This window comes from Blennius ocellaris, assembly GCF_963422515.1.
Source record: "Blennius ocellaris genome assembly, chromosome: 5".
Taxonomy (NCBI): Eukaryota; Metazoa; Chordata; class Actinopteri; order Blenniiformes; family Blenniidae; genus Blennius; species Blennius ocellaris.
Window position 1 is genome coordinate 9,923,508 of NC_137654.1, and position 144,179 is coordinate 10,067,686.

Consider the following 144,179-nt stretch of genomic DNA (forward strand, 5'->3'; position numbering starts at 1 on the left):
TGCCTATGACCTTTGGTGTTTGATAACACCTTCTTCAGTGTCACTGCTTTAAGAAGCTCCTTCAAAGGTGAGGTTGGGGAAGGTGGGATGGGGCTGGGGGTGGTGGTGGTGGTGGTGGTGGGGAGGGGGGGGGGGTGGAGTCCTTCAGTATAGAGGTGTCCTTTTCGTTTGTTCTCTGGGTGATCTGGAGCAATGGGTCACAGGAAGAGGGGGGAGGCTGTCTCTCTGTTGTCAGAGTGCATCATGTATGTTGGCGCTGGGCAGTCTGGATCCAGTGATATTTGGATAAACCCCATCTGGTGAGAAGCGATCCTTACAGTTCCAGAAGATGTTGAAGTTGTCAATGAACTTTATCCTACTGGAGACGCATGTTGAAGTCAGCCACATATTCAGAGGCGAGAGAAGGGGTTAGAATGGGTCCTGAAATGAAAATATTTCATGAATTTGTCTCTGTTACACACAACAGATCCCCAGCCCAGGTTCAGACTGGAGTTTTTCTATTACAAATATTTCCTCTTCATCCGCTGCGCCTCAGAGAGGGGTTCCACTTTATAACATAATCTTGTAATTGCTTCTTTTGCTTGTTGGTATGAGTAGCTTTCACAGTGTTGTAAAAGTGAACCCCATTTAGGTTGCACTGTGCATTTTGAACAAGTGCAGAGCAGATTGACCAAGAAGATAAAATTCTATGTTTTCTTGGAAATATTTACAATTCGATGATTTGGTGGGCTGGATTGGAGCCTTTTGCGGGTCGGTTTTGGCCAATAGGCTTAATGTTTGTCACCCCTGGTTCAGCCACTTGATACAGAATCAAATTCTCTTCACTTGTAGACACTCAATTATCACATATCTAAGCTCTCGAGCCGATGGAAAACGCCTGGCGTCGAGGTTACCTTTTCCATCCAACTCCCTGAGAGCTCTGGTGTCATTCAAGTTTCATTCAACAGTTGTACTGTGGATGGAAATTTTCCCAAAAGGGAGTATTGTGTATGATGGCAAATAGCATCTAATATAGTACACTAGTATCATACACTAGATTCACCAGCATGTCTGAAGTTCTGCCTTGAAACCAGCACGTCCGCTGTGCTTTAACACATGCTGATTTTTTAGCTCAAGTCTCTTTATCTCTGAAACAGGAAGGGAGATTATGATCCAAAGAATATACAAACAGACTCCTGCCCTGGGGGGAAACTTGGCTGCAGAACATTTTTGATTTCAATTCATCTCAATGAAGATTGCTCATCCTATCAGTTTTCATAATTTACTGACATAAATCATAAATTTCTGATGCTAAAGTCTACAATATGCAGACAAGACAGCATGTTTGTCCTGCCAGCTTGGTTTATAGCAAAATCTTGATGTAGCTGCAGGTGAAAATCTGAAACCATATAGAGGACATTTTGGCGCCAGTGAACTCGGCACATTCGATTTACAGGCAATGCATGCAAATGTCACGCTCCCTCAAAACTTATGACATCTGTGGCATTATGCTGTGTGATCAAACTGCACATTTCAGAGTGGCCTTTTGTTGTGGCCACTCTAAGGCACACCTGTGTGCGCAATAATCATGCTATCTAATCAGCATCTTGATATGCCACACCTGTAAGGTTGGATGGATTATCTCTGCAAAGGAGAAGTGCTCACTAATACAAATGTACAGATGACAGATTTGTGAACAATGTTTGAGAGAAATAGGGCTTTTGAGTATATAGAAAATGTTTTAGATTTTTGAGTTCAGTTCATGAAATATGGGAGCAAAAAACAAATTTTTGTGTTTATATTTTTGTTCAGTGTATCTATTGCCTTCTCCAATGTTATAGTATAATCTGCTGTAAAACCTTTGTTACATAATATACTGCTTTAAAACAAAATGTAATTCCTACAGAAAAGTGAAAATCAGAGGAAATGTCTGTAAACCCAAACAACTGCCCGAGCTGAAGCTGGACTGGGGAACACCTGTTGTAATTTGGTACTGTCTGGCAGTGTGAGTGAAGAGGAAAGTAATATGAGATGAAAAAGCTGGGACTCCGTGCTCTCTCCTGTGCAAGTAAACCATGTGTCCAACTGCTGATATTCTCTCAAGTTCATGGTCAAGAAGAGTGTCAAGGCCACAGAAAGGGAATCCTTTGAAATGATTATCTTCAAGACTGACCTGTGTGTTCTTTGTCACTAGACTTTCACAGTTACCTTTACAAGTTCTGTCAAAGAATTTAGCACAATGTAGTTTAAATGTTTGGTCAGGAACAAGAATTGTTGTCTCTATGCAGCTATCATCCTGGTCTAGTGTTTCTATGGGGTACACGCTGTCCAATGAGCTCACCAGCTCAACTGTGAGGTACACCAATGCATTCCAATACAATAGAAGCCCTGAAACATCTACTCTGCAACTGTAATAACCATGATGCCATAAACGTGTATGATATTTACAGGATATGCTAACCTGCTTTCCACGCAAGTATAGTCTTGATTTCTGGCATTTTGAAGTCTGCTGGCTGAAACTTGAACGACTCATTGCCCATCTCTAACTTGATCTGGAAGCTGCGCTGTAAGAGGAGTGCTGACATTTAAGATCACATTCCCTAAAAATAGATGGCTTGTTAAATGTCTTGGCGCTCAGATGGGTGAAAGAGGTGTGTGTGAAGAAGATGTTGTTTCTCATGAGCAACATCTCAGCTTTAGAGATGCCCGTCTCTGAAGTTTTTTACTTATATAATGAGTAAAGTGTTATCCTCATTGAGCTACATGGTGGCGAGAATATCCACAGTGGGAGTCACGATTTGCAGGCAATTTCCGTTTGGAGTTTGCATGTTTTCGCGGCAGATCTAAAAAGTGTTTGAGGTTAACTGGGGACTCTAAACTGGGGCCTGTAGCTGTGAATGGTAGTGTGTGATTGTCTGCCTCATTTTCTAGGCCTGGTGATGGACGTGTGCCCTGCTTTCACTCTCAAAGTCAGTTGGATTTCGGCTCCTGAACCTGCAACCCTGAGAGAGGAAAAGCAATATAGAGGACGGGGGAATTCTTCTTATCCAACATCGATTCTTGTGTTTAAGAAAGAACATCAACATGAACACATCAAAACAAAATAATTCATTCATTCAGCCTCCACCACTACTTCTTGTCAGCCAGGATTGGGGAGAAAGCTGCAATACCCAGACAAAAGTCATATAGGGATAACATGTAAACTCCAGATAGAAGCCGTCAGGTTCGTTGGGTGGTAGAGGAGTGACTGGTTGCGGGATATTTGAGTTAAGCCATTTCCCTCACCCCCTATGACCCCCTGGGGGCCTCTGGTTGGGTTCACACCATGAACATCCAGGGGTGGGTTGAGGCAGTGCTGGATTTCGAACAAGGTGCCTCAGCAAAGGAGAGCCTTTTTTAGGTATGTATAGGATATTTCCCAGTTCTAATTATTATTGTCTATTGAATATGGAATTATAATTTGTACCCATTTGCTTTACGTTTACTTACATTGGTAATTGTCCCAGCCAATGCTACATATGGTGCCTAATAGACTGTTACTGTATTTTTTAAAATAACCAAAGAATGCCCATCAAAAACATGTGGAAGAATCAAATAGCCACATAAAACCACAAATGGATTGTCCAGTTGTACAATGTGTAAACACATATAACCAGCAGCAAAGTCGTGCAGGAAAAAAATGCCTCCAGACTTTACCTTTACTTGATTTGAATCCCCTTGGAGAGCTTGTTCCTTTGCATATCACCCATCCTTTACATTGGCTAACCCTAGCACACTGGGAGAAGAGTTCCCAGTAGGGAGCCAGGGTTTTTATTTTTGGGCTTCCATTTTCCAATAGTAATTCACAAATGTTGATGGGTTTGTATGTGTAATTATAGTCTGTGCCCATTTGCTTTGTACATATTTGCATTTGGAAGTGCCCTAGCAGATGCTACTCATGGTGGCCAATAGATATTTAGGATAACATATTTAAAAAATAACCAATTATTGCCAGTCACAGTATTACAAAAAAGGCCAAATAACCAGCCACAAATCGATCATCCACTCAAAAATGAGCAAGAACATATCATCATTCTGCAGCTCCATACAGACAGTATTTGTGGCTGACTTGATGTGAAGGAAGGACACACCTTGGAATGGCCGTCCGTCAGAAGGCATGAACAATGTTCGACAGCCCAACCAAATGCAGACATAACAGGATGACGGGAGACTATTTAGCTTCACCTCAATTTTGGGTCTTAAGTTCCTATTTTGTTATAAAGTATGATTTTCAACATGACCAAGAAGTCAGTTTTCCACTTCTTTTTAAAATGTAGTTCAAAATCTTTAGTCCACAACTAAACAGCATCGCTTGAGGTTCATTTGTGGAAACCACACATCAGTGGTGTTGAGATATAGATGTTTAACTTGTATCACATGTTCTTGAGAATCACCTGGAATATCAATCACTACTGACAAGTCATCAACTTTATAATCACAATTTTCTCTTCGGTTTCCTTAATTGAGCTGCTCCACCAAACAGCGCCGATAAAAATAGCGCCATGTTTTGCATTGGACAGAAAGAGGAGTTGTGAATGTGCCAGCAATGCATAAAACTCAAGCACCGACCATGTGCACGGCATCTCGTTCAGCAACTCGTTCAGTATCAGGGTGTTACATAATTCAACTCCCCCCCCCCCCCCCCCCCCACACACACTCCTCACACACACACACACACACACACACACACACACACACACACACACACACACACACACACACACACACACACACACACACACACACACACACACACACACACACACACACACACACACACACACACACACACACACACCCATCTCTTTGTCAAAACACTGCGCCTCTACTTGAGTCTCTGGTGTGCGCACACACTACCTAAAATAGAATCTAAGTTCCCTGTTACATCTCGGCATGTTCCATGTGGGCACAGCAGGTTCTGGTTACACGTGGGGCACACAGCGCTTAATATTGCACAGAACAAACCCCGGGCTCCTCACTTCCCGACTACAGTGGTCCAGCATCTGACCCCCCTTTACTTTTTCTCAGGGAGCGTTTCACAGGAAGAGCATCATCATGCCCAAAGTCCTGGTTCCAGGTGAGTTTGTATGGAGCAACTCTGGGTTCATTCTTCGAATATTTATCAGTATATTAACCATTTCACCCAAACGAAGTGGAAAGAACAACCATCACCATCTCCTTAAGGTCAAATAGATGGCTCGTGAGAACTTCACATATGTGTTTGATGGGGGTTGTCCCCCTTTACACTACAGCATACAGTATCAGCAGGCATTCAGGTAGTAAATTCTGTTGTTTTGCCGTGCCACTCGTTGTCTACACTGGCAATCTTAATGACAGATTCATTGGGGTTAAAATGCAACAACTTTCTGACTAGTCTGTCTCTGTATATATATTTCAAGCTTCAGCTCACAAGAACATCAAAATAGTCCTTGAGGTCTACTGTCGGCATTGGTTTACAGTTAGCTATTATGGTGCAGCAGCTTGAGTTAGAGGAGCGAGTGGTTCATCTGGGACCATGTCTAAAAGATTCAGCTGTGATACAAGATCAGATTAAATCATTTGCCTTTATGTTTTATTATTTTTCTACCATTTTAATTGGGTTAAATGTTGTAAACCCATCTAATTTTAGCCTGGCCTTTGTTGGATTTGTAGCAACTGGTGAGCCACATTAAGCAATTACGAGTTTTTCCAAGTCTAAACAATGGAAATAATGCATTTTAACAAGCTGCAGCTAGAAAAGCTTGTTTTTCTCCCTCCTTCCCTTTGATTGATATAGTTGTGTTAATTTTGCATTTATTGATGCGTAATGTGTTCACAGCTGTCGGTGCTGCCTGAGCAGGTGGGCTTTATGGTCTACAGATGCAGAGCAGGTGCTGAGAGCTGGCAATGAATCTGTTAATGACTGAACTCAACCGATGAAATGATTCAGAGACATAAACAACCCCTTCACCAGACAAAACAGGTTTATCCGGCGTCTGGTGAACCATGCAAGTCGTTTTGACTGAAGTTCAGGCTTTATATTCGAAATACGAAAATCTTTGTTAGTAAGCTTCGAAGAGCTGTCTTAAGTAGTCCACCGGCTTTCTAACCACACATGTTTATTTTCTCCCATTAACCTGGACTTTCCCACCATGACTGGGACTTTTTGCTCACTCAGCAGCGAGAGGAAGTAAGTAATGATCCGGGATGGTTGGAAGAAGACAGTATGAAGCGCTTCAAAAGCATGGTTTCCTGTCACGTCACCAATTATTCTCTATCGTGCAATTGAATGCCATCCGGTGACGTGGATCTGGAGACTGTTTATTAGTGTGCCGTTCATGTTCCAAACCAGTTTCCCAGTGTATTGTGCTGCTCTAGAGTCAGATGTTTCACCAATGGAAACTGAACCGAAAGTGAACCTCAACATTAATAAATGACTTTTCCAGGAAGCTGACGGACTTTTGACCATTGGAATGACCTTTGAACCTGGAAGAAAAGAAAAGCACTAGGCTTAGATTGTGTTCTCACCAAATGCCAAGAAGAAAAAGTGAACAAATCTTCACATGCATGGCTATGTGTAAAAGTTTTAGCGGTGCAGAAATGGATTCTTTGATATCAGATCTTATTTAAAAAAAATGTTGCACCTTTGTGAGAATCAAAACCGTGAAATCATTTCTGCATGAAGTTACTATAACCAACCTGCTGGAAACGTTTAATGAATAACTATAAAATCACTTTAACATGTGTCCTCTCCATTTTCCATCCTCACAGTTTAATTCTACTCATCCATTTACATTTAAATGGTCTAAAGTATTATTCCAATCCTCCTGTCCTCATGATTTACCACTGCATGTATCTGTGATTCATATTGTCAATAGTGTCACTGCAATTTCTGCTTCCAAAATTTAAAATATTTGTAAGAATATGGTGCATTTTGTTCTTTTTCTTCAGCCAAAAGCACATACAGAATTAGGACCTTTTCTTGTTTAATAACATGAATCTAACTTTTTCTAACTGTTACTTCTCTAACACTCTCTTTTTTGGGGGATGTGTACCGGGTGATGCTACTCTCTTGCTGGGAATAATCAGGTGGTCAGAGTAAGTATAGAGGGTGACAAGTCCAATCTCAGTGACTTGGGGATTGAGTAGAATAGTATAAATCGTTGACTTTTGGCTTTTGGCTCATAGGTACAGTACATGATGTTGTTAATCAGTATTATTGAATGATAACTCCAGACATTTCAGATTGGGAAATTTTAGGAAAATTAAAGTAATTTTATGCATCAAAATCATCATTATCGAGCAACTGCAACCTTGACTGATTGGGTGCAAAAAAAAATCTAATGTGTTCTGGAGTTATACACTGAAAGAAGATTTGACCATCTTGTATAAATATGAGCCTACCGTGTTTGTCAGTGCATCATTCCTGTAGCTTGACCATGTGCATGGGAGCCTGTAAACATTTGATTCAGAAATATATGTGCTTGGTATGTCTTGGATGTGGGATACCTGAAAGGCCTTCATCGTGACTTTCATTTAGATTCCTGCGGTGGAGGTTTGATGTCCTGAATGTGGCTTGCGTCGTCAGGTTCAGTGTTGCATGCTGAGTCGTGAGCAGAATGGATTCCTTGTTGCTGAGAGAAGCTTTTCGATGCGTCTCACAGAGACCGATGACAAGATGAGGGCCTTCGCAGAGCAGGTCTTCGCATCAGAGACCAAAAGCGAGGACGTCCGCGATGAAATCTCCATGTTTGATGTGGCTGAGGATTGTCCCATCATGCACCACGAGATGGCCCACCATCTGCACACGGAAGATGATATTGTGAAACGGTGAGGCAAAAGTGTTTAGGATAGTATCTAACGGGAAGATTTGTTTGACCTCGAACACTGCCAGGTGCTAACCACCGTGTCTCAACACTCATCCACAGCAAGAAGCACAGCCGCACCATGACCGTGCACACTGCTGCTTCTCATAAAGCTGCTGAATCTTTAAAGTCGGTTGAGGTAGACACGCCCACCTACCTGGAGGTGCCCGACTTCCAGAGAGTGGCCATCATTGGAGACTATGCCTCTGGGGTACGGTTGATATGCCTTCATGAAAAATTGCTCATGACACCATTGAATTAGGTGTACAATCGAATGAGGTATTTCAATCCCAAACATTCCCATCATGTATGCAGGGGTATGCAGTTCAAACCTCGTGCAGCCTCAATGTGAAGAAGCACCAGGAAACAGTGTTGTCATCCTATTGATCAATATCACAGCCAGTTAAAAACCTGAGGTATTTGCACAAGTCTAAATTTGAGCTGTGATCAGGTGAATTGTTGGCGGTAGTAAAATGATTGCTGAACCGACCAGATCCTAAATACCAGGTGTTTACAAAGATGGAAGTTCTTGATAACTTTATTGTCATGAGGATGAGTAAGCTCTTAGGGAAAGTGCACCAATCAAACCCGATAGCAGACATGGTGAACCCAAGAATGTCCCTTCCAAAAAAAACACCAAAAAACCAACCCAAAAGCTATTACCTTCATAGGTAATGGAATAGTGATGCTCATCATCTTCAGTACATTTGCCTGGGGCAATGACTGTATTCTTGGAAGAAAATACATGCTCATTAAATTAAAAGCCGTTCGATCAGTCATTTTCCCATGTATCCCTTTAGGAGGTGTACTCAGTATTAATTTAGCCCAGTGAATTTACGTTTTGTTGTTATAAGGCAAAAAGGCAGAGTTTCTGCCTTACTGCTCACTTCAATGGAAGGTTAAATTCTGTCTGATTCAATCTGATTCAATTTGTCTTGCAACAAAACACCCCAGCCCAAAAACCATAATTAATACAGATACCGTGTTGGAAGCACTTTTTAGCTTTATTAGGCATTCAGCTACCATTATAAATATCAAAATTGGAATTAGTCTCCATAACACATATAAGTCAGTCCATTTACAGTTTTTAAAACAATTTATTTGATCAAGACTAATCCATGCATTAGTATTTCAGTCATGAACTTGACATGTTTGGTAACCACTCAACAGGACGGTATTTATTTTTCTCCCTAGAAACTTGAACTTGGCTCTATTTGTAGCGGGACTCTCTGTTTACCAGAGCATGACAGCATGTTACCAAAGACCTGGGTCAAGTTCACATGGATGTAGGTGGCCTTGACCTTCAATTTCGCCAACTCAGAGTGTCTGTGGGTCAGCGTCCACACGGCCTCCGAATAGAGGTCATCTGAGAGCAGGCCGGGGTTCAGGTTTCATGACTTTGGGTTTGCTCTTTAGTTTAGAGCTTACGGGGAAATACCTTTGGAAGAGCTGGTCATTATTTTAGATTTCAGGTTTCTCAGAACCAACTGCTGGGTCAAAAATACTCCAGTAGCATATTGCAGAACATTGTTTAAAGCTCCAAAAAATACATGCAGAAGAAGTTTTTTTTAATGCAAATTTTATTAATCTCATTAAAGTGTAAACACTGTGCTACTGGTGAGAGGACTGGATGTTATTTATTGAAGTCAAAATTTTATTAGTTTGTTTGTTTTTATGCACTGTGGGAGAAATCCAGTAGAAAACCCACACAAACATGCAGACTCCTTCACCTCTTCCATCATTCAATGCCTGTTATCATTACCTGTTGTAGGACTGCGATGCAGCAGGTGATCATGAGAAATAACAGTCAAATCTCCGCTGTTCAGGTGACCACAGATGACTTCGAGCTGTCGTGTAAGGGTCTGTACCGTGCCTTGACCATCAGGGAGAAATACATGAAGCTGGCCTATCAGCGCTACCCAAGAACGGCCTCCCATTTCCTGCGTGGCATCGAGGGGGAGACGTTTAAACCTGAAGAGGAAGTGCAGCCAGGTGACTGATCCAACAATTGGAGGCCCTCTTCACTGCTTACCTACTTCCATTTGTTAATATATTAAGAAAGCATGAACTTGACATGATCACAATTAATATTATGCTTATTAAAATGTTGGTAACAATGAGCTCCGGCGAAATCCAAATTGTTTATTTACAAGTTGGGACCATTTTCAGTGTTCACAGCTCCTCCAAAGAACGGAGAGGATCCTTTTGATGCCACGAGCCTGCCGAAGAACCTGGGCTATGTTGCTCGCATGAAGGACGGCGTCATCTGCGTGTACAACGATGCTGCTGCTGCTGATAAACATCAGCCTAAAGACCTGCCATGCCCCGACTACAACACCTTCATCGATGACATGAACTTCCTCATTGCACTCATCGCCCAGGGCCCAACGTAAGTTAATTTACAAAGACTTTAACTCTCAATTGGACTTTAAAACCAATTCCCACCCTTGTAGTGATTTAGATATGAAAATACTGGTGACAATGTCTGACTTCATGTTGAATGATTTACTCAGTGCTTGATGAGTGGCAGAGTGGATGAAACAATATATTTACACAGAAGCAATTTCAGCATTTTATGGAATAATTTTAGATCAACCTTGGATCTTAATCGGCTGACCTGATTAAGATCCACATATGATTAAAGTTGTAAATTTATATTTTTCCAGGCTTTTTATTTTTATTATTATTATTGTTATTATTATTATTATTATTATTATTATTATTATTATTATTATTATCATTATCATTATCATTATCATTATCATTATTATTATTATTATTATTATTATTATTATTATTATTATTATTATTATTATTATTATTATTATCCAAACTTGCATCGTCTGCACATGTCCTGCAACTTGTATGAACAAACGAGCCATTGTTTGAGATTATCTACCAAATATATTTTATTTGGAGTCACAAAACATGTTAATTGTTTAAAAAATGCTGTAGCCTACACACTAAAAAAGCTTTGCATTGCAATTTTGCATTCATGAAGTTTGCAAGCCACAATTCCAATAAAATAAAATGAAATAATAATGTTTTTCTTTGTTGTGGCAAGGACTATAACTGATGAAATTCTCTTTATTTTTGCAAAACCAAACAATTACTATGGACATTGAATACAATCTTAACATGAAGCCAGTTTTAATGAAACGTTCTGTTTCAAATGACAGTGAAATGTCTGAAAAACTTCTCCAATACCTGTTGCATTATGCATGTTTTTAAAAATCTGCCCTGACAGTATGGCTTGAGACTAGTTTGCTCATTTGTGTCAAATAATCTATTTTCTTGGTGGTTTGGTGGGCTGAATTGGAGTCACTTGTGGCCCAGGTTTTAAAATTTTATGGTCTAAAAAAAATCACGATCAAAGACCGACTGCTGCACCTCCAGGTCAGATTGTGATTGACGGTCCACTCTCTTTGCAGCAAGACTTACACTCACCGCCGCCTGAAGTTCCTCATGTCCAAGTTCAACGTGCACGAGATGCTGAATGAGATGGAGGAGATGAAGGAGCTTAAGTTGAACCCCCACAGAGATTTCTATAACTGCAGGAAGGTAATCGTGAACAGCAAAACCAACCACAAACATAGTATTAATACAACATGGAAGACACAAGGGCCTTTCTACTCCTTACATTGACATTTGGTACAATAGAGATAAACATATAATATAAATTTGTCCTTCAATAAAGTGTTATTTTAGTTATATTGCGCATTAAGTAATTGAATTGAAATAAACTGAATGAGTTGACAGCCTCAAAGCTTCTTCTTCTATCTTTAGCTCCCCCTTGTGGTATTTTTGCGGTCATTCCATGACATAGCCTCTAAACTCCAGTGATCTATTCTGTCATCTTTCCCTCCAGGTCGACACCCACATCCACGCTGCTGCCTGCATGAACCAGAAGCACCTTCTGCGCTTCATCAAGAAGTCTTACCGTGACGATGCAGACCGCGTCGTGCACAAGCTCAATGGGAGGGAGGTCACCATGAAGGAGCTCTTCCAGAGTCTGAACCTGCACCCCTACGACCTCACTGTGGACTCACTGGATGTGCACGCTGTACGTCTCTCTATTTTTTTTTTTTTAAGTAGATCAGATGCCTTTAACTGAAACAAACCCAATAAAACGCAACATGTTTATTGTTATTTCCAAAGGGCAGACAAACCTTCCAGCGTTTCGATAAGTTCAACGCCAAGTACAACCCTGTGGGAGCCAGCGAGCTGCGTGACCTGTACCTGAAGACAGAGAACCACATCAGTGGAGAATACTTTGCCACCATCATCAAGGTTGGACTTTATGCCATAAAATGTTGTAGAAATAAATTATTCCAAACATATTTTTCGCATAATACATGCAACACATGGCATGTTTAAGCAATTTATTGCACCCAGTTTCTTGATGTCAAAACAAAAATAAAGCAAAACATTGCAGTCACAGAGAAACTTTTCACATAGTTTTATTCACTTTTTCGTTCACATCGTCTTTATGTTGTATTGTGGCCTACCTGAATGCCTTTTCCGTCCTTCAGCGGAAAGTCATTGCGCCTATGCCAGGCTTCCATTGTTGTAAAGTCTATTTGTCCCATTGGTTATGGATCAGTTTTAGGGTTAAACACTCTGATTTGACCTTTGTCTGAACCAGGAAGTGTCCTCTGACCTGGAGGACGCCAAGTACCAGTATGCTGAGCCCCGTCTGTCCATCTACGGCAGCAATCCCAGCGAGTGGTCTAAGCTTTCCGGCTGGTTCGTCAAGCACAGAGTCTACTCCGCACAGCTCAAGTGGATGATCCAAGTACCCAGGATTTAGTAAGTAGACCAACAGAATCCTACCCAAATCAGACAATTGGTAAAGTGTTTGTCTCCCATACATTCACATCCGATATTAGTAAAAATGTTGGATCTATGTTAAAAGAAACTGACAGTTCTCTCTTGTGCCTCAGCGACATCTTCAGAGGAAGGGACTTCGTGCCCCACTTCGGGAAGATGTTGGAGAACATTTTCCTCCCTGTGTTCCAGGCCACAATCGACCCACAGTCCAACCCAGACCTGAGCATCTTCCTGAAGCATGTGAGTTCAAACAAGAGAGAAACACCCACATCTCGTCTTGGGGGAAAACTGTTCATTAACATGAGAAAAGATCAGGAGGGAAAAATCCCTCTCTGACGATCTGTTGTCCTCGTGGTGAGCAGGTCACAGGGTTCGACAGTGTGGACGATGAGTCCAAACACAGCGGCCACATGTTCTCCACTAAAAGCCCGAAGCCAGAGGAGTGGGACATTGTTAAGAACCCGTCCTACACCTACTACATCTATTACATGTATGCCAACATTGCTGTTCTCAACCAGCTCCGCAGGTGGGTTGCCTTTTCTTTGGCCGTTTATATAATAAGGCTTTTCACATTCCTTGAAATGTTGAACAACACTCGTTTATTTTCCGTCATCCAGACAGAGGGGCATGAACACGTTCACATTCAGGCCTCACTGCGGCGAGGCTGGTGCCATCACCCACCTGCTGGCTGCCTTCATGACAGCTGACAACATCTCCCACGGTCTTAACCTCAAGAAGGTAAAGTCTGTCTCTTTAAAAATGACTCTATAATTATGTAGTGATCAAGTGTGGTTTGTGAAGCTGTAATTATCATATAACATAATGACACCAGTAAGATTAGATGCAAATGCCTTTTCTTGTGCTGACATGTCTGCCATGTTTTTAAAAAAGTTAATGTTTGGTAGAAATGCACACTTCAGAACAAGAAACAACAGAGTGTGAGCAGAATATGCATAATTTGTGTTTTTTTCATGGTGTTGTGCAAACATCCCACGATTTGCAATCCCACCGTCCAAACAGACCCTCGCAACGCAGCCTCAGGCTCACATTGACTGACCGCAGGAACAAAAAGGGTGACTGCCTAAGGGGTGTTTTCTTGACAATGTATTTTTATCCAAAACCTCCAAAACTTGTTCTTTGTTGATACACCGCAGCTTCCTATTAGAGGTTACAAGAAATATATTCTCAAAGAGGCCCTGAGGGTTCAGTGTGTGAAACCTTCATCTAAGAGGCTTTGGAGGAGGCGCTAGTAATCAGAGTTCAGTGAATAATGTCCTGAGAATTACTTCACATCTTGGTTTTCAGCACCTAACTTTGAACATTATTTAACCATTATCAGCTTGTGAGAGTAGGAGCAGATATTTGATATTCAAAGGCGCACAAATCAACAAATGCTTTCATTCTCTATGACAGTAGAGTTTTTAAGTATCCAAACTTTTACTGGGTATTTTCTCATACACGATTACTTTCATCTACATTGGTCTGGGGAGTAAAACATAAGCCCTGTGGGCCAAAACCAACCTTGCAAGACTGCAAGGCTTCCATCTCGCTCGCCACATCGTCATGCAAATTGTAAAAATTTCAAAGAAAACATTGATTTTTGTTCAAACAAATTTCTCAAGAGTAGTACAATAGTGAGCCCACAGCTGAGATATCAGTGATACTGCCATGAACAATAATAAACTAGCCTCAAAGCTATGCTGCCAGGGTGAATTTGTAGAAACATGCATAATCCAACAGCTATAGGAAAGGTTTTTTTTGTTTTTTTTTGACATTTTACACCAGAAGATTTCATTCAAATTGACTTATTATGGCACCATTTTTCCGGACTGGTCCACACAAAATGAAATCGGGCTGTACGTGGCCTCTGAACTAAAATGTGTTTGATAATTCTGACATACTGAAGGTGAAAAGGAGGCATATATGTTAGGCTGTCTAATTGGCAGACTTCCACAAATCTCACATGAGCAGGTTGTGACGGCTCTTTTATACTTACTGGATCTGTCTATCTATCCCAAACAGAGCCCTGTGCTGCAGTACCTGTACTTCCTGACCCAGATCCCCATTGCCATGTCCCCTCTCAGCAACAATAGCCTGTTCTTGGAATACGCCAAAAATCCACTGCTGGAGTTCCACAAGAAAGGCCTGGTGGTGTCTTTGTCCACTGACGACCCCATGCAGTTCCACTATACCAAGGTCTGAGCGCGCCATAATACTGAACACACTGGCTCACACAGTTTGTATGCAATGTACACAAAAATAGGCTTTCATTTGCACGTTAGACACATTAAGATTGCTGCGTGTGTCCACAGGAACCCCTGATGGAGGAGTATGCCATTGCAGCTCAGGTCTTTAAGCTCAGCACCTGCGACATGTGTGAGATCTCCAGGAACAGTGTGCTGCAGAGTGGCATGTCTCACGAGGTAACTGAGACAACCCCAGTTCATAAAACGTCACATACTCCAACAGGGGACGACGCGTCTCACATGGAAGATGTTTTGTGCTCCAGGAAAAGGTGCGCCACCTGGGCGATCGCTACCTGGAGGAGGGCCCGGAGGGCAACGACATCCGCAAGACTAACGTGGCCCAGATCCGTATGGCGTATCGCTACGAGACCCTGTGCTACGAGCTCAACCTCATCAAGGAGGGCATGATGGCTGAGTGAATGTGATCAACGTTACGTCCCAACATTCAGTACGTCTGTCGTGATGTTGAAATCTTTCTACATTTGTTTTTCATAGTAATACAGTGATCTTAAAGCAACGACCTTCCCACACACTGCTGTCCTCTCCAGTGGAAGAAATACACTCGTCTTCATCTGTGCGTGTCTGAGTTTCTTCCACACAGCAGTATTTCTGTTTCCACTGGAGAAAAGGCTTGTAAAGAACGATAGAAAATAAAATGTGAAATAACAAGGATCTTGTGCATTTTTTCCCCCACCAATCGTTACACATGTCATTGAAGAGTTGTGTTTATTGAGACACAATTATGCTGAGACACCTTGAAAAGCGAATGCAGAGCAGCAGTAGTTCACAGAAACCATGCAAGAAATAGTTTTCTCTCAAGAGGTTGAACACAATTCATGTCAACTAATGCCACGGCCCTCAATAGTAGTGCCCGTTTTTCATGTGGTCCTTTGGGAAAATGAGTTGCCCACCCCTGATCATGAACATGCACAAGTCCCTACTTTGTTAATACTAAACTCTGACAGGCAGCCATTTTTTTTTTGTATTTTGGAGAATTCAGTACATAAAAGAACTTTTAGGTGAAAGTTTAAATGAAGCCTATGTTACAACTGGGGGATAGACAGGAAAAAAGCTCTTCAAAAATCGTTCTGAAATATTTATTTTGATTCTGCAGTGGAAAATATTAGATTCACATTTTTAAAATAGTCACAATTTTTGTCGAGGTAAAAAAACCCCACACCTCTTAAACACAATTGCAAATTGTCTTTATCACAGTCCATTTCAGCTGGGAATGAGGCAATGTGCATGTGAAGAGATGTTAAGATGTTAAATAGCTGTGGGGGAAAAAGAGCCCCTTGAATCATTAGTTCAAGTAGGAGTAAAGTAAAAGCAGAGTGATTAATGATGCTATCCCTTCCTCAGATTTTAATTACAGCAACACGAAGTAGACACCTTCTGTTATAACAATTCCCTCAACCCCCACTAATGTCGTGCAATCTATTAAATTATAATGTTATCATCAAGTGGACCGGAGAGGGCTTATAGGCCCGGGGAAATTCTGCTGGAAAATGAAGTCGAGGAAAAGTTGATACACAAAGGAAAAGAAGAGAAAACGAATACAAAGTGAGAATCAAAAACACACATGGTAATAGGATAGCATACCTTTGACCCACATTTAAATTAAAAGAAGAACAGGAGAAATTGACAATACTGTATATGCAGTTTAGAACAACTGGTGTTCAGTTGACGAGAACCTTCCATCAAACATTTAACTTTGTTTCACTGCAGAAGATCAAGTCCTCTTCAGGTGAGTTAAAGCTAATAGTATGAATACTTCTGCACGTACTGGAGGCACCAGGCGGTCAAGCCTCAATCCATCCCCATCCAAGAGGAGATCACACTCAACTGATCGTGACAGGGTAACAGCTCGTCCATGTAAGAATACTGAATACTTGTGCACAGAGCCAACACATGTAGTGATTATTAACCCCCACATGCAGCTCTGAGCCCACTGACCCCATAACCGAGGACATTTGAAGACTTTACAGAATTTATTCATGGATGACAGCTGCAGGAGTGGATGAGATGACGTCTTCCCCCTCAGACGATCCAACCCAAACTTTCTCACACTCATGACTTCATCAAGCTCCTCATCCACACTCGCACTGAGACAGGAAGCTCAGATCCTTACACAATAAAAGGCTTTGAGCGCTCAAAGAGGCCGATATAACGAATACACCTGTAAATGCACACATTTTGTTGTCGACTTTTCAGTGTTTTTGTTGTGTTTCTCATCTCGTCATCGTGATTTTCTTGTAGGTCCACCTCTCTCTCTCTGTCTCTGAGTGTTGGGGACCTGTGTTTAACAGTCATAATAATCCATTCATGATTTTGCTATTGCTGATATTGCTGTTGCTTACAACAAGTGGAGGCAATTAGAATATCATTTGTGCTTTCAATTTCTGAGTGAGATAATCCCACAACCTATTCATAAATGCATCTATTTGTTCACTAGTGAAAGAAGAAAAGGCTCTACAAGCCACTTGCAAATAAATCATAACTGACTTCTATTGCATGTTTGTATAACAATGAACTGAGTTGGTCCCAAACCCTGACAATGGCCATTTGAACAAGCCTAATTGGCAATCATCACACGACTAGAGACATGCTAAACTCTGAAATTAATTAAGGACCCAGGTCCTGCCTTGTTCACCCATCTTGTATTTATTATTATCTAGTTTATGTGGCTGTAGCTGACCACAGCTAACTATCAGCAAAGAGACGACACATCCAAGTTCACATGAACTTACAGAATACAGAACAGAACTGACAGATACAGAAACCAGACAATGTGAAAATACTGTGGGAGGAAACTTGAGAAAGTCTACATGGAGAACAGGTTAATGACACACAGAAAAGTCCGCAAACAAGGACTTGAACCAGAGAAAGTGAGTGTGTTGCATCTGTCAATGTTTTTTAATTCAGAGACATCAACATACATGTCTGTGGATTGTGGGAAAAAAAAAAGTCCAGACACAAACTGTAATGAAATTATATTTTTGGGTTATTTTCATGCCTTAAGTCATTGTGTAAATGTGTATTGTTCATCCAGCAGTATAGTGTAGCCATTATTTATATTTAAGAGATGTGTCTACATTTATTGCTTACTTTGTCTGTATATTTGTAGTGTAACTAGAGTATATATATATATATATATATATATATATATATATATATATATATATATATATATATATATATATATATATATATATATATATATATATAACCTTTGACCCCCATCAGCTCCCTGGAATCCTAGAAATAAGATGAAGAAAAAAAGGAATGTTCACAAGAACATAAATGAAGTATGATTGGCTCAGTTTAAAAGGTGTGGGGTTATTAAACAGACATGATTACCCTATAATTCAGTTAGAATATCATGACTGATTAATTTTATTGAAGTTAGACTGTTTTGTCCTGTTTTGTTGAGAAAATAGTTTGCTTATTTCCCATGGAAAAAAACACGGGATAATAACTGTATTACATTACAACTGCAGCTGTTATAGAAGCTATTGGAAATATTTTATTAATCCGGGAAGGAATTTCAATACCTATTTTATTTGGATGTGTAAAATTTGAAAGGTGAACACAAAAACAAAAGGCATATGTTTTAAAACCTTTATCATAGAAAAGATAAAGTTTGTTGTTGATGTTCAAATTCTTTATTTCATTCAAAAGTAACAAAAACAAACAGTCTTAACAGCAAAACGTCCAGTTCAACACGTTTTGAATGAAAAGGAGCTGAAGAGAAGATCACTCTTATAATATTCGCCCCTTAGTTGCCTTTCAATCGCTTTACATCAGTCTATTGATGTTCAACATTCAAGATATTGACTGATTTACAGATTTTTTAAGCATTTTATTTGCAGTATTAACGATATACAAATAAAAAACAAACACCATTTTCACGTTTGCACCAATCAAATATCTAACATCTCATATCATTTATATTCAAATCTAATTTTCAAACGAGTTTGGCTTTTTTTTCTTTCTTTTTTTTTTATTATAAATTTGAAATTCTGTAGCGGAAGTGCACTCGGTTTATTGACGCGGACCGTCCGGCAGAAAGAGGGCGAGGAGAGCTGCTCCTCTCAGCTCCACTCCGCAGCCCGGAGCCTCTCTTTGTTGTTATTCTGTGCACTTTTCAGAACAGGCGACACACTTTTATGCTCCATTAAGATTTAATAAACCAGTAAGTTACCAGTAACTGCAATCTCTCCCCGTATACTTGCGTTACTTTGTGTAGTATGTAACGTCCCGCACACCGCGGAGCCCTTATGGATTAAACGATGCGGCGGATTTTATATCTTTTTTTTTTTTTACGCGCAGACAGCATGACTTTTTCTCACAAGTTTAATCAACAGAGGTAAGTAAAGTAAAGTTGTGTAATTTACTTTTTTCTTCTGAAATATTCACATTTACTTCTTTCAGCATGCGTTAACTCGCCGAGGCTGTTCTACTTTAACGCCTTTAATACATAATGGGAAATCTCTCAAACCTTAGTCCTTTAGAAAAAGTTCAAAAATAAGCTTACAATCACCGAATGACAAATATGTAGAACTTTTAGTTAGCGTAACATTACTTTTTGGTATCAGGGAAATCTCCTGTTCGTATCGGCGTGAATACATTACATTAAAAAACAACTACTACTTCTTAAAAGCACTTTATTAGCTCCATTAGTGCTCCTTCAACAATATAAGTTATCACTCGAGTTTATGATCTACAATTAAATCAAAGCATGTGTTTTTAGGAGCAATAAGTAGTATTATCAAAATACAAAACAATCTGTTTTAATTAATTCCAATAGTCATTAGCAGCTTATGAAAGTGTATTTTAAAAACAGTGCATTATATGGTAAAATTGTATTTAAACATTAGTAAATGTGCTTGCTAGGGGAAAAAAGTACTCTGATATTAGTTATCTTTTAACCAGATTTAACTACATTGCCAATATTTCTGTCAGATAGCTATAAACTAGAAAAGTATTACACATTCCTGAAAACATCTCTCACAATAGTAGTGTAGTGTAAAAAGAAACAATATCATATATGTTACACTCTTACAGTTGGTGATAATGCCTGGATTTGTGTTGATAATCAAATGTGTTGGCTCAAAGGATTCCATTACATGGTGTAAATTGTACTCAAGTATGATTGAATTAAAAAAAAAACAACAACTATTCAGTGGCCTAAATTATTACTTATTCAAGGAATGTATTTATTTTTATCCACTCCTGTGAAAGAGTCAGTTGAACTTGTGATTCAGAAGGGATTATTGAGTTACCTTTGTGTGCAAAAGCTTTTACAACACTGTTTTAATGTATTCTGCTCTTTGTGAATTACTGTTGTGTTGTGTTTGTTTTATACAACCTCAGCAGTAAAGTTTCCTCTCAGGCCAATTGGAGGCTGTTGGATCTTATTGCTGAGTGCTACCGAAAAAAGTAAAGTAAGAAAGTACCTTCAGCATATAACTCCACTAAACACTTCAAGGTTATGCTAAAATGCCTCAAGACAGCTCGTTTCGGTCAGCGTGATGCTGACAGCATCACACACGGTTGAAGGCCTGCATGTACACAGAGGATCCTCTGCAGGCTGCTGACTGACCGCTCAATTAAAGCACTTCATCTGTGTTGCTGCTTTCATGCAGTGCATGTAGCCAACCTGCATTTTTCTCTTATTACGGCTTAACCTGTCACCTTATGATGAAAAAGCGCCTCAACCTTACAGCGTGTCTGGTCACGCCGCGCATCCCTGCGAGGGCGTGCCGCCGCAGTTTAGAGGGTGCAATTAGGTGTCATTTAAGCTGCCAGGTGATGACGGGGTGCTCCGGCTTTTCGTGTGTCCCCTGTCTGGTTTCTGCGCGGGCGAGTCGATGGGTTTCACTAAATCAAAAACACTGGCCATGCCCTGCCGCAGAGTTCGCAGCCTCGTAAACTTCAATTCACTCTTGCTTGCCTTTCGTCACCTGTTACGACAACACCACTCCTCTCGATCATCAAACGTTAAATCCCACTGTCCCACCAAGGCCATGGATCGCTGGGTTTATTATATTTCAGAGTCAATGTTTGATTTCCATCACGAGGGTTTGATCTAAACATAGCCCCGAATCGGTGGCTGCAGCCGGGTTGCAAATCTTCCCCGCACCATAATTACGGACAGTCTGCTGATCCTTCTTCCTGCAGCACAGGAAACGCAACTCATGCCTTCCTGTACGACATACCGCCGCACACAGACAAATAATGCAAGTGGGTCAGTTTGGGGAGCTGCATTGTCATCGCGGAGGTCTGGCGATGATGGAGCAACACTCTGGTGCAAAAACACACGTCTGATTTAGGTCGAACCAAAACAAAAGCGCTACTTGTGAGATGGACTGACCGACTGACTGTCTCCTGTTCGATGTGTATGTCGTCCCCCCCCCCCCCCCCCCCCCCCCCCCGCCACACACACACCCCACTTATGGAATGCAGCTCATACAGTTATTGTGATCATGAGCCGTGCTGTGGAATTTTACCATCTCTCCCCTTCCCCGGAGCCGCTCTCAGCCTCAGTCCCAATGGTGCAACGTGTCCAAATAGTTTGGTTCCAGCCAGACAGGAGCTGCTCCTGCGCTGTGGCCGCATCCATGTTGACTCCAGCAGGACGAGTGGAAATGTTTACACCGGCTCTGCCAGTGTTCGATATCACTTTATCAGAGGCTTTGATACATTATAGCTCATTCAGAACCAGGAAGGTCTTGCTTTTGTCAGTGACGTTACACCTCAGACATCGTCAGAAAATGTGCAGAGAGCTTGTAAGCACACACAGTATGAGTCTGGTAAGAAGAAAGACTTGTGTGGGAGTTCGGCATCCCGATGCCTCTGGAGAGAAGCAGATGCAGACTCCAATATGGTGTCCTCTAAATCAAGACTCAGAGAGGTAGGTTGAGATTAAAATCCCAGGTTTACTGTGTCACAATCAAAGAGGCTAAGTCAGGTCCTGTTGTCCTGTTGGACTGAACACTGAATAAAGTGATGGGATTAATGTCCAGGTTCATATGCATCAAGAATATCATTCGATTCAGTCAGTGGATCAATCCCATGATGCTTTGCACTGTTTGGTACAAGCTTGTTGTGTTTCCTTTGACGCTGAAACATTTTCCAAGTTTAGAGTCTGATCGGGAAAAATCAGCTTTGTCTTCGTCTCAATCCACCATTTCTGCTTTGCTCTCATATATTTCTCTAAACGGTGTAAATGAAGCATCACTCAGTGATGTCACGTAAGAGGCATGCACAGGAAGGAAAATTTGACCCCAACTAGTGAGGCATGTGCAGACTGAGTGTGTACATGGTCTCCATTTGGAATAATCTGCTTAAACAATCCATGCTGTATGTAATTATTTTTATTTTCCCTATCAGACCAGAATATTCCAATAGATGTGGTTGCATGAAACGTTGTCATTCCATTTCATGACCATTTCATTTTCAAGTGAAAACAGAAAACTTCTGTTGCGTTTTGGCTGTTGTCCGTTTACACAACAACAGTCCATAGAGCCACTGAAAAGCAACGTTTCGTAACTCATATATGTTAGGTTAAAGTCTCACAATAAAATGTGATATTGTATCACCACCAGGAAGAAGAGCTGATGCTGTAAACATCAGTAATTACTGCATTAGAATGTGATATCAGCTGATTTCTTTTCTCGCTTTGTCTGCAGTTGGCATCCAACAACTGTCTTTATTTTTATTTTTTTAACTAATTTAAATGACAGGTGATGAAATATTGTGACAGAAACTCTGCTATCCTGCCATTCGATGTGACGGACAACCACAAAGTGTTGAGCCAAAAGTTTGCACTGTTAGAGTAACCTCTCGATGGGTGAATCTACACTGACCACATTGATGTCCTTTACGATTTTGAGTCCAGTCTGGTTGTGGATAAATTTTTTGCAATTACGTACCAGAGGCCTCAGTTAATCACTGTCTGTGTGTTTGTGTCTTGTGTGTGTGTGTGAGAAGTGGCCAGGCCACGTGAGGAGCGTCTGTTACACTGAGTAAATAGGTGTGGTTAAATGTTTTCCATCATCAATTGGTGCTGGCTCTGCGTCTGCCCCGACGAACCCATGAGTCTTTATGCCTTTAGAGCCCCCCTCTGAAATCACTCAGAATGCACATTCCTCCACAGGAGCAATAAATTAGACGCTCTGCTCCATCATGGGCAATTTGTTATTCTGCCAGAGACTCTGAGGACGACCGTTTTCAGAATGCAGAGTCCCCCCCCCCCCACCGGGGGTAAACGGAGGGCTCGGGCACAGACATGAGACATGCTGTGCCGAAAGAAGCGGCGGTAACCTTCTTCCATTTTTAATGCTCGGTTCATTTCTCGAAACTCACCTTTTCTGACTTTCTCTCTGTTCCTGCCGACACCCTGTATGAAAACCTGAAATGTTTGTACAGTCTGACGTGACTGTGTTGCCTCTGTATCCCTTTGACCCTGCAGCAGTTTGCTGTCTGGACCTGTTTTTAAGTGTGCTGGTGAGTAATTTTACTGTCTTTGTCTTCCTTTCAGGTCATTCAGAAAATGAGAGGAGGTGGAAATGAGACTGCCAGAGCGAGAAGACACATAAAGACAGAAAAGAAGGAAATATAAGCCTCGTGGCATTCTTATTTTTTCTTTTCGGCACGCATTCTGGGATAATTAAAACCACATTTGTATGTCCGTCCCTGCAAGGAAGTCCCTGATGCGTCCGCTGGTAGAATACTGAGCGTGAGCTGACACTTGCCCCCCCTCTCAACATGCTGGCTCTGAGACTGGAGCAAGGCAGGCGGGGGGTCGGCGAGGTCGAACGCCGCCAGAAAGAGCCCTGGCTGGGCCGACCGTCGGGGAGGCCGCCTCCTCACGAGCCGGGCGCCAGCATCAGGGACAAGATCTCGCAGTGGGAGGGTCGCAGTCAGCAGGGCGGCAGCCAAGACGCCGGAGTAAGCGCACGCCGTCCGACCGTGACCCGGGCACGGTCCGAAGATATTCTCGGTAACGTGCGTTCCAGTCGGATCTCAAAAGCAAAAATCTTGGGATTGGATTTTCGGGAATCCCCAGAACAAGGTGAACGCAGCGTGGCCACTTGGAAGTCGGAGCATCTGCAGAAATATTCCGCCCAGCTTTCAGCCACAACGCCAGAAAACAAAGTTCTCCCAACGAACCAGTTTGCATCTTCAAAGGTGGAGGGGAAACAGACTGTCGTTGCCAATGGCGAGCACAAAGTGGGACGCATCCTGGACCTCGAAGTCGTTTCTAAACCTCTCCCTTCGTCGACGGACGACCAAGAAGATGGCATGCCAGCGGGAAACTTTTACACTTCACGTGGTTTCTGGAGGAAGCTGGAGGGCGACCGGCTGCTGTGGGAGAGAGGCAGGGAGTCATCAGGTGAGGTTGTTCCACCTCCGAAACCTCAGAGGACATTCCAGTATCAGGGAGCCAACAGCAACAACGGCACAGGGAGATCCCTTCATAACAACCACTCCAACGGGAGGAGCAGGAGGGTTGCCCGCCCCCCCAACTTCCCTCCCCCACCCTGTCCCGTCGCACAGACCGAAGGCCTGTCGAGGCACAAGAAGAACAGGTGAGTCCTCGGACTGAAAGCTCGAAATAAATCACAGGTGATTGGGTTTTTGCTGCAGCTGTGCTTTCAGGGCAGTTTCTTTTTTTTGGGGGGGGGATGATCCACTGTAGCAGTGGATTTTCTGGCTGGGGTCCTGTAGTGATGTCACATGATATCTGGCTGTATTGTTCTCTATTGTTCGGTCGTGGCCTAGTTCCCCCGGCAGCCGTGGGTTCAGGGTCACCATCAGCAGACACGCACGCACAAAACACAAGCGCTCTCCTCCACTGTCAGCCAAACAAAGCTTCAAAACAAAACCCTGTTGTGGACGTTGTCTATCGGCTGCCATGTTAAACCTGGCCACCGTTTGCTAGGAAATGTATATGTCAAGCTTATTCATTCACAGTTTGTCATAAGATCGTAATTAAATTTACATACAGATTGGAACGAGCTGATTTGTGTAGGTTTACTTTCCTTACATTACCATGATCGAAGACATTCTCACACTCCTCACTGGGTATCGCTGTGGGCCTGACATTATTGGCCGATTGTGTTCAGTGGTTTCCAATCTTTTTCATAAATTTTTTTTTATCTCAAAAGGTTAATTAATCTCAAAATTTTTCCTTTGCTTGAATGAAATCTTATTAATTCTCTTGGTGTACTCTTTTTTTTTTTTTTTTTTTTTTACCTTAGCTTACCTTAGTTTTTACTTACTTACGTTTTTCACATGCCTTGAACCCTGCGGCTTCAACAATGACACGGCTAATTTATGGTGGGTTATATTCACCATAAATTAGCCCTCCATAGCCCACAAATCACCCTAACGGAGACAGGATGTTCACCTTCATCACGCCCATGTCATCACAATACTTTAAAGATTTGAATAGTGATGTCTCGCAAAATTTAAAAAAAAATAGATGATACAGTTTAAATATGAATTCTTAAACTTCGTTTTGTGACATAAATTCATTTAATGCTGACTCGCCTATTTTTTAAAACATAAATTTTTTTAAACAAACATATTTTTTTAAACATACACGTTGCCACTGACTTGTGCGGGAGAATGAATGTGACTGTGTTGCTTTGAGACGGCGGAGTCGTATTAATATCTTGTTTCTGTGTCCGTGTCATGATAAAAGCTGTTACACACTGTACAAGGAGACATATTTGTTACATAACACTTGTTTATCCAGATTTGCAGGTCACCCAGCCACTTGATATAGAACAACTCAGTCATAACCTCCAACTGTTTATGTGTGAGAGGTACACACTTATTGAAAGCTAGCAATTACGACTGCTTCTACACTCTTTTCTAAATGTCCATTTGCATCATGAACGTGTTGCTGTGGGAGTCCTGGAGGTCTTTCTCTGCTATCTGGTACTATTTTATTTTCCTAGACATCACAAACCATCAGCCCACATAATTATGCAGTTTTTAAAATGTACTGTTATTTCAATTATCTTTTTAATTTTGTTTACCAGCGAATTGTCTCAGTCACTCAAATCTTGCAGTTTGAGGTTGCAAATGTGACACTGTAATAAAAGAGTTATCGGCCCTTGTTTTATTTGCCTTGAAACCAAAATGAGTCCACAGCAGTGCTGCGTTGGTCGGCTGGGCAGAAAAATCCACGGTACTATGGTCAATAGATTTTCAGTCAAATGAGGTCAAGATGAGCAATATGAGGGAATAAATATTTTATTGTTCCATTTCTCCTTTAATGCGTTGTTGACTCAGCAGGAGAAGTGGAGGAATTGAAACAGCATTTTAAAAAGAAAGCAATAAACATTGGAAAACAACAGAGGTGGAACATTTTCTGTTGTATCAGGTTTCTTTGTCGAGATTTTTTCTTGAGGGTGGAACTATCTACAGTCAGCTCAAACACTTGGGTCTTTAGTGTGACAGAATACGTTTTTCTCAGTTGTATCATGATTTTGTGAGATGTAGCTAATGGTGGGCTTTCCTACACACTGACTTTACTTTAAAGTTCCTTGCTTTAGATATTATCAGTGTCTATTAATGGAAAGATATGGCAATAACATACCAATCATTTAGAAATAGTGTTGAATCATCTGTTATAACCTAAGAAGTGCTAAAAATTAATTGATAAACACCATTGTTTGTATGTTATCAAATGTCCCCAATGGGTGTTTCTTTGCTAAAGTTAAAGTTTGCTAAATTTAGCAGCTTTATTGTGCCCATGTTCAACATATCTGTATGAATGAGCTTCCTGAACTGTTTGTTGTGTGTCAGCGTTGTTTGACTTGGCAGTGGAATACGTCTCATTATTTTTCCTTTCATGTGCGCTCGTAGCATGATTTCCAGAGGAAGCCTTTGGCTGTCATTCATTGTTGCATGTTATGAAACACCTCCACAGGACCGGGTGTTACATCACTCTGAACTTGAGTTTCTGACTCCGTGCTGACTAAAGCTGCTGAAAACACATGCACTGACACATGTTTCCAGATAACATCTGTATCATATAAGACTTTTATTTCTGGGGCACTTTATGATTTTCAAGACACTGAAAACCAGGTTTCCTTCAAAGCTGTGGGAGCATCGCGCAATGGACGACCCCACCAGCCATCAACGTGTGTGTAATCCTGTGAATGACTGTGTGTGTGTGTGGGAATGGGAGGGATTGTGTAAAGCAATGCAGAAGCAGTCAATGTGCCAGATAAGTCCAGTCCATTTTCTTTTTTTAAAACTGCATTTGCTGTTTTTGTTATCAACAAGGTTTTCCGTGGTGGGACTCGGGTTAAACACAAGACAATAGCTGAAACAATGCTATGGCGGCTATCTTTAGGCCCGTCCGGTTTTTCACAGGCTTTCCATTTTCTCTCCACCACAGGAAGTCTTTCGAGTACGAGGACGCGGCACGTCTGACAGCAGAGCGATGCACGCTGCGAGACGAGGCCAGGCAGTCGGGCCTTTACCACGCGTACTCTGACGACAACATTTATGAGGACATTGTCTGTAAGTTGAGCTCCTTGTGTGTGTTTAATAGTCGAAGACCCTGTTGTGATTGGTGAATTTCACTCGCTGGATGAAAGAATTGTTTTTCTACATTGTAGTTTCCAGCAGTTTATTCACACCCTTTCAATTAAAAAATCATAAACGTTACAATCAGCCTTGAAGGATAGTATCTCCCAAGCGATTTGTCTGCTGAGGACAAAGGCTGGAGTTTTGTTGCCTATTTATCCAGAGTGCAGAGGGAAACATGACAGAAGCTAATCTCCTGTCTCTCAAACATGCAAATAGCAAAATCCTATCTTAAAGGGGCAATGCTGGCATAGCAGCTGCCGTAATATTTATGGTTAAAACACTATATTTTATGCTGTCACAGTGACCTCGCCTTTTCAGGTAATCTCAGAGTGTAAAGCATCCTGCCATCCTGTGTAATCCTTCCCGCTGTCTCGCCTCAGGTGAGGCGACCAGAGATAACCCCTATGAAGATGTCAAGCTGTCTCCCATGTGTCTCCCCATTGCAAGGCCTCGCATCTCAAAGGTAACGGAACATATCCTTTCACAGGAGAGGAGGCTTCCTGTCTGTAAAAACTGATACGCATCCCACCGGAGATTGAAAGGAAATCAGGGAAGGAGAGCGATGGAGCCTGATACCATTTAATTAGCTCAGACGACTAACTCCACACCTCTTGTGTTCCAGTTGTCTCCCAAAAACCAAACAATGCACGGCTACGCTGGAAAAGTGGAGCAAAAGGTGGTCCAGGCTTCCAAAGCTTCAACCCTCGCAAATTCTCCCAAGCCGGCAACACCCCGACTGGCAAGCACTCAGAAAACACAAAGGACGCCCCAGGTAGTTTTTTTAGATGGTAGGACAAAACCTACCTGAGCACCAACGGGCACACAAAACACAACAAATGTTTTCTCTTTTTAACACGTTGTCGTGTAAATTGGATGTTATAGTCGCCGTTCAACCGCAAATGTTTATCATTGTGGGAAAATGACCTGAAACAACCCTTTGCACACACAATAAAAGCATTCTAACTCCACACAGAGTGACTGGAAAGGTCAAACTCGACCCCGGATACTAACAGTTTCACCCGAAAGCAGACAAATGGATCTCATACTGGTCATTACGGAGGTCTTCAGGACTCCCACTCACTGCTAAACTGCTAAATATTACAATTTTAATTCATCTGAGTAGAAGTTGGCTGAAGCTCTCACTAATCACTCAAAATAAATCCAGGTGTCCGTGTCATAAAAGGGTTAAAACATGTCTTTTGCATTTTGATTAATTAGTGAACATTTTTAACGGGCCTAAAACATTACCACAATAAAAGTGAAAAGGAGTGATTTTATCTTGAAGATTGAGATTTTCGTCACCATATCAAGACCAAAGACATAAATACGTTGCGTGAATAACGTGGCATTCTCAGAATAGTATTTCCACTCCATTCCTGACCTTCTTGTCACGTCGACGGAACGTGTCGTCATTGGATGATGTGGTTGACCGACAGCGTATTTACACAAATTCCCTCCAATGGGAGACGAGCCGACTGGTGCGTCTTCTGTGAAACGCTGAATCATGCGCTCTTTGCTTTGAGGAGGCGGTGACTTGTTGAACAGGAAGGAGAGGATGCTGTGAGGAATAGATAGAGGTAGGACAACATGCGCGAGAGCTTCTCAAACATTCAGACGGCGCTTAAGTTTAGACTTGTGACCCATGGCCTCCAAACGACTGTCGATGGGCCGGAGCTTCAACGGCAAGGTAAAGAACCACACCTTTTGAACATGTGTATCTGTAAAGGTGGCGACTTGTAATGGATCAGGGCTAAAAAATGGCCTGACGCTTGCGTCGTGCCTCCGAGCAAGTTTGACAAATACCATTCTATTTTTAGAAGGTATTTTAACAGGACGTCCAACTTTTCAGTTTGTTCTTCATATGTGACTCTAAACCAAATAATAAGAACAAAGAACAAACACGAACAACCAACATTTAGTCAATTGTCCTCTATTGACCACTTGCGATATCAACACTGTCATTATGCAATGATAGTGTTTCACTGTCAAACAAGTTTGTTTCCTTGGTACAGTTTGTCCCTCTTAAAGGTTCGTTTGAGCTTCCTGAATGGGCTGTTTTGGAAAACCTTCCGTTGATCTTACCGTACGAATGCAGAGCGGTCGTTGAATTGAGTGCACCCTGGGACTTTCAACTTCGATAAACGCGGGAATGTAAAGGGGTAGAGAATCTATAATCCATTATGTACTTAGAAGCTGTTATCTCATGATTACCTGTAATCACAAACCTAGAATAGTTTCAAACTATGGGTCTGACAAGCACCGGTGAATGTGTTCCTCCTTGCAGTACGTCAACAAGATTTTGACCATCTTTGACGACAAGCGTGGGAGGAAGAGGGTGAAGAACCAAGGAGTCTCGGTGCGAGGTGAGATCCAATGTCACCCACATCAACACGAGAGCGTGTGGAGCCACTTGCTGGAAATACCCAGCGTTTGATGCTATAGAGGCCAGCTGTGCTGGGCAAAGCCACAGATCATGAAACAAAGGCTGACTGTCTGCAACTGATTATGGCTGGTCAAATTATTCCCATTCCTCTGCTCCATACTAATCTGCCTCTCTCCTCTCATTCGCGTCTATAGAAGAGGCCAGTGGGACAGAGAGTGACGCTGAGGACGGCGCTGATGGTACCAGTATGGAGTCAAACCTTTCCTTTAAATGTGTTGATTTATGTCGAGACAGTGGCGAGGTATGCTTTGGCGTTTAGTTTGGAGACAGTGGCCCCGATGAAGGTGCAGACTTGATTCGTGGGGAGATTCCAGGATGAAAACCATGAACAGACGAGAGGGACAAAGGATGCTGGAGGGGGATCTGGAGGAGAGGAAGACCTCAGAAGATTCCTGGGTGTATTAAAGTAGGACAGGAAGATGGGCATTATGATGTTAGAGGAGGTAGATGCAGATGACGCCTGAACAGAGCAGCAACAAGAGAAAAACTAATTAAGATTTGCATCAATTATTTGTTACTATCGTACATTTCTTTTTTCATAGAAGAAAAATCTAATTCAATTGAGACATTGTGAAGACACCATGTGAAAAAAAATATTCAAACAAGAAAACACAATCGAAACAGGCGGGCAGGAAGAAAGAGAATGAAAACAAAAAAGAGGAAAAAACTTGATTGTATTGTTTGCTGTTACTTCAACATTGGGTGTAATGAGTGAAACAAATAGAGGAAGAGTTTCTCTGTGTGTTTACCATATTCCCATTGAGTCCTTCCTGATATGATATAAATGCTGCTTTACAGTGAAGTTGGTGCATTTTCAAGACTCAGTTCTATTATCAACTTTAAAGTACTTTATAAGGTCCACCACATAACTGATCCCAGACTCGACGTGCCAAGTCTCTGGCAAAAGTTGTTGCGACTTGGAGCAGCCAAATACACACTTTTTAATTCTTGTTGGTATAAAATTTGAATCTGTTGATACACGAATTACACAAATTGAAGCATTGACCCATTTCTAAAGTTGTTGATCATTTAAATGAATCATGATGCCACATGCTTGATTTGATGATGTAAAATTGGAATTTGGAATAACAATGTGCAAAGGCAGAACACACTCTCTCCATCACAGGGCGAAACAGGGACACAGTCGACCACATACGCACACACACACGCACGCACGCACACACACATCCACTTTTAAGCATTTTAGAGTCTCCAGAGAAAACCAATGCACACACGTGATGAACATGCAACCAGTCAGCCAGTCTTGACTCAAACCCACAACTTTCCTGCAATGACGCAACAGTGCAAACCACTACTCCGCGGTGCATGTACGTCACATTGTATCTTCACAACAGACAGGATGTGCAGCTGTTGTTTTTGCAGTGCATTTTTAAATATGACAAGTATCTTTTTTTTTTAAGGTGTTTTTTGTTTTTTACATTTATTTTTGGTCATGGTAACTGGCTGGGTTACTGAAACCCCCTCAATCTTTCCCGTGATCTCTGATTGTCCATCTCGCCCTGTCCACCTGAACCAAGCGGCTTCCAGTGGAGGTTGAGCACCTTGTGTCACGCCGTCACCATTACTGTATGAATGTGATAGTGGACACCATGTACTGCACTATATCAGTAATGTCCATTCACCATTTATGTTGGCTCTGCGTGCCGGTTGGGCTTTGTCCCAGCATGACTACATTGTCGGCCTGTGTGGTGTCTGGCAGGCTCCAGGAGATCGGTCTACAAGCAGTCCACGTTGAAGCGGCGGCCAGGCTACCGCACCCTGGAGAAGGATCTGATCCAGCTGCAGCAGCAGCAGCTTTTCCAGATCTTTGTGGTGGTGTCGCTGAGAAAAGGCTCCTCGGGAAACACCTACTCTCCTGAAATTACACAGCAGTTTCCCAAAATGGTAAGGAGGAGCCTTTACAGTAACATTACCCCCACCATTCTTCCAGGCAGTGGGAACGACTCCACTTTGATCACATTGCTTTGATTTAATGCACCAATTCCACATACGATGCTTAATCTTGTTTGGCAAAAGTCAAAGGAGGATGATTCTTATTTTATGTGACAGGCGATTAAGATTTAAGATTGTCTTTAAGGGAGTTTCCCTGATTGACTGAATAACTTTCACGAGGATTAAAGCTGTTTTTCTTTGTGAACTGCTGTGCACAATGTGGTCAATGATACAAATCGTAAAAAGTATTTTTCTCTGATTTCTATTCAAGAATACTCAGCACTGCTTATTTAACTAACCAGGTGGATTGTGGGTAACCAGGTGGGTCGTATGCTGACTGTACCTCTCGTTTGAATAATGTTTGCACTACTACACTAGCTTGTCTGTGTTTCAGTTCGAGAAGTCGTCCCGGCTCTCCAGAGAAGCTGAGGATCAGCTCAAAGTGATTCCCAAGTTCTGCTTCCCCGACACACTGGACTGGAAACCCTCTGCTCACATGCCGAGGTCAGCCTCATGTTTTTTGGGGTTTTTTTTACCACGCTAACGCGTACCCTCTCATCTCGCCTACAACAGCAGTCGCTGTATTCCGTTTTCATCTTCTTCTAATCATCCACACCTTTTATGTATTTACCACATAGCGTCCAACTATTCATTCCATGTATCATGTTGATTAGTCCATTTCCTCTTTTCCTGTCTGATTCCTCAGCTGCAACCAATAAACCCCACTACAACAATGCAAATTCCACAGGGTTTGTTCAAATTGTGCTTGATCTAATTAAATCTGTGAATGCAGAGATGGGTCGGGCAGTCTTTATGGGGTTTATTGCTTTGATGTGGGTTGTCACTTTACATCTGTTTACATTACATTCCTGTTCTTAAGCCAAATATAGACGTGGCCGTGCACATAACAGGAAAACATGATCTACCTCCTTTAAATGTGTTTGCTTTTTGTATTTGTAGAGGCTCCATGGAAATGTTGGGAATACTGGTTTATTAGGTAATGGATAGTAGAAACACATTACTGAAAGGCTTTGAATTTTGGCTGTGTAAAAATTATTTTAATTAGAGTTAATGCTCGCAAAGACGGAGCTGTCTTTCATGGCAGCATCACCGAAATCTCAGCTCGGGTCTCAGTGTTGTTGTTTTGTCCGCTACTCTTAGGAAATGTGTTTACATGCCGAGGGGCCTTATGTTTGACACCCCTGTCCTAAATTATGCTATTGTCCCTAAACTCCCATTCAAGAGGGGGGTGGCCATATTTAGACTGAACCAACTCGAATGAACTCGAACTTCGAACTCGAATTTGCTTACCTTTCTAGGACTTGTCTGTACGTTGATAGTTTCTCAGTGGTTTGATCCTTTAGTCATAAGATTAAAGAGTGTCTTCCTCCAACTCACTGATGTAACTTTGTCTGGCATCACTGTGTGAATCAGTCAACAGACTGCATCAATTCTAGCACTTAGAAGTACCTGTCAACTGCATCATGTTTTTTTTTGTGTGTAACTTTCAAATTCAGTTGTCTTTTGCATTTGTGATTGAGTGTTCATGTTATTCTTTCTTTTGTCTTCTGCCTGCGTCCTGCCAGTTTTCACATGCTCTCTCTTGTTTTGACATTGTGTCCACAGCGAGACCTTCTCCTTCGTCCTGACCGGAGAAGACGGCAGCCGCTGGTTCTGCTACTGCCGTAAAATCCTGGTGAGCACGCATGTGTCTGACTCACGAACTCCAGCGTTCATGTGTTTATGTGCAGTGTGTGATGACATGGCAGGCCGCCACGTGCTTACTCAACATCTCGCAGGAGAAGTGAATCACTGACCATAAACCGCTTCAGAATCAGTGACACAAAGCAGGAGGAATTTCATCAGTTTTCCCTCAATTTTGCCCCACAAGGACAACAGCTGTTAAATTCTTCAGGCCATTTTGAGCGCGGGCTTATCTGTTCATTCAGCTTTTGACTCTTTTGCAGCTATGTTGTGTCAATACTCTGTAGCGCGAGGACAGTTTTATCTGTCCCTCAGTAAATAAGCTGACCTCTGCTGTCATAAATGTAGATAGACTTTGGACTTTAGACATTTTCCACTCAACACATGAATGTATTATCAAGTTTATTAAGATGGCAAAAGAATTTCTCTGCTTTTGAAGCATTTATTGATGATTTTGTTTAAAAAATACCCAAGTATGACATATAGACCTTTATCTTCCAGCCCAGTGGAAAGGGGAAGAGGCTTCCTGAGGTGCACTGTATTGTCAGCAAGCTGGGCTGTTTCAACCTGTTTGCGAAGGTACAGTAACCATGTAATACATCTACTTTTATATACATGCTCATAGAATCCTTTATGGCAAGTTGAAAGTGTGTTGTGTATACTTACGTTCAGTGTTAATCCTCTTAACGTAGTGTATGTGCACGTATTAGGATGGAATGAGGCTACAATGCAAGATAATTTTGTGCAATCAATGGGTGTGTTTTTCAAAAAGAGAAGTTGTATGCGTGTCTAAATGTCCCACCCATTCTCCAGTGAGCTGCAGCAAAATGTACAGGCGGCATGTGAGAAAAACGGTATTTCCAGATTGTCCAGATTGGTGTGTACTGTGTGTTCAGATTCTGGAGGAGGTGGAGAGGAGAAGAGAAATGTCCCCGGCGCTCGTTTACCCCTTCATGCGTAGCGTGATGGAAGCCCCTTTTCCAGCGCCCGGACGCACGGTCACCATCAAGAGCTTCCTCCCTGGCACAGGGAATGAGGTAACCTCCAAAACCAAAAGAGGAAATGTTATTTAGTGGTTTAGTTCCCCCTAACCACTCCTTCCCGCAAGCTTGGTCTGACTCAGAATTTGAGGTTGTCTGTGGAGACAATAGAGCTGGCTTTGTATACTGGAGCCGCTAAGTGTATTATAACCAGCAACGGAAAAGTATTGAGTCATCACCATAACAGATCAAAAATAAGTGAAGTAATGACCCTTCCCATAAAGACCCAGGAAATGCTGCAAAGTCACTGTTTTCTTCTGAATCAACTGTCAGGACCCTCCTACAGTTTCAGTGGACTCTTACTTATGTCCTGGTTGCGTGTTTCTTTTCCTGCTACTCATATTTCTCTAAAAGTAGGAGTGATTGTGTGTGGTTGTCTCTCCCCTGAAAGCTCATGGTGATAGCTGAAATGCAAGATTCCGTATTTTACCCAAACGCGCTGAGTTCTGGTGAAGCTGAGATGAGTTTCCTTATACCTGTCTATCCTGACAACTACACACACTCACATTCACACCGAGAGGCCAGAAGCACACACCGACATGCAGGGGGAACATGCAAACTCCACCTGAACCTCCGTGCTGTAAGACAACGGCGCTATAAACCTTTATGTATCTACTCTAAACAGGTCTATTAATAATGCTGACACACTGTCGTTGTCAGGTACTGACTCTGTGTCGACCGGTGGACTCCAGACTGGAGCACGTGGACTTTGACAGTCTGCTGCAGTGTCTCAGCGTGGGGAAACTCCTGCAGGTCTTCGCCTCCCTTCTGCTTGAGAGGAGAGTCATCTTCATTGCCGACAAGCTCAGGTACGACACGCAAACTGCCAACTGACGTTCAAATCCACCAGAGAAGCTTTGCAGTTTAAAATATTAGTCAAGTGAAACAACACTCGTCACTGCATTGTATTATCTACCTGTATGTACCTGAGTTGGATTCTGTGCCGCGTGACTAAATTCCAAACTGCGAAACAAGTCTCAGTGGCAAGTTGAGTCAGGTTTATTTATTCAACAGCAGCTCTTGACCCTGCCCAGCCTGAATATCCTTCTGTCATATTTGAGAGTACAACGGATACAGAATGAAAATGTGCTGGTCTTGCTCATTTTAAACAAACGTGATTGTATCTAGCTGTTTGCTTGATTGATGAATGACTTCAGAGCAGACGTTCAGACGTACCTACAGAGAGTCAGATGAGACAATAAAAGCCATTCAGGGGACTTTGCTCAGCTCATGTGTTGCAGACACACTATGGTTAAAATCCCGTTGCTAAGTCTCTCTGGCTCCAGGGGGAAGAGTTAGAATAAACACAAAAGAAAAAAAAAAGTGTGCACTGTATTGTGTTACTATTGCAACAACACATCATCGGTAGGGTGAAGCTAACCTGTCTCACGAGCTCAGTTTCTTTGTTTAGTCTCAATTGTTGATAAAATGCCACTTTTCTGAATATGTGCCATATAAAAGAGTGCAAGACTACAGAGCTGTTTTAAGTTGATATCATAACTAAGTATTTCATCTTTCTGTGCTGTTTCACACTGTAATTTTCATTCTTTCCTGTTGACATGTAAAACCAGAGTGCACACAGGAATGACCACAGTTTAGTTTATGTACAGCCACATAGAAACAAGAGAAAACTAGGAGGTAAAGTTAAAAAGCGAGTGACCAAACATTTTGACTGACAAATAACAAAAACATCAACTAAAACACGAGCTTCTCATTTTTTAAAAGAAGTCATACATGTGTGGCACGCTTGATTTGATTTTTTTTTTCTGGCGTGCACCAGGTTTTGAAGGTCATTTTTCAGCATGAGAAATGAAAGACATAGTGAGTGCATTTTTCATTTAAAGGAACATCTCTTGAATTCTACCTCTTTTTAAAAGAGGCTACGCAATGCTTGATGTGTTTCTGCACCTCGAACTTCCACTCCCTCAACTATGTGATAGTTTGAATAGATTCTTGTGCCGAAGCTTGTTGAATACAAACTTAACATAGTTTCACATCTTGTGCCAAGAAATATTTCAAAGTCCTACCAATGAATTGGAAAGGTTATAAATGTAAAGGTGACGCCTTCATAACCTTATGTTTAATTGCACCCTTTCAAACAAGTCACTGGAAAACTCAACCTGATCATTTCTGCATCAATTTGTGTTCCTTTAACAAACTTTGGGGTCGTGTTGCACTGAAGCCAACTGGATAAAGGTACGATAAAGGCCAACAGTCCATCGCAGGGCAAACAGGATTTCAGTCAACTTACGGACAGAAATAAAAAAAAAAATGAACGTTGCTGTTTGGTTTAGGAGAGACATGAATCTAGAAGAGAATAAGGGGTGGCTCTGGAGCCAGTCAGGAAGAAGGGGGAAATGTTTCCCACCATTCCTACAACTGCGCAAGAAGTGTCCCCACAAATAGCCGTAAATACCGCAGCATCAGTTGCATTGTGGGAGAACTTCCTGACGCTGTCTGCCGAAGGCCCGCCGTGAAAATGTTGTCAAATTAATTCCGTCTTCGGCGAGCTGTGACTGATATCTTTGCGTCACAGGATCTTTGTGGGAACTGCGTAGCATTGTGTTCAAGCTTATCTCTGCCTCCTGTGTGGCAGCGTGCTGTCTCGCTGCAGCCACGCCGTGCTGGCGCTGCTGTACCCGTTCACCTGGCAGCACACGTTCGTGCCCGTGCTGCCGGCCAGCATGCTGGACATCAGCTGCTCGCCCACGCCGTTCCTCATCGGGGTGCTGGCACCCTGCCTGCCCGAGCTGCTGGAGCTGCCCATCGAGGAGGTGTGTGCGTGCGTGTGTGTGTGTGTGTGTGTGTGTGTGTGTGTGTGTGTGTGTTTGCTTTCAGTCAACAGGTTCTGTTTCTTTTGCAAAAATGTAACGCTCATTCCTTCCTCACTCCATCTTCCCCAGGTGCTCATCGTGGATCTGTGTGAAGACAAGTTTGTTGTTCAGGTGTGTACACACGGCATTGTGTAATGCGAATGATAGGTGTGGTTGCAGTAGGAGCAATGGCTTTGCCTGCACTTGTCTTTTGTTGGCACTGGAGTGTGCGGAGGCTGGCAAAGAAAACCGTGCTCTCACACGTAAGAGAGCAGGATGTGAGCTCGCAGTGGGAGTCTGGTGGTTTATTCAGACCTGCAGGTTTGTCAGCTACTAATCTCTCCGTCAGAGTCGGTGGTGAGTAACGGCCGTGTTTGGATTTGATCTTGATTTTGGCAGGATTCCTCATTCACGTCTCACTTTCTAGGATCAACCTGTAACTGCAGCCTCATGAGACGTCAGTTATTCAAGGCTTAGCGAGGCTGGTTGCTCCACCAGTTCTGCTCTAAACACCATTACGTCATTGTTGGGCAACTATTTGAACTCAATTCAGTATTGGAGTAGAATAGAATAGAATAGAAAAACTTCTTGAAAAACTAAAATAAACCACATAGAAGTAATTTACTTAGTCAACAAGTTCTGATGGCTTGACGACAGTCAGTGTGTTTCCAAAACTGAAGCTCCTGTGACGTGTTCCCCATCTGTACAATGTGTTGTAGTGAAGTAATTGGCCAGTATATATCCTGCTTTGTGTTTTGATTTTTTGCTTGTGTTTTTCTGCTAAAGGCAGCAAGCACACAAGCTCTTCTTGATGCAGTGATGAAATCTTCAGGTCTCTTTATAAGCTGCTAAAACTAAAATCTATATCAGAAGAGGTCCATGAAAGGAAAAGAGGTGAACCATATCTTAAAGGATCTGTTGCTCCTGTCTTAAGGAGTCCATGGCTAGAGCAAGAGGAAGATTACACACTAATTTAGGTCATAATGTTATGATTACTGGAATATGAACGACAAACCAGTGTATCCAAAATATCTGAATGCTGTGTAGATTAAGAAAACTATCAGCCTCCTCTGATGAAGCACTACATTTGGTACATTAGCGCCTCCAGCTGGTGTTTCAGTAGCAGAAGCATTTGGAGTAAAAATATAGGAGCTGATGCGTCTGTTTCCTTGTTGTCACACCACTAGTTCTGCTGTTCATACCAGAAACCAGTCAAGATAAACATGAAGGAAGGAAGGCTTTATCTTTTTTCTTATATCAGAAACGTGAAGTGTTTTTTTATTTTTAGTATCAATGGATTAGTTCATCACTCCATCACGCATGTTGGATTGTGCACCATAAGTATCAGTAACTGTCTCTGGTCTGTCGGCTGCTTTAAGCAGGCTCAGTGAGCTCTGATCCATTATTTGTTTTTGATGCAGCAACTAAACATCCAGATCGAAGGAATTATTACTTTAGAAAGTAACTGCAGGAATGAAGCAGTATTTAATCCACGATTTACCGTCTATGCGTGCTGTGGGAGTAATCCATACAGATCATCTGCAGCACAGTCACATACAGTATTTTCAGATTTTCTCTTGTCACCAAGCTTCAATGCTAGTTTTTAAGAGGCACTTTTAGCATGCAAACAAAAATATGTTGGGGTTTTCTTTGGTTGTTTTTATGAATTTATCAAGCATAAAGAATAGGACTATGTTTTAGAAAAGAAACAGTTATTTCAAATCATTTACATCGTAAGAGGAACAACATAAAGTTGCACAAAAAAGGGCCGTGAAAGTAAGTGCTCCTGACAAAAATAATCTTGAAGCACTTTGTGAAACTTTTTAGGTTAAATGGAAAATGGCTACTATGTTGTTTAAGCTTTGAGTAATCACTTAACACCAGTGTGCTTAAATAGCAACTGCTTCGCAACATAACACGATACAAAGGAGCGATTCAAAGCGGCCGAGACTCTCAGATGTAATGAAACAAGACAAGAGTGCAGAATTCGTGCCTCTGTGGCAGTGTTGAGTCACTTTATCACAAATTTGTCCTTTAGTTTCTCGACTGGGACACAATGGGCCACTTAGTACATATACCAACAGCCCATCTCGTTATTTTACTGTATATTTATTTGCATGAACCAAAATTCTATATATTTTTTCCCCACCTTGACTGGTTAACAGCATTACGTCAGATTTCAGCTACTCGTGCACTAAAGCACCATAATTAGACTTGAAATTCACGTTGAATATGTCTCTTTGAAGTTGCATTCACATAACCGGACGTTTGCTGTTTGCTTTGTAAATGGTCTTAACTGTGACGACCTCTGCGCAGCTTGGTGATGAAGACTGCATCCTGCCCAGTAAGCTGCAGGCCGCTCTGCAGCAGATCCTGGAGGAGAGAGAGGAGATCCTCAGACAGGACGATGGAGACGAGTACGGAGGTGGGTTCTCTCAGCTTGCGAGGTTTGATACGTATTTCAAGTCTTCCTATACAGGTGAAACTCAACGCATTCAAAGGGTGTTGGATAGACGACCCAATCAGAGCGTCACCTGATTCGTCATGAGACTTGTGGAGTCTTGCGCCATGACACAGCTTTTTCTAAACTTGCAGGGCCTGTTTTTGCGCCTGCTTTTTTTTCCTGAGCTCTCACTGGGTGTTTGAAGTTATCATAAGTCACAGAGGACTGGTTTCTGTCATAATTAAAAGAGGATCATGTTGTCAGAGTGTCGACGCAGGCCTTTAGGCCGCCTCCTGTTCTGCATGGCCTGATCTAAAAATAGTCTAAACAACATGATTTGAAACTGTAAATTATTCCTGGAGGTTTGTAAGAAGTAGCTTTTCTTATTTCTCACTGGCCTGGAAGTAGCATGGCTATTAGGTTTGATATCCTTTGTGTTTTAATCTATGACTATGGTTTTATATATTAAAGAAAGGAAACATATCTGATCTGATGAATTAGAGATTATGATAAATACATTTAAGACTTGTTTGAAAATGTTTGATTTCATGTGGAATATATGTGAAATACATACATTTTACAGTATGAAGTGAAATATGGGAAAAATGTCTACATTTTCATTAAAATTTTTTGAGCTGCATCTGTTTACAGGAGCTGCTTTTACAAACTGTTGCTGTTTTTAAAGCCTTTATCTAAATGTTGTACCAGGCTTTACAGGATTTGTCGTGGTTTGCTGCAGTGCAGGAGCCAATTGTTGTTTTTGTGGTCTGACTTCACAAGCTCTCGTTAACCTCTATCTATTTACCAGACCTTTGGTAGGTTGGTGCAACTTTGTGTTAAGAATGTAGTGAATGTTATAAATAAGTAAAATATTGTATACTATATAAGGGGAGGCCATTTACAAGCAGAAATCTAGACGAGTGGTTCGTTTTAAAGTGTTAAGTACTATCTGAGGGAATAAAGATGAATTATTCTCTGGGTTTACATAAAGAGACTGAAGAAGTTGAGTCAGCCTACATCCACAGAAGATCTTAGTTCTGAAATGTGTTTGAAATAAATTCCAGCAAGTTTACAGAGAAGGCTCGATGCTGTTTTGAGAGTAAAGACCACAATAAGTAGTGATTTCTCTTCTTTAGACAGTTATGTTGGTGTAAATTCACCTTGGCAGCAGAAGTTACATTTTGGACCTTCTCATCTTTTTGCAGACCAGCCGGCCGACCTCAGCTCCCTTGTGTCGGAGGGTTTCGTCCGGTTCTTCGTGGAGCTCGTGGGCCACTACCCGCTCCACATGGTCGAAGCCTCCAACGGCACCAACGAGCTGCAGCGCGACAGCTTCCGCAAGTCCCACCCGTCCCGCGGTGTGCGCCTCTTCCTGCAGCTCTTCATGGAGACGCAGATGTTCGCCGGCTTCATCCAGGACAAAGAACTGCGCAAGGGCAGAGGGAGAGGTGAGCGAGGGGCCGCGACTGGCGGGGCGGCGCTCTGGATTACGCCAGGAAAGATGAAAAAGTCACTCTGAGCAGCTGCGGCGGGAGTTGGTTCTCTTAATTGAATCAGCAGGAGGATGGAAACATCCACGGGCAGTGTCCATCAAGCTCAGAATAACCTGTTGACGTCAACGTCTAATGCATTGAGAGTAGATTTCTTTGATAAGTTGCTTTTCATGTTCACCTCAGAGCTGTGCCAACAAATCTGGACTATGGGGATGATAAAATACAAAAAGCAACAAATAAATTACCTGAAAATAATGCAGCAGACTGACTTCACGGGGTTTATACAGTCTGTGAAAAGAGCTGAAATTGAGAAGGTGTAAAGCATTTTAGATAATAGGCTAACCGCATTTGACATAATGTGAGATGTTACTACATAATAATCTGTTAAACGGTTGAGGGGTTGTGTAATTTGATCATATTAAAGCAAATGTACTGCGTGATGAAGGGAAATGAGTCACAGCAGGCGTCGATTAAAAGATTTAAACGGAACATGAAGACCAGCTTATCAGGTCAACAAGTCAATAAAACACAGCTCACCTTGTCAAGCACACAGAGGTGGAGGAGTGGTTCGCACTCTCTGACCTCACATAGTGGGAAGGTGCCCGGTTTGAGTCCTGGGGGGAGTTTGCATGTTCTCCATGGGCATACATTGACATTCTGGTTTATAGAGTCAAGTATTTTTCTCCCGTCGTCCTCCTGAACGCCGCCACTCACCCGCTGTCCCTGCAGGTCTGTTTGAAGCCCGAGTGGCCGAGCATCTGGACTCGTGCCCCGAGCCGGAGACGAGCGGCGTGAACCGATTCCTGAAAGGACTGGGTGAGTAGCACTGCTCACGCTGTCTCTAAGAGGCTCGCCACCAGCGGCGGCGACGGCTCATTATCCGTCTCTGCTTCTTTCAGGGAACAAGATGAAGCTCCTACAAATTAAGTAGCCTCTTATCTTCTCAAATGAAAGACTTTGTAATTAAAACATGAAAACTTGTTGCTGCTGGACTGGCCGAGAGAAACGAATGTGAACGGGAGGCGAGGAGAGCCGGTGTGGACTTCTCATTGGGTGAAAACTGGAAATGTGTTCAGAGTTCCGATCCGGTGAGGTTTCTTTGAGGAAAACCTTCCAGTCATGACTCTGAACTGGTTATAAACCTGTTTACCTTACTTACATTTGGTTCTGCCTTTTCTGTACATATTTTTACACTTTCTTCTAAATTCCATTGTTATTGCATTTCCCTTTCAGCCATTCCTTTATTATTAAAATTGATTCCACATGTTTGCATTTCAGATTCAGTTGAGGCTTTTTTGAACTCTGATCAGACCATTTCAAAGTGTTTGCAGGTTAAACCGCAATTAAAAAAAGGCCTGTATATACATTTACTGCTAACTTGTTTCCTGTTAACTGGAGTTGTAAATATCTTATTTTTTACATTTTGCACATGTTCAGAACTAATGTACAGTATTTAGAATATTTTTGTATGAAATCATGATGTGTTCCGCACATGTTATGAATAAATGAGTTCTAAGGACATTATTTATGGCGTGTCTGGACTTTTTATGATGCAGAAGAAACGGCTGTATATTCAAGCTAAGTATTTGTACTTAATTACTGTATTTCATTACTTCCCACAGTTGAATACAAATATCGGTACTTTCTCCGCTTTAAATTCTTCAGACGTATTTTTCTATCCTCTAAGTGAAATCCTGGAAACGGCTGGCGGCTGTTCCTCTATAAGGAAACTGCAGTAGTCTGATGTGATCAAGTGACAATAATGGTTGAATGCCAAGACCTTTTAAAGTATTCTATAGTGCTTTCACACACACACACACACACGCACACATATTAAAGGAATATGTCATTGCTAAATGTTCAGCTGACGTATTGTCAAATTCCATATTTACTCCCTCTTAAAAGTAAAAATATATTATACGAAGTTATACATGTTATATAACTCAGCTTGTTCCATATCTGACCTAATGTGATGAAAGTTTGTGTAAATGTCTGTAAGGCAAACATCCAGTCAGTTATCAGTTTACACAAAAAGGCCATAACAGCAATCAGTAAAAAATAAATAGAGATCCAACAAACCCTGTTATTAATTCATTTAAAACTGTTAAAATTTCACATTATAGTAGATTATAGTACTTTGCAAAATTATGTATAAAGCTCATAAAGCAGACTTTAACAGTTAATGTCCAGAACAGATCTGCAAAAAGAGAATGTAAGTATAACTTAAAAGGAAAAGATTTTCATTAATCCAAGAATGAATGTAACACTGCATTTCTTTGAAAGGCCTTAACTTGTGGAACAATCTGGGCGAGGGATCAAAAAAGGGGAAGGAAAGTGTGTGCTTGAGAGGAAAACCCAAGCACACACTGAAGAGAACATCCAAACTCCACAATGAAAGGAGGATATATTTAACAGTGCTGACCACTAAACTCCCCTACGTGTGATGCAGATCACTTTCATGCATGCATGCATGGGTTTCCTCCTCGTCCACCATCCTAAAGCATGCATATATTGCATTTTGAGTTTGTTGATGACAGGATTAACTCAGACGAACCAGGCGAGCAGGATCCTGGTGGCTGGGCGCTGGTGGAGTGCAGACCTGCTGTCGAGGTGGAGCTGTGAAAAAGGCAGGTTGTGCATGAGAGCTGTTAGAGCAGAGGTGTAAAACTCGTATTTCAGGCCTCCCTTTGATCTCAATTTAGCCAAACCAGTAAAAAGAAATGGCACCATGACCTCCGAAATGCCTCTTTGTTTCAGCGTGGAGAAGAAGTACAAAATGTTCGCTTTCATTTCACCTTTTCACAAAACTTCTTACGAACAACTTCTATTTCTTGGGATGAATTAGGATTTGCAGTTCTAGATGATAGATGAGGAACTGGTTTATAAAGAGCCTGGAGACGAGCTGAAAGAAAGGAATGCCCTGAAGGATAGAGCTGCAGGAAAACAAGACTTTCAAGAACAGAAGGTACAGATTTTCCTGACTGAACTCACACTTTGAGCTTCAGGTGCAAACGGCTTCAGGACGCCCTGACGTGACGTTAGATGTAGAGATTGATCACTGATGGCTTCAAAAGACATGTTTTAGTAGAAAAACAAAACTAAGAATAAAGTCAACATGTTGCCAAAAGCAAATATTAAATATGACAAAGTCATTCAGCAGAAAATGTGGGAACATGTCAACTTAAAAATGCAAACTTTTATCTCAAAGTATGACAGTTTTTGTTCTAAACCCAGAACCTGAAAGCGCTTGAATCAGGTCATATGCAAATAAAATAAATGAATATTCATGCATGGCCAGGTTTTCAAATGTTTAAATGCTGTGCTGAATTTCTCACTCCATGTCTCCACTTTTCTTCGTGCACAATTGTGACTAAAAATCCAGACGTCATACTGTATACGTGAGCACACGTGACGTGAGGAGGCTCTCGGACTGGGACCTTCTCATTGAAGGAAGTACAAAAAATAAAGTGCATTTATTTCTGCTTTCTGTCATTATAAACATTGTATAATGACACAAAATACAAACACTAGGTGCAGATCTTTTGTCTTTACATTTCTGTTGAACCCTTAAAAGAATACATTCTTAGCAGATATTTATGCTCACATTGTCATGCTCATTTGTATATTTTTGTATGTGTGTGTGTGTGTGTGTGTATATATATATATATATATATATATATATATATATATATATATATATATATATATATATATATATATATATATATATATATATATATATATATATATATATATATATGTGTGATTTTCCCCCCCGCAATATGTTGACCTTCATTTTCTTTTTACCTGTCCCATACAATCATGAGCAATCATCTGGTTTCACATTACGGGTTATCTTTTTTTCCATTAATGTTTGATCCCATCACATTCCCATAGACAATGGAATAATATCCCCTTCTCCTTTACATATTTATTACAAAGATCATGGCAGATATGGAGTTTAACATTCTCAACCATTTGTACTGAAATAGGTGAAATATTGAGTTTAATTGTTTATTTTTGTGACTTTAAAAGAGTTCATTTAATTAAAAAAAAATCTTCTGCGCCTCAGGTAATATTGAGATAGATAACATTACTTAATATTAGACAATACACGCACACAAGGTCATCCAGAGAGGCAGCTGTCACGTGACTGTCACAATCCGTCCTCAACATGCCACACAATGACGACCACGTGGGGGCGCTCTCTCCACATGCTCCACGTGTTTTCCCCTTTCTCCTCACAGCAATTAAAAGTCAGAAAGTTTACCCATGCATGGACATCAGTGATCTCACGTGGCATTTACTTTTCAATCCGACAGTTTTAACGATCGCAGGACATTTTAATAAGATGGAACCGACAGATGTTTTTTTTTTCTTCTCTCTCTCTGCTGAGATAAAAATGGAAGTGTTAATTGTGTTGGCATTAAAAGGAATATTTGTTAGATTCTGGCTGGCTAAGATGAAAAAAAAATAGATTAAGAAAAAGGCTGAATCTGTGGACTGTTCCATCACAGAAAGTACAGTAGTTCCCAGGAGTCACAGCAATTACTCATGTTTGATGGACATTTGTTTGAAAAACACTTCACAGCCGCCTGTTGAAAGAGAAACTCTATATTTAAGAGAAGTGTAGGCAGGCTGGAGAGAAATCATGTGCTTTTCTTTTCATGGAAAACCTGCGCAATGTTTAAAAAAAACAAAAAAAAAACAGGAAAAAAACCAGAGAGAGATAGAATTTGGCCAGATTGTGGATGTCTCGGAGGCCTAATGCAAATTGACACATATTTCCTACCTGCCAACATCTCCTCTAGAGATTAACGGGCTCCTCTCACTTGTCCCGAGGCTTTCTTCTGAGGGATATTTGATCAACTGAGAAGCCGCATTCAGCAGCTCACATCAAGGCCGATTAATCTCGGAACAGATCTGTCGGATACCATTTTAGAATGTGTACTATCGTTGGGCTGCTGCACGGTGGTGTAGTGGTTAGCACTTTACCGCTCACCTTACAGTGAGAATACCCCTGAGCTAGGTCCAGACTTCAGGCTCCGTTCACACGACAACATTTCAAGTGAAAAGAAATAATTTAATAGTAGAAATGGTAGAAACACTGAAAAATTACATAGTTTTCCAGTTGGGCCAGTCGTGGGTGCTGTTGGTTGTTTTTGTAATGAAACTGCACACAAGTGCTGAGAGAACAATACACTCCTAGTGCACAGACCTTTGTATAGACAGATGATAAAGTTGGATTGCTATTATGGGTGACTCTCAACTATAAAACTATACAAGTCCCAGGAGAACATGGACTGGACGTCATCATGACACTCAGGAGGAAATCATTGTTGTTATCGTCAATCTATTCCTGCATGTGCAGAAGAAGTATTTACTCTAACCGTGGTGTGCATGCACAGTCGACCTTCCTCCGTTGACATAGAGACAGAGTAGGAGCGGTTTCACTTGAAAATGTTGCATAAACAGTTTGCATGTTCTTTCTTTTTGTGGATTTTCTCTCACAGTGCAAAAAAACCCCCCAACATTTCAGTTTGAGTGGCGTCTCTAACTTGCCCGCAAGTCATCGGCATTGTGTCCTTGCAGTGATGGACTGCTGCTCTGTGCAGGGTGTAACCTGCCACAGCCCACAGTCAGTTAGAATTGGGGTGGATGAAACTTTGTACATTAGCCGTCTTGTGTCTCACATAAACCGCATGTTTGTGCACAAACATGCCGTGGACTACCACTAATACTTGTGCCTTGTAAAGATTTAACCTGGACTCCGCCTGCACATTTCTATTCAAATGCAGATATTTACCTCATTCGGGAGCAGCTGTGACCTCAGTGACCTGAATTTGTTTAGTTCAAGTAGAGTGAGCAGAATTGATCCAGTTCTCTGGAAGTGTAAAGTTTTTACAACATATACGTGTTTGCGTGCACTTGTTCAAACATGCACACCAATTATGAGATTAGAAAGCTTTGTTACTGTTTAAACCAGTTTGGGCCAGTTTATTCCAGATCATTTGAGTCCTGACCTTTTTACAAAAAGAAAAAAGAAACGGGTGTTTTCAGTTCCTAAACTTTGAACTCTTTTGTATAGATAGATGTTACCTGGTGATTATTTAACGCACAAGAGCCCAAATAAACAGGAACCAAAGACTGCTGTACAGGATAAATGCATCTATTTAAAAAGCTGAAAATATATCATTTGCCTGCATTCCAGCCGCTGAAAATAAAATAAAATGTCAGATGAATGAGGGATCGGCTCAAGACTGCAATTAATTCACTAAAACATGAAGGAACAATTAAAGGAAATAACTGGTGTGGGGCTTGACTGCTCTATCAGGGGGGTGAGGATCAAGCCTCAAAACTATTAACTCTGGGAAAAGCAGTGGTTGGCTTGTTTAATGGCGTCTTTAATTGTAGACTAAAAAAAAACCCCAACACCAGGGGCACATCAATATATAAAAGAACATTTTACAAGAACCAAATAAAACAATCTACAACAATATACTGTGCTTTGCCAGACTGAGACTTTGAAATCATGCTCTTAACCATTTTAAAGTTATATACCCGGGTATTTAAAAAAATGGACGTTTCTTCCTTTACATTAACAAAAACTCTTCATTTACATGGAACTACATAAACACTTGGTTCAGAGCTGCTCTCAGCAACCAGCCCCGGAGGGTTCGGTGTAACGAGAAGCATGAAGCCAATCAAAATCCTGGGGGGGAAAAAAGCAACAAAAAAAACGTGACGTCACAAATTGTGACATGAATCTCTGTCTACCCTCCTTTAGATGCAAATGCAGACTCAGCGTTTTTCTAAATCTCCACTGTGGCCGGAGTTTTCAGGAATCATCAATTGTGGTGATTCGTAGCTGCGTTTATTTGCAAATGCGAGGCCCAGACACAGAGAAATATTCCTGTTTTTTTAAATACCCAGGTGCGTGTAAATGTGACCTCAATGTAGGAGGAAAGGCTCAGGTGAGCTTCCCGGCCTCTTTTTTATAGACTCTGCCCCCTTTCCTGCAGACTTCCTTTTCGCACCCTTTCACATCAGAGGACAAACTGTTCAACATTTCGCAAGAAACCTTTTCTCTTTTGTCAGGTTGTAATAATTGGTGCTCCTCACACTGTTGTCTCTCTGTGGAGGTTTAAAGTTCCTGTCAGTGCCTGTCTGTCAGTTAAAACACACATACACCACAGATCTGACTTTCCCCCCATTTTTTCAAGACTAATAAATCAAGAAGCTTGATTTATACCTGAAGTGGCTTGGTTGCGGAGACATTCTACAACATGTAAGTACAGGTTGTGTTTAGGTAACAATACACTGTTTGAACACATTCTCATGGTTTTTTTTTTCTTCCATTTGAAAAGTTAAAAGCACAAAACCGTTTGTATTTATTTTAGTCTCCCTTTGTATGAAGAAATTAAAAACTCACAAACGTTTTTGAATTGATTGACAATGTTTACCAATCCAAAAAACGAACGAGAGTACAATCTAATGTTTTAACATACACTCATGTGGAAATCACTTAATTATATTCACTACAGCAAGTACAAGGAAATCAAGCTGGATGTAATTTGTTTTATTATCAGATAAACATCAGCTTTGAGGAAATGCATCAAATTTAAATCTTGTAGCAGATGTTTTTTTTAGCATTCTTTCACAGAGTAATAGCTCCTCCAAATCTCACACTGGACAGGCTTAAAGTCACAATTTCCATACTGTAAGACATCATTCTTAATGGCTGTCATGATCCATGTTTCACGACTTCATGGTTATCAGAATATCAACATTCACAATCTACATTTTGTAAAAGACTGAACTAGGGGTGAATCATGTCCTCTTGATACAAAGTGAATGAGGAAGTGAGATTTAATCCGAGTCAGTACAGAAGCATGGTTTATTAACACATTGTCATGTAGTGTGAAGCCTAACTATTTATTACCTGGTGGATATGATAGAGGTCAGAAACACAACATCGAGGAAATGGAAAACAAAGAGGTCATCAAACTGATCCCAGACAAAGACATCTCGATTTTAACTGGTTTAAGTTAGAGAAAAGAGAAATAGAACTGTTAATAGGAACAAATCTGAAAGTATAAACATATTAACAACATCTACTTGAGAGTGTATTGATGGACAAGAGAACTTTCCAGGAGCAGTTGACTTGAATGACCGTTGCACACGGTAACAAGAGCAAACAAACCCATACAGGAACAACACTGGACAGGAAAACATGATACCTTTGTGATAATTACCGGCATATCTGAGACACATCCTAATATTTATTTGTACCTGAACTTAGTACTCTTTATTGAATGGCCTAGTTGACATGGAATTGTGAATGGTGCAGGTGTTCATGATTGTTTGTTGTAAAAGGTGTGCATTTATGGTAAATCACATCATCATCAGATTACTCGTATAATATTAAGCCTTTCCTGCTTCTGTTGTAACTGAAAGTGTTTTAATTAAAACGACCAACAATTCTACCCTCCATTTGTTTCTTGTTTCCATGACATCTCTGAAACAGTTAAAAGTCATACCTCTGACCCACAGATTTATTCTCCTATTGTGTTCCACTTGGAGAACCGCTCATTTATAACTAATCCCGGTTGAGTGAGTGAGTGAACTCGCTGGAGCAGTGAGCCTGAAAACCTCCCCTAATCAGAGCAGACATGGTGGGAGTCAGCCGTCACTCACGGCCCTCCAGAGGGCAACGCTGCCTGGCGAGGACCGAGGAAATCCACAACAGAGCTCAGTATGCAGCCACACACTCCGATTGATGCAGTGTGTCGTCGCTGTAAGTCAGCTGGATTCACCTGGATTCACCTCAGTGTCTGTTTACATCCAGGAAGCGACACAGTTTGAATCCACATCGTGACCTCATCATCAGGATTCTCTTTAAAAAGAGTTAACAACATCATCCCATGTAGTCACAATAAAATGGACTAGTACTGTTGAGTCGTGGCTGTTTATGAATGAAAAAACACAATGAAAAAAACTTTTTCCCTTCCATCTTTTATAAACTGAATGTTACACAAGGAACCAAGAAAGGAAAAATGTAAACTATTTTAGATTTAGAGCAAAGTTTTCAAACCATACCACCGGGTCTTTTTTATTTTACAGTTTTTGTCAATCACTTTGAGATAGTTTCAGAACCTTGATGTCATTTTTCGCAACTCTAGATACAAAACTCACAACCAATGATCAGAATGCGCTTTTTTTCAAAACTCTAACACTTTTTTTCACTCACTTGGATACAATGCACATAGACCAAAGATCATTTGTCCATTGAACTTTAATCACCGGTTCAAAATGACATAACTTAACATCACAGTACAATCATTTCAAAATGCTATTCACATATTACATTTCTAATGACTGTCTATTCATTTCATTACAATATTCTATCTATCAATTGATACAAATACTCAAAATGACAAGTAACTGTTGCATTTTAAAGCATAGTCTTGGAAACTGAGGATGAGCATGTTCAAATCATGAAATTTTCAGGATGATGACAATGATTGACACGACCTGTGACACCAATTCATTACTGATGATTGATCTGACCTTGTCGTATGACAGTAAGGAAGTGACATCCACAACAACATATGTAGTGATACAACATGGAGCGGGCAGGTGGGCACCATAGAGGTCAAGTAGGAGAAGGAAGAGGAGGAAGAGGAGGAAGAAGAGGAAGAGGAGGAAGACGTGGTCAAAGGAATGGCAGAGGACAAGCACCCAGTTTGAGAGGTGGCCATGGGCCCCGTTGAGACATGTGGGGGGACGGGGTCGAGGACAAGGACCAAGACGGCAATGGCAAAGAGTCTCCAATGAGATTATAGCAATGGTTGTTGATCATGTCATCAATCATGGCATGACAATGATTGAGGCAGCAAGAATGATACAACCAAACCTTAGAGGATCAACCGTGGCCTCAATCATGAGAACTTTCCACAATGAGAACCGGTGAGTGTTCAGCTGCACTACAGTAAACTTTACAGTATAGTACTGTAGTACTCTTACTGTAATTATTGTACACTGCATGCCAATGTGCAGCACAGAGTAGGAAATGTGACTATTACTGTAAAATGTGTTCTACAGTATGATGACAGGTTCTTCCTGTCAGATTCCCTACAGAATTGAGACTCGACCCAATAGTGGAGGCAAACTCCTCACTGAGGAACAGGAACGGCTGTGGTCAACATGGTCCAGACAGAAATGACATGAGGCTGAGAGAAATCAGACAGAACATCCTGGACCATGAAGATCTCTACAGGAATGTGGAAGTCATAAGTTTGCACACCTCTGCATGTGTTCTGAAAAGGCAGCAGGTGTCCCTCAAACAGTTGTACCATGTGCCTTTTGAAAGAAATGCAGACAGAGTGAAGCATGAGGATTGAGTATGTTCAGGTATGTTCAGTTTCATGATGCTTGTTTGTGAAAAATTCCCATCATTGTACTGGAATCAATACTGTACATCATAGTACTACAATCAGTACTGTTCAGTAATCCTCTTTCCAACATGTCTTCTTGTACAGAGAGGGTGACGTCCTGGATGCAGAGGAAAATGATCACAAATTTGTGTTTGTGGATGAGGCAGGCTTCAACCTGCCAAGACAAGGAGGAGGGGGAGAGAATTACAGTAATTGGCCAGCGGGCCACCGTACAAGCACCTGGACGAGGGGGGCCAACATAAGTATGTGTGCGGCGATATCAGAAGGTGGTGTGGTTGGGCGTAAAACTCTGATTGGTGCATACAATGCAGAGCTCCTTGTTGCATTTCTTGACGAGATCCAGTAACTCTGGTCTGCAGAGCTGTTGGTGTAATTGATGTCATTGTGTGGGACAATGTCAGGTTCCACCATTCTCATCTGCTGCAGGCATGGTTTCAGGCCCTTCCACAGTTCCTCCCTGTGTACTTGTCCCTATACTCTCCTTTCCTTACTGTAACCCCATTGAGGAGTTTTTCACCACATGGAGGTGTAAAGTATATGATCGGCATCCGCATCAACAAGTGACCCTTCTTCAGGCCATGGACGATGTGATGACATAACAGCAGCCCAGGTTCAGGCCTGGATTCACCAGGCACGTAGGTTCTTTCCAAGATGTTTGGCAAATGAAAAGATCTTTGCAGATGTGGATGAGAACCTGTGGCCCAATCCACAAGACAGGGTTGATGGGGACGACGAGTGATTGCTCCTTTGTTCAGCTTTTTTATTTTCTTACAGTACTAAACAGTATCCAGGTGTGAAACACATCAGTTTGTTTTGCAGGACTTTTTTTTTTGCTACAGTAATTGTTGCTTTCATTCAACTTCCATTGAGTTTGTATTCATCAATACATTTCAGCTTTGTTCAATGATTCCACTGTGTCTGTGGTGTTCTCTCTACTAATCAATTTACAGTGACATTGCGTGAAGCACAGGATGAAACACGTATCACATATTTTGTACTACAATATTTAATGGTTGTACGAACGACTAAACTGTGACATTGTGTGTATGTTGTGTGTGTGTGTGATTTAAAGAAATGTCTCTATGGTATTTCTGGATAAAGTAGTTATTTGAACCAATTATTGTGTGAGTGGAAGCTTTCTTTAAAGATACGAATAAACAATGCAATGTTTTGAACATTGGAAAGTCTATGATACAAGTGCTGACTGTTGTGAGTTTTGTATCTAGAGTTGTGAAAAATGACATCAAGGTTCTGAAACTAGTCTCAAAGTGATTGACAAAAACTGTAAGAAAAGGTCTTGTGGCGTGTGTGCGTGCGTGCGTGCGTGTGCGTGCGTGTGTGTGTGTGTGTTTACACAGTCACACTATGTGATAAAGGTAACCCATAAAGTAACTCATTGAATGAAGTTTTCTGGAGGTTGTTTTAAGGTGAGGTTAAGTTGAATTTCCACAAGTCAAAAATAGATGTGTGTGTGTGTGTGCGCGTGCATGAATGCATGTGTGCGTGCATGTAATTTAAACACTGCATCACTGTTTACCAAAAGTAATTTGCCTGGATGCAATAATGCATAAAAGTGACCCACCCTAACCATAAAATCGCCTTGTTGACAGTTCAGGTCACCGTGATGGAAAAATGACCTTTCCCATGAGCCCGGAACATTAATTGGTCCTTGATGAAAGTAGTATCAAGTATTTTTAGGATGCTGATAACACAATTTAAAGGCATCTGACTCTCATGACTCTGCTTTTTATTTATTTATTTTTTTAATATATTAAATTTCTGGGGAAGCTGCATGCACTCTGAACATTTCTTACAATGAGAAAACATCTACAATACAGAGAACATTGTTTCCGCTTTCTAGATGAATGACTGACAACAAAAGCCAACAGTGAGAGCTGTGGGGCCAAAGATTGTCTGATAAAGAACGAGACTGTTTTCCAGTTATGGGCCATAAAGATAAAGTGATGACCTGAACTCACATACTGTAAACTATAAAGCTGAGAATCATGTGCTCGTAAATCCCAACTTCTTCTGTTTCCCTTCTTTGTTTTAGTTTTTTTTTTTTTTTCACATCACCTGACATCATCTGTCTGCAGGTAACAAACACATTCCTTATCATTGTGACGCATCACAGTTAACATAGCACGTGAGCATATTGGAATTGTAGCAGACATTTTGAGAATGCCTGTATAATTCGAGATGAAATACATGACATGTTAGTCAACCAGAATTATTACCTTGCTGCTGTACCCATCCAACAACCAGGTAAACTGCTGCTGGCATAAATATTTATATAATGTACTGAGTGTTATGAAAACTAAATGCGTTTTATCATGGATGCCCCTCTCTCTCTCTCTCTCGTTTGCATCTCTCGGTGGTTTATTGAGACACTTGAAAAAGCAACAATAAAAATAATTGCTAGAAATGTTTTTGTGAACAATGTTGGTATATTACCATTGATATATTATGTATGTGCTGTGTTGGATGAATCTTAAAATGTTTTTGTGAATCTTTTGTATGGATTTACTCTTTTTGATACATTCATTTTTTTTTACATGTTCGTACTTATAATATGATCAATGTGCAGTTTGTTTGATTGTGTTTGATTTATTGTGATAAAGCTTTCGTAAAAGTGACTCAAGAATGTGGTCAAACTGGATGCTGCATGGTGGAGTAGTGGTTCACACTGTCACTGCACAGAGGGAAGATCCCCAGCTCAAGTCTTTCTGTGTGGAGTCTGCATGTTCTCCCTGTGCATGTGTGGGTTTTTTGGGGGTGATTCAGTTTTCTCAATTCATCCACAGAGAAACAATCTCACACACTCGGGCAACTTAAAAAAAAACAAACACACACACACACCGGTCCGTGACAAAGCATGTTTTGGGGCAGTGAGAGGAAAATAGAGTTTCCAAAGAAAACAAGACATACAAAACGACAGGAAAACACCTCCTCTGGCCTCAAACGACGGTTATTGTCACTCTTCCTCTTGCTTACCACTCCACCACTGTGCACCCCCAGTTACACAATGAGACAAGGGATAGATGGTCAAAACAATGTCTCCAGCTGACGGCTGCCACATTTACTCCTTATTTAAACTCCTCTTGTTGCCTGCAAACAAACATCTGGCCCTTCACATCGCGCTCACTGCATTAATTGGAAGCAGGCCGTTTAATTTGAGCGCTGACCTTCTCTCAGTTCGAGCATCTCTCTTGTTGACATTAAAAGACACGACGCAGGCAGGAAGTGCACCCATGCTGCGCGCCCGCTCCGGGAACACATTCATCAAGTCCAAGTTTCAAAAAGACTTCCTGTGACACTGAAGAAACTGAGCCGCTGCTGATGTGGAGAATAGAAGATGCTGGCGTTGACCATTGAAAGATGACGTTAGGGGTTGAGTGACCACAAAATGAAGTATGAACGTCCTCCACCTTCACAATGTCAACAAATATATTGGAGGATTAGAGTAACCTGCCTGTGAGTCTGATCTACATCTATTACTGAATCATTGTTATCGCCGATAAATAGCCTGACAAAAATTGGATTTCATTCATTATTTAGTAAAATGACGTTGCAAAACTTTTTGAGTGAATAGAATTCATATTATTGATGTACATTCTCATTTCATCACTTTAGATAGAACAAAAAAGGAAGATGTGACATACATAAGGATTTTAACCTATTTTACATTATCTTTAAGCACATACTTTTCCCAGTATTTTGCATGTGTTTTGAAAGTCCCGTGTGCCCGGTTGATATGTCAATATCCACGATATCAGCTTTGCACATGTACCACCTTCATTCATCAGAGCCACAGTTTAAATCTGAACGTCCCTAAACAGCCATCTTCTATACCACTTCAAACACCCAACGCCTCAAACACAAGTTTTAATAGTGGAGAAAACCAATACACAAACAGCGTGAACGTGCAAACTCTTGCAAGGTTACTAAACATGAATTCGAAAAAGGAATACTTCTCTTAGGAAGTCAGATTACAAACTACTACCTCACTGTGCTGCACAGCTACCTGTACATGCTTCTTGGATCCTGGCAATAGATCACACAGCATTGTGATGATTATGTGATTTCAAATGTCAATCTTCGGCCACTATCATACCCATACCATATATACCAACAACATCTCCATCTTAGATCCAGCTGGGGAGCTTCGCTGAATGTCATTCATATCAAATATCACTTAAAAGCCCTCTAGCCATTTGAACAAGATTCAACCATATGCTCAAGTTTGACCTACTCTTCTTTATAAATGTGTTGTCAAATTGATATATCCAAGGGGCCCGTCTGTAATGTTGTTATGAGGAAGATATTTTCCAAATATCTATACTTCTTTTGTGTAAGTATGAATGATTTTATAAAACGTGTCATTTGTCAGCAGCATTCGCTGCACTCTACTAGGCTCTAATACAGTACTGCCTATAGGGTAGAAAATTCAGAGTACAGTTTCTGCTATCTTTACTGTTTGCGCAAACATAGAGACAGTCAGCATTGTGTCACTTTATGGCCTGCCTGCACACGCGCCTTTCCTGCTCACGTGTATTTCCCCCGCACCACATCTCTGTGATGCAGGAGGCTTGACAGTGGTGTATTACATTCACCTAGCCACCCACTAAACCTTTGACATATTTATTATGAACCCAAGATCATGGGTTCCAGGAAGAGAAATAAAAATGATTTGATTGTGCACCTACTTCTTCCTCAAAGCACCCACCTCTCATCGCCCAATAAATGACTTTGCTGATATGATACGGCAGTATTTGTGTCCTGGTTACTAAATAACCCAGTCAGTTAGGCAGCTGTTATTGCAGAAACATGCTATTGCTGATGGCCAACAGCCATTAGTCATTCCAATAAAATAAAATGGATAATCAAATAAAACCTCCAACACACATCTTTCAAGTCATCTTAATGAGCCGCTTCCTGGTCGATGTGCATTCATTACTTTTGTGTTTATTTCCTGAATGAAGAAAAGTCTCTTGAAGTGCAGATTGGAGAAAAAAAAAATCTAATTTCTCTCAGCTATGTCTCTGCTTAATTGGGTAGTTCAACCTCAAAGATCAAACGTGATGCAGTTTTTGTCATTATTAGACAGCTCTATGATCAAACAGAGAATGTTTAAGCTTCCCCTTATCACTGTCAGTTACCCATCCGAAAATGACACTCTGGAAGCAGTTGACAGGGATCTGTGGGGTGGAAGCTACATTTGACCCTTTAAAGGGTCCAATAGTTAAGGAGAAGGAAAAGCCTCAAGGCAGGGATTGAAAGTGTCAGAACTTGAGACCAAGGCCCTGTGTCGATTAAATTTACAAATGAAAACGCATAACTTACATTGCACTTTATGTGCCTGTTACACCACAACAGTGCTGAGAACGACTGAAAATGATACTTAAAAAAAACAAAAAAAACACTCCATTTCTGTGGAAACAAGGAAAAACGCTACTCTTTTCCATCTGAATGGCTGAAACGCTGCTACTGTGCTTGTGCACCGTGTCCAGAGTAAATAGTTCTTTTGCACATGCGAGTAGATGGACAATAACAACAATGATGGCATCCAGTGTGTCATGACTCCCAGTTCATGTTCTCCTGGGACTTGGTAGTTTTATAGTTGACTGTCACCCAGAATAGCAATCCAACTTAGTCGTCTGTCCATACAAATGTCTGTGTACGTTTATAGCGGATTGTTCTCAGCACGTGAGTGCCGTTTCATTACAAAAACAACGAACAGCACCAACTAGTGGCCTAACTTGAAAACTATATTGTTTTTAAGCCTTTCGGATGTTTTCTTGGCTATGAAAACTTTTCTGAAATAAAAACAATGTGTTTTCACTTGAAAAGTCATCGTGTAAATGGCGCATGGTTAAATACTAGATACGTGTTGCTGCAATGGTTAGCACTTTAGACTGACAGCAAGAGCTCCTCGTTCCTGAATTCTTTGCAGAATTTGCATGTTCTCCCTGACTGTGGTTTGATTGTGGTTACTCAGATACCCAAAACATGTATGACGGATTAATTAGTGGATCTAAATTGCCCCTATAAGTGACTGCATGTGTGACTGTCTCTTTGTATTTGCTCTCAGATGGACTAGAAGCCCATCCTGGGTGTGTTTGCCTCTGCTCATTGTCAGCTGGGATCATCTTCAGCCCCGAGCAATGCTCAGTTAGACGAAGTGGTAAAGAAGATGTATGAATGGAGATATTACTGTTATCGGCTGTTGGGATCTCTAGGCAATAAAACGTATAACTACTCTTGTGGTAGTTGGAATACCGGGCAAGTCTAAAAATGTCTGTTTTAATGAAACAATTTATAGTCTTATTTCTTCTTCTAAAAAACCCCCAAAAGAAATAAAGAAAGAAAATCATTTTGCTGATGAAAGGCTTCCTCTGGTTCGGGATTTTGTCCTGCTCAGATGCGGCCTGCCGACGTAGTGACCGAGCCAGAGATACAACCAATTCCATGTAACATTCATCCCACAAATTACGCAGATATCCTAACAAATAACACAAAATCCCATGAATATTGCTGCTATTTACATCATAACACGTCAGCACTTTCAGAGAATGGAGGGTAAAAGAAGCACCCGATGAAAACTAAACTGTAATTCCAGGATCAAAACATCGATCCACTGGTGAACACATCTATCCTGACTGAACAACTCTAAAGCAGGAATCACTAATAAAATTTTTTTTTTTTTAAATTGAACATTTAATTGAAGGATGAGTTCTAATAAAAAAGTAGAGCACATTGAATGACAGCTTGTTGCATCAATGCAGACTCATCCAAGTGTGGACGTCCTGCCAAAAAGCATCTCTAATAAGCACCAAGTGTCAGAATTGACATGTGGATGGTTTGACAGGTGTGTTGTTGATCTGGAGATTCACTGTGGAAGGACGGCATGACAGCAGAGGCAGTGTTCTCGTGAAGATCTGAAGCCCTGAGATATGAATGAAAGTAATTTTGACATCTACATAAACATTGTCAACTTTGTAATAGGAGGCTGACATCAGGAGGCTCTTTCACTGAGGTAATACACCCTTCCTCGCAGCTGAAATATGACCTGGAATGGTTTAAGGAGGATGATTTTATGGTGTAGACTTGGCTTCCGAAGTCAACAGATCACATTCCAGTCAACTATCGGTTGCAAGTGCTGGAAGAACAAGTCTCCATGGATTAATTCAACTTCCCCCTCTTCAACTCAAATGATCTCTTCATAGGATCTTTGCTCCTTAAAGAAAAATACACTCCTTAAGGTGTATTTTGTTTATAGTTCAGTGGATCGATGCAAGGGGAAAAAAAGGAATTTCCTCAAGGGGATCACTGAAGTCTGATTAGTTTAGTGAGTTAAACACATAGTGCTAAATAAAAAAAAATGTTTAACAGCCGGTTTCAAAGGTCAGAGTAAGCTGGCTTGACATATTGGTCATGATGTAGTTGTATCACCTGAAAGGATGATGATTCCCACTGTCTCACAACCATCCAGCATGCTGGTAAGAAGGCTAGTCAGCACCATTGTTTACAGTAAACCACTTATCTGGAAGGCTTTGGGAATCACACGCAACATAGACAAAAGACAAGGCTCTGTACCGAGGGGATATCGGAAAGGTTTGTCCAAAAAAGATGAAAATAAATAAATAAAAATGTCCCTCATAAATCCAGTCACAGTTGCTCAGCACATGCATTTCAGTTACAGCTTCTTTACAGCAGCGCCAACATAAATCTTTGGGCTTTGATTCAAGCCCTCTGCTGGGAAACCTTGGACATTGATCGAGGTTCTCAGAGTTGATGGATTGCACAGGATTTGTCACATCAACCAACAACGCTGTGTTCCAGCCACGAAGTGGAACAAGAGGCCGTTCACACCGATTAAAGCTTGAGGGGAAAGATAGTCCTGTGTCACCACCTGTTACCTTATCATCATGGCTTAAACACACAGGCTGATGCAAAAGCTGTGTGGTTGTCGTGTTTGATGTGATCTCATTCAGTCTGCCTTTCGTTACTCCGGGTGGATGAATAAGGGGCAGCCTGCTGCTGGAGTTCAGGCTTGGATATTGTCGACAGGAAAAGAAACACAGCTGTCAGCTGAAGAATTTATTACACTGAATTTGTTTGTGCTGGCGGTGACGAAAAATTGCATGATTGTGTTTTTGGTTAAGACGGGTAGAGAGCAGGACAGAGATATCACCATGAAATGGAACGGAGAGGAGTTTTTCACAGGGCAACAAAAATGTGTATTACTCTCCTTGAACTCCTGAAGGCTTCTCCCTTCCTCTCCTCCTCCCTCCGTCCTTCTCCTCCCCCTCCCCTCCTCTTCCTCCTCCTCCTCCTCCTACTCCTCCTCCAGACACAAGCTCAAGGCCAAGACTCCGTCTGAGGTCATTTGCATAGAGTGCTAAAAAGGGAGCTGATGGAGCAGGGCAGGTGATATCAGCCAACGGACACCGAGGAAGGAGGTGCTCAGAGCTGACACTGACAGAGCACACTATAACTCAACTGCTGAAGCACACACACACACACAAACATCCACACAAAAACACATATACACACACACATACACACACACAAACACACACACACACACACACACACACACACAAACAACACTGCAACTTCAGGAGAGCATTAGAGCACAGAGGAGGATCTCAACCTGAGAGGACGCACAGTTTAAAACCACCTCACTCCCCTGCTGGGACGTCAGAAGTGACTCGACTTGTAAAAAAGATGCAAGTGCAAAGGGAGTGAGAGAAGTCCGACACTCCCCCGCCTCCTCCACCGAAACATCCACAGAGGGATCGCTTGACGTCTTCATCTTCTGACTGGTAAAGTGAACCTTTGCTCCACATGTTGTTGCCTTGAGGATTTGTGTCTTTCATTGCCAGCTTGCGGTTTACTATTGTCCAACGTGCACCTTCAGTTGAGGAAAGAAAAGAAAAGAGATGCAGTCTGTCAGTTGAGACGCTCCTTCTGAGGAGGAAAAACCCCACATTTGATCTTCTGTAAAAGAGGCTGATTTGTCTCATTCTCATTTGCACATGAGTGTAAATGTGAGAGCACAGGTGAGTCACCTGGGACCCCCCCCCCCCCCCCTCACATTTTGAGTTTGTTGGGTTAAGTTTATCTCTTGTGATTGCTCGAGCTGCTGCTCCTGTACGACTCAACGGTGTGCAGCACTCCCCTCATGTCAGACATCAGGCAGCTCGAGTTTCATTTGCTTTTCAGGCTGAGAACCGGTAATGCAGCATTGTGGGTGACAGTTGAGCAGAGCACACACAGCTGAAGCCCGACACAAAAGGGGCCGGGAAAAACTGGGATTGAAAGGGCAGCGTGTGGAAAATGTATTTTCACGAACCAACAAGGACAAGGAGAGTGTGTCAGTGGGACAGGTGGCTTCCTCACGTGTCGTTGATAACAACGAGGAATCATAAAGTGGGAAACAAAGTTCATAAATAGACCCTGATAATGCTTGAAGTTATTCTTACTCAGAGTTAATATTTGACTGGACTCTGTAGCTTATGATCCTGCTGTTGGACCTTTTCGCTGCATGATCTTTGGACTTTTTAAGTTGTAAACAAGGTTTGAAATGTACAGCCTTTACATACACTCTTTATTTACTACTGATGAACCCTCCAACAAAAACCCATGTTGAGAACATTTCCAGGTCTGAATTAAACTCATGTAATGTGAGCAAGCAGCAGAGAAAAATGTGGGAGTGTTTTAATAGCCCATAAATTCTTTTGTAATGATTAAAACCCCTAATATTCCAGTACACAAGGATCCACTAGAAATATGAAGTAAACAAAAAGTATGTCTCTGCAACTTTTTCTCACTCAGCCACCCATTTTCAAACATGTTTTTCCACATTTCTGTTGATTTATTTGCTGCATTTCGTTGCTCAGATGCAGAGCGGAGGAAGTTGCATTCCTCCTGATCATTCAGCATATTCAAAACTGTAAACGTTTAACTAGGCTCTGACCCAGAGAAGCTACTTTTGTCACAAAGTGAGACACATTCAATCATCTATTAGATTTTAGGAGCTCAGATCTGGATGTTGACGAAGAATCTTTTTCCACCATGTTCCATGTTTTATGATCCAGCTATCATCTAATTATGGAGTGATATAAGGATAATTGTGTGTGTGTGTGTGTGTGTGTGTGTGTGTGTGTGTGTGTGTGTGTGTGTGTGTGTGTGTGTGTGTGTGTGTGTGTGTGTGTGTGTGTGTGTGTGTGTGTGTGTGTGTGTACTCACGACCATCCAAAGTGTACACAAAGAAGTTGGGTTTCTTCCAATTTTTTTTTTTTTTTTGTGCCAGTTCAGATTTGATTTGTCTGAATCGTTTCTCTTTGTGTTTGCTTTATGCTTCTTTGTGGTCGTCTGGTGTTGCTTTGTGGTTGTTTCCGGGTTCTAATGTTGATTTCGTTTGTGTGCCTCTTGTTTTTACGTTGTGTTTCTTTAGGGTCATTTTGTTTGTATTGCAGTATCTCTGTCTTTTATGAGTTGTGTCATGTTGTGGTTCCCCGAGGTCATTTTGCGTCTGTTTGAACTTGTCTTGTGTTTTTGAGAGTATTCGTCACGCGTGTGTGTGTGTGTGTGTGTGTGTGTGTGTGTGTGTGTGTGTGTGTTACACACATTTGTGTGTAGTTTTCTGTGTTTGTGGTCACTTTTTGTAGCAAGATGTGTGTGTCTGTATCCATTGTGGGCCTATGGTTGTTTGTGTAAACATAATCAGAAGTATGAGGTTTTTTTGTTGTCAGTGTGTTTAATTGTAATTATTCTGTGTCTGTCATTGCTTTTGAGTTTATGTTTCTGTATTTTTGTGATCATATTGTGTGTGTGCGTGTGTGTGTGTGTGTGTATGTGTGTGTGTGCGTGTTAGTTTGCGATGAGGTCACCAAGTTGTGGTCATTTCAAGCATCGGTCAATGTTTGCGTGTCATTGTTTTGTGTATTTCACATCTATTTGTTTTGGATTTGTGCCTTTGTGAGGTTATTTTTGTTATTTTTAAGCCCTTTAAGCCTTGTGCCCTTATAGCATGTCAGAGAAGGCCAGTCAGTGATATTTCCATGACAGTCTACTAACCTATAATCTTACTTTCTGGTGTAATTCTATCTTTTTTGGAATTTCTTTTGCACTATCGAACATGTATTTCATTAATTTTACTTTTCAATAGTACACGTTTGAGGGGATTGAAATGAATAAAACAATAAATGAAAGTATTTGTATCTGTTTTTACGACTTCCGGACAAATCCTTACAATGAGAGTCTGGTGCAACATACACGCCACAAGTTATATCACTTAAAAAAGCGTGAATGTCCACTGAAAAGCAAAGGGCAAACAAAGAAAAGAAACAGCTACAAGATCATCAGTAGTACTACAGCCTCGGGTTGTACTTTTGGCTTTTGACAATATGACACTGTTGTTTTTAGCTTCTTGTGTGGTTGCTGTTTACTTTACACTCATGCAGCATTAACGTATCCCGCTCTGGGGTTTTTCAAGGAAGGAAAATTCTTCCTTTAAGACCTGGGGTTGGGTTGCAATTACCTGTAACTAATAGGTTTTGTGATTCACCGTCATGTGGTTGAAGGAACCTTGTTCAATTGCTGGCGACAGTAATCTAACGAGATGAGAAACTGCCACATCCTGCATTTCAGGGTTGATACTTTTCTTCTATTTGACTAATGTCTAGTTTCACAGACATTACTGGCTGATAATGCTCATAAAAGCCATGCGTCATTCTAAGTTAAATCTTATCTCAAGCCTAGCCCAGGTTTGTTTCTTCATAACTCACCACATGGGAAGAGAGATGTCCAGTAAAGCACCTCACCTCGAATCAACATTCCAATTTCAGGTAAACTGAGTCACAATGAGTGTCTAAGGAGGGCTTGACACTGATAAGAGTGTTGTAATTATACAGACAAATCTGTCCTCATCCTCCTGCAGCATGTCAGAATTCAGCAGAGACGAGGAGACAGAAGTGAAGGTGCAGGAATGTCAAGGGTAGATGGAGCGATTAGACGGAGAACAAGCAGGGACTTTGTGTCGATGGGAGAAATGGGGCAACGCCGGCCCTGAGGGCAAAGAGGGGAGAACACCTGTGCTTCGACATCCTTCAGCCTGCACACAAACACACACATTCTCTTTGACGTTTGAGGCTCTCAGCGCTCAGCGCCAGAAGGCAGGTTGTTTCCATTTATTAGTCTTATCAACCAAATAGAGAACAAAAAGTGCAACAAAGAAGAGATCAGACACAGAAAAGAGCAGCAAATTGCCTTTCAAACCTGAATTTGAACATGAAGCCTGTAGAAACCTGCTGCAAGCTCTCTGCAAGTGTTCCCAAAACCTGATCTATTATTTTCATGAAGGGTCGAACATGTGAACAAAAAGTCACATTACTGAAGAATCCTGTATTTATCCTGAGTGCACAGAAACTACTTGTGATCTATCCACAATCAGCTGGTCACTGCAACAATAATTCAGTCTGCCAGGTGCTGATATCATCTGGAAATGGGCTCTGGCATAATTGAAATACAATCTTATAATAAAAACAGAATCATAGATCAGCTTGAGCATAGTGGATATGAAATTTACTATGACATGTATTCATTACAATAACTTATGTTCATGTATTGTGATGTGGTTATAGGCAGTGTTGTTAAATTATATTTTAAGAGCTTACAATCTTACAAAAAAAAACACAACAAAATGTTATTTATGTGCAGCTGGAAACTGTAATACTGACTAAAATTGTACATTACAACTCAAAAATGGAAAAAAGGTCTCATTGGAGGTCTGTAAAAAAGTTTTCACAATCCTGTTGTTATGATCTCTGTATGATACTTGTCACTTGCAACAAACATGCTCTATGAGGAAACTGGTGTTTGTTTTTTCTTTATTTTATTTTATTTTTAGTTTAGTTTAGTTTAGTTTTTACTGTTATCATTTATAACAGTTTATTTTATAGAAACAAGAAAAGCTATATGTGACCATAAGTGTTTATTTGCTCCATAAAGAAGTAATCTGAGGGATTTGCAATAATGTTTAGCATGATAGGTTTGTTTGTTTTTCTTTATGTTGTTTTCTTTTTTTTTTAATAAAATCAGAAACATAGTTGTATTTACTCATTCATTCATTCATTCATTCATTCATTCATTCATTCGTTGTACTTAATTTGACACATAAGACAAACTTTAATAGAATTATGTAAGATAACAAAAAATCAACAAAAACTGCAGCGGTGGGATGTTTGTAATATTAAAAACATAAAGGTTAAGAGCAGTAACTTTCGGATACTTTGGGAAATTTCTCGAACTTATCAAAATCACACAAAAATCAGTTTTAATTGTTACTAAATTCTATTAATTCTCTTTCAAAAAGGAATCATTTCTATTTTATTCTGTGTAAATTGGGACAAAAAGAGCTTGTTTCCATAAATACAACACTCTGCATTTCAATTATTGAACAAACTGTTGTCAGGGAATTGTATCAAAAAAGAAGTGCAAACATAAAATTCAATGTCTGACACATTCACCCTCATAGAGGTGTGAAAGGTTTCCACTCAAACAAAATAAAAGTCTCTGCTGTATTTAGTCCTGAAACTGGAAAAGAGAGCATATTTTTAGCCATTGCCTCAACTATTATTACATTACAGTGATTTCAACTTTGTTCTGGGGACCCATCATAAAGTAACACTTATTCTCAAATGTTACTCATTAATCTAGAGTCTTCCCTGTGACTTTGGTCCACGTTTCTGTCTCTCCTGGACCTTTGCCGCCTTCCAAACGCCTCCTTGGGTCATCTGACAAAGCTGTGGTGCATTGTTGATCATTACTGCTAATAGTAAGGTGTAAACATTTATTAGCAGCAGTAAAAACTTTATAAATAGTTCATAAAACCGGTTTGACTCACACTTCTCCAAATTAAGCCTGTGTATTGTTGCTGCTTTATTTATGAATGAACAAAAATAAAATTGTTTTTATGATTTCAACTGATGACTGAGACTAGAAATAGAGCGAGCCTCGAATGAATCAATAGAACCTGGAAAGTACGGAAAAGCAAAGTTTAAGCTCTGATTGACCCACATTGCCAAGTTTAACTCAGTTTTCTTCTTGGTTTGTTAAGTTAGTTATTGATGATTATTGATACTGCAGTGTAACTTTCTCAGGTTGTTTTTTTTTTCACAATTAAGGTGTTTGTTTATTTTATGAGTCTTCAGAGTTTATGTAATTCCCCCACCCCCCCGAGAACACTAAGATCATGCTGTATCCGCAGCCTTGACACGACACCCCTGCAGTGTGTGTTGTCCTTTCATTCTTGGCTTGTCATACGAGTGACTCATTTGTTTGATCGTTGTGTTGGATTTGCTCAACTTCCCAACAAAGTGTGTACCGTTATGTGTCATGTGAAATTACTCAGTGGAAGAAAAAAAAATCCTGTTCTGTTCCAAGTGTGGGCTGGTCACAATTCACAATCATTCATCCTGCCTCTATAAAGCAGAGTTAGGACTTGAGTTGATCTGTTGGTACTTGATAGCATCTGTTAAATTAGAGGCATAAAAACTAATCCCTTATTTATTTTTTTATTTTTTTATCTTTTTCTTTTAGAGAAAAACCCAGAAGAGTAAAAGTCTGAAACGATCTTAAGGAGAGAGAAGGTGCTCATTTCCAAAGATGGAACCGATCTCGCAGGTCTGGACCACGCCATTCGCCCCCCAGGACGGCCACGCAGACCTGCAGAAGAAGGTGTCGGTGGCGGGACAGCCGGAGTGCTCCATCTGCTACAACACCTATGACAATGTCTTCAAAGCACCCAAGGTGCTGGAGTGCACCCACACCTTCTGCCTCGAGTGCCTGTCCCGCCTCATGGCGGTCTCGGTGGTCAACCCCGACCTCACCGGGGACAACGCTCGCCTCCTCTGCCCGTTCTGCAGGCACCCCACCATACTGCCGGAGGAGGGGCCCCCGGCCCTGGCCACCAGCCACGAGGTCCTCTGTACGCTCCCCAGCCACCAGCAGCATGTGGAGCCGGTGTGGCTGGACGGGGAGAAGCTGTGCTACAAGAGTTCCCGGGAGGACGCCGTCTCGGGGACCCCCGACAGTCCCACGGCCCTCTGCATCTGCATTGACATTGGGGCCAGCAAAACGGTGGAGCTCCCCGGTCAGACGAGGCCCCGGACTTTTGGCCTGATGAGCAGAATGGCTGACTGGAAGAGGATGTTGCTCTTCTTCGTGCTCATGGTGCTGCTCATTGTGGTGGTGCTGTGGCCCCTGCAGTGCGTCTTCAGCACCGGGAACATGCACTGTATGAGAGACGGCCCCCATTCCGGCCCCGTCACCACCACCACCACCACCACCACCACCACCGACCACCCTTTAACCAGGATGTCCGTTTAGAAGGACTAAACTCGCTAACCCAGCTGGACCTCACTGTAAATCTATAAATCTGACATTGTACATTTCCGTCATGAAGTTTCAGTTGGATTCAGCTTTTACCACAAGCACGAATATTAAAGCTTCCGTGTGTGGCAGCTTCCGATACAAACATACACTGGAAGACAATACAAGGATTTGAAGTAATTCTCACTGGAATCGCTTGTAATCGAATGATTGAGCTTATTATTAATTACACTGAACCGAATCATGAAGACTTTCAAATTGTAGATGTAGAAACTTTGAGTCTATGAACCCATGACTGATCCACATGTACATGGACAGTCCGGGTCCAATCAGCAGCGAGGGGGTGGGGGTGGGGGTGGTGGTGGTGGTGGTGGGAGGGGGCTGATCAGGTTTGAGTATCCCCCTTCTGATTATTTGACAATAATCTCCCTTACTTAGTGATTAGAGCCAGGTCACCAGCAGAGTGCACAAAACGTGCGTCTCTCGTCTGCATCATTGCCATCATGACATGAAAACATGAAGTTGTAAAAATGTCACGGATCTTAGACGTCGTGCCTCCTGCGAGCGCAGCACCAGCGATGACGCCACTGATTCAAGCAATGAAGAAAAACCACTTCAGGAGCAACTACACGTCTTAATAACACAGAAACATTCATGAATGCCAACTATTTTTGCACTTTAACACATAACTGTATGTTGGAAATTCACGGTCAGTGTAGTTTGATGAACCGGGACTCGACTGGCTTTGGTCGGCGTCCATCGAAACGACCTGATGTGTGAACTGAACTTTACTTTGCAAATATCAGACAGGCTGCAAAGGTCCTTCATCTTAGCGAATGAATGTAATCAGTCTGTGCCAAGCGAGAACTCTATCATGTTTATATTTGATTGTGTGTTTTGATATGACTTTGTTTACTGAACTGTAATAAAGAGAAACGTTATCACATTTTTCTGGGTGGGAACGTTTGTCCCCCCCGACAGCCTCGTTATCAAGTTTGTAATAATTTGAGGGAGGCTCATCATCCTTCTCTCATTTGTCAACTTTTTTACAGCGGCGTTTTAATCTGTCTGAGCAGCAGATGCTGCAAACTCCCTCCACACACCGAGCTCCCGACGCGCTGCAATGCAAATTAAAACATAGGATTCTTCTTCAAGGTTGAGCTACAAAACAAACTCGACACCGTCTGTGCCTCATTTCCTCCCAACCTGGACCTTAAACCTGTGGCGGCACAAGGAAGTTTCTTTTCATTTATTCCGGGATCACACAGAGGCGGTGGGGTTTTCTCAAATCATGTGTGACGTCCTTGATGACAGAGCAACATGTTAAATTGTAACCATAATTTATGGGCCACCATAAAAAGATAAATTCTTGAAGCTGGTAAGCTACCAATAAATGTGGTTAAATAAATAATCCAGTGAAACGATCAGTTCAAACTTGGTTTCAGAAGAATGAAGGAAACAATAACAATCATTGTTATAATGATCGGCTTCTTGTTTCAGATTGTAAAATGTACAAAAGAAAGAAACAATTCCTTGAGGAAATGGCTTCTCTGCATTTGACCGATCATAGTCTTAATAAAGTCATTTGCACACTGGGAGCGGTGGGATTTCAACATGCGAGCACAAGTTTGCTTCTCCAACCTCCAGTGCAGTATTCTGCAAATTTTATGAAAATAAACCAAAACAATTTTTGTCAGTTTCCACCAATAAGTTTCATGTGGAGCTACAAAATATGTTGAACCTCTGAGCTGAAGGTGCATAAAGGTCATGTCAAAATGATCTAGAAAACGGACCAACATTCCATTGAAGTGATTTGCAACTGTTTTGGTATCGGTTACAGAAAACAAGAGTTTATTTGCAATGCTTTTTTTATGTGTTAAAATTATGACATAATAGCAGAAGCAGTGATCATGAGTGCTTCTTAATGTATATATGGACATATTTACAGATTTCAAAATGTTTAAAATGCATGAGCAGTACTAATCTCTTCTTTCAACCACCTCGAGAAAACTTGTTTTCTCTTTTCAAACAATTTACCATCCCACCTCCGCTTTTAACCAGTTTGAATGAACATATGTTAATATCAATTATTTTGTCTTGTAGATACTGTAACTATTTATCTCACTCACTCCAAGTAGGATTACCATTTACCAAAACATACCATTTACTGAATTTATATATATATATATATATATATATATATATATATTTTTTTTTTTTTTTAAACAATTCCCATTGTATTGACTCATTAAACATTTACAATTTCTTTAATGGCCTAAATTTTGTACGGCGATGTTCAGTTCTCTTACCTTTGTATCTTTGACCTTTTGACCCTCAGGCTCCAAAGTATCCTCACTGCACACAGAGAACGCTCCTCTCATTCTTTTATTCTTTTTGCCGATTTCTTATTAAATGTCGTCCTTGTGTTTGTTGTGCTTGCAGGGGAAGGGTAAGTGTCTGTTTTTATTGTGTGCTGCCTGACTTTTGCATTAAAAGTGCTCGAGAAATAACATTTGATTGATTGATAAAGCAGATTCCCTTTAGGTTACTTTAATCATAACAACAAAGAAAACCAAACAAAAGAAACACTGGTGTTTCTTCTGGAATAAGTTTCTTGTGTTCCTCTTTAGTGACTATATAAACTTACTGTTCCACAATGAGGAGTGAATAATGTGGGAGACAAACACCTTCTGAAATCATTACTGAGATCACGCTCACACATGTAGGAACATAAAGACAGAATACAGGAAGTGAGCAAGAGAAACGCTTAAGAACTAATTGAACGACATTACTGGTTATTTGTGATAATTGCATCGTGACAAATTATGCAATTGATTATACTTTTCAATTTGTAGACCTTCTGAGGAATCGGCATTCATTTTATGAACTTCATATGGGTGTTGGAGCTTTTACATAATTCCGCAGCTTCTATATTTTAGATGTGGCTTTTGCATTTATAATATTATTACAAAGTAATGAATGCAGAAAACAACTTTTTTGTACAATTAAATACATAAGCAAGGTAAATGACAAAAGTTTTCATTTTTGTATGTTGATTTTTTAATAAGATAACAATAAGAAGCATTTTTCTGTGATCCATCATCTTTTTTTCCTCCAAATTTCATTTTCGTAATCAATACGTATCCACTTGTTACAGTTAACATACTCGCAAGAAGCTCCAATTCAGCCAAACCATTCAGAGAATTGTAAAAATTGCAAAACAATGTATTGATTTAACATGTATTAAGATTAACGGACACCACATTGAGACCCGAGCTGAGTTATCGGTGATGCTGCCTTCAAAGATGGCTGCCTCAATGCAAAAATGCTAACGAGCATTAGTCTGCAAAGCTATGCCAGAATGTAAAACATTTTTTTAACTGTATATTGCACCAGAACGTTTCACTAAAACTGACTTCATGTTGAGATTGTCTATTTTACTGGTCCAGCCCATGCAAGATAAAATTGGTCGCTCAACAAAAAAATGTTTTCGACAGCCCTGCATTACATGGTAGAACAAACTCATTCTATCTGTTGAGATTTTCCCTTTTGAAACGAGATCGTTCAACACAAACAGACAGAAAAAAGAATTGACAGAGTGCCATCATAGATTTTTATTAAACTATACAATAAAGAACCCTTTTGATGCCATTTCTGGCACCTCATTGCATCAGCGGTTTCAGCATATACAGCAAAAAAAGGCGTCTGGGTGGATCCAGTGCAAGAGGAACAGGAAGAGGGGCAGAAGAGGCTCCACGGAACAACATGGGAGCACTTATTATACCACTATTCACTTCAGGCTGACTGCAACCAAGAGTGGGAGCAAGGAATCAAAAAACAAACAAACAAACAAAAAAAAACACATCATGTTCAAGTAAATGTAAGAGGACGAGTAGAAAGAAAATACCGTGTTACTACCTCAGACCTCCAGCATACAGGCGACGATACACCTATAAAAAGAATCAGATACCATACAAAATGCAAGAGACAACAAAACAGTCAATTAGAAGAATAAAAAATTAAACACTGAAAACTAGTGCACTACCCCCCCAAAAAAAAAGAAAAAAAGAAAAACAAAATCCCACAGCCGAAACACATCCACACAGCTCTGAGGCCAAAGGTTCAGCAGTCTCTCAATTTCAAGTACTGATGTTTCACCACACTGAAAACAGTTTGACCCGAAGAGGCAAAGTGAAAAACAACAAAAATAAATCGGAAACTAATCCACAAGTCGTTTCTCATTCATGGGATCAGACGGGAGGAAGAAACGAGGAGAAAAAGCGACTCAAACATGCTCCATGTTCAAGTGTTCTATTTATCTTCACAAACTTCATTCATATAAAGAGCCGTTAACCTTAAAACGTGAAATGTGACTGAACTGGGGTTCTTCACAGACAACAGGAAATAACTGCAACCAACGGAATTGAGTGACAGCTTTATCTAAATGTACGAGTTATGATCCATTTGTAATTTATTTGGGTGCAGTGACTGAGCAGTATCGTGTCTGTGTGTGTGTGTGTGTGTGTGTGTGTGTGTGTGTGTGTGTGTCTGACCGGGCTCGGCTACGTTATGAACTGTGGGAAACATGAGCTGCCGGGACTTCCCAAGTTAGCAGCAGCTCAGAAAAAAAAAGACGCGTGTCCTTGACCTGGTTCAGCTTCTGTTGCCAGAGAATGATGAACGATCTGAAAACACATGCCCACCCCGATCCCCCCTCGACCATCCAGAGTTCCTGTTGGTGCTTTCAGCTCATCGGAGACATTACTGAAGGACCATCACCAAGTCATTAGTCCCTAAACGAGCTGGGTCGGATTTCACCGACATTTCTGAGCCGGTGTTGGGAGTGGGATCGCCTCGGTGCCGATCCCGGGGGCTAAAAATAAACCCGCAATCTGCCAGACAAGCAGCACTGAGGGGCTCAGCGAGCCGCGGCTCCGCCGCCTTCCTTATCGCATCAATGACGTGGGCTCGCCCGGCCCGCTATCATCAAGCCTGGATTATGGCCATCTTCTAAATTACTTTTTAGAGACAAATCTATTCTTCAATCTCGGGCAGATGGCCATCTGGCCCACTGTAATCGCCCCCTTCTCCCTCGTCTCCTTGTGACGATCTCCACTGACAGATGTTGAAGGACATCAGACCTGCTGATAAACGAGGACAGCCGGGCGAAACCCGGGCGAACGCCCAGCTCCATGCCCAACGCTCCGGCAGGAACCCTCCGCAGCCAGTTCAAGATCCAACGCACACTTTACGCAACGATCTATCTGAATTAAAGTCAGTTATTTGGACGAGGCGATTAAAGATCATAAATAAAAGGGCTCATTAAATGTGTTCTGCCTTGATCTGTGCCAGAATAAATATGACAAATTTATAGTTAATAAATGTCCACCCTTTCTCCTCGACTTCTCTTTCTACACCAACACTGTGCCTGACAAAAGGTGCGTTCGTAATGCACAGTCAGTGCGATTGGCTACTAAAAATATCAATGAATTCTCCGCTTTGAAACAATTTTCACCTGTACATCTACAGAAATCAAGTATCACACGGACGCTGTTTCACGGGGGTCCTCAAGCAAAAACCATGAACCTTCTCATAAATATATATTTAAATAAACATCTCATATGCTACACAATTATGTTACCAACAGCATTGACAAAAACATCATGAAATAATATTAGAAAGGACAGGAAAGACAAATATAAACTCAGATGAGTTGCAGGGAGGTCAGATGGCAGACAGGAGAGGCCCGGCTGTGTCCATCAAAAGTACAAACAGTGTCTGATTTTTCAACAAAGAGCTCATTTGCACATGAAACAGCAGGTGAAATCACATACAACTCTCTCCACGCCAGCCCCGTCTTTGAAAGAATGAAATATAAGCAGTCCATTTTTGTTTGTCATAGCAAATCCTTTTTGAGGATGTGAAGCAGAGAGGACTTGCTTGCCCTTCCCATGCCCCCCGGATCCTGCGGCAGGTTACGTAACTGCCCTCGCCATCACTCAGCAGCCACGTTAATAACCGCCACAGCTGGAGGGACGGAGCAGAAACACTCTGAGGTTCGAGTGCACATGACAGCAGAGCGGGGACGGCAGACATGGTCGGACAGACGGCTTAGCCACGACCTCTTCTCGGGTCCCGTACAGAGACTCCAGGTTCACTTCAAAAACTGTCGTTGTCCAGGAAAGTGGAAAGATATAACAGCAGGTTTGAGGGAGGCGAGTATAGAGACACATCCTGTGACAAGGCACTTGTGCTGTGTAAGTGAGAGAGAGAGAGAGAGAGAGAGAGAGAGAGAGAGAGAGAGAGAGAGAGAGAGAGAGAGAGAGAGACAGAGACAGAGACAGAGAGAGAGAGAGAGAGAGAGAGAGAGAGAGAGAGACAGAGAGACAGAGAGACAGAGAGAGAGAGAGACAGAGAGACAGAGAGACAGCGAGACAGAGAGAGAGAGAGAGAGAGAAAGAGAGAGAGACAGAGAGACAGAGAGGCTGGAGCAGAGGTGGGAGGTAAAGGCAGGGCAGCATGGTGCTGGTGTTGGAGGTGGAGGGGCTCCTGCTCAGGAGTCCTCCCTCTCTACACTCACAGCTCCAGCAGGTGCAGCATGGCGGCTCGGGCCAGGGTCCAGGGCGACCCTCTGCCCCGTCCCCGCCCCTCGGAGATGAAGCGACACCTCCGCTGACACTGGAGCAAATGCAAAGAGAGAGACGGAGGCGCAGCGTTAAAGGCTGGAGTGGCTTCAAATTGTGATCTGATGCGGCTAAAAATTTTAATTTACTCTGCACGTGCCCCGACAGCTTTGACTCTATAAGCGTGCTTAAATATCACATGCTCATCTTCCTGCTGCACATAAAGCACAAAGAGCTCAGAGGGACTGAGTCGTTGTAGTTCACGAGACACTTCTATGCTACATTAAGGAAGAAACACAGCGCTCCCGTTTCCTCGTGTCCCCTAACAGCAAAGAGGAGCGAAAAGATCTCTATTGAGCCTCTCTTAGGCGCATCCTAAAAATAAGACTCCTCAATCAGCTTGGAAAGATCTCCTACTTTAACTAGATTTGGTAGAAAACTTTAGATTTTTGAAGTGTGTTTGAAGAATAATTGAGATTGATTGTTGAAAACCTCAATGCAATTTACTGGAAGGCACTGAGCGCATACTGTGGCTCGGTTGGTAGACTGGTTCTCTCTCCATTGGAAGGGTGCAAGTTCAAATCCCCTTCTCTCTGTCCCCATGTGTCCATGAGCAAGACTCTGAACCCCAAGCTGTTCCCAATGGATGGACTGAGCTCCTTCCAGAGCAGCCGCCTCCACTGATGTGTGTCAGTGGGTGAATGGGAATAAAAGTGTCAAGCGCTTTGGGGTGGAAAAGTTGCTATATAACTATATATCCCACCTTTTATTATTGATTTAGCTTGAAAGGCAGGATAAAATTGGTGGTTATTAAAGTTACTTCACCAGAAAGTCTGAAAAGTGTAAACTGTCTCGCAATAAAAAGAAAGCTCAAACTGTTCGCCACGCGAGCAGTAAATTGTAGTCGATTGCCAGATACCCAGTATTTTTAAAGACTTACAATTTCTCTTTTTTTTTGTTGACAGCTGATGACTCGGGGGTTTATTTTTCTTCAAAGGCCCGCTCTGTCGTAAATCTCTATCTGTGACATTTATGACGGTCTGATAGTTTAGTGTGTCAGCATAAATTAGTACATTAAGCACATTTTTAGTCAAATGTGAAGTTGTAATGGTTATTTTTATTGTTTTAAAACAGTTGTAGTGATTACAATGTTTGCACTCTTCTTGCCACCTTCATGAACTGCGACCACCAACGAATTGGGTGCAATTTCTCGTAAAACAGCTGCTGTTTTTACGAGTTCTGACAGTCTTTATGGAAGAATTTGTCTTATTATTAACCTCATGTGTTTTTTTCTTTGCAAGTTGCAATCAATACCTTAATACTACATCAAACTTCAACATGTATTTAAATCTCAGCCTGGAAAGTATGAAAGCTTTACTTTATAGAATAAATGCGAGCCTGCCGTATCCCGAGTGAAGTTAACAACTTTGAATAGTGCGATGGGATGAGGGACGTTTTCAAGCACCAGGCATGAATAATTGAAAATGAAGGTCCTCTTGAACTTAAACTTGGCATTTCGAGCAGCGCCTGTTTTTAGAGATCGTGACCACTTTTTTACAAGCCTCCATATTTCAGAGACTAAATAAGAGTGACAGCAGCTCCGCTCACAGTTTTGGAACATTGATGTGATTTATATGAAATATGAAGCAGTCTGCATTGGGACCTCCGCAGATTGAACCGTTTTCAGGAGATAAAATCCTGTTGATGGCAAAGTTTGTTGAAGTTTTCCTGTCATGAGACTGAAATGCGTGACAAGAGTTCCCGTGCCAATTAGAAACCAGCTCTAATAAAACTATATTCAAGACAGAGGAGTTGATAAATTGGATTGACATGTGACACAAAAAGCTGCTTTAAAATGTCAGAATATAATGATTTTCTCACGGAATTAATTGAATACACATTTTAAATCCCTGGTAATTAAAACGTCATTCACTTCATCACTTAAGGTGATGACTCCGAAACCAAAGCTGTGATTCATTCACTTTCACACTTTTGTACTTCATGAGAAGCTACAAAAGATAAAGAGTTGATTATAATTTCAACCTAAATGGAAACTTCTGTTGTTTTTTTTTTTCCACAGCTAACTCCGCTAATTCTCGCTCACCCTATAATTTGAACCCTGGAAATAAAAAGGGAACATTACTCTTCGGCACACACGACAAAAAGTAAATGGAAGCAAGTGACGAACCCGCTATCAGTGGAAACACAGCTTGAGTTCTGATTTTAGTGGAAAATTCAGTTCTCAGTTTCTACGACTAAAGCTCCATGAAACACTAATAGAATTTAACATTTAGCGACAAAATCACTCAGGCTTTCTTTGTCCCTCCAGCATTGTCCACAGACAGCAAAAGACTTGAATCATGTGAATAACCTGATTTACAAAACAAATTCTTTCACTTACAGAGAGACATGGAGGTCCACAGCCCCTGGTTTTACCTCCTGGTGTTGCTGCTAAAAGACGTCTGAGGGGTTTTAAAGTTGATGTTCTCGTACACACTCGACGAATCGTCATTTGTCATTCTAACAAAAACAAAGAAAAACATATTAGACATTTTCGATCTGTTTTCTGCTATGATCATTAGTACAAACGTGTGTTGCCATCCTGGTTTACTTACACAGAAGACGAGCGTGAAGAGGCCATGTTGGGTTTGGACCTGGAGTTGGTCATCTGGGGATATTTGATATTGGAATATTCTCGCTCCTTCATCTTATTCCGCTGCAAATTGTCAAAGGAAAGCATTTTTTTCAAACAAGATTTTCTTAAATTCAAGATGATGGTAAGTACTGAAATACATCTACTTCTACCATTGTGTGGTGATTCCACTCATTTCCATATTAACAGTCAGTGACTTTTGTTCCCAGCCTCTTTTGCATCTTTTGTGACTGTGTTGCTTTTGCTTGGATGATCTGCTCAAATGCCTGGTGTTTTGTTAATATAATGGTAGTATGCAGCTGTCTGCCACTGCTTGTAGCCTGCAAACCTCACCTCTTTCATGTGGACACAGACTGAAAGATCCTGGGTTAAGCAACTGAATTTTGTTGTACTTTTTATCATAATTGTGGGTGTTTTATTCCCATTTCCTCGTAGAGACCCCTGAAGTTCACTTCAGCCCATTATTATCCAACACATTGTAGTTCAGGGGCCACACGCAACCCAATTTCATCTCGACTGGGACGGACTGGTAAAATAGTATCATAATAACCTTCAAATTTAAACTTAAAAAAACCAAAGTGTTTTATGGCGCAGAGTATATGTGATGAAAAATGAAAACCAAGCAATTACTACAGAAAATGACTACAATTTCGACATAAAGCCTATTTTGAGGATACGTTCCGGTGCAAAATGCAGTGAAGTGTCTAAAAAAACATCTCCTAAAGCTGATGCATTATGCATGTTTTTTAAGAACCCACCCTGAGGCGAGTTTGGGATCTTTGTGTTGTGTCCACCACTCCGAAGAAATCTTTGAAGTTTTTACAATTTGCTTGTTGGTTTGGCCAGATAGGAGCCTCTCTTGGGCTGGTTCTCCCTGCTTTACACAGTCAGTACAAACTCATACTGCAGCAATGTTGCAGTTTTTTTTTTACACACTTTGTATCTTCCCATTTGCCTCTTTGTGTATCATATTGAGCATCGAGTACCTGCTCCTCCTCCAGCCTCTTCTGGGCTGTGTCTATGTACTGCTGCCATTTGCCTCTTTGTGTATCATATTGAGCATCGGGTACCTGCTCCTCCTCCAGCCTCTTCTGGGCTGTGTCTATGTACTGCTGCACCGCCATGTAGATGAACTTGTACTGGGCCTCCGTCTGCACCATCCCCGACCTCTGCTGCCGTACCCTCTGGATGGTCTTCGGGATGTCAATGTCACAGTCCAGACCTGAAAGACACGTGTCCAGATGATTAGACTTGAAGAACCATTAACACCACGCCGAATTCCTGTGAAGGTGTCCTACCTTGCCGATTAATGATGTCGATGAGGATGTCAATGACGATGATGGTGCCGGTTCTACCAATGCCTGCACTGCAGCGAAAACAAGGAGGAAGGTCCAAATCACAAAAACATCTCAAGAAATCAGGCATTAAAACCACATTCATATTCACATTCAGAATCCCTTCAGCTATAAAAACAGGTTCAATGCAAGTCTCATATAGAGTGCATAAACTTTTATTTGAGGACGATCTTTATCACTACTTGGAATTGGTCAGATCGCTCTGTCCATCATGTTTGTAGTACATGTGTGGGCGGGTGTGATGAAAGACATGGGATGACAAACTCTGTTCCAGCAGGTGTACGTGACTGATTTCCTTATAGTAAAAAATTAATAAATAAATGGGAAAAACCACACACGACAACGAGACCACCTCAACATGAAACAAATCTGGGACCAACCAAGTCAAACTGAATTATATTTGCTCTCTGAAGTGGAGAATCCTCTTGACTGTTTTAAGTGAATTCATGAATGTAAAGTTAAATCAAAAGCACCTGCGTTGGTTCTTATGAAAACATTTCTCTGAAAGTGGTAGAGAGATTCTCTTCCTCTTCATAAAAAACTGAAAGAAGTTGGTCAACTGTGGTGAAAAGTTGCTGAACAGTTAGTGTCATTTGATGAAATCATATTCTCAATTAGATGATCAAAGAACTGTAATAACAGCGCACCCAAGTGGCCACATGACAAAATATTTGATGGACGCTATTATACAGGTAATTTTAATATAACTTTATTGGGCATAAAATGCACATTTAATCTAACCTGTGAACATTTAGTTCAGATGGAAAAGTAGAAGAAAAAAATGCGACTTAGAAATTTAGACCAAAACAATAGAAAAACATTGAATGTTTGCCGAGTTCTGAAGCTACTATATTTTCCTCTCGCCATTTCTTTTCTGAGAGCTGAAACACAAATACTTTGGCCATTATTCATATAACGCCAAGCAAAAATTCAATGTTACCTTCTTAAATGTGAATTTCTGGAAGTTTTCCTGTTTAGAATGAATGTAAAGTGCCGCTCTCAGAGTAAAATGTGCCTCAAATCAAAGTGCTATGATGCAAACTTAACTGGCTCTCCTGACCAGCATGATTTTATCCACTTCATAATTCGTTTCTTCATCTGGGTTTTACCTGCAGTGGACGACGATGGGTCCAGTGTCTGGAATGGTGCTTTGGGTGCGGTTGACCTCCTCTAGAAACCAGAGGACCCCGCCGGGCTCGTTGGGTACCCCGTGATCGGGCCAGCTCAGGTACTGATAGTGCCAGATGTACCTTAAAGGCTCCTTCTACAGCAGAAAAAACCCCAAAACAAAAACATTTAACATTTAACATCACAGTAGTGTTGTGTACCAGCTGGTACTGTTTCCTTATTGTTCTCTTGCAGACGAGCTGTACAAAGTTGGGTAAAAAACTACATTTAACCCGACCGGATGGAATCCCCAATCTTAATCTCACACAAAGAAGCTTTGCACAGTGGCGCTAACCCCAATATGTCGCTCCAACAGTCCGATGCAGTAAATTCAGGTGGCTATTCCGTGGCCAGAACAAAACTCCTTCCTTGAGTTGTGACAAGTTGAATTGAAGGCCTCTGACTCAGTGAACCTGCAGGAACATAAACTAAGTCCCGTCTCCTTCAATCTCTTGTTTTTCCAAGAGACTGACTGGATCGCTGACTCTCTGAGATTGAGATAACCTGACAAACTACCACTGAACACAAAGGAAAAGAATGTGACCAACCAGAATAGACCTTTTTTTCTTTTTTCTTTAACATTATTTAATTGTGTCCTAAAGTATGTAAAAGGAAGTTGGCTAATCAGTGGAGATATATATATACATATATATCATTGTAATGGGATGTATAATGATATAGTGTTATACATTGCATATCGGATCCCTATATTTTGTATTACTTATGGGGTAACTAGACTTCTTCCAGATCATTTATCAAACAGAATAAACTACAAACTATTTCCTTGATTAATTTCTTTTTTGTTGTCTTTTTGTGTATAGTTTGTCATTTTTATGCACATCAAACAGACTGACATTGTATTTAGATAGATATTGGATATTGTAATTGTATATTCACACAGTGTACAATTGAAGTTGACTCCTTTAAAATTTGACATGAAGTCCCTCCTCTTCGTCGTTCTTCATGTAATAATTCATACTCACAGTCTGCTGTGATCAAAGCAAGAGCTTTTACAAACAATTAATCAGGTACTGATTCTTGCACGCTTATTAGTCTTAATATTTAGTGTGAAATAGCTTTATGTTGTGTTACTGGAAACCTGCTTTTTATTACAGCTTGAGTGCACATGTTGCGATCTGCTGCTGGTGTTTCTGGTTCCTCGTATGTGTGAAGGATTGGATAATCTGACCCCGGGTCAGTGGGTCAACACACGCTGAGCGTGCGGCTTTCCCTACCCGGTCCAGACGCGTCACCTCCAGCTTTCTCAGGATGTAGTCCTGCGCCGGCCGCTCGTCTATGTTCCTCACTAGGACCTTTCCGAACTCTTTCGTGGCGTGAAGGTCCGGCCAGTAGCGGACACATTTGTTCTGAGGATCGCCACAGAACAATAGAGAGAGAGTGCGAGAAAGAGAGGATGAGGTGGTGTCAGACACACAGACAGACTGAGGGTGGTGGGAATTACAATCGAAAGACCCGGCTCATCTCAAGCAGCTTTTCAATCAGCTTAACTGTCATACTATCGCCAGCCGACTCCCTCCCAACCCCCACACCTGACACACACACACACACACAAACACACTCACCATCACCCGACAACTACTACCACACAACCATCTCCCCCGAGAAACGCTTACCGACACTAAACAGCATCTTTCACCTCACAGAGGATCGTTAATTAAGTCTTTTAAAGCCTTAAAACAGTTTGTGAAGCCGGGCTGTCTCAGACCCTCAGCTGAAACCTCCAGGTGTGTGTTTAATGTCGACGGCTCACCCTCCCTCTCTCCATCTCCTTCGTGGTCATGACAATCACGTGTGTGTTCTCCTGATACACCATCTTCCAGAAGTCCACGACCGTGTTCTGCAGGCACCCCTGTGTCGCGATGAAGACTTTGCCTTCCTCCACGTGGCGCCCCTCTTCATGCATACTCTGTGTGGGAGGACAGATTCACAATCTTTGAAACACTTGCATCTGATAATGAATTTACTGTTTATTATTACAGCTGCCATTGTACTTCAGAACGCTTCTTGATGATGTGTCTTAAATATGTAATTTTGCACAGCAGAAAGCTGCAGATTTCCTTGTTATGAGTGAAACCGTCTCAACTAAGGATATTTTTAATTCTTTAAGAAAAAGTAAAGTAAAGATTGGAAACAGAATAATAAAACCTTCCTGGATTTAATTGGCAAAAAAAAACGTTTTTGCATGGCCCAAAAAAAACCCACCTGCAACTCGTGCAGGCAAAAATAATTGATTTTGTGGTTAAAAAAATGTGTTTTGGAACTTGAACTTGATTTCATGACCAAAAAATTTTTTAATTTCCAAGGAAAAAAAAAACATTTTAAGAGAGGGAAAATAAACCTTGATTTGGTTTTGCAAGTTTAAAAAAAAATGTTTTGGTGGCAAAATCTTTATTTTGTGTGTTAAAAACCTTGTTTTTGCATGCAAAAAACCCCATTGTAACACACTTTCTCCTTGTTCAAAACTTTTGATCAAATCTGTTGTGGTTCTTCAGTGGTTCTTATGGCAAGATACTACAGGAATTGACAAATATTGCAAGTGAGTTTAAAAAATGTTGCTTTTTTAAAATTTTGTATCTGAGAGGTTCAAACGTTTTGTTTTTTGTTTTTTAAGTTTACGTTAAAGTGCAAAAACTAAATGCTGAAATGTATGGAATCCAAAAGTTGGAGTCCCGGGTTGCCGTCCTGAACCATCAAAATGTCCACGTCAAGATGTTGTCGATGTATTCTGACTTCTTTGTTGCATTCATGGCTTCACAAACTCACTCTGATATAGTTGGCATTGACGTAGTCTGAGCCAGGAACATCTGGATCTGCGTCCCTGATTTCCACACGTGTTGTGTCAACTGAAAAATACAAAGTTCAACACGTCAGCGAGTGGCGAAACGGCAGCTTTTAGTTTTAGTATAATGTCAATCAGCTTTTAAAGCCGAGGCTTGTGCTGAGGGCTCGTGTCACATTTTCCACAGGAAGCTGGAGAGACAGGAAACGGCAGGTTGCTGCGTGACTCACACGGGAGGATGTTCTTGTATCTGTTTTTGCTCTTGTTCTCTGGTTTCTGGCCTTCTTTCCGGGGATAGAGCAGTTTGCACTCCTGCTGTTGAAGTACCTGCAGAAGAGAAATGACAATAATAGAATGAGCGGTCAGTCTGTGGAGCTCCAAACCAACAACCCCCCACTACAGTGCAACCACTTTATTAGGCACACTACAATATAATGTCAGTACATGAGACCTGCCATTCATTTACAAGGGTAATCAAGTTCGTATTAGATTTGACATCATATCGGTTATAATTAACCTTATGCACCATGTTATAACTGCAAATCGAGACAGAAATCTAGATTTGGCCACTACATCAACAGCCACTACATCCACCCAATAAACAATACATTTATGAACTTTCTTTCTCAAAAATAAAAAATAAAAAAACAACTCCTGATTGAGTTATTGAATTGGATTGAATTTGTTTGGGGTGTACCTAATGAAGTGGTCTTCAAGTGCATATGCTGTGATTAATATTTAAATATTCCACTGCACAGTGCAACAGACTCTTAATACAGCAGGGGTCAGTCTGGAGAGCCACAAGAAGAAAAGTGTGTATTTCAGTATTCGTGTTGTTCCAGAACTCTTTATTCACGTTTGCTACTTAAATTCATTTTGGATGCAGGCCTGCTGTTGAAAGGAAGGATACACCACGCAATTACAGCATTAATCTAGCCGCAATAAATAAAAGTAGGTGTAAGCCATACATACTAATCCGGCTCCTCGCTGTTATTTGCACATTGTTCGTCTGAATTGATTTCCACATAATTCACTCTGTGCAGCTAAACTATGAGTCAGTCCCACAACTTTTTAATGTTGTTTGTATTATGTGGTTCACACACAGTTTAACACAAAAGATGCATCTCAATAAGGATTCGAAACTCGGAGCAGATAATCCAACAATTGCGCGAGTCTCTGCTGTAAAAAGCTCGGTATTTGGGTAATACGGGAGAATATAATAACGAGCCGACACAATGGAAATAATTCACAGTAATGGCCTGCATGAAAATGACACACCGGGAACACGAGGCACAAGATAAGCTTCAGCCAACATCATTACTCAAAGGTCAACACGGCAGAGATGCATTTAGATTTCCCACGATAGACGAGAAAACAAGTGACTCAGTGTAAAAAAATAAATAAATAAAGAGAGAGAGAGAACATGAAACAGATGAGCAACTGAAATCGCAGAGGAGCAAAGTGAATGATGAGCATACCATGTTTATGTAACAAATACATGTCATTCATTTTTAAAGCTTTTTCCAATAGCGTGAAAATGGCATCCCAGTCAAGGTGGCACTCCAGTTATTTACATAAATCACTTTATATAATTACGCCGTGTCCATAAGACTTGAGTTATCGGGCTCTTAGCTGGAGCCTCAATTAATAAAACCGCTGAATACAGAACCGTTAAAATGACTACAGCATCATTAAATAAGATATAAATTTTCCCTTTTTCATGAATGATGATGGAAAGGGAATGAATCGGGCAGTGACTTTTTTTTTATTTTTTTAAAGCTGCACACCTCAAATTCCTCCCAGAATCCTTGCTTGGGCTTCTCGGAGTTGTCCGCCACCTTGTTGAGCTCTCGTACCCGGTTCTCGATGTTGGCGGCGTTTATCCTGGTGGCGTTGAAGGGCTGCAGGAAGAAGAAGAGTCAGCAGAGAGGAAACAAGTTCTTCTGAGCTGCGTAAACTCTGCGTAAAGTTTTTACCTGTTTGAGGTGCACGACGATGCCACTCTTCTCCACCATGGGGTTCTTCTTGTAATGATCCACCAGGTCGGCCAGGGTGTCGAACCTCTCGCCGCCGCCCACGTCGTACTTGCCATCCTGCTGAAGCCACATTTCACCCGTTGAGGTTGAGGTAAGTGAAGGTTACCCGTCACCCTCGGCCCGGGCCGAGTCATCTCACCTGGTAGCGAATCATGACGTGCGTGACCTTGGTCTTGCGGTCCACGTTCTCGTGTTTCTCCTCGTTGGTGAGGACGGAGAGGACAAAGTCTCCCGGCTTGCTCTGGCTCTCCCGCACCAGGAAGCTGCCGGCTTTACCTTTGTCGGTGAGGAGTTTCTCCGCGTCGCGGCCCGAGAGATGCCCGTGGTACCACCTGCAGACCGGCGAGAAGATCCAGCTTCAGCAACTACATCCAGACACCACAACATGCAAACACTGACTTCTGGCAACAATAGTAGCGTCACTTTCACACATTATTTTGCATTGAATTTGTCGTACAATCATTTAGATTGCACTCAATTCTAAAAACTATGTGTTTTATAAGCTAACTATGCATTTTCCCAACCACTACTGCTTAATGTTGACCTGTGAAAAAAACCTTTGTGAAGCAAATCAGGATTATATCGTTAAACACACATCATTATTCCATGCATAATTAGGGTGTATGTCAGGGTGCGAGTCCACGTCATTGATTTATTATAAACTGAAGGGGGGTGGGGGGGGCTTTCAGAACTTTGTAGTTCAGAGGCTGAAGAACACAGATGGAAAATTCAGTATAAACAGACTCACTCTGAAGCAGATGTGTATTTATGTTGTTGCCATCAAACAGTAGAATTCTCTCCAGCGTGATTTAAAAGGTGGTATGAACACCTTTCACTTTCATAAAATGTATAATGAATGAAAAATTAGGTCCGGGGGGGGGGATTTTGTTTCTCTTGTGAGCAGGAGAAATAAGATTTTCTTGATCCTCCTCAGTCGTGGATTGTGTAAACAAAGCTTTGAATTTTTTGCATAGGTGTATTCGTTTGGTCTAAATCGGCCTTAATAATGAATGAATGAATGAATATTTGCTGCCTTTGTCTGCAGTATCAAGGTGAACCTTGCAGCCACGAATAAACCAAAAAATGAGCGAGTCAGACTTAATCCGTTCAACAACACAATGCATATCATTCCATTTTTGATGTGAGAGTAACCTTGTCCATTGTCTGCGGTGGAGATTGAAAACCTCAGCCTGAGGCCATGTGCTCTTGCAAGACAGACAAATTAGCGAGACAAGTGAAAACAGTCGAGATAGAAAGTTGACCGACTGAGGGGGAGGATGAATAATGTGTTTCCTGTTGCAAGGAGGAAAATTGTTCCTCATTGTTCCCGGGGCTCAACATAATGCTTATCTATAGGTGCAGTGTGTGGAGACTCCTACTCGACAATGACAGTGGGCACTTATATCGTTGCGGCTTCGCTCTTTTCTGATTGAGAGATGAAAAACTTGCATGCCTGCACATTTCTGTTTTTTTGTGTGTGTCGGAAGCTCTAACAAGAGACGCCTGCAGAGCGGAAAAACCACAAGAACCAAAACCAGAGAGCAGAGGAAGCTGTTGTTGATGCACATGCTGCAATCTGCACATATGAATTAAAGGACAGTCTACACAGCTCAACACAAAGCTAAATGCGATGGAAAAACAAAAGGATTGTGTTAGCTTAAAAAAACAATAACAAAAAACTGCAGACAGTGTGTGTGTGCGTACATGTACTCCTGGGATTAATACACCAGCTGGTACAAGGTGTGTAGGTGGGATGATAGTATATCCAGCCAGCGTGTACTCGACAGAGGATGATATTGCATGGAGGCACCACCCATGAAGCTCATTCAAACATGCTTTTGGGAATTTGTCCCCATCTGTGCTGAAGTGATGTATATCTGAAGTAACACTGTGTGCGCGCGTGTGTGTGTGTGCCCATTCCACATGCAACATGTGTAGACATTTATGTAATTAATACGCTGTGCACAGTTACAACTTATTTTTCTTCCCCCTAACAGATGAGGTGCACTAACTCAACATTATTGTCTGCAGGCTCCCAGTGTAATTGTGTAATTGTGTTGCGACAATGGCGTCACAAACCACATTAGCATGTTTTTGTTTTCATCCCCACTGTTTTGGTTCATACTCTGATTTCTCATCAACTTGCTTTCCAGTCGCAGCAGGCGGCTGCTTTCAGCAAAATGTCTTTGGCTCTGTTAAAACTCCTCTGAGTCTTCTGTGCATCACCCCCCCCCCCCCGCCACCCCCAAAAAAGCCAACAAAAAAAACATAGTGGAGCATTGAGCAGCTTTTCTGGAGGGAGACGCAACAAAAAACGAACGAGAGAGGAATTTAACTTTTCAACTTTTGCATCGTATAAGATCAATAATTACACTCTGTACTCTTAGGATATTTTACATTTTTGCCATATATAGGCTTCAATATATATATTGAGAAGTAGGAGTATGCCATATCAGAATTGTAATGATAATATCAGTATTAAAATATTTAGAATGTGGGATGAAAGTGCAAAGGCACAAACAGCTCCGTGCAGTTTTACTGAATCTGGAGTTTTTCCTCAATTAAAGGTGTATTTTTTTTTTGTCTTTATAATAACAAAGGAACCAGAGCATTCCCTACCGTGTTTCACTCCCTTTTAAACAAAAGAAGCACATTGATGATCAACAGCAATGAATGCCTGTTCTGAGAAGTAAATTTAACGTAATGGAATCTGTGAAATCAACAATAAAAATCCTGGTTAGTATATTTTCACTAATATATCTAGTACTGAAGCCAAAGATATTTGTTCAAAATAAAAGACAGATCAGCAAAGGGCCTTAAATTTGAGACTCTCTCTCATTCATATGAAGGGGCAATTTAGGCTCAACAATAAGCATCAAATGCTTTTAGACTGTGGGAGGAAAAAGAGAACACGGTAGGGGAAATCATGCAATCTCCACTGCGAAAGGCCCAACTTAGGCTCAAACTCACAATCTTCTCACTGCATCAACCAACTGCTAACTCACACTCCACTATTAACTTAAAGAAGTAACACAAAAACCCAACACATCTAAAAGTTCTCATTTGAGGCATGAAAGCAAGTTTAATTATTAATAACCTGTGTTCTTTGTTTACTTGTTTTGTGGTTTTTCTCCCCCTGTTGACTTTTAATAAAACCCTCCACTGATGTCAAAACTGCCTTTGAAGGTGAAACGAGCTGGAATCGCATCAAAAACTTTGCACAGAGGTGCCAAAAATGCTCAAAATCAAACGCATTCTGTTTTTTTTTTTTTTTTTGGGGGGGGGGGGGGGGGGTTGTTCTTTGTAGGCTTCATAAACAGAGTTGGGACATTTATAGCTATAAGTACTCTGGTGGTTTTCAGATGGTTTAAAAAGCCTCGTCCTGCCAGACACCCTGAAGCCGTTGCCATAAAAATAGCTGTCTGTGGTGAACCATAAACATTGGCACAGTTATAATGACTTTAAGTTCTCCATACAATCTTGTATATACGTATGGGCCACCAGTCTTAAAAGCCTGCATGCAAATACGAGCCAATTTGCAGTGGAGGGTGTTGGCGTGCAGGTTTCCAGGCACCTCTCAGAGGTGGGGTCCTTGCAGTTGAGTGGATACTTGAGCTCGATGACATGCCCGTTCCTCTCGCGCAGCAGATCCTGTTGTTCGGTGTAATACTGCACCAGCTCGGCCAGCGTGGCGAACTTCTCGCCTCCGTACAGGTCATAGTAGTCGCCCGAGTTCTGGATCTTGATGTGGGTCACCTCATCGTTACGCCTGAGGGAGGAGAGGAAAGTTATTCATCATGCATGTAAACAGGAGAGGACGAAGGTTTTTTCTTTTTTCTTCTTCACATTTTTTCACAAGAACCCTACAGAAATGTAACTGCTGAACACACACAAACAGCCTCCCACACACATTTCCATACAGCGTATTCTCACACCAAGACTTTTTTTTTTCGCCCACACTCATGCAGTTTTAAACTCGTATACAGTAGGAACATGTCCAGCTTATCGAGCCATCTGCTCCCACTTCACGACATGGAACTTCATTTTTGTTCTAACTATTTGAAAAAATACATACATGAGGTTGCATTAATTTGTCTATTTCTAGGTAAGGGTTTGCCACATTTGTAACTTGAGCTTCTTTTGCAGCCTATTTTATTGCACAATGAAGCATGATGAGTATATACATATTACGCATATAAAATACATATTACGTATATAAAATTGTATCCAACTGCAGTAAAGGATCAAGCACAAGTTATTACAGAAAATCGTGAAAAGGGGAAATTGCAAATCCCAAAACAAAGACATTTTTTCATCACAAACTATATTTTCCAGCTTGAATTTTAAAAACAAAACAACACAAATCTTCTCCACCTGATTTCAACGCTGTGTAGATTTCTTATCTGATGTATGTGTAGGAAAGCACAAGGCCAGCGAGTTCAAAAACTGATAAGCCGGAAAACATTTGGTACCACTTTGCATATTCAAAGTCCTCCGGCGGGTCTGAAAAGGTGCAGGTGAATGTAAACACACACACACACAAAAACACACACAGCGCTGATCTATAAGGCATCTGCCTGGGAGCAAGAGAAGAGCGAGCTGCAGCTCAATCACTAAACGCACCTCTGCTATGTAAATGTACTTTTCCATTTCCTATCGCACGAGGTTCCTGGGCCGAGATAAACAAAACATTGGGTAAACATATTAAGTATGACGACACGCGAGCTGCTCGGGCAGCGGCAGGTTCGGGGACCACAGGGGAGAGAGTCGTATCAGATCTGCAGGTGGAGATGCAACAGCCCTCCTTCTCCACCTCAAACTGATTATCAGATAATGGTCATATCGAATGGCACAAATCCTATTTCCCTCCATCACTTTTCTTGCCGTCCTAATGAATTTCTCGTTCCCCTTGTCTTGCCTTTCCATCCTCCCACTCAGCATGCCATACATTCTCTCCTCTGCTCTTGTATTTATCCGACCCATAATCCATCTCTCCCTCTCTCTGTGTTTCCTGGTAATTGCTTTATGGCTCTATTAGTGGCTGTTGGCAGGGTGCCACAGGTCTATGGCCCCGTTAAAGGCCCCTTCTCAACTCTTAGGCCAAAGCCCCCTTTTTTCTCTCAGAGTTTAACACCATTAACTCTGGAATGAGCCAAACACATCCTATTAGATTTTCATTCACTTCCCTGCTCTCCCACGCTGAGACGCTGATAACCTTCCTGGATTTATTGCAATATGGCAGCTCTCTTTACAATTTTAACAGAGGTGAAGACAGCATCCATTTCTGCTCTGCTGTGGGTCGCTGTGGACTGACCCACAAATGATTAAAGATGTAGAATTTCATGGAATGATATATATATATATATACACACACACACATGCATTCAAAACTGGGAAATCACTTTCGTCTCAGATTTGACTGGATATAAAACATCAATTAAAGCCTTTTAAAGTGTTGTCAGCTCATCCTGTGTCTTATGTTCTCTCTAAAAAAACCAAAAAAGTAATATATTATTGTAATATATATAATTATTATTATTATAATAATACATGTTTGTTATATGTTGGTATATTCATTGCACTATTTCTGTTGCCTATGCTTCTGCGGCACAACACATTCCCACACAGCTCAATAAAGCCCATCCATCCATACACCCACCCATACACACACCCATCCATCCATACATCCATCATGTCTTCTTGGCTGATGGAATATGAATGTGTTTTTTGAGTCGGGGGCTTTGTTAGCACGGGGCCCGACAGATGATTTCCAGCTCAAAGGCACTAAATCGGCATTTATATGCTGAGAAACCTAGTTCATGATACCAAATTTGAGCTTGTCAGAGGGGCATTGCCGACATGGTGTAATCCATGTTAGAAATGGATTGATCGATAATGCAACAATTACACTAAAGCTCCTGCACACTAAAAACAACAAATCATAGTCCTTACTGTTGCAGCTGGAGCTTTAAAATGGCAATTAAATCTACGGGAAGTACATGAATGTTCTTCTTTTCTGGATGAGGTTCTGCATTTTCACATCAGCGTCGGCACCATGTGTGATTATTTTGGGTGCCGAGTGTTTATCAGCTTAAAACAGCACGTCTGCAATAAGACTCTTCAGTCACTCTTGAATTCTCCACACAAATGGTGGGATTTACTGATAACAACGGGCTAGATTAATCTCAGCTCCGCCGCTGTTGTTTCCAAGTATAATCACAAAAGAGCAGGATCAAAAGCCAAAACGTCTGTAACTCATAAAAATGCAAATCTTTAATAGGGGAGGAATAAAACTGCAGAATTCATTGGGGATGTACTTGGAATGTGTGAATGAAATGCCCACGATGTTTCCCCATGTGTGAATGTTACCTCGCTAATCTGTGGGTGCTTGCATTGATCCATGCAGGCGAGTGCTGGACAAAGCGACGACGTAGGAAAACACAAACAAAGAGGGGAAACACACAGCTGTGGATAATACGCAAGCCACAGATTAAACCTCCAAGGATATGTGGGAGGAAAAAAGGAAGAACGTGCAAATTCCACACAGAAACATCATTTCCAAAAGCAAATTAAATTTTTTTTGTTGCAGTGAAGTGAAAGTGTCAACCACAAGATCGCTCTCATTCTAAAGTTATTCTGACAGGCATAAATTGCAATCTATAAATAAATAAACAATCATACACATTGAATCACACCAAAGAAGTGGGATTCAAATAAAAAGATACAGTACGTACTGTGTGTGTGGATGATAAATTATTTATTCTTTTCACATAGTGTGTGCGTGCTCACATCTGTGTGTCAGTGCAAAATTGCACTTGCTGTGTCAATGTGTTTGAATAAGAAAAATACAACGAACAAAGAAAACGGCTTCGGGCGCCATAAAAAAAACAACAAGCAAGTTTTGTCATTTGCTGCAGTATTTTGCAAAAGAATTCCAATAAAAATACTTGACAATTTAATTTTTGAGAAAATGGTGTGCAAAAGAATTCCCCCCACAAAGTCGAGGCTCTTCTGTCAGCAAAAACAACTTTCTCATCTGTAAAATCAAGGGGTTTGTTTGCCTACATGATCAAGGTATTTTGCCTGAACAATCAAGGATTTTTGATTGAAAAATTAAAGGTTCTTAAACAAGTTTTTTGCACACTCACTTGCCCATGCATACATATAAACCTCCATGAGCCTACCTATGTTTTCATTAAAATACACCCACCTGCACCTCCATCAGTCTGTACATCCACTAATCTTTACATCTAGCGTATGATTCACTCTGAAATGAACTAGTTCTTGATTCATGTTTGATATTTTTTTTTCTATATACCATTTTAAATAATCTTAAAGTTAAAACTCATGGCAATCTATAGTTTTTTGGATATTACAGAGTAGTAGATTTTTTTTTTTTTATTTGATGTTATGGAAGCTGTCTGTAATTCTACTAAATCCTACAATTCTTTTTATGAATAATCAAATATTAAACATATGAGTGGGATTTTTAAAAATCCTATAAAGTGTGCAGAAGTATAAACTAAAACAGTGCGTGTCGTACGTCACTGCTGTGGTTACCTCCATTTTCCCAGTGAGGAAAAAATGTTGTCGCAGTAGGTCACCCCAAAAAGCCAATAGGTTTGATTGCGAGTGTGTGTGACTCATGCAGGGTGGATAATGCTTCCACCACACTCAGCTGCTTCTCCCTCTTTAACAGTGAAGACGAGGGGCGGATGCTTCTTCACGGCACCTCTGTGTCTGATCGCTGTATTGTTATTCAGCTGCAGCCCCTGACGGAAGAGCCGACAGCTCGCGTATATGTGCCATGTGTTAAAAATTCATTACAGTCGCAGGACTGCAACGCTGTGAAATTTAGCAACAAACAGCATTCAGATCAGTGCGACTGAACTAAGTGGAACAAGCAACAACACTGAAAAGATGAAGCAGAGAAGCAAGGACGAATGGGATTTATATTTTAGGAAAATTCACATATTTATGTATGTACAAAGCCGAGGATCTGTGAAACACTGCTTTGAGCTTTTTTCTTCTTCTTCTTTTTTTTTTGCACACTTTTATCACTAAACAGAGTTTGACAGCACTAAGAAATCCCTTGCACTATACGCAGCCCACTTATCAAACTGAAGTTGATAAAGTTTTGGCTTTTATTTCAATTCCATCTCTGTTTCTTTACACATCACTACACTTGGATTTTTACCCAAATCCTAAAGGAGGCATGTTCAAACCTGACAGGAAACTTCAGACGATGGGTCAGTACTTTTTGTGTCTGAGGAGCTCAAGCTGATAAGCTGCAGGGGGAAGAAAAAGGCTTCTTCTGGCAGTAAGTCGACAGGATTTTGGAATAAAGCACATCCTGCATTATGTCTTTGCTCCGACACTCACTCCTCCTGGTAGAAGTTGGCTGGTTTGGCCTCAGATGTGTCAGACAACTAAGAATTTTCTTCCATCCCTCTTGTATATATCGCTTTTTAACGCGCACTGACATTCACACCGACTGGAGACGAGTCACCAAATGCATGCGTTTGTATCGTGACTGCACAGGGAAAACATTGCAAACTCCTCATGCCAATATTTGACAAAATCTGCCTGTAGTGAATTCTATATTGAAAATCCATTCATCTGAAATAAATAATAGAAGACACAAAAACCCTATCAAATTAATGAAGTGCCAGAAAAACTAATTAATTTGTTATTTTCATAATTATTCATTCATGGTGTATTAAGACAAAAAACCCTGTAATCTTTTTTCTGTTTTAGTTTGTTTAATGGAGCATGCACTGGTTTCAATGTATAATTGTATGAATGCTTGAAAGAGCATGTGTGTGTATATTCAGCTTGTTTTTATACCTTATATTTGTCCATGGCCAATGTACAAATAACTTTCCAGAACTGATATGTTGATCATGTAAAACTGCTTGTTAACACGTGCAATATATAAGCTAGGATATTATAATTATATTTATGATGATTCTAAATATGATTTATAATAATCATCAAGATTATATTTGTAATTATTATGATTATATTTATAATGAAGTTTTAATATGTAATAGACAAATTAAGAGCGGATGATCCCACAATATATTTGGTATAATATAGTTCAGTATTCAGAGTAGAGGGGTACGGTTCGATTAGTTTAAACTTCCTCCTTTACGAGCAGGTGGAAACACATAGAAAACAAATGACTTCTTTTTATGCATCTGTTTTCTTACATTGTCCCGTTTCTATCAGTCGACTAACAAAAGCTCTTTGAGCGGCATTTCTACATTGTGCGAAAGTTTCTGCTCAAACAGATTCACTGCCTACGAGTGGAAACTAGACATGTTTGCACATTTGTCTGAGGGCCGGTAATACAAAGCACATGGACAAGGAAACAATGTATAAAGATCGGTGGATCCATTTTAAATATTTTGCTTCTTTTCACAGAGTGACATCCACAATTATAATGGTGAAATTCTCTTTCATGGAGCCTGTGAATAGCCCGGCTGCAGTGGAAACACATCAGAGTAAACCCAGGATGGCATTATATAACAGGAGATAGGAGAAAATCCATTTGCTCTCTGTGGTGATTTTCCCTGCAAAATTCTCTCTCAAGATTGCCCCTTAACATTTTTTTTCTTCTCTGGGACTTTAGAGTGTATAAAGAGCATGAAATATGATGGAGAAAACTTGAGCAGACTGCTCTCCTTACAGAGTTTGACTCCTGTATAAATCATGCCGCAACTTTTTTTTGGCTATGAACTTTCTCTTTCGTCTTCTTCGGAATTTGACTGAAAAACTATGAATTGATTGCATTTTCAAAGTCTACAGAAATGGACTAATTAGCATTTCAGGCTTCTGAGCTGCAACGCGCTGCCGCACCTCGTCTCTCTGCTGGCGAACCAGAGACACGGGGAGAGAAGAGGAGGAGGAGGAGAAGCACAGAGAAGAAGATAAGACAACAAAGTCTCTCTGCATCATTTACAGTGAATCAATCCAGCCATTAGTCCTGATGGCCGGCGCAGGCGGCTGCAGTGTTTACTCAGTGAGATGTCCAGTCAGATGCAGTTGGAAAGCTGTGGGAGGCTCATGCTGCTTCTCTTCAGTTCCAACAAGCCTCTCCAGCTGCAGTTAAGTTAGCACACGCTAACTATAGCAACATATATGAGAAAGACCCTGAAAATGCTTCGTTTTTACACATTCCACTAATTTATGCAATTATATCTATTTCGACTGTGAGTTAAATAATGCAAGTGTATGAATCTGATAACGATTAACGAGACCTGACAGCCGTGTTCACAGAACATCTCATTTCATCCTCTGTCTCTCATAAGCTACAAATAACTGGTTTTCAACAACTTTTGCTTTGCCCTGCCATGCCACATAAAGTTCCTGTAGTCTCGCACCAGCATCCTTGACTTGCAGGCTACAGTTGTGCCTATTATCTTGTGACGAGTGTAAACCAGGTAAACAAACAAACAATTGCAGCATCTTGACATGTGAGCTTGAAACAGCTGCAAAAAGTGATTCCAGTAACACCATTATACTACTGTAACATCGAACGCAGGGGCATCAAACATAAGTCCTGAGGGTTGAAACCAACCTCCAATCTGGCCCAAAACAACACCAAGCAAATTACAAACACTTCAAAGAAGATTTTCTTAAATTAAAATTGGCTTTATATTGACATTGTCGTCATTTTCTTTTCTTTTTAATTGTTTGGTTTTATGAAAATATAAACAACCCTTAATCTTATTAGTTCCATACATCTCGATCCATTGTACTTCATCGTTTTCACTAATTAGTTCCTGAGTTTTAGGCGTCAGAGCTTCTGTTGCTGGTGACTCTGCACTTGACCTCAGAGAGAGTATGTGTGTGTAAGTCTGTCAAGACCACAAACTGTGGCCAAAAGTCACCCCACCACCAGCCTTCCGGTGGTGTTTGTGATTTCACACACACACACACACACACACACACACACACACACACACACACACACACACACACACACACACACACACACACACACACACACACACACACACACACACACACACACACACACACACACACACACACACACACACACACACACACACACACACACACACACACACACACACACACACACACACACACACACACACACACACACAGAGGTCAAAGCCCTAACAGACTGTCAAAACATCACTTTAAAGCTAGTAGCTGTGTAACTGCTCTGTTTCTTTTTGTGTGATTCTGTGTTGCAGTCTTCCTCCACGCACACACGCACAGCGTCTCCCTGCCCGTGTCACCATGCCAGCTCCAGTCGCAGAGTAACAAATGTGTCTGGGCTTTCTTCCAGGCGCTTAGTCGACTGATGTATCTCTTAAAAGCTTCCGTTGCCAAGGAAGAGCCACTCTTCTCTCTTCTTCTGCCTCACTTTGTTTCCTGCTTTCTGTAATCACCACGGCCGGTAGTGCCAGGTCTACTTACCAGAACCCCCCCCCCCCCACGCACATACTACGTGCGCACCACGTCTCCTAATTAAAGAGATGAACAAAAGTAGAAGTAAGGCACGAGCAACAACTTTTTCCAGATAATAACCTCCACTGTGCTTGTTTGGTTAACTCCAGCCCACTGACCCAATGTAGATATTTGCTCTTTTTTACTTGGTTCCCAAAGCCCACATTCCTAATGTGTTATCTAATATGTTCCTAGAAGATCACTCTCACAAAACAGCTTCTGTTTAAATGTCATCCATCCACCCGGAGACACACGGTTACATCACTGGTTGCCCCACACGTGGAGGGATTTCAGAGAATCTCCTGCCTGATCTTGAGTGCTGAACTTTTCACTTCTGTCAGCAACGTCTTGTCCTCAGACAGTCAAGGCACCTCGGCTTCGAGGGGGTTGATTTCTTGACTTTTGCACTCGAGTTATGCTTCTGTGCAACTTTCAGGATCTCCAATAGAGCTCAAAATGTTTCCGAAGCCTTCTTCTCTTCCTAATCATTCAACATGTCTCTCAGGTCAAGTTTGAAGTAAAGTTACCTGACAGAGAGGGTGAAATCCCCCGGGTTGCTCTTGCTCGGTCGGGCCAGGAAACTGCCGTGGACGCCCCGGGTCAACAGGAGCTGCTCTGCCTCGAATCCAGTGATGTTGGGGTGGAACCACCTGAAGAACGAAATGAACAAGGGTCATTCGCGCAAATGGGTTCCATCATATCATATTGGTCAGAAAGGAAAACAATAATTAAAACAAGTTCAATAGACTTGAGGTCTATTTGTGTGTTTTTTTCCAGATACTCGGACATAATGTGTGAGTGACTGTCTCCATTCTGTGTCAGTCAGGTAGGATTGTCTAGAGCTTTCCACGATCACGAGTTAGCTCAAACTATATAGAATATAAATATTAAAATACACTACAAGATTAAATAACTTTTTTTTTTTGCACAAGTTCAAGGGTCTTTAAGACATTTTGGCTTCATCTTGAGTGGGTAATATAGTGCCATAATTACCTTCAAATTTAAATTAGATCTTTCTTTGTTGGGACACAGAGAATACGTGATGAAACTGTTGACATTGTCGCAAAACCTTGCTTGGGGCCAGATTGGAGCCTCTTATGTTTGAGTTTAGCTTGACAATAATGACATCTGCATTTGGTGTATTTCACGGTAGACTGGATGAGTTGCTACTTGCTACATTCATGCTAACCCATTTTCTGTCTGGTAAAAGAACCAAGACCAAGACCTTATGGGTCGAATTTAATGCAATTACTATTTTAAAGTTATATTTTAGGCCACACATGTTTGATGTTTGCAGTATTATTGTAAAAGGGACTGGCATGAAATGGCTGCAAAAGGTGTAAAGATAGAAGGATGAACAGTAATTGTAACTTAACTTATTCCCCCTGAAAAGGCGATACACTTTTTTTCTTGATGAATCAGTGAATAAATACACACTGCATGTCCAGTCCTCTTCTGAAAGGGCTGGACACTAAAGTTTACAGTATTGCTCAGCTAAAGATAATAATTACACGTCGCATCCTCTTTTGCAAAACAACCCAGGCAAATATTTATCACATTCGCCTCTCAGGTATTTTGACCAATTATCCATGCAGCGTCCCCTTATTGGCTTGTTTAACACTGTGACCTATCTAAACCACATTGCATCAATTATTCACACAGCAGTCACATGACCGGAGCACATTTACACAATGGCACTCGCATGCCGTAGAGTTTAGTGATCCTGTGTTCTACGTATGAAGGACTATATTGAAGTGGAGGAGGCAGAGAGAGGGGAATGTCCCAGCGAATGGCAGTGTGTCAGCTGTGTGGATTTAGAGCTCATGTTTAAGCAGGGATCACCGGGTTAAACTCCCTAACTACTGTGTGCCACTGTGGGCTAATCTGGAGCAACATTAGCCATCCGGGGGGGCTCCGCTTGTGTGACGGGGGGAGGGGGGGTCCTTAACTGAACCATAGCTGGTAGTTCAAGTTATTAGACATTTCCATAATTCTCCACATTGTAGAAGAGCGGCATTAAAAAAAACTAAACATTCTGCACACTGCAAAAAATATAATGTGCAAATCTGACTATTTTTTGCTGCATGCGAGAAGGCAAAATCAGTTTACACAATTTTGTGGTATTTTAACAAATTTATTAGTCCACCAAAAGTGTCAACAATATCAATGACTGAATTCAGAAAAGTTCTATGATGTAGAATTTATGAAATTTATAATAAAATGTTTTCACCTGCAAAATGTAAAATATCACAGCATTTGCAGTAAAAGCAAATAATACAAAAAGTCATTGCTTTATTTATATGTGCTGATGTTGAATGATAAGAAAATACAGTTACAGATTTTGCAATGAGACTTTTCTTGGTTTGTAGAGGAACACAAGTTATTGAAAAAATATATCAATAAGTAGATGAGAAACAGACACAAAAAGTCCCTTTTCCCCCAGAAGTAACAAAAAAGCATTCACACAGGACGTTCTGCTTCTCTGCCAGCTGGTTGCTGGAAACTGTTCTCCCCATAGATCAGTGATGCGTCTCCAACAGCTTCAAGGACACTACAAACAGACATCACACACCCCTGTCATTCAAGCAAACTCGCACATTTAGAGCATCAAATTAAATGTTTGCCTCATTTTGAACAACAGTTAGAGCACACCCCACTACTGCTCCAATACATAAGAGTTGTACACTTGTGTTGAGATGCCCAGCAGTTACAATAAAGATTTATAAAAGCATGTAGATCGGGAGTTACAGTTCTAGAACCACAAAGTAACCGATTTATCCTCTACTGCACCAGACCAATATTCAGAGCAAAAACATCAGCATCATCATCTGTTTTTTTAAATAAATCCTATGATAAACCAAGCACAACTTGAGGAAAATCTCACTGGCAAAGTTTTTCTCATTGGTCTGATGTGAGCAGATTTCTGGAGCCTTCAAAATGCACAATTCCACTAACTTGCCTTCCCATTTTGCCACATTCTGCCACATTCTGCCACTGTCTCTTAAAAAATACTGCAACCCCTAGTGAACAAATTAGGAACAACAGTTACATACATGGTTGCCATCTTGCTTGTTTGTTCTTCCCTTGGGGCCAAATTTGACGGTGTGCTTGACGGCTGTGTTGTAGATTATTTAGACCAGGGGTGTCAAACATAAGGCCTGTGGGCCAAAACCTTCCCGGAACGGGCTCCAATCCGACCGCCAAACCAACAAGCAAATTAGAAACATTTAAAAGAAAACATTATTTTAACACATCTCTTTAAGAGTAGTGAAAACTACTCGACACTGAGACCAGAGCTGCGACATCGGCAAAACCACACATCGGTAAAAAAGTTCTTGCTCTGTCTTCCACAGGGCAGACCTTCAAGGTGGTGAGGGACAAAGGCCCTCCCATAAACCCAAGGTCATTGGGGGTCAAGACCTGGAGGAATAAGTCCCACAAAAGAGGGTTCAAATGACGACGTAAACATGACGGCTTGAGATGGAAAAAGTTGATGTGCTTTTAGCTACAAAAAAAAAAAAACCTGGAAAAATCATAGCAGGTGGACGTCCAGAGTAACAAAAACACAGCAATACATCACAAGGCTTCAGTTTTTGACAGGTTGAGTGTCTCTGGTTTGCCACCTTCAGTCTCACTCACCCAGAGAAATGGAGGCCACGGGCTTTTATACGATTAGCCCCCCACCTCTGGACCTACCATCTTCACAATCTCTTTCTGACATCTTACCCACAAAACCGCACAACACAAATCAAATACAAGAGAAGAAAAACCATCAAAACCACTCCCAAACGTACTCCCCTTCATGTGGCGCAAATACTCATGTTCAATTCAATAAAAAGTGAGGGAGCAGCCACTGGTCAATAATAAAGTTAAGGTGGTCCTTGGTTTTCACTTTTTTCTTCTATAACAGGAAAACAAAAAGAGAGAGAGAGAGAGAGACCGAGAGACAGAGAGACAGAGAGACAGAGAGAGTTTATGAGGGATCGGGCTTTTCACCCAATATCAAACTTGTATCATGTGGCAACATGGTGGTCAGACACATTTTCTGTATGTTCTATAAGACACTATCATGGTTGGAAGTAACACGAGTGATTAACGCAAATAACAATTGACAGAAGTGAAACTGCTCATTGTACCAATTAATTTTTGGATTCAAAGTACTACGACAAGTTTTATTTGAAAAAAATAGCAGCCAAATCTTCATAGCAAGGGTAGTTTGTGCTTGTCGGGTGAGCTATACCCATCTTCACTTCAAGTCCTTCAAATCTGAATCACCAGCGTCTTACAAATCATGCAAATAAATGCAAGAGTTTTATAGAATTGAGTAAAGCTTATGGTCTTCCAGTTTTCTTAGTTTTTTATGTGGCCCCTAATTTAATCATGTGTTTAGACTTTCCTGAATTTATAAATGTAATTTCAGAATATGTAAATGGAAAAAAAAAAACGCTCGATAGATGAAGCAGTTAAAAGGCTTTACATCATCTACACACCGAGGGTTTCTCCAAGGAAAGAAAGAAAGTTAGAATAAAGTTATCTGACAATGACATATTGACCAAATGGGCCTAATTCAAGAGCCTTTCTCCACATCCTGCAACATGTTACAAAAGCCTATTATTGATTACCAGAAGCCAGTGGGGGTGGGGGGGGGGGGGGGGGGGGGGGGGGGGTACAAGAGCCTCTTCATGGAGCTCATGCTGTGGAGATAACATCAAAAAGCTTCAACAGTGAGCGGGCATTTAGCCGCTTCCGTTTTTGTGCACTGTATGACACAAACCCATGACAGGAGGATAAAAATACGACTCATGTGTCAGCTCAGCAGATCCTGTGTCACCTCGGACGAGCAGAAGCACAACCGAGCTCTGTTGTGGTCACTATTTCTGCAAGCAGACTGAATCTCAGCTCATGCACTGTGACGCGATGCTTACAATATTTCATTTTTTTTAAATATATTATTCTCCCATAGCTCCTAAAACTGTACAATCATGAGTGGACGCACCCCAAAACAAATACAAGGCTGACATCCTTCAGTTGAGGTTTCCATTTATCCCTCCAAGTCAAATCAAAGTTGACATTTATATAAAAAAAAAAAAAATCCGAAAAGTTTGAAATTGCTTTCCCGGAGCTAAATGTAAATGTCACAGACTAGTATTTTTTTTTTTTTTTGTCTCCAGATGAAGGAACTGCCACTATTTTGTATTTACCAGAGGAATCACAGAGACACCGACGCCTTGTCAATCACAAAGCAGCCTGACCTGTTCTGACTTGGACAAAAAGGAAACATGAGCAGAGTGAAAGGAGATACAGGTGGAGTGAGAGACAGACACCGCGGGAGAAGCACAGACATTCTAACGTGTGACAATTTGAGTTTCTAAAGACAGAATTCAAACGGAATGACTCAGTCCAGTTTGACGTAAAGATGCAGATTGGAGTGACTCTTGATGACGACGACGCCGAGACCCGGACTGAGCCAGACCTCACCAGCTGACACGTCTGACCCAGACTGCACCTGACCCCCTTATCCTCACCGGGGGTGGGGGGTGGTGGGTGGAGGGGTGGTGGGGGTTAAAACCGATCTGCTGCACTTTTCCTCATTCCACAGGCCCGGGGAGATTACAGCAGAAACCTTTGCTATAATAAATGGTAAACGACTACAAGGGGATTAGTTATTAATATGGGTAAGAACAGAGGGTGAATTTGGACAAGGTCCTCCCCGTGACACTAAAAATATCACGGCATATCCAATGTGGATGTTGGATGTTTGAGCGCGCTGAGCATGAAGCATTTGGGGACAAACAGGAAATGACTCAAAAGGCAGTGAGAAAGAGAGATAAATGTACTGTCGGTAATACGAATCCATGAAAGATACGAGACATGACACAGGAGCACAGAAAACAGAATGGAAAAAAATACCAGTGATCAAGTGTAACCATACTGTAAGAAACTGCAACAGTGCCTCTTTTGAGGAAAGACTTTTCTCCAAATAATTTGGCAGACTTCTGGGGATATGATACATGCAACAGTACAATACAGATGCAATACATCACAACACTTTAAACTGGACAACACTTCATTATTTTTTAATCTGATTGTGCAAAACTGACAATAATATCCAAAACGATACCACTATCTATATGTTTTTTTTTTATATTGTTCTCGCTAAGCAATGGCATCGGTCTTCTGATGAAACATCAAATATTTAAAAGTCCCACCAGCCAAAACATTACATATACCCAATACAAAAATGCCTCAGAAGTTTGGCAGTTCCGTGATGTGACTCATCTTCCACGACATCCCAAAAGTTCTTTTTGGACTACATGTTGTTGCATTGGAGGCCTTTTAAGTCCAGTGAACTTGTGGTAATTGTAAAAAAAAAAAAATGTAAACGGTGTGAGCAAGGGCTACACAATACATTGTGAATTTATCGTTGCGTGATCATGGTTTCCATGCATGCCATTTATGTGCTCTTTATATTCATGTTTAATAGAATTTAAATGAATTCATATATCCAAATATATTGATTGACAGCTCGAATTATTTCTTACCTGGTGGTCACAACCCAACACTCTCTGTCGGTATCCCAATTTTTGATAGCAATCTGACGTCATGCAGCCAGAGTCTGAACTTTCTGACATGGTGTGTTGTTCTGCTGTCATCAGAAGATGAAACACCGTGCTCATAAAGGGATGGACATGGTCGGTAACAAGACTCAGTGCGATTTGAACATTGTGACGTGCCACAGTCTACCTCAGGGGCCCAAAGTGCATCAGGAAAATCATCTTTGATACCACTACACCACCATCACCAACCTGAACTCGTCTTACAGTGCAGGATGGATCCATGCTTTCATATCATTTACACTAAAATTATGACCATACCATCAGAATGGGGGAGATGCAATTGAAACTCTTTAGACCAGGAAACAGTTTTACAATCTTCTATTCCAGTTTTGGTGAACCTGTGTGAACCTCCTCTACAGATCTTGGTTATAACGAGCGACTATTTGAGTTACTGTTGTCTTTCCATCATCTGGAACCAGTCTGCCTATTCTGGTCTCATCTTTGACAAGCCATTTGGCCAGGATAAATGCCTCTCGCTGGATATTTTCTCCCGGTACATCAGAGGTTTCTGAAATACAGTCCGGCACCAAAAACCATCTTGAAAATCATTAAATTATCTTTCTTCCCCATTATCATGCTTGGTTTGAACTTCAGCAGCTATTTGAACAAGTGTCATTCAAGAAGTGGAAGGTAATTGTATGCAATCCAAAGGAAAATCAGCTTCTCTTTGAATAGTGTTGTAAATTTGCTGAAGCCATTTCTTGCACAAGATAGAAGTGAGACAGAAAGTGAAGCACATCTTACTAAATTCAAAACTTTGGCAATGTTTGGGGGAATCCATACAGCAGTCCAAGAACAATATTTGTTAACACTAGCCATACACTAATCAATCATCCATTGTCTATCACGCGTTAGCAAACTTGGGGTCACTCACACAACATTTCAAGGGAAAACACATCGTTTTTGTGAAAATTCTATTTGGTTCAGTTGCGTTTTAAGAGTGGATTAAACCGCCTGGGAAATGTAGAAGCAATTACCATAGCTGTTTGTTTGGGGTCGCTGCCGCTCAAAGCAAACACTAACCAGAGAGGAAGTAAAGAAGAAACACGGCTCATTGATTGGCCCAGGCCAAAAGTGGAAGTCCTGCCAGTGGTGGCTACACTAAATAGCTGTGGCTCATGGGTAGCCACAAACAACAGCAAATATAGTCTTCAGACTAGGTATTAATGAGAACAATTCTTACAACTTCTTCCTCACCATTGCTTTGTCAGTACTCCACAAGATATTTTATAACGTTATCATTCTGCATATGCTTATTCTGTTTCACAGGGTTCACTTTGTTTAATACCCAAAATGCATTGCGCTCTACGTCACATCGTCTCATCCCACCTGCTGGAAAGTCCACTTGCATGAGATACCGAGACTGATGTTTTCAAGGAGACCAGAGACCTCTTGCTAAATCTGGATCAGAGCTCAGTGGAATGTTCAAAGATGCCAAAGCAAAACGGACTTTCCCAGAAAGTCCCTGAAGAGAACTCTGGTCCGGGTCAGACAGGGAAATATGAGTGTGCCCTAAGATTAATCATCTGTTTGAGGAGTTGTCTTTTACTACTCTGTTCAGTACGAGACCAGGTTTTTTTTTTTTGGGGGGGGGGGTTATTTTTATTTCTGTATACAACATTGAATGTGCATATTTTTTGTCTTTTTCCAGTATATTTGTACTTTCATTGTATTTACAACCATGCTTATTTCATACATAACTCCCCCCCCCCCCCCCCCCCCCTCCCCCCCAACAAATTCAGTATCACACTTTACCTATTGTGTTTACACCAGCCAGAAGGCAACCATTGGTCAGCTGGTCTGGGCAATCACCTTTGAATCCTTTATAACAACCGGCACAGTCTGGCTTATACTGTATGTATGTGACATAAATAAAATCAGCACTCACTCATCCAATCACACTCTGGAAACAAGTTTGATGAATGAAATATTTAAAGAAGCCTATAATTATCTAAATACTTTGCGAAAACAAAGTCCATTTTATTCTCCCCTTGAAAACTTCTCAGAATTCTGAGAGAATTGTATCATTAATTCAGAAAAACAGGACAATTTCTCCTCTCAGTGATTATTTCTGTACAGAGATTGCATGGTGCTGCATTTCGGCTGAAAGACATTACATACAATAAAAACAGTGTATAAAGCCATTTTCAATGAGGCAGTCTTTTTGCAGTTGAAGATAGATGTATAAAAATGAATAAAACCCTCTCTCAGATATTTGACAAATTTTAGAGTCACTATTGCCTCCCGACATCCCTGTTCAAACTGTATTTGGGTTAGTGTACTGAAGAGCCGCTGACAGGTCACGGGTGTCAGCTGGTGGACAGATTACTCGTAGTATTGTCGTAGTAATCCTACACAGATTCATACGGAAAAATAATAACAGTGGGACAAAAATGCCTTATGTCACTAATCCATTGCTAATCCCTCATCACAGTGCGGCTGTCACTCAAACAATGAGACCAAACACTACATCAGAGCTTTAAACACACAACAGGAGCAAATAACACACAGCTAATCACCTTGTTAAGGTTTTTTCTTTTTTTAAAGAAAAAGACTTGCCTTCCCTTGACTTTCTTTCCAGGCACAAATCCACACACAAACAAACAGTCAAACTTCCTTTGGACTGGAGCATGCACCTAACCTCTCTGTGACCTTTTGCAGAAACACTTCTTGCACAGCCAGGTTTCCACCTGTTCTCTCAACTGCTTCTCCTCCAGCTCATGATTTAGTGCATTAAAATTAAGAACAGCGCAGCAGAATCAAAGGCATTGTTTGGAGGAGGATTAGCATAAGAAATTGGATGGTTGTCCAAAGGGCCAAGATGCAGTGAAGTCTGATGGTTTCAGCCCTACCTCACCATTGTGGTCAAAGCCTGCCACAGCCCCTTGCTTCAGCAGCCTCAGACTTCAGTAATCCAGCACTGGGCACTGTTACACAAGAGAGGGTGGGAGGGAGCGAGGGAGATATAGAAACAAAAGGGGGAGGGCGTGGAGGGGCAGGGCGCTTGTAAAAGTGTTACAGAGTTAGAGTGAGATGGGGACAGTGAGTGAACCAACAGAAGTGTTAAGAGAGAGAGTGTGCAGGAGGGCAAGAAAGAGAGCGAGAGAGAGAGCGAAGGGGCGGAGGCCTTTTAATCTGGGATTTGGATGAGCGTGAGCAGACCTGATACCAGCACCAGTGCTATCAGCTCCACCTCGCCTTCCCCTCCGTCCTGGCCGCAGACATATGTGACAGCCACTGGCAAACTGCTCCACCACCCTGGTGTCCCAGTCCCTCAAAATCGGCTTGTCTACACTTTCAGACCCTCAGAGGTTTGGGAATCTCCAAAGCTCGCCTCTAAAGCCAGACACCCACACATTCCCCCCCAACCCCCACCGCCCCAGTGCTCCTAGCGCCAACAGAGCTCTCCTTGGCTGTAACACAGGGCAGTCTGGGCCAGGCCAGGTCCGGGTGCCAGATCCCCGAGCACCACCACGTTCCCACTATCTTGTCGGAGGCAAATACAACAGCTGTGTCGCCCGTGCCCGGAGATTACACGTGGCGTAGTTACACCAGATCATAGTTAGCCCTGGCCAGGCAAACCCCCCCCCCCCCCCCTCACTCTCAATGCAGCCAATTCAGCACTATGCCATTAGGTTATTAATTTTGCAAGAGTGGGTCAGGGAGCTTTGCAGATGAGATAGGAGAAATAAAGAAAACAATGGAAGGCGAATGGCTTTGTAATTCAGCTCTCAATTATCGCATCGTTACAATTCACCATTCATTCAGAGACCAGGCTTGATATCATTCGTTCAAAGGTTTTACAAATAGTACTGCATCTGTATTGGTCACATCTGGATAGAGGTTTTTATGAGGTGACTTTGAGAGACTATCAAGGGATTTTTGGCCAAATTTTCAGGTCTGTAGAAGGCTTTAAAATTCAAGGGTAAACTTAAGAGGATCAAAAAGTGCCTTTTAAAAATCATCCTTCAGGGACTGTTTGAAAGCCGGCCGCACAATGGTGCAGTGGTTTACAGTCGCCACATAGTGAATATCTCGGGTTTGAGACTTTCCTCCCACAGTCCAGAAACCTGCATTTGGGGTTAGATGGTGACATATAAGGTGCTCATATCAGCTGTACATCCGAGGTATGAGTGCAATGAATAGCCTGGAGAGGCGGACTCGAAGTGGCTGCAGTCAAACTCTGGCGCGGCCTGAATGTAGAGTGAAACTAATCGCAGTGGCCTCCAAACCAAATGTCCCAGATACTCCAAGCTATGAAGGCAGCCAAACTTAAACAAAGGTGAAATTCATGGCATGAAGGCAAAACAATTCTGGGTCTGTCACTACATGATGCTCCTTGTGTCATCATACCCAGTAGTCATAAAGACATGCAGCATTTTGTTTAGAGTAAAGTAGAGCAATGTGAAAGCATCCAAACTACTACAGCTCATTTACATTTTCATCAACATCAAATACTATTTTGCAGCAACCCATGTGAAAGCACCCTGAAACTGCCTGTAGGTGTGAATATGTGTGTATGTGTGAGATAATCACTCCATGTTGGCCCTGTGATGAGCAGCTGGCCTGTTCCAAGATCAGTCCTGCCTCCACCCATAGTCAGCTGGGACTATTTCAACGTCCGATACCGTTCAAGCTTTCCATCCATTCTCTGGATTCATTACATCCATATGTCTTCTGGAAGCTTAAGGACACAGGTTATTGTAGCAGTACCACTGGTCACCATCCTTATTAATAACTTCATCATAAGTCTACTGTTCTTCTTGGTATTTGCCCAGTATGTTGAGTAGTGGATGCGTGGAAGTTAACCAGTGACATTTGCACTCACACACAAGCCTCAAGTTGGATAAAGCGACATCGGTGATGGGTGGATGGACCTTCAAAGCAGAAATACAAGGTTACATAGAAGAACTTTGACCTGTTTATATGTAAATTCATGGTAGGGCTTGAGGGGAACATGAGCAGAACCAAGCTAATGATAGGCCAAGGCAAAGTTACACCCGAGGCAAGTTTTTGTTAATCAGTATTACTTGAGTTAATATAAGACACATTGCTTGTGTGAATGGCAACGTAAAGAACATTATTTTTGATTAGCAAGTTTTAACATGGAGGGTAACTGATTACTGAGTAACTTTGACCATTACTGTCAACATTTGAAATCTGTATAGGTTCAACTTCTGTCCACATGGATTAATTGAAAAACCAAAGTAAAGAATTATCATGGCTCAAATTTGTAAATAATCAGACACATGTAGCTCAATAGTTCACAGGAGCTTTGACCGGGTTTAGCAAATGAATGACGAAAATGCAGTACAGGTATGTGTTGGCAGCATTTGAACTTTTCTCATTTGTGAACAAGCGAAATGAAACACGTTCAACAGCTAATTTTCTAAAAACAGAGGAATGCTGGGTACACTGCAATGGACAGTCCCTGATCAAGCCAATGTCAAATTACTGTTAACGTTCAACAATAACTTCTGCTTCTATGTAACCCATTTCCTGTCCAACCTTGACAACAATGAGGCTGTGTTTGGATTTCAATAAATACTGTCCAGTTAACTTCCTTCAAATCAGACACATTGCATGCGTGCAACCTGTTGATGCATCCATGTCAAGGCCAGCCAGCTGCATACTGGTAAAAATCTACATTATGTGGTGAAATGTGCTTGTTTTGCTCGTGGGCAAATTAGACTATCATCGGTGCCTGTGTAAATAATGAAAAACATCAGCCTGCCAAGCTCCTTAATGTTGATATCTGCACACCGAAAGACTGACAACAAAACTAAGAGCCTGCAGCCACACAAGGTTGCAATTGTGATAGTTAAAGTAAATCCCTGCCTGATGACAGCATTAAAATGAAAAGTAAGGGGATCAGCCAAGTTCCAATGGAGCTCCCCGGGGGGAGCCTGCATATCTGTACCGCAACCCGTACCAATTCATTCAACCACATCTGACAAAAAAACTAACTCTGCCAGCTTCTCAGTGGCACTGAAAGACGATACAGAAGATCAATATGTTTTTTTTGGTCGCTTTTTTTTAAACATCAATAACTGGGGGTAATTTCAACTGAGAATGTCACACTAAAACGTTCACACTTACTTGCGTCTCGCCAAAAAGCTTGCAGTAGTTTCCACGAGCTCTATTCTGCCTTGATGCCCCCTACAGTCTGGGCAATTTTAGCAATTGTACAAGTTTACTGCTTGCTCCACATCGGCATCATGAACTTGAAATTAAGTCGGGCTTGATGAGTGCAGACTGCATGACGTCAACCTCTGCAAAACCAGAGCACTGCAACATACAATGATACACAAAAATATGTCGTCCACAGAAAGACAAATATAGCAGGCTCCAATTATTTGACAAAGGTTTAAGTCAAAATGTATCGTTTTAGCATTTTCATTCCAGAAAAGCTTCCCATTTACACGGCAATGTTTTGAAAAGGATGTCCATTTCCAGGAAACAGCATAAACACTGTAAACAATGCAATTAACATACCAGGCCAAGAGTTAGCCATACTCGCAATTATAGCAATGTGTTATAAACAAAAACAATGCAGAGTACATAGAAATTCATATGGACAGACGACCGTCAACTATAAAACTACCAAGTCCCAGGAGAATATGGACTGGGAGTCATGATACTCTGGCCGCCATTGTTGTTATTGTCCATCTACTCAAGCATGTGCAGAAGAACTATTTACTATGTCCCGATGACATTATGCAGATGCACGGTAGCAGCATTTACAAAAAGTTCAGTTTCCCCCATTTCCTCAGACAGAGAACTTTTAGAAAAGTTCCACATTGGGAGCCATTTTCAAAAAGTTGCATTTTTAGTAACTCCCAAAACACAATTTAGGTTTTCCATTTTCACTTGAAAATGCTGTTGAGTAAACTGGGCCTAAATGTTGTGTTCTTGCTATTGATTTATATTCGTCTGTAGGTGAAAGCAGCAGTCAGCATCTTACCGACTTATAATATTTACATTTATATTAAAGTTTCTCCCATTTTCTTTTTGACCTGGCTTGATTCTTCCATTTCCTATTATTATGTGCAAAGGCAGTTGACATCAAGTTGACACATGTTTTTGTGTTTGATTTTGGTTTTGACTTCTGCTCTTGCTTTTAATGAAAGACAGAACAAAACAAGATGTTTTAGGCTTAATTATGATTATAAGTCCTGAAAATGTCACTTGTGCAATCCTGGCTGTGAGCCTCTTTATTTGGGTTTTCTGGGGAAACTTTTCTTGAGATCTGCAGCGAGACGATGGTTTTTGCACTTGGGATGTTTGCGGGAACAAATGTCTTTGCGCCCTCTTCCTCTCTGGATAATGTTTAACTTTAACACCATAGCTTCCCAAGAACGGCTTGCAGAAACAAACCTGCTCAGAGTCAGACAGGGAAATATAAAATCCTGCACTGCTTCTTTGCTTGCTAATACTCAAAAGTCACATTAAGCAGCTGCAGTAAACACAGATGTTGATGTATTTCCACTTGCCCTTCACTTGGGGCCAATGTAAGAACACCGATTCATGCATTCCAGATATACTAAGTGTTGATTTAATTAAATTATTGCTGCCATGTGTTAAGTGTCCATTATAGCTCTCTTTAAGGTTGCAGCGAGCCCATTAGCAACCAAATTTCAAATGTACAATTAAGCCTGAGGGGTGCAGGAGTGAACTAATTTAACAATGTCAGTTAAAAGAGTTCCGCTGCTCGCTCGCTGAAACTCTGCTCATTTGCTTTGCATTCAGCTCATTAGGAAGACTTTCCACCAACTTCCGAAACCTCCACAGTCAAACCTTTAAAGTTACTCCACTTGAAATGACTTATCTGAAGCCGATGGCCCCGTTTTAAAAGACCAGTCAAGTAAATAATTTTCAAACCAACGTAGGAAGACACCATCAGTGGCACTCAGCCTTTCTACTCATTAGACGTCCACTGCCAGTTGTTTTGTGTTCACAGGCTCGTGTTATTCTGACCCTCGTTAATACAGAGGGTTTTATTTTATAAATCTACAGGCCAAATTGTTAAAAAATAAAATTTTTGCATTAGCAAAAAGTTTATCTTTGTACTTTCGGTCAAGTAATTTCCACAGCATTACTACAATAAAACTGACATATTACCCGAGAGCAGCTCCGCAGCAAAAGTTATGCAGGCTCCTGTAATATATTGAAGAACATTTATCTGTGTAGGACACGCGCTTTTCCTTTTTGTTTTGTTTTTACTAATCCATAATGCGGTGTGAGTAGCCTGCCCTTCCTATACAACCTTATCTAAGTCCTCCCTCCCCTGCCCAGATCATGACTGCAGGAGCTTGAGTGACTCAGGACTTTCCAAGAATAGGATTCCCTTTGACAACCGCCAGGCGCCCCGTTTCCCTGCATCTGGCTACGGGCAGCAAGGAGAGGAGACGCAGAGACAACAGCGCCGGATTTCCAATAGCCTGGTTTCATCACACAAGAAAGGGGAGGATAAAGTTGTTGGAGAGACGGAGGCAGCTGGGAGCCGCAGGTCAGGCCTCCGGCGGGTTGAAGGGGAGAAAGCAGGCCGCATGTGCATCCAGCCACCACTCAATCCTCTTACATAATGTCTCAAGTTCAATATAGCTCTGGCTGGCTATTTAAAGCATGCCTGTCTAGGCCCACTGACAAAAAGGTGATATACTTAGTAGCCACAGTGCAGCATGAAAGTCTGGGTTAGGGCTATATTGGTCACAGACAAGCCCCGGGGTGTGGGTTTTGGTAATGTGGCAGTTATTTTTAGCCCCTCTGATGATCCAGAGTATTTACATGGGGTGAACACTCCCACCCTTCGCCACCGCCACCATTCACTGAATGTTGTATTTTTCTGTGTATTAACAAATAGTCAGCTTAGAATTAATGACTAACTAGCTTTTCTTTGCAGAGGCCAACCAGAAGACAAGTGGTCAAAAGCATGTACAATAACTTCAAGCAAAAAAGGGATTGCAGCTTTGTGTGTTTACAGAGTAAATACCACTTGTGAAACAGTAAAAGTAGCTCTGATGATATTGGTTAATGAATAACTTTTTTAAAAATGGGAGCAAACCTTTTGGATAGAAATCTTCATTACCAGCTGCTGACAGCAATTACACAGTCACAATAAATGACACAAAATCTAAATACAAGAGTAGATAGTCTTTTTTTCTCCGTTCACATAGTACTACCGATGTGTGGGAAACACACATTTAAACATGCTTTGCATTTTGCTGCAGCTCTGTGTAAATATGTGGCCACACCTCAAACAATATTGAAATGATGAAATGAAGCTCTGTTAAATTCTAGATTAAACACAGCGTGTTTGTCATTCCGTTAATGCTTTCTCTTGAGCTACAGATTGGACATTTTCAAGCGTGTAAAACAATCTGGATATTCGGAGGACAGTTTTTGTTGCAAAAACTAACAATTTTTCGGTGCGTTACATGACGACAAGTCCTCCAATAATTACAAGCTAACTCAACATTGATTTATTTTCTTAACATCAATGTGTATTAACATTGATCGGACTATTGTTTGCCAACCCTGACTCACTTTTGTTCGCGACGGCTTATTTAAAGTCGTTAATGGCTGTAATACCCCGATCAAAGGTCTGCAAAAGCAGCACTGATATCAAATACTAGACAAACACCTAAAAATGACATTTTCAAGGACGCAGCCCTTAAATTAAGCAGTGAAAGACCGTGGGCATGTGCAGCTGTCTCCTAAACCCTGTGTGCACTGTTTTGTGTCTGAATAAATGAATAAAATGCAAAACATGCATCTGGAAAATAATTTTTTTTTTAAAACTGTAGTTTCAGACCGCTCCTGGAAATGTTGGCACCGCTATCTTATTCCTCCACATGGGCTGTTGTTTTCCTGTCGGCTTATCGAAAAAACTGACTCACAGTTCTCAGCTGGTCAAATGAGTTTCAGTGACAGACGAGGTTTGCTCCACAAACAAAGGGGAGAGGGGAGGGGGGGGGGGGGCTTTCCAAAAGTGGAAAGTTTGCAAGACTTACGCAGAAGCAAATGAGCAAGTGGCTAAAGTGAAAATGGAAGAGCAGTGTGCTTCATCGCTACGTTACGCTACCTGCAAACCAGAAGTAGAGAATGAAAAATAATCTGTACTTTACTTGAGTATTTATTTTCTTCTCTTATGACTTTTACATTTAAACTCAAACATCTGTACCTTCTCCTTCTTGGCTCAGTTAAACCTCTATGCATTTGATTTAGTGTAAATCTGAACGGAGTTGTACCTATACTTTATATTGTGTGGCTTCTCACAGTAAGACGGGAACTTATAATATCCACTGACAGCAATTCACTGATTCTGTATGTCATAGCTGAAAGGCTGATGGAGATGAACGATGGCTACTGGTGTTTCCGCACACTGTATTATCCTTCCCCGTTTGATTTTTAAATGTTGTATGTATGCATGCATGTGCGTTCTTTATGTTTCATGATTTGCTGCAACACTAATTGTCCAACACCACGAACATGCAAATAAAAGCTAAACTGAACAGAAGGATCAAAGTAAGTTATTCAAACTGAAGAAACAAGGGTGATCAAGTTGCATCAATAGGGATTGAACTTCCAAGACTTTCTGTTCCAAACACCTGCCAGAATAGTGTCGGAAAAATTCTTCAATGAAATGCTTTAGAAGACCATTCTGACCAAAAAACGATGACACAGGTTGAATGGTAATGTTTGTCAGCAATGTGTACTCCCACCATTACACTGTTACAATGACACGAGTTTTAAATGGTGTGCACATGCATATATGGGTTCGCCATATATGCATGCCAATATGTAGACTTTGTTCATTCTTCACCAAGATGAAAACCTGCTGGAGCTCAAAGCATCATCATACTCTGCATGTTTGTGCAGGCAGCAAGGAAAAAAAGACATGAGATTCACAATGAGGAGGGCGTTTAACAACAATAATGTAAGAATTCTGGCCTTTTTAACTGCAATCATGATAAATAAGATATTACAGTACACTCTGCCAACTAAAGTAACATTCAAAAATCCTATCAAAATGTAATGACTGCAACCATTGATGTAATAATAGATAAATACGGCTGCATTTTAAAGCATATTTTACAGATCTCTGTGCAACTTGCTTATCAAAAATAGGCACAGCTGATGGGAAAGTCACCATATTCATTCATGAGGATCCATAATATATAGCCTTCTCCGTCCATTATTGTTGTAAAAAATCTATGACCATTTTATTACATTATTGAAAAGTTATTGGTCGTTAGACACACCATCAAAAAAGGTTTAACATGCCTCAAAACAGGCAAACTGAAAAACTGTACTCAAGTTGATTTCCAAAAAATTGATGTTATGATTTTTACTTGTATAAATTAGTTGAAAAAGTACATTTATTCAAGTTTTAAGTCTTATTTAAGTGTCTATGCTTCTACTTTTGCCACCTCCGCTGTGCACTCGGCACAGTACAGACTGTTCCTTTAAGACTTTACCACAACCAGGCTTCAGCACAAGGACAATAGGGGACAAAGTATGTGGAAACTGAAGTCCTCTGTGATATTCTGATGAAGTGAAATCCTTCCTGAGACGATACTATCATCACAGGAGAGCGGCTCGGTGAGACGGAGGCGGCACGCACTGTGGTATTGTTCCCCTGTGGTACTTCAGCTCAGGAAGTACAGAGCAACAGTCAGACGCGTCTAGACCAGCGGCACGCCACGGAAACTCTCCGAGATGATGACAACTTTGGATTTGGTCTTTTTCCTGCATCGCTGAACTTCACCTGCAGGGAACAACAACTCACACACAGGGAGGTCCTTGGTAAATTTGAGCAAATTTGAGCACATTAAAATAATCAATAAATCTATTAAGTCCAGTATGTGTGGAACAAAAATAGTAGCCACTACTCAAAGTGCCATTGTGCAGAAATAACAGAATTTTTGATAAACTGAAGATAAATAAACCCGGGTCATGTAATCAGCTGCCCATTAATAACACATGCACGGTTTTAGACTGTGTGAAGAAACTGGAGTTAAAATGAACTCAATGTGGACTAAATATAACAAAGACGAATGGATGTGACATGATAAGTTATGGTGACCGATCATAAGGTACAACCATTGATTAAGAACATACCCATCTTCCACATACTTTCATACCTTTAGTAACACTTTTACAGCTGAACAGCTTTTACCAACGCCATCTTTTCATGTGAGAATTAAGAGTTTATAGTGTTTTTTCACTCATGGCATGTGAGAGTTTGGAGCGCTGCTTTATTTGGCTTCACTGAAAACAACTATCTGATGTGCTACACAGCATCAATTACTGTGAGAGGGGAGATAGACCGTCCCAGCATCACATGAAAAACAAGAAGTGGGATTAAGAGAGTCATTCTCTTCCTTCACACCGTGGAATTCTGTAATATTCACAATTTTAGGATCATTTTTTCGAAGTCATCGAATCGGCCATCATTAATCACATTTTTATAAGAGCATGGTAGCTCACAGCCATTAACTAGTTTAGCTTAATGAGCTGAATCCTTTACAATCAGTCAATCCATCCATCCATCCATCCATCGTCAATGTTAAATCCAACTAGTAGTTTGCTCCAAAGAGCTTTTATCAATACTCCCTCTCCCAGCAGGGGGCACCAGCATGTCCTTCGTGTCCATGTGGTACAATGTGGTCGAACTCGGCAGAAGGAAAAGTGCTTAGGCTGCTATATTTTTGTAACCTTTAAAGATTAAACATTGGTTTAGTGGTGAACGTTCTCCAATCTCAGTGTTTCAAAGCCATGCTTGGAAGAAGAAAGCGGCCAAGAAACACTTCACCCCAATTGGTGGCTCCATGATTGTCCGTGGTCGTGTGTGTGCTTGTGCGTGTGCAACCGGTGATGTGGCCTGTCCGAGGTGTACTCTGACTTCATTCAGACTGAAGATGGATTGATCAACCTTTACATTAATTATCAACTTAATTTATAATAGTCAACATGATATTAAAGTAAACTCAGAGGACACTTGTTGTGTCTCCTTTGGTTAAACTATAAGTGTCCCAGAGATTAAACACAAGCAGTGAACTATCAAAGTCAAAAGAAATAAAACGATGGCTGATCAATTAATTTTACAAGACATGTTTTAAGATCAGACTCAGGCAAAGGTGGTATGTGTTTAGAGTAAGTCATCAGAAAATGGATTGAAATGCCTCAAAAACTGTTGGATTTAAGTGTTTAGAGTTTTGGAGGTACTGAAGGTCAATCTGGTTAAAGTTTCTCTGGCGACGGGGGTCAAAATTCCATTTAGCCAAATAATAAAGACCATGACTCTTTATTTTCAGTGATTGGACGGGCCTGAAGATGAACAGATTAGGTGGTATGTCAAACATCATAAATATGGCAGCGCCCTAGTTTCAGCAAAAAATAAGGTCAATAGAACACATCTACTATCGCTTCCACCCATACACCTGTTTGTATTAACTGTAAACTCTGCAACTGCCGACTCTGCATTTCTTTTGAGTCCACAACAGTCCTGGTGGTCAAGAGGTACGCCAGAAGCAATCGTCAACACCCAAGAGGTCACCTTGCACATAAACCTGCACCTGCATGAATAACTGATGTGGAATAGAAAGGATTGTTGGTTTGAAATAAGATCATTGAATTTTGGCTGACGTCTTTCAGGGTCACCAGGATCTAATGTGCACCTTTGTTTTGGCACATCAAATGCAAAATGTTGGATTTAAACTAGCAAACTTCTGGTTACAATCTTGCTTCTAACTTCAAAGTCGCCATTGCCACCAATACATAGGTGCATCCCCAAAAAACAGAGTACAAATAATATAAAGTGAAAATTCAATATACTGTATTTCACTTTGTTACACATAAACTGGAATATTATATTTTAAGGAGTACATAATTATCACACTGAAACTTTTCAGTTTGTATGTTATGAGTGAAGAAATGCATATCCAATACTGAAAGAACTGCAATACAAAGTCTTTTTTTAAGCTTGTTTTCCTTCTCTTTTGCCTCCAATTATGTAGTCGAAAGTAGCCAAGGATAAAATCATATTATGTGAACCAATAATACAAAACCCGAATGAATAAAGTTCTGCTCATGTTGTAACTCTTCACATCTGTTTGAGGGAGATTAATAAATGATTATAGTCCCATAGATGGGCATCTGGTTAATATTTAGAAGGTTTCATGCAATTGAATACATTAGCCTGTGTTGTTATAAGGATTTACTGGAAAACACTTGTGGACAGTCCCAGAAAAGAAAAAGTAAAGAGATTTTTCTGGGATTTTGCCAAAAGTGTGTTTTTAATGCATGAGAGCTTAAAGGAAGCTATAATCCAATTCCTGCACATTGTGCAGATACAATAAAACCAGGAGCGTCCTCTACAGCATGTAATCCATGTGTTTAATGTCAGCATATTATGTTTAAGAGGAGGTGATGTTATTCATATTTTCATTTACATAGCGCGCGTTTCTAAGAAATCAATCACAGCGTTTACAAACACGCGCACAAAAACTGCAAATGAGGGTGGGGGGTCCAGTAGAGGAAGTTTTATTTCATTGAATTAAAACAAATTCTCATTATGGATCGAGCTCAAATAAATATGTTTTGCACTTTGTACAAGAAGTATCAACGTCGTCTCGCGCGACAGGGGCACTTTCACTCGCCTATACCACGCAAAAACAAAATAAACGCGTTTTATAGAAGCGTGAAATATTAAGTAATCCAGATCAGGTGTTACCGGGGGGGGGGGTTCGAGTTAAAAAAGTTGGGACGCCCTCTCCTTCAGCCGGTTTTGCGTCTCTGAGCGCTCGCGCAGAGCAGAATAGAGGAGGGGGGCAATTTGGAAGCGCGTAAACAAGCTCGAGACTCAGTCGGCGTGAGCAGGGACAGTTTGGATAAAACAAAGTGCACTTTACCTGCGAGATGTCATAGCAGTCTCTGAGCGCTGACAAGTGTCCTCGGACGGTTTCCTGCTGCCTGCGCGGAGCCGCGGTGAAGAGTGAGAGGTCCGCTGAAGCCGCGCGTCATGACGCACGGAGCTGCCGGCACCACGTCCGCCCAGCCCCTTCACAATCAAAGCCCGGAGTGGAGCGGAGACCGAGCCACATGAAGCCTCCCTTCAATGTTAGAATCCAGCTTCTTCTTCAGGACAATAACTGTTTCTTTTTCTTTTTTTTCAGCTTCATTAGAAACTTCTTTTTTTTCTTTTTTTCTGATGACTGAACAGTGGAGCAGTGGTTTGCCTAACAGCACGAAAGTTGCGGGCTCAAATCCCAGCCCAGCAGTGGCAGAGACAGAAAAATGTCAGTGGAGTGGCCAGGATGAAATATGTTCCTTTCTTGGGGTGGAACATGAAACACTATAAAAAGAACACAAAAATGTTTCAGCAATCCGCAGCATTTGAGGAACAAGTGGCTCTTCAGGCCCCATGTATTATTTTTCGTTGTATACCACAATTATTTATTTTAAATGGCCAAATCCTGGCTAAAAAACAGTTAAATAACGTAAAACAGCTGGAGCAGGAGCACATCACAACTGAGCTTCACTCTCTGCACTGACTGCCAGTGTGTCGAAAGAGCCACTTCAAAATCTGACTTCTCGTCTATACAGCTTTGAAGGGACTCAGGCCTAAATACATCTCAGATTAACTTGTAGAATATGAAACATCCAGACACCTGATGTCCTCAGGAAGACGTTTACTCAGCGATCCCAGGGTCAGAAACAACCAAGGTGAAGTAACGTTGAGTTCCTATGCTCCTCACCTGTGGAACAACTTCTTGCTGAGACACACACTTCTTTCAAATCGGGACTTTAAACACTATTATCTGCTCAGGCTTTCCATTAAACAATGGATTGTACATATTTTCTTAACCTTATATCCTCCTTTTTGTTTCTTTCCCAATCACTTTGTTTTAATGTATTTCATAACTTCAATCACTTAAAAATTTTAATTGCCCATCTTTGATGAATTTCCTGTATTTCCCTATAAAACATTGAATGGTGTTATATGGATACATGTCTTTCTTTGTCTTGTGCTGTGTTTGCATGTTTTCTCTGTGTGCATGCACAGGTTTCCTCTTGCAGTTCTAAAAACATGCATGTCAGGTTAATTGTTGAGCACAAATTGTATGTCTCTCTGTGTTTGACCTGTAATGGACTGGTCACCTGTCCAGCGTGTATCTTTCTTTCATCCCTATTAAGGGATTTTATCCAGCTCCCTTTGGTTTGCTCTGTCACACATCATTTTCAGTTTCCCAACATTTCTACTATTTCTTTTTTATTAATGATATCCGATTTTACTGTTTCACCCCATTACGGTAATGCATATGTTCGATTTTATTCCTGCCAACCTTCATTCAGATGAACTGATATCAGAATGTGCTATCAGGAGTTTCCCCAACTTCCTCACTTAATGCCATCCAGAGATGTTTAATGAGAAAGGTGACTCCCCTCCAGCCCCACTCCTTTAGCTCACCCAGTCTATCAACTGAGCCACAGCCACTCATCCAATTATTATAATTTGACCTTTACAGGTACTTACATTCTTCACTCTATGGGCAGTGTCATTTACAATGTGGCTCCTTCATTCTGAACTTTGCAAGTTTTGTCTCATCTGTATGCGTGTTGGTGTTTTCAATGACAGAGACCTTCAAACGTAAACAGTAAGCTGAGTAAGTTCAGGTTGTACAAAACCTTTGTCAACATTGTGGGGTTAATTCAGCAGGATGTATCAGTCCAAATTGAGACGTACCCAGGTATTTACAAAAACTGTGATATTTCTCTGCATTTGGGGCCTTGCATTTACACATAAACGCAGGTACGAATCACCACACACGATTATTTGTGAAAACTCCAGCCTGAGAACTCCTGTCAAAGATTAGGTGTAAACATTTGTTTTAATGGGAGTGGAAATATTAATCTATGTAAAAACCTGGGTATTTGTAAACGTGGCATCAGTCTTTGCTAAACTCACATATATTTCTGGTTACAAATGTCCAAATCTTGTTGGAAATATAGTTTTTTCTTCAAAATGTTTGAAAAAAGAAGTAATTAGTTATGAACAAATAATCCTAAAGGCACCATGTAGCAACCGGTCATAACTATAAGTGTTTTTCTATGCATCCTGGAGCAACAGGCATGTATCCATCTTACTGTAAATTGAGCAAAGTCACCTTCTTTTCTCTGTGTGTGCAGGCAGTCTGCCACCTGGGGAGTGTGCCTCAGCAAGTCTCCTAGAAGTAGTTTGAAAACCCTAAATAGGCCCTGTGGTGCAGTATTTAAATGGACCTCACTTATAGAGCCCATTTTCCTTGCTTCAGCAGTCTCACAGTGCTTTTACACTGTTAGTCACATTCACCCATTTATGCACTGATGGAGACAGCTGCTGTGCAAGGTGCTCAACCTCCATTGGAAGCAATGTTGGCTCCAGAGCTTTCCTCCAGGAAACTTCAACACGTGGTCATTGTGATATTGGGGATCAGACCACCAACCTTGGGATTGAAATACCACAAAAAGGCTCTAAAGTATACACATCTAATAGGTTTATTGAAGGCATGGCCTGTATGTTCAGCCCATGGACCCAATAAATTCTTTAAACAAATAAGTAAATCCCCCCCCCAAAAAAGTGTTGTTTCCAGATGGGACTTCTGGAGCGAGGATTTCAGTTCTCGGGCATTGCTTTTCTTTTTGGTCTGTATTGTCAATGGGTTACGGTCAGTTCCCACTATACACTTACCTTCAGAGAAGTTTTGCAGTGTACTGGTTCAGATATCTGAGTAACAGTGTTTACAGTAATAAATAAAAACAATATTGATTTAATGAAAGTTTAATAATTACAGATTGACATTATCTAATCAGTTATTATTGCAGAAGAAAATACATTAATGCATGGCATAAGAAAGTAACGACTTTAAGAAAGCGGGAAATGAAAACGAAAACGGATTGTTCATATTAATTTAAATAATTTATATTTTCTTCTCTGTTATCTGCTTTTGTCTTCTGGTGCTGGAGAGAAGCAAGCGTTGAGGCAGAGCAGCATTGACGTCACCCAGCCCATGGTTATCAGTGGAGGTTAATCTACTCTGGGATGGATGGGCTTATGCAATTGTCTGCGAGCCCACAGGCTTCACATCTATGGATTTGCTTTTCCACTGTGTGACCCAATGTGCTGCTGCTGTGGCCCACAGACAAACACTACCATGATGGAGTGGGAAATTTTCTCCTCTCACTGGAATTTCTTGTAGATGTTTTTTTTTTCCTCTCTGCCAAGAGCAATGTGCTCCAGGCTGGACAGATGGGTGTGAGAACACAGGGTTTATTGTTTAGCACAGTTAGAATAATCCTGCTGCACAGTGGGAGGACGTTATTGATCGATACAGTACATAGTGGAAATTGATGAAGATGGAAAGAAAAAGATAAATATTGGATAACACCAAGTGCACAGTTCTTATTTTATACTTGACTGATACAGGACTCGGAGAGCCAAGTCATTAGATGCCCTTTGTATATTCTGTGTTAATTTGAAGGATGATCTGAAACTACGTGTGTGCTGCAGCGACAGCCTCATATTTTAGTGGGAGAAATTGACTTTAGCCTGCAGATGGGCTGGAGTAAAAAGGTCAGGCAAGCAGTGTTTTAGTGTGTGTGTGTGTGAGTGTGTGTGTGTGTGTGTGTGTGTGTGCATGCGCGCGCGTGCGTGTGTGTGTGTGTGTGTGTGTGTGTGTGTGTGTGTGTGTGTGTGTTTGTTGCGAGGTGCATTACAAACAGCCTCGACCTTAAGAGCTGTAATGTGAGACTAAAAACTGTCCCATGCATGCGATAAATTCACCTTAAATGGTATTGTTTTGATGCCAAGTTGCATAAGAAACACCTCCACAATTGGAATTGTTCGGGCAGGTGTCATGATGGTGGCTATAAGTTGTATGATGGGATTTGGTGAGGATTTATCAGATGGGAAGACATTATAGATATGATGATGAAATATGGACACGCCGGCTGACTATGGCTGGAGGCCATCACCAGTTAATCTCGTGTATTTGTACTGTGAGAAGACTGATTCTCAGACTTGAAACAGGGATATTTTCACTGAGAGTGAAGGTCACCGTCATAGTCCCACAGAATCTTGGGAAAACCTGCAGAGCGATGGCTGAGAAAAGCCTGTTAGCAGATGATATGAAGCCTTTAATTGTTACTGCGCAGTAATCGACAAAGACATTTTGGGCAATTTAGAATCAACAATCAACTTGAAATGCATGTTTTTGGACTGTGGAAGGAGGAATATAATATAACAATAAGATTTTTTTTTTTATTTTTTTTTTACTACTAACCATTAAATCACCAAAAACTATAAAGTTACAGACATTTAGAAAACCAGCTGACATGCAAAATACCAAACTTGAATTCTATAATCCTCGTTGTGCATTACTGTTGTTTAAATGCAAATGAACATGAAAGTGCCGACTGTTCTCTTGATGGATCGCAGTCAAACAACTACTAAGTGACTCCTGATTGATTTTCACGTCATACCACGGTGAATGGAAAATGATGGATGCCCGAGTGAGCAGAAGACAAAACGACAGAGAGGAGAAAACGGTCGTTGGGGATGGAAGTTGCTCGGACCGAAACATTCACTTTTGTATTACTATGCAGACTGACGTCCTGTTGAGTCTGAGGGGGGCATAAATAGACTCGCCAACACAAAGCCCGGCTTCCCCCTGGGGGGGAATGGAAACCAGGATGTCCCATCTACCCTGAGGTGGCTGCTGCTTCTATAGGCTAGTGACCTTTGACCCCTCTTTGCATTGGGACTTGCAAATCTGTCTGTCCAAAGATTGAGAAAAAAAAGAAGTGAAAAAGGCAAACAAAGAGGTCTTATTCTGAGAGTCAAGCAACTGGACAGCTGGATCCTTGTCAGAGAGAAAGAACTTTTATTACCATGTGGACATAAAATACCATGAGAGAGGAACTTTACGGGTGTGGCCTTTTATTGAAGTCGCGTCAGACTTTTTTATGACACATTCTTAAGTCGACGGCTCCGTGATTTCTCAGAGAATAGCATTTCCCCCGCCTCTGTGATGGTGTCATGGTCTGCCGTTTTGGCTGAGAAGACCCACATTTTTTGTTGCATAATTCATAAATCCACTTTGACCTTTGAACAAATTGTATTCCCCCAATGTACGCTTAAAAAAAAAACCCCATGCACACATCTGAAGCCGCTCTGCCCGCCTCAGGATTCCTGCACTTTCTTGAAGCCAGTCAGTTGCTCAACATATAAATCACAAGTAGCTTTCTGCGTGTCCTGGTTTCTGTGGAATCTGTGTCCTCCAAAAGGCACATTTCATCCCGTGTAAGCTCCCCTGGGTGTCACCCGCTAAGTGATCCTCTACTTCATTATTTGCCTCCATATATGGATGTCGTATTTTGTTTTGATTTAATTCCTGGAAAGCCCTTTAATCAAACTACTTACACTTATTAACTTGAAAGCGATCTATCCTCAGCAGGATCCCTCACTGGGCAAAACTATTTCATCTGCACCATTTCATAGTTTTAATTAACACAACACACGACGCAGTGTCCTTCTCTGTCATTAGCAAGGAATAAATTAAACTCATTAAATCTCCGGCTTAATGAAAATGCTTGAGACAGATTTGGGATGTGCTGAATGATGCATGAGGCAAACGGCAGCTACTTTCCCGTTCTTATTTTTTTTCTTTCCTTTCTCGATTTCTATGCTTTCAATTAGCAGCAGGGTACCAGAGATTGCAGTGGATGATTTGAATGATAACAAGTAAATATCCCTGTGGGCACAGTGTTGTTTATGGATGTGTATATGATTGTGCGTGCTTAAAAAACCCCAAAACAAAGGTTTGTCTTCGAAGTTTCGGGCCCAATGCGAGGAGAAACATCTCGTTATTAGACGCCACAGATCGACTCGTAATGTATTTAAATGTGGGCAAGTATTAGGAAAGTTGCAATGAACACCAGGCCAAGGCTGTGAATTCATAGTTTGCTCAAGCTCTTCCATCTTTTATCCTTTGGATGAATGTCGATCGTCCCCGATGTTCGATTTTGACCACCGATAGCAGATGTACGTGTGTGTACCGCCACTGATGTGAACAAGAATCAGGTGTCTTACTCCTGATTGATATTGAATTGTCTCAGGGCAAAGTGGGAAAAATTATCCCAATAAGTTGGGATAAAGCCAAGTATGGTTTTAAGTATTTTGTCTTCAGTTTCCCCATCAGGAAGTGTCAATAGACACTAAAGAGACTCAGTTCACCATCTTGTTATACAAAAAGATAATGGGCCACAATAAGGCCACATTGATGGAAAAGACGAGTCACTTTAGCATCCAGTCTGACCATATAGCTTGGCTTGGTTTAGTAAATACGTTTTTCTTCTAATAGCATTTGCCAGGCGTTCACATAGTGCACGCTCTTTGCCGGGGTGACTCATCATCCCCTCTAGTGGTGAAAAGTAGAGATTTGTAATGATTTAGTGATGAAGGTAAAGAAAGAGACGTTTAAATATGCTACAGTGGCATCCAGTCTGACCTCAGTCTGGCTCTCAGCCTTTGAAAGTTTCTAATTCAAAGAGACTTTGGAAGTTATTTCAGTTATTGCTTCGTCCATCCATTTTGCTCAGGTGATTCAATGTCCATCTCTCTGTGAATAGTGTGTTTTGTGATGAAATTGTGTTGAAGGCACAGCATGAAGCATAATGGTGATAGTGAGTCACAGTGACATCCAGTCTGACCTTCGTCTGGCTCTCAAAACTTAATAAGTTTGCTTTTTCATTGGAATTTGGCCCCCAAAAAAATACAAACAATTCTATTGGTCTAAAGTTTTAAAGTTCCTGTTGGCTGGGTAACTTAATGTATGATGTAGTGGCGAAAAGTGGCTTTGAGCGTCAGCCACACATCAGTGAGGCTGATTTTGTTTGATGGATGAAATGAAGCTTCACTGTGATGTCCAGTCTGCTCTTAGTCTCAGCTATTAGAACCGAGGAAGTTTGCTTTTCAATCAACATCTGCGAGTGATTTCGCTTGTTAGGGAACTGATTATACCACATAGTTATGGATGTCTGTTAAAAAGACTGGATGGAACATCTCACATGGAGTCACTAGTGGGTACCGTTGGTTGTTTTTGTAATGAAACCACACACATATTTACAATGAACAATACGCTATAAACATTAATGGCGAATACAGTACATGGACATTCGTATAGAATAACGACCAACTTGGATTGTTATTCCAGGTGACTCAACTATGAAAGTCCCAGGAGAACATGGACTGGGAGTCATGACACTTTGGAAAATGAGCTGCGGAAGTTTTAATTCTTTTTTTGGTTTACGTTTGAAGTCTGCTTCTGTCTTGTTTTGGTAACTACATCATCTACTGGTACAACGCGGTGTTTCAGGACTCAGGCCACCTGTACAATGCAAACATATTTTTCAAGTATTGCCAGTTAATTGCTTACATTGCGTTGAATATTGTGAGCTATTATTCACGTGTCACACACGAAAGCTGAAATGCAAAAATCAAAAGACGAGAAACAAGGATGTGTTCCATTTGGTTGACGTTTTATTTCATGGTGGTAGGAACACAAGACAAAGGTCATAAAGTTAGTAATGTTCAGGTCATGCCACTCTTACTCGGTGCACTGCCCTTTGAGACGAGGTTTGCAAAGTCAGACAGTAGTTTACAGAGGCTGGACATGGAGGGTAATCCACATGTAGACATAAATAAGGAACAGAAAATAGATTCAAAAAACAGTAAATAGATTTTTTTTTTTTTTTGTAAAAAGCCCGGCAGGCCATTTGCAGAGGCCCACCGGGATACTTTTTTTTGTGTATGAGAATTATTACTAATATAGTTATCATCATTATTATTATTATGTATTACTCATTTACATTATGGGGATGAGGCTAATACACTGGCTAAAGTAAGGAAACAGTTACATGGATGACGTCTGTCACCTGCTCACAGCTCAGGTGACTGGGATTTTAAGGCAATTCAAAGTTTCCACCCAAACCACAGACTGCAATTATCTTTAATGTTCTCCAGTCCATCCAAATACACAGGATTGTGTTCTTATTTTGATTTTTTTTCTTCTTTTCTTTAAGTGTTGCTACCTGAATGGTTCAAATCTAAAAACAGTGTGTTTAAATTAAGACCAGTCTTGAGTTCAACAGAATTTGAAAGCAGAGGAGGTTTCCCAGTCCTGGTGGCGGGCACCCAGAGCTTCAATACACAAAACATAGCTATAGCTGTAGGGCCAACACCCCCCCCCATGTACAGAAGTGTACGACTGTGTGGGCGAACAGACAAGTCAGACATGGCTCCAGTGTATATTACTAAAAACATAAACCTCCACAGATCACACATTTTGCTAAATTTACACTTAAAAAATCGCAGGGCTGTACAAAAACAGGTTGCTTGATGATTTAAGGAGGGTAACATAATCAAGAACTTAAAGAAGAGGAAAGAAAATAGTACAAGACCATTTGATACTCAACCACAAACAGGCATGATATTGTCTCAGAATATTGCCAAGATTCTCATATCAAAACAAGTGTCTTTAGGTCGGCCATCGCAGCTTATCGTGGTTCAGCAAGGACGACTCCACGTTGCAACAGTTCACTGAATGGTACAGAAATCGCACTCGAAATACAAACCCATGCGTTGCTATGTTTACTTGCAGGTACTGAAGGATTACGTATCTTTTTCCCAGTTTTTGCGGCTGTTATGGCTTCAAAAGGTCACGAGAACGTCACAGTCCCTTCACAGTCCCTCTGTCTCTCTCTCTCTCTCTCTTTCAATCTCACTCACTCAACAGCCGGAAAAATAACAGATTCCTCCAGGAGCGCTCCTAGGTGAAGTACGCAAATGATATCAAGTCTCAGGCAGAGTTTTGTGAAGCTTTCTTTTCTTTTGTGTGTGTATGTGTGTGTGTGTGTGTAAGACTGATTGTTGTTTGACAGGACTTCTCCAGGAGGAGCACCTCTCCTTGTGATTGAGATATCTCCTTGGCTCCTTTTGATTTTTTTCTTCAGTCTTTGCTTTCAGCACCTCCTTAAGGTCAGATACGGTAACAACTCTTCCCTTATGCACCAATAAAGGTCCTGCAAGACTGTCTGCTCGCAGGAAAAAAAAGATCAAGGACCATAAGGAAAAAAATACAAAAATAAAAGCAATGAATAAACTCAAATGTGACTGTGGTTTCTCAGTGGAAATAAGAGGGGAGGGGGGGGGTCTGCTTGCAAAAAAAAAAAAAAAAAGTGGCTATTCAAATTTTTGTTGTAAAAATAAAAACCAGTCTCAAAGCAACACAGCAGAAGTGCATGCATTTATAGTGGTCATCGTTAGTTCATCCGCTGATTGTGAAACAGAACGCACAATAGTACATGAGAAGCACAATTCTCCAAGGAGAACCCCTCTTATATATTCACAGTCTCAGGTATTATTTATATACTCTATATTTATAACATTTATCCATGTCTATGATTCATGAGTTATGATATGCGAGTTTCTCTCTCCCCCTCTCTCTCTTTCTCGCGTTGTGTTGCAGTGTTAGTGAGTCATATTTCAAAACTAAAGGCTCTGATGGGATTCAAATTGCGAGGAGAGGATGCTTTTTTTTTTGTTTTCCTCGTTGTTACTTCCTCTACTTTCCTGGCGCTGTGAGATGGGGCTTGATCGAGTGGTTTCTGTGTACTTTTTCACCGTAGCAGCTTGACTGATATCTCAAAAGTTCCTTGAGGAAAATCCAGTGAACTGAATACGAGAGCTTCTCGACTGCGGAGCGCCGGCCGCAACACGTCCAGCTCTCACGTGGGGAATGTTAGCATCTATGTAGAGATATAATATATATATTTATATATAAATTTATTTATTATATTCAATGATGAATGAGCCATGCTTGGAAATGTGGGAATGTGGACGAAAGGTATGGCACCAAGACAAGGCAGTACCCAGAGATCATCAGCGAGGTCCACTGTGTTCAAGTAATGAGCGAGAATCAGAAATAAAAGGATGGAATTTTTTTCTTTTCTTGTCAAAGTTGACATTTCTTTTAAAACAAGAAAAGAGAGGAGAGTAAACTCTCGCCTCTTTTTGGGGGTCAGGGCTTAAAAAACACCATAAAGAAAAAAGAAAATTGTGTGGATGGAGGTGCAGATTGAAAAAAATAAAAATAAAAAAAGAAGCAAAACATATAAAACCAAAAATTAAAACAACATATTCATTTTCTTTCCATATAAAAAGCGATGAAAAGTATACAAAAATAGAAAATAATTACAGCAGGAGACATGGGCGCTATGGAGGGAGCGGATGGGAGGGTTTCTTTTCTTGTTGATGTTTCTCGCTAGGTTTTGTCTCTCCCGGGTTATTTGGCGGCGGAACAGTGTAATATTTTGGGGCTGTTTAGGGCGTCCTCCACCAGGTGGAGCTCCACGCCGTCCACCACTACGTCTTTGATGCAGCCCACAAAGCCGGTGCTGTAGGCCTTGGGTAGCCGACGGGCCACGGAGAGCTCCTCCAGACCACCTGAGCACAAACAGAGACACGAGGATCAGAGTCGCTTCACAGAAACAAACCAAAACGACCAATATTTTAACAGACTGAGGCTAGCTGCTGTGAGAGTACAATAAAACTGGAGTGGGCCGGACTGGAAAATAGTAATCTTTACATTTTACCTTTAAAGTTCTTCTCTTTGTTATGCATCAAGGAGGTATTTTGAAAAAGTCTGTTTTCAAAATTAGTGTTGAACAAAACTACAGTTTCATCATAAAGCCAATATTAATGATGGAAAATACAGTGAAATGTCCAATAAACATCTATAATTGTTACATTTTGCATCCTTTTGCATGCACGTTCTTTAAAAACTCACCCTGATAGCAAGGCTTTGGTCTTACTGTTGCGTTATGTACTAGAAATGTTATGATACTCTGCAATTTGCTTTGGCGGGCTGGTTTAGGCACGCGGGCCTTATGTTTCACGTCCCTGCTCTAAAACAATATCAGACGTTCATCCACTTCAGACTCAGGCAACACTGCATTAAAAACAGACATTATTCAATAGATTTCACTGACTTTTTTAAAATGTAAGAAATTCAAATGGTGGTTTAAATGATTTTGGATATTTAGAATGCTGTGTCCAAGTTTGTCCAGGTTTTATTCACACTTTCCTGAGCACACCAGCCTTTTTCTTGTTTAGAAATTAGATTGCAATTTCAATGCCAAACACCTTCTCCAATCATCACAAAAAAACATTACACAACATTCAGCAGTGTGGAAATCATCAAGCATGACTGCTAAATAATCCTCAGTGTAGACTCAAAGGCTCTTTACAGATCAAACAGCAGCATAAGAGGTTAGTTTTCATTGCAAATTAAGCCTGAAAATTCCATCAACTGCCCCCCACCCCCCTTTTTTTCTTTGCTACAAACTACCACGGTAGTTATTCGGATATTCTCAGGGATATAAGGCAAATATCATTGCCTTTGATATTTCCCATGATGACACTGTCTGATGTACATGACAGCAATGACAGGTTTATTTGTCAAACCAGCATGATCAAAGGGAGGAAGGAGCCTGAACGGCAGCCATGAAAAAAAAGGAGCTCAAACAGAAAAAAAGAGAGAAAGGCTGCTTTTAATTCGACAAGGTGCATAAAGCGCTCAAAAAAAAGGTACAACAAATGAAAGGTGGTGACAGAGTGTAACATGAGGAATACATAACATCCTCATTATTTTTAATTTGTTCCCAACTTTGGTGCGCGACTTCGCTGTGTTGCGAACTCCCCGGATATCGTCTGTCCGTCACACGGTGGATCCACAACTGTGACAGCTGCTTCTGAGGAGTGTGACTTCTGAGAGGCGCTGGCCTTCTGATGGAACGCTCACGTCCTCGCTGATAACTACACACTTCTTCTGTATTTGTTCCAAACACACTGAGAACACAAAATCAATGTTTCCCTGTGTGTCTCTCAAGACTGATCACAGAACTCGCAGCCAAGTTTACAGATGTAAAAGGTTCCAGTCTGAAACGACCTTCCATCAAAGAAATCGCACCATAAACAACTGGCCTGATTGGGGACCGTTTCTGATTTGATACGTTTTTGGTGCCGTTCAAAAGTTTCAGCGCAGTGAGCAACACAAACTCAATATAACTCCATATACTTCATCTCCCCGTTAGTGGGCTGGATTCCAACATGGTCGCAGTAAAGTGGAAAGAGCTGGCAAACTGGCCGATTTCAGTATCCAGCAATTGATAAACTGTATGATCCTACCTATGAGAAATAAATTCAAGTAAAAAGCCCGATCATGATGGGATCCAGAGGCAGTGCTTATGCTGTATGGCGCCGATTTCATAGCATGCTTTCCTTCCATTCGTGCCCTTTGAAGGAAGAAATCAAATCAGTATGAAATTGTTCGGGGTGATCACCTTTACCCGATTACAAATCGTTTCTATCCCGATGGGAGCAGTGATATCATCCTGGGTAATAGGATAACCATCTGGACGAGACGAGGGGTCATCTGATGTTTTCATGGGGTTGAAAAGTACTTTGGCGCTTTGGTCTTCATAGTCAACAGATTTCAACTCCAAATAAAAACCTAGGAGAATGAATGAGGCAGCCTGCCATCGACAAGGCTCCCAATGAGGAGAAATCTTTTGGAGGAATGGTTCTCATTCATCCAATGGAGTTCCAGAGATTAAAATCAATCCTGGCTATGTTCCTAATCACTGCAAGATTTGGTTTTTGAGCCAAGGCGGCATGATAAGCATGACAGTTGATTACTATCTCCAAAGATGGTTTAAAACTTAAACCACAGTGCATGGATTGGGAGGGAAAATAGCTGCTAAGACTTGCCAACAGTTTGTATTTATCTGTGAGGCACAAATCACATCTTTGTCTTTTCAGATGCAAATAACACTTTATCCATCAGATTAAACCAATGTTGGAGTGATCGGAAGCTCCCGCCCTATAGGAGCAGATTTCAGGCATTTAAAGAAGCAAATGACATAAAACTACCACAATTTAAATCTCAACATAAAGTTATAGACGCCAAGAGTTGAAATTAGGGATTGTCTGATATGATAATTAGGACAAATTGACTGGTTTAAGCATGGAAAACATTCAAAATTCCAGTTCTACATATCCCAGAAACTTCATAAACCTTTGTCTTCAACAAAGTGAGGTGGAAACGTATCTTATGAGGAAATTATTATCAGGATCAAAGCCTCTCTGGACAAACGATATAAACTTGACATGAGTTTTGCGAACACCGCGAGCAGGTTATAGTCCCAAAGCTTGAGTTAAATGAAATGAAAGCGCTCGATCAGGGATGTCAATACATTTTAATTCCACAAACAGCCCAATTTTATCTTGAGTGGGCTGGACTGGTAAAGTAGTGCCCTAATAACCTTGAAATGTAAACATTTTTCTTTGTTGTGGCACAGAGAACACGTGAAAAACCAAACAATTATTGGGGAAATGACTACAATCTCAACGTGAATACAATTTAAATGAAACCTTTTGGTGCAAAATACAGTAAAATGTTCAAACAAACGCCTTCTACGTCACTGATATTTCAACTCTGGTCTCAGTGTTGAGGTACATAATGGTTTAACACCACACTGAGTATTAGGTATGACATAATCTTCCGCGACCTAAGCTGTTTAAGTAGCAAATGCACACCCGAACAACCATGAAACCAGTTTGTAAACATTGTTCCAGTGTTTTCTTACCAATTCAAGGCTGCAGCGGCCTATAAACCTGCATAGACAGCTACCCGGGAGAACAAGTGTACGCTTTTTGGCTGTAGCTGAATTGGTAGTAAGTCCTTGGCGCATTTACTTAAAAAGTCATAAAAGTGATCATTATTAACTTTTAAGTAACTCTTGACACAAAAGAACAGGAAGGATGAGAGATCACTGACAACTTAACCTAATGTATGAGTAGCTCAAGTAGTAGAAGAAAAAAAGCATTTAGTTAAATTCTTCTGGCAAAATGCCCTGCAGAATAACAATGTGTGCCTGGATGGAAGTGCATCTGGATTCAAAAGGCAAAAGAAGGTTGCACTCTGACTCGGTTTATTTGACTTTACTCTACAAACACACCCATTAAGACATAAAGTCTAGCCCTTTAGAAAAGTGCACCTCAGCATGCAGATCAGGCCCCTTTAAAATAACGAAAGTGGACTCTGACACAGCCGGCTGCACTCGCTCCATGCCTTTAAAATAATCAAATTAAGACCATTTATGCCTTTTACCTATTTAATGGGTAATAACAATGGGCAATTTCGAGCAAAGAAAGGTCACAGATTTGCACTTCAAAGCAAAGGTTTTAAGTTCCTTGTCATTTGAATTTTCCTTTACCTTCACATTAACTGTTCGCTTTCACTTCCTTTCCATTATTTCTTTCCCACTCAGTCGGACCTCTTTGCTTTTTAAATTCAGTGTCATAATGTCTCTTTGTGGAGGCTTGATGGCCTAATTGCAAGGTGTATTAGCTGGTTCCTTCACCCATTTGACGGTGCTTTGAGCCAGTCTTTTTGAGCCTGCACACCCAAAGCAGTCATTAGTGTCGTTCTCACTAAATCAGCACGAAACATCTTTATCCCAGAAAATCTGCGCTCACTGGGAGCGAGGCTGACCCTCGCGTTTGATGTTTTGCCCGCCTGTCGTCTCTCTTCCTCCACCTCGTCTTCTCCCCATCGGTTATCTACACTGTCAGAGCCTTGCTGCATCTTCTGCCTTCATCTCAGATTTCCCCCCCCCATAACCCCCCCGGCTTCCCTTCTCTTCGACTCTCCCCCAGCTTTGTCCGAGTGAAGAGTTCATATCCCCGTCGAGCTCCTTACATTCCCCATCCCTGCCCCCGTTAATCGGATTGTGCGCCTCCAAATCGGGGAGTCGACAGGGCTAATTTCATGCGAGTTACAGATGAATTAATGATGTACACTGAAAAGGGGATTTAAAAGGGAGAAGGGCTCTCGATGGGAGGGCTGCGTGAGGATTAGATATTCTTGCTGCGGGGCTTGCTCAGCACCTGTTCCGCCGCGCTGCCTCCCCGTGCGTTTGTCTGCAAGTACCTGCGCTCGCCGGCGCACCTTGAACACGCCACGAGTCTCTTAAATGTCACTCAGGCTGCCTTCTCCTCTCAGACCTGCCTCTTTTCCGCTGCGCACCGCGCATCTTAAAAGAACAGTCTTGACTTTATTTGGTTCGGTGTTATTTCCTCAGAATGTTCAATCCGGCTGCGCTGCGTGTGTGTTCTTTCAGAAACGATTTCTCTGAGCCAAGTTCGGGCCAAATTGAACTCGAGGCAGATAACAGGCCGACTTTGGTCATTTTCAATTCAGGAGAGCAGACAACTTCTGAGTTAGTCAGATAGCCTTTCATTTCTAAACTCAATACCTGAATACGCTTGGACATTTTTTTCCCCCAAACTGCAATCCTTTCTCCCTGCCAGAGTCTTTGCTTATCCTCTGCAATGCCAATGAGTTCATTGCTCATTTTTGGCAGCTTTTTACTGGGACGGAAAAGCGCTACAGAATCACAAGTATCCCCCTCCTGGCTTCTTGCATGCCATTCAAGTCTGAATGACGGTCATATGTGTGGTCACCTACCCAACCAGAGCGCTCCGTCCGTGTCCAGCTGTGTTGCAGCCAAAGGTGACGACCCTGTCACTGCCGCCTCGTTCCCGACCTGTAGAGAGCCGTCTCGAAGTGCTCTGAGGAGAATAAAGAGAGGAAGAAAGGAAAAAGGAGGGAGATGCAGTTGCAAGTCAGTCTGATGTATGTGCGACATGCTGAATAGCTGTAAATTGCAGTTTCATTTAATCTGAAGCATCAAGACTCTATTGCTCCACTGCCAGTACACTAAGCACTCACATAAGTGCCTTTGCCAAAGCAGCGTTCTAAATGTGCCTGTCGACCGGCTAACAGATGCCGCAAGAGCGCCATTCATTTTAGGTGGCTCCGTGCTGCGCATTAGCACGCACTTAAGAATTGTGAAGACAGGGCAAATTTGAACCCGCTAAAGTGGGTTTCCCACAGTGAGGGTATCATTAGAGGCAAGCCAACCACACATCGCTGAGTAACTATGTGAGCCACGTGCCACACGTTGTGATTTATACGATCATCAACATCTAAATTATGCCATCTTCCTGCAACTCCGTGGTCCTTCCTGCAAAAAAAGTCCAGGATGAGATCTGGCCAACTCCCAGCTTGTAATGGAAGCAGCAGCTTTTTGGAGGATCGATTATTCCTGCATTGAAAACAATCTAATTATCCCCTCGTACTCATAATCGCAGCAATGTTTGCGATGCCAATGTTCAGCAGCGTTGAAATGGGCGGCGTTTTAATAGATCATTTTCCAAAATTAAGAAAGTTAATTTGTTTCTAATGAGTCCATTAATTTGACATCACTGTTAGACAAAAAGAAATGCAGGGTTTGTGTTTTTTTTTCTTCTAGAGGTTTCATCCATCAGCACGAGAAAAACTTGTTTCACTGCTTTGACGGCATAGGAAATCTATCATTTATGTGCTCGCTGATATACCCTTGACACAGGACTGGTTACAAATTCTACCACACTGGACCGGGGATAAAAACGTGTTCAGTGTGATTGGATTGCTACAGGATGAAGCTATACCAGAGGGATGCACAAGAGGATACACAGCTGAGATAGTTTTTGATCCAATCACTCCCACCATTGGCAGAAATGCACTGTGACCACATCAAACAGGAGTGTGACTCTAAATGTACTGCCAACATGCAAAACTGATGTAGGTGCTGACCTCTCCTGATTTTCACAAATGAAATCAGAGGCATTGACAAAGCATGTGCCGGTCTGGAACCTCACGTTCACCTTTAAAGGTCCACATCACAGGGAGTACAGGGAAAAGAAAAAAACAGGTGGCAATGCAGAAATCAATGCTGAGACCAGCGAGTGCTCTTCCACAAGTCTATAGATTTTATGTTAAGTGTGGGGAGGATGCCCACCTTTCATTGTTAACCCTTTATGAACCCTATTGTTTCGTTTACACAATATAAAGTATGTCGAAAAGCTCAAATTAGATTGGTTAGATGTTGATTACCTCAGTCATACTATATAATGTGCTACTTCAAACAACATGGCTTGAATATGACTTACTAAAAGCATTGGGCATTTGTTTGACAATTTGTACAATATATTCACTGGAAAACAGAATTTAGATTATTACAATTTTTTTTTATCCGTAGACCATCAGATCATTAAACAACTGTTTCCCTGGACAATCTCCATCACTATGCAGTCTTGTTCATGGTTACCTTATAATTTGTCTTATGTGTGCACATGTCTACCTTTTCACACTTCTAAAGTTTATATTTATATAGTTACATTATGTGCATGTGAGAAATTACACTTTTCTATATTGATGCTCAAAGGCAGCAACACCTGTAACTTCAAATGAGACATATAACAACAATAATGTTATGCTATTTATTCAATTTCTATTTCTATTTTTTACAGAGAATTGGGGTAAAAATACCAGGAGCAGCAACATTTCCAGTGTTTAGCATAATAATTTCACATATTGTACAATTGCCATCATTGAATAAATATAAACTTGAAAGAAACAGGAAGAAATGCAAAAGTTAAACACATTGACATGTTTGACAAAAGTAAAGAAGCCAAAAATAGACCAGATCTCCAAACAAATGACGGTTTTGTCCTGCAGCATGACATCAATGTGAATGTTGAGCATGCATATTATTATAAAATGAGAATATAAGCTGGGTGAATATTAAGATGGAAGTTTAATCCCAAGTGTACAGGAGTGAGTGTTTGAGAGTATTCAAAGTTGCATCCTGGCTTCGCTCACATTGGGGATTCTCCATTCACATTCAACACAGACATACAGTATCTCAGTGACTCATTCCCCTGTATACACGATCAAACCTCCTGTCCCAGTGAATGACTCCAGCTTTCTCTTTGCACAGGTGCCTGAGATGTTTACAACACAGACTGGCAATCATTAATCTGATTAGACTGTGGTTACTGAAAATGAGATCACTTTGGTTTATGGCGTGCTCAGCATGATTAAAAGCCAACATAGCAGTGCAGATTTGGCTGATCCACCTCGCAGCGAGCGATGGGCGGAGAGAGCAACGGTGAATATTAACCATGCTATCGACTTTGACCGGCACTGGGCTGTCACTGCGATCTCCGAGGGCAGGAATAAAAATCTTAATTCATTATGAGGGCCAAAAAAAAAGAAAATCAGCTCTGCTACCAGAGGGTCTAAATGTGAATGAGTACTTGTCCCAGAACGTTAATTTAACATTAGGGCAACTCTATGACTGAAAATTATGAGCAGATTGTAAGGGTAAGTTTATTTAAAATTGAAAATAACTTTTTATTTCTCACGCTTTTAATTTTTGGGAAGAGAGAGAGCAAAGCTGTGGGAAAGATTACTCCTGATAGGAAAGTACAGAACTTCTTCACTTTACTTCTTCATCATTTTATAACTGAAATGTTTTTATCTTTGGGTATTATTTGTGTTCCAATTATGCCACTTGGCATAACGCTGGAGGAGACGCACTCAAAGAAACGTGCGCTCGTCTTCTTTCTCTTCCACACATGATTAGAGAACTTCAAAGTATCCAGAATTTGACAAGAATGACTGCATTGATTCAGATTTCACAGCTTTGGAATTGGTTAGAAAAATTGTGCCGTGAGTGAGTGCTTCTGTCCATTTCTTCAAAATAACTTCTAATATCTGACAGTTCTTCAGTTTTACTGTGTCTTTCTGATGTTAAGAAAGTTGCTGCTTAATTCCTGAGGTCCACTGTAATCAATATTATACGTGCACAAAGCTCGATTTCTCTTCTTTCTGTTTGAACTTTCTGCACATCGTGAACAGCATAGGAATTATAGTTTGGCTAAATGCATGCGTTTCTGAAACAAGGCTATAGTTTACATTTATATGTACATTTATAAGTTTGCCCATGTCAAAAAATGGGCAAACTTAAAATATAACTCATAACCTGGATAATAAAGATCATGCAGGTGGTTGTGGTCGCCTTTCAATTGCAAGTCGGTGGTTTGATCTATTAAAGGCAGTCAAAATATGCTCTATAAGCATTCAATCTATGTAAAGACAGCGATTGACCTAATCTTTGGAATAGTTGAAATGGATCAGCAGAATTTACAGTAATAGAGCACAGCTGGCATGATAAGAGCTCCATCCTGACAGTCTGTCCTGAAACAGGCAACGCTCTAAAAAGGCCCATTTAATTGAATGTAATGAAATTAGTGCAGAACAAACCTGAAGGCAGTATAACACTACATTGAAGTTGCAATCCTGGATGTTGGAAGCACTTCTTGTACATTCACATACAACATTGACTAACAGTGCACGTGATGAAAATGCAAAGTGTTAATGCGGACAGTGTTCTGAATCTGAATTCAGTCATTTCCCACCTACGTTTTATGTGACACGCAAAAACATGTTGGGATGTTGCAGCATGTTCTCTCTTTTTGAACATTCATTATCGCATAGCAGCAATTTGACACGTAATGCGTCACACTCATGCGTGACTAGGCATGCAAATAACCTTAATCTGCGACTAATCAGAATCGTTCCAGTGCTCGGGATCAGCGCAGCGGCGGCGGATTCACGCAAGAGATCACACAGTTTGCAGCATCCCAAATACAATGCGTGCTAAGTGTGATGGCGGTCTCACTTTCTCAGAGCTGTTTCCACCCTCCTCCTCCTCCTCCTGCTGCTCACCTGCTGGCCTTGATGCGTATCCAGCGGTTGGTGTCCACGCGCACTGAGGAGCGCAGCACCACAGGCTTGGAGCCCAGGTCATACGTCATCTGGACGCGCCCGTCCACGATGGCCAGGGCGATGTAGTCCGAGCGCTCCACGCCTTTTCCGCTCCACAGCACCAGGCCCTGGGTCGCCTCGGTGCGGATGCTCAGCTCGAATTTGTTCACCAGCAGAGCTTTCTCACTGGCAGAAGAGAACAGAGATGAGTTATCTATTGGTCTAATGCATCAAAAAACAAAAGAGACGCCATCTCTGGCATGGCTGATCCAGCTCAGTCGGTGGGTGTGTTTTATTTGTAGTCATATGAAGCGAGAACCCTCTGCTGATGTCTCAAAGGTATAATACCCATGATTCAGGGATGACGCACGGGTCTCTTTGCTGTGTCATTTAGATTGAAGGCTCTGCGGTGAATTTTGAGGGGAATCAGGATGCAGACTTTGTAGCAGGGGTCTGTTTTGTTAATAACATTCGCACATTCGTCTTCGGAGCCTGAACTGCACTGCTGCTGACTGCTTCCTGTGCTGCTCTGTGCGCCGCGCTGTGTGTGTTATTTAGGCAAACTGTTTGATCTCCTGTCTCTCAACTGCTACTGCTGCAGGGGTGATCTGGTTGCAGAGACTAGGAGGCTTCCATCTCGCCTTAAGAGGCGCCGCACACCACCGACACCGCTGTGCGAGGGAAATACACACTGCTAACTTACCCCCTCCTGTATGTCACATCCACTCCCTGCTTTAATAAACCACACTTACAAATGCTTCTGTGAGAATCCAGCACAGATACAGTAGAGATCCAGACAAGCACACCTTCAGTTTTTATTCATTGCTTTTTGTGCAATTATGGAATAACTTCCACCTCGACGGGTATTTAAACACAAACACAAAGACAAGGTGAGGACGTGTACGACAAAGAACCAGTGACACTTCAATTAAATAAAAGAAAACAACAGCAGCACTGAGCTGGACACAAAGATTAGACAAGACAAATGACAAGACAAAAGATTCGGCATAGCAAACAGGGCAGCACATGGAGTACAGACAGGACAGAAGATGTGAGGAGGTAAAGAGAAAGTGGGTGCGGCACTTCTCCTTAAAATGTTTCTTTCATTTCTTCTCATAATCTTCTAATAAATGATAATCAACAATTAAAATAAAGCAAAGCCTAACACCACAGGGCAATAATAATTCTGGTTCACCTCAGCACAAACGGCAGGAGAAACTCTCCAGACTCAAATCTGATTTTCGACCTTCAAAAACATGCTTAGGTAAGAATCTTAGACCCCCCATGATTAACTAAACCTGCTGAGGTAAACAGGAAGAAATAAAAGTATGATTTCAGAGCATCGGATTTTTTCCCCCCTCAGGGGAGAGGAAAGAAAAAAAACAACAGAACTACAGCTCAGCGAACCCACTCCTGGCAAACCCTCAAAGAGCTCACAGGCCCCAATAAATCTCCATCGCTGCGGCTTGTCACTGATAAGGTCAAGGTTATTAAAAGTGCTGAATATATCATGAATAAAACAACGGTGGCTAACAGCAGTGTAAAGCTCATATACACCACCAAATCCATAGATTTCTGCTGTGATCCTGTGTCCTTTATACAAGTGCTGGAATTTTATCTACTTCATGTATGTATTCAGATCTTCAGCAGGCGTCTCAGAGTGCAGGATGCTGTTCCAGCTCTAGGTGGCAGTGGTGGTTAGAATAATGAAAAAAAGCAACGCAGGAGAGCATCTCCTGCATTAGGAGCTGCAGCTCTGATTGGGTTGATCACAGCTCTGAACTCGGGGATTAATTGAAGTATAAGCAGAGACTCTTAGTGATTGGTATTGGGAACTATCTCAATAATGGAACCGATGTCTCGGTGGAGAGGGGTTTAGCCCTGCGAGAGGTCGAGGAGGGCTTGTCAGGAGGAGGGCAGGAGGAATGAGGAGGCGAGCAGGTGGCAGCAGAGTTTGAGAGCTTCGAGAGACTCACCTCTGGTCGGACGGGTTCTCCAGAGACTCGGGACTTAAGGGAGCAGGGTGGAGGGGGAGGGAGAAAGTCAACGGCATGCAGTGTGAGCGGCAAGGAGAGAGAGAGCAAGGAGGGAGGGACGGGGAGGAAAGATGCTGTGAGCCCATCAGGGCGACTCACAGAGGTCCAGTTTAGACCCAGAGCTGCAAAAAGCATAACTTATCGGCCCCTACTGCAGCATCGACCGCGCCACGAGTCGATAACGACTGTTGTGTGATCAGAGGAAGTGTGTAGCTTAGCCCCGATAACACCACAACCATGAAAGGAGGTTCCCCGGGGGAAGCCACACAGGATTGGGCCGAATGACTAATGCACCAAAATGCCTTGGGATCAAGCATTTTTTCAATACGGCTGTCAAGATTAAGTACATTCACGGTACATCAGGGCTGCCAAACCACCGTGCAACATATATCAGATTATGTATTAATTGATATCCATCAGTGGTGGAAAAATACTCACTTCGTTTGGAAGAAGAGCCAAAAAAGAGTGATCGTAAAAGTACAGTAAAAAAAAAAAGGACTCGATAAAATAATTTTTTTGGAAGGGCCACATCTAATTATGTATATCTTGGCATTCAGCCATTATTGATGTAAAAAAATAAAAACTTTACTATTTAATTTCATAAGGTTTCATATAAAGTCTAACCAGGTTAGTCGCAGATTTTTAAATTAAGCAAATACTTTTTACTCAGAACTACAAGTTGGATCATGATCTTTGTCATTACTAATGATTAAATTAGCATTATATCATTATAACAACAGTTCTGAGATGTTTGTACACCTGAGCATGCATCTCATACAGTCAATTAACATTTGTAGCGTCCATGTGGATAACTGTTGCAATCAGCTGCTTCGTTTCTCTCAAAAACCCTGGATTGAAAGATTAAAATAAGTTTGCAGAATGTAAAAAGATTCTGAAAATTCAGGTATATGTATTCAGATGTAGAAAGAGACTTACATGTTAAATAAGTTCTCAGTGGTAGTGATATTTGCTTTTGAAGAAACCATAGTTTTGGATCCAGACATCTCAGTCACAGGGAATAAAATAAAGCTAACAAAGATTAACAGAAAATTAAAGGTTGTAAAACAAGTTATGAGCAAAGACTTTAGAGTCAAATGTGTGAGAGTTGGCAACTCTGGTGTCGAAGCCTTTGCAAAACCAGCTTTAAGTCGCTGTCCGATTATCGAACAGCTCCTTTATATTTATGGCTCTGCACGCTACAGTGCAGCAGCAATTACCTTGTGTCTCCAGATGAAAGAGGCGAATGAGAAAAATTGGGCGATTGCTAAAAAATGGGGTCAAGCGCCGTATCAGTTGAGTCATGGCCAGATATTATTTGTCAGAGAAATAATGGGGCCCGCACGAATCGAGCAGATACGGGGGTGAAGGAGCGGTGATCAAAAGGTGCTGTAAATAGTAACAGAAACATTAACCCAAAGTGAGAGTTTGACATTTTGGCCTTTCTTCACCATTTAATAGCCTCCGGGGGATTTTATTCATTTTATTCACAAAACCGGAACCACGCTGAATTGATTGGCGTGTCTTCAGAGCGCCGCACCGAGGGTCTGTTTTGCTTAGACTCCAGCTCGTTGCGGCTCTCGGTGAACGTGACATCCATTAAACTTTTGACAGTCTGGCTCCGAGGACCACTGTCCCCTCCTGCTAAGTGAGATTGATGCCCACGGCTAGACTCTGCCGAGAGATCTCAATTGGAGGTCTAATCTACAAAGGGGGAGACAAATCTGTGATTAACATGTCACAGCCTTTCTGTACAGCCGACTCCGTAATTATTCACAATTACAGTTAGAGATCTGGCAAAAATGAGACGACAGAAGCCCTGGCATGGGCCCGGAACTCTGGGCTGATTCCAGTCGGCTTAATTTGAGTTGAATTCTGCTTGGCTGCTTTGTTGGACTTTTTAAAAAGAAGTTACTTACCGAGCTAATGAGCAGGAGGAAAAACCCTTAATAACTAAGTCATGACCGAGGGTTTTCCCGAGCAGAAACTCCACAGGCACCGGAAACTAGGTTAAGGGGTATTTAGTATATCCTTCTCTTGCAGTTTTTCAAGGGTTCTCATTCATTTCTCACATAACACTTAATGCCGTTCGGTGTAAAGTGCACTGCAATTCCTTTTGTTTATGAACCAGTCACCACCATGCATAAAATATTGCACATTCTCAGTACAGCAATTCATTTTCTCTGAGGGTTGAGCACAATGCTTATCATGCACACAGTCATGCTTCTCTTTTCAGTGTGGGAAAGAAAATAAATGATCTAATGACTCCACAGGATGTGTCTCAAAATAAAGAAATCTGTCAAAGTAAATGATGGATATGGAGCTGGGATGTAAAAATCTGAATTAAAGCTGTAAAGATGGTTTCGGTGTGGAAATTAAGAGAAGAAGCTCAATGTACTTTAATCTCTTCATTTGGGTTAACTATCAAAACATGGAGGTTTTTTTCTGGGCTTGCTGTTAGTTGGGCTTGAGTTGAAACTGGGCTCACACCCAGCTGGAGAGTCTACTTACTCTGGGATCTCATTGGTCAGTTGGCTTGAGTGGAAAGGAGAGACAGTGAAGGACATCCACGTGAGACAGAGACACGTGAGAGACAGGACGAGAAGCGGAGCACCAACACAGAAGACAAAGAGACAGACACACACACACACACACACAGATCGGAGAGGATCCCGCAGCCAGTTGTTTTTGAGTGAGAGCGAGTTGTGTCTCTCCATGGGAGTGTGATGATCCGCAGGCTGTGGTCCGGCTTTCACACCTCTGAGTGTTTGAGTAACGAGCTGCGAGACAGAGGCATGAAGCCGTATGCTTGAAGTCTCGTGTTCATCACGTAAACATTTTTGTTTATGCCAACCTGGAGGCAGACTCTTCACAGCCTTTGAAATGGGTGGAGAGTAAAACACTAGCTGCGTGAAGAGACACAACTTAATTTTTTTCACCCACCGCATAGGATATAGAAACAGTTTTGCAATTACGTCATCGGGGTGCTCGGAATTGCAACTGACGTGTCTTTGGGTGATGAAAAACGTAGCCATCCGGCACATTGGAAATAGGATAAGAAGTTAAATTGCGTGTGGTTATTGTCCAGCATCAGTGTGAGCTAAGCTGGAGACCACTGAGTCAACCGAGTGCGCTCAGGGCGACACTGTGATTGTTAACTGTCTCGCTAATTAGTAAAATCCTGTCAAAAGCGAAACCGAGCTGCTACAGACAGAAAGACGGAGGGGGGGTGGATGAGCTATTAGCCAAGCGCCTAGTTCACCCTGAAGCCGCAGCACTGATGATATCATCAACACTGTCAGCACAGCTTACCAAGGGAGGAGATGGATAGACACGGGGGTTATTTGGCTAATAGCTGCTCCAATGGGGGTGAATAGATGGCGATGTTCCACTTGTCCTCTCCCTTACCTCTTTGTGACGCCGTTGTGGTACTCGATGAAGGTGCGTCCGTCAAAAGCGACGGCCTCGGTCTCTCCGGCAGATTTCTCGTAGATGGCTGTGCGAGAGGAGGAGGAGGAGATGAAGAGGATGAGCTCACACCAATCAATAAGAGCAAGGGTTCGGTTATCGAGGCTGAAGTAAATGGAGTGTGAACAAATGTTGAAAGAGTGAGGGTGGGGTGCCGGGTTTGTAGTTTTAATTAACGTGAAAGGGACAGCCGGCCACAGTGCAAGGTTAATGGCAAAAGCAGCAACTTGAGTATGAAGGAAAGATCGGGCCGGAGCAAATAGTCTGGAGGAGTAGCACAAAGATGATGAAAGGAATGTGCAACTCGTTCATTTCATGAATATTCAATTGACACATTTCATCATTTTCATAACTGCTGCATTAGTTTGAAATCAATACATAATGGCGCCGACATAAAAGAGACATTGCATGTCTAGTATTGGCATTATTATCTTGCACAGGCACAGCACAATAGGATGAAAGGTCTTATGAGCAGGAAAGAAAAAAAGGAAAAGAAAAGTCATATTTTACTTTCCATTGAGGCAAGCCAAGAACAAGCTGTGTTACATAAAGCGTCTCTGATTTCAATCCCACTCAAAGTACGCTTTAATAGGAGCGAAAATGCTATGTATCCTTTCAGACCCAAACCAGATAATCTTAGATGAGGAAAGAGAACAAATTGTGCAGTTTACAATGATTCATGGCAGCTGCCCACAGCCTCGGCAAGGTGATCTCCACTCAATGGGCAATAGCCACCAGCTTACGCAAAGACCCGCCGTACTGATCTTTCAGATCGGTACACTGGATGTGTTTCAGCACGTACAATTTTTTTTTTGTGGTTCATTGGCAAGGAACAACAGGCGTGATACTCACTGTTCTGACAGTGTCCTCCTGAGAAACCACCGAGGCAGACGCATTCGTAAGTGTCCAGCTGGGGGTTGCAGCGCCCGCCGTTGTGGCACGGCTCCTGGGAGCACGGATGGCCCTGGAACATGGCTACGTTGATGGATCGCAAGGCGTTCTCTTCCTTGAGGACGTGTGTTCCCATCAGAATGATCTGGAAGGATCGAATTGAAAGATTGAAACTGACGGATTTTGCGTTAATGCTGCAGATCAGTGTGTAAATCTTACACACGTCATCCATCGCAGGCTGCCCCGGAGACATTTACGCAATGAACAGAGGCATGGACTTGGATAAACGGGGCTTTCAGCACACTGATATAGGATAGACTTTGTGATAGAAATAGAATTTTTTTTTTTTTTTTTTTTTACTTTTGGAAGATTTAATGCGCATCTCTGTTTATATGAGCGTGTCCTCTTACTGGTGGCTTTTGTTTGGGGAAATTTGTTTTAAGATTTTAGAAATACTAATAACAAACTACTTAAGTAGATCAATTGAGGAAAGTTTTCAGACTATGCTGTATCCAGGACTGATTTTTTTTATAAAAAAAAAAAAATTGTAACAGGATCATCAACTCCAGGAAAAGCAATAAATAGACTATGATGTTGGTGTCAAATTACAAGCATTGAATGTGGGCTGATGAAAGGGGAGAAGAGTGATTTGTTGTCAAGGAGGGACTATCCAAAGAGAAAAAGCTAAAAAAGCTTGTTTTACCAACACTCAATTAAACCACGGTATCCCATATTGAACTACAGTGAACATTCTATTCAGTAGCCAGTCAGACAGTCAATTCAAGTTCCAAAATTCAAGATTTTCAGTGGTGTCCCATAATCCCATTGTGGTGGCTGTGGATCTGTTGTAGAGCAGATTATCTTTGAAGGTTGACGACTTACATGACATACGGGATGTCATGTAAGTCGTCACCACTGATGTGTAAGTGTG

At 41.3% G+C, this 144,179-nt stretch overlaps 5 protein-coding genes across 7 annotated transcripts in view; 3 read left to right on the forward strand and 2 right to left on the reverse strand.

Annotated features, from left to right (window-relative positions):
- Nucleotides 1-4,961: 4,961 nt before the first annotated feature.
- On the forward strand, nt 4,962-15,607 carry ampd1 (adenosine monophosphate deaminase 1 (isoform M)). Of its 2 annotated transcripts, none has more exons than XM_080496625.1 (15): nt 4,962-5,095; nt 7,662-7,827; nt 7,926-8,073; nt 9,689-9,854; nt 10,032-10,251; nt 11,294-11,423; nt 11,731-11,925; nt 12,021-12,152; nt 12,508-12,671; nt 12,806-12,932; nt 13,055-13,218; nt 13,310-13,430; nt 14,715-14,888; nt 15,005-15,115; nt 15,202-15,607. In XM_080496625.1, exons 1-15 carry the CDS (start codon nt 5,074-5,076, stop codon nt 15,355-15,357), a joined length of 2,196 nt encoding a protein of 731 aa, XP_080352751.1. In that variant the 5' UTR covers nt 4,962-5,073; the 3' UTR covers nt 15,358-15,607. The 2 variants fall into 2 exon arrangements, with proteins under 2 accessions (XP_080352751.1, XP_080352752.1); XM_080496626.1 differs by lacking the exon at nt 4,962-5,095 and adding an exon at nt 5,133-7,095.
- A 3,451-nt stretch (nt 15,608-19,058) lies between these two features.
- Nucleotides 19,059-42,969, forward strand: dennd2c (DENN/MADD domain containing 2C). 2 transcript variants are annotated; one of them, XM_080496623.1, is made up of 19 exons: nt 19,059-19,307; nt 23,484-24,534; nt 27,363-27,487; nt 27,937-28,019; nt 28,179-28,328; nt 29,841-29,919; nt 30,134-30,184; nt 31,720-31,904; nt 32,347-32,456; nt 33,579-33,648; nt 34,158-34,235; nt 34,553-34,693; nt 35,357-35,505; nt 37,293-37,470; nt 37,600-37,641; nt 39,826-39,934; nt 41,158-41,400; nt 42,175-42,261; nt 42,345-42,969. In XM_080496623.1, exons 2-19 carry the CDS (start codon nt 23,711-23,713, stop codon nt 42,374-42,376), a joined length of 2,736 nt encoding a protein of 911 aa, XP_080352749.1. In that variant the 5' UTR covers nt 19,059-19,307; nt 23,484-23,710; the 3' UTR covers nt 42,377-42,969. The 2 variants fall into 2 exon arrangements, with proteins under 2 accessions (XP_080352749.1, XP_080352750.1); XM_080496624.1 differs by having other exon boundaries at nt 30,134-30,178.
- Nucleotides 42,970-66,575: 23,606 nt separating this feature from the next.
- Nucleotides 66,576-67,515, forward strand: rnf223 (ring finger protein 223; the record flags this gene model as incomplete). The annotated part of the gene is made up of 1 exon (XM_080496362.1): nt 66,576-67,515. The coding sequence occupies one exon, from the start codon at nt 66,576-66,578 to the stop codon at nt 67,296-67,298; it is 723 nt and encodes a 240-aa protein (XP_080352488.1). The 3' UTR covers nt 67,299-67,515.
- Nucleotides 67,516-72,069: 4,554 nt separating this feature from the next.
- Nucleotides 72,070-117,042, reverse strand: ptpn11b (protein tyrosine phosphatase non-receptor type 11b). Its single transcript, XM_080496629.1, has 16 exons — nt 116,952-117,042; nt 95,947-96,069; nt 87,510-87,704; nt 84,075-84,267; nt 83,876-83,992; nt 83,687-83,800; nt 82,130-82,226; nt 81,884-81,963; nt 80,871-81,026; nt 80,335-80,466; nt 79,042-79,196; nt 77,876-77,943; nt 77,648-77,799; nt 76,540-76,640; nt 76,326-76,444; nt 72,070-73,979 (listed from the first exon to the last, which is right to left on the reverse strand). Exons 1-15 carry the CDS (start codon nt 116,963-116,965, stop codon nt 76,357-76,359), a joined length of 1,785 nt encoding a protein of 594 aa, XP_080352755.1. The 5' UTR covers nt 116,966-117,042; the 3' UTR covers nt 72,070-73,979; nt 76,326-76,356.
- Nucleotides 117,043-126,258: 9,216 nt separating this feature from the next.
- The window catches only part of agrn (agrin), a 318,771-nt gene continuing 300,850 nt past the window's right edge, over nt 126,259-144,179 (reverse strand). Inside the window, exons 33-39 of the mRNA XM_080496608.1 lie at nt 143,210-143,393; nt 142,298-142,385; nt 141,401-141,424; nt 138,833-138,865; nt 136,818-137,042; nt 132,669-132,772; nt 126,259-127,582 (exon numbers count right to left, since the gene is read on the reverse strand). Coding sequence (XP_080352734.1) covers nt 127,422-127,582; nt 132,669-132,772; nt 136,818-137,042; nt 138,833-138,865; nt 141,401-141,424; nt 142,298-142,385; nt 143,210-143,393 — 819 coding nt within the window. The 3' untranslated portion in view covers nt 126,259-127,421. The remainder of the gene's footprint in view (nt 127,583-132,668; nt 132,773-136,817; nt 137,043-138,832; nt 138,866-141,400; nt 141,425-142,297; nt 142,386-143,209; nt 143,394-144,179) is intronic.

Excerpts from the sequence above, each read along its gene's own strand:
- ptpn11b (XM_080496629.1), bottom strand. Across the intron at positions 81,964-82,129 it reads ATACAAGAACATCCTCCCGT|TTGACACAACACGTGTGGAA; the intron begins GTGAGTCACGCA and ends TGTATTTTTCAG. Across the intron at positions 76,641-77,647 it reads AGAGGCTGGAGGAGGAGCAG|CGGAATAAGATGAAGGAGCG; the intron begins GTACCCGATGCT and ends GACAATTTGCAG.
- dennd2c (XM_080496623.1), top strand. The coding sequence starts at position 23,711 with ATGCTGGCTCTGAGACTGGAGCAAGGCAGGCGGGGGGTCGGCGAGGTC. Across the intron at positions 28,329-29,840 it reads AAACACAAAGGACGCCCCAG|TACGTCAACAAGATTTTGAC; the intron begins GTAGTTTTTTTA and ends TCCTCCTTGCAG. Across the intron at positions 34,694-35,356 it reads TCCCTGGCACAGGGAATGAG|GTACTGACTCTGTGTCGACC; the intron begins GTAACCTCCAAA and ends TGTCGTTGTCAG.
- ampd1 (XM_080496625.1), top strand. The coding sequence starts at position 5,074 with ATGCCCAAAGTCCTGGTTCCAG. Across the intron at positions 7,828-7,925 it reads GAAGATGATATTGTGAAACG|CAAGAAGCACAGCCGCACCA; the intron begins GTGAGGCAAAAG and ends ACTCATCCACAG. Across the intron at positions 14,889-15,004 it reads TGCAGTTCCACTATACCAAG|GAACCCCTGATGGAGGAGTA; the intron begins GTCTGAGCGCGC and ends GTGTGTCCACAG.